This window comes from Adiantum capillus-veneris, chromosome 16 (genome assembly GCF_014529385.1).
Source record: "Adiantum capillus-veneris isolate H3 chromosome 16, ASM1452938v2, whole genome shotgun sequence".
In the NCBI taxonomy this organism is placed as follows: domain Eukaryota; kingdom Viridiplantae; phylum Streptophyta; class Polypodiopsida; order Polypodiales; family Pteridaceae; genus Adiantum; species Adiantum capillus-veneris.
Genome location: NC_140946.1, coordinates 100,856,961 through 101,001,139, shown reverse-complemented (window position 1 = coordinate 101,001,139; position 144,179 = coordinate 100,856,961). Strand labels below are relative to the sequence as shown.

At 44.9% G+C, this 144,179-nt stretch overlaps 1 protein-coding gene across 5 annotated transcripts; it reads left to right on the top strand.

The window, feature by feature from the left end:
* The first annotated feature begins 31,483 nt into the window (after positions 1 to 31,483).
* Positions 31,484 to 125,008, top strand: LOC147439542 (uncharacterized). 5 transcript variants are annotated; one of them, XM_086485364.1, is made up of 17 exons: positions 31,492 to 31,669; positions 31,754 to 31,926; positions 33,278 to 33,627; positions 33,728 to 33,829; positions 33,956 to 34,069; positions 34,148 to 34,235; positions 34,326 to 35,080; positions 35,209 to 35,340; positions 63,294 to 63,410; positions 63,818 to 64,008; positions 64,097 to 64,580; positions 64,690 to 64,800; positions 112,960 to 113,175; positions 114,515 to 114,707; positions 123,209 to 123,279; positions 124,300 to 124,419; positions 124,497 to 125,008. In XM_086485364.1, exons 2-17 carry the CDS (start codon positions 31,872 to 31,874, stop codon positions 124,623 to 124,625), a joined length of 3,228 nt encoding a protein of 1,075 aa, XP_086341490.1. In that variant the 5' UTR covers positions 31,492 to 31,669; positions 31,754 to 31,871; the 3' UTR covers positions 124,626 to 125,008. The 5 variants fall into 5 exon arrangements, with proteins under 5 accessions (XP_086341493.1, XP_086341490.1, XP_086341489.1 ...); XM_086485366.1 differs by having other exon boundaries at positions 31,495 to 31,926; positions 64,097 to 64,249; positions 64,397 to 64,580; XM_086485363.1 differs by having other exon boundaries at positions 31,492 to 31,926.
* The last annotated feature ends 19,171 nt before the right edge of the window (positions 125,009 to 144,179 follow it).

Genomic DNA, 144,179 nt, shown 5'->3' with positions numbered 1-144,179 from the left:
GGTAGCTGGAGTACAGTGATATATTAGCAGTGGTGTCACTTGCAGTGGTTGTGGGTATGCATCACTTGGCGCCTGTTTGAGTACATTGTCTGTTGGATTGTACGTTATTTGTGGAAACTGCCATTGTACGCATTTGTGGAGCCATACTTGGTTGTATTTGGCAGTCCCAGCCATTTCTGAGCCTTGGTCTGGAAGATAGTCATTTCTGAGACTTGACTATATGCGATTTGCATTAGCCTTCGTGTGAGGGTCGATAGCGTGAGGTTTTTATTGAGCTGGGGGATTCTCAAATGTGGAGATCCTTTCGGTGATACAGGTAGCTGGAGCACCCCTTTTTGTGACCTCGCCATAGGCTATGTACTAGTGAGTCCTACTTGATGCTCGGGTTCTATTGTTGACAGTTTATGCATACATAGACAGTCTATATTTTGGGTTCCTACTGCTCTACTTCTGGGGAAACTCCGTCGAAATTTTTCCAAGTTATGATGGCTGGTTTTTTGGTATTTTGAGCCATTTATGCTATTATGCTGCTGAAATTTTGGCAAAATCAAAGGTTGAGTCAGGTGTGCCTTCTTGGGAGTTTCATGGTTGGCTTTAATGGATGATCAAAATGGCCCTCAGTTCACTCCTTTTCATTTAACTCAAAGAATTCATATTAATGTTCATGTGTCCAGGAAGATTTTTTTCCAGCAGCGCATAGTCTTTATGTTCGGGCCAAGAAGATTAAGGGAGATCCTGGAATGTCCTTTGCCTGTTGTAATTCCGATGATTAACTATGAAAACTCATTTGATGTGCATGTGTTTGTCCTTATCTAAAGCTGAGCTCCATTGAAGTTTCTGGGGATTGGGTAGTCAAAAGTCTTGGGTTCTTGCACGTGTGTTTGAAGGGGTTCTCAAAGCATAGTAGCGTGGGTAGCCATGGCTTTCTCTTATCCGGAATTTCATGGAAGAAGTGGTGAAGATGCAGAAGACTTTCTCGAGCAAGTCGAGGTGGCATGCATAAGCAACAATATGTGTGATGAGGAGAAGATTTTGAGGCTATTTGGATTGCTTTTGAAAGATGAGGCCCGTGTTTGGTTCATGGATTTGGAAGCTAAAGAAGCAGTGGCTTCTTCTTATGGTTTGAGTCTTGACAAGTTTCTAGAAGCTGTTTTAGAGCGTTTCCAGGTTTTTGAAGATGCAAATGCAGTATGGAATGAGATCAATGCTCTTAAGCAAGGTTCTTGTCAAGGTGTTGATGCCTATGTACAAGGTTTTACAGATTTATGGACTCGTTGGTGTGTTGCTCTTAAGGATGAGACCCCCCCTTGTTCATTGAAGAAAAGTTCTTTTGTTGATGGTTTGTCACCTTGGTTGCGGTTCGAGGTTGAGTTGAAGAGGCCCGAGTCTTTTGAAGATGCAGTATGCATTGCAAAGCACAAGGAATGGAAGTTTAAGCGTCTTGAGGAACATGGTATCAGTACAGGTATGCATGTGCAAAATGGATTTGACATGGAAGATGAAGTTAAGCCTAAGCAGGTGAAAAGTAGCCTATCCTATGATGTTTCTCGTTTCTTCCCAAGGTCTATTGTGAAGCGTAAAGAGGTCTTGCAGGTTGACAAGTTTATGGAAGAGCCTAAAGAGGTGAGTAATTCTTTGCATACAGGATTGAAAAGTCTTGAAGAGGATGCATTGGCTACTTGTGTACCTTGTGATTCTGGGTGTGAGTGTGAGGTTGAGGTTATTGATGATGAGCACGTATCTTTGGATACTAGTTCCTTGGAAATTAGGGAAGAGGGTAAGGTTGAGAGCCATTTTGTGGATTTGTTGGATATGGAGCCTGTTTTGAAGCCATATTTTGATGTATGTGCAGTGATTGAACCGATTTGTGAGCATGATTGTGGTTTAGAGCAGGGATCTGTATCCTTGGAAACTGATGAACCCATGCTAGAAGCTATGGATAGTGGTGATAGCCATGATTATGATGTGGATGAAGTTATGTTTGATGATGAGTATGCTTATGATGATGAGAAGGGGTTTGGCTATGTGGATGCCTATGCTAGGGATATGTGTGCTGCGGGGATACTTTTGTGCTTTGGATATCAACAACTTTACCTTCACACAATGCTTTTAGCTACTTGGGTGCATGATTTGCAGGTTGTTTCTATGGCTGGTGAAGCCAAGATGCCAGGTGATGAGTCACTTGAGTTGTCTCTATCGGTTGGGTTGAATGTGGCATGCAATATGTATGCTTTTGGAACTCCAAACAAGGCGAATGGGTTAGTTGAATATGCCTATGGTGCATTTTGGTTGATTGTTGACAAATGTAGGTGTGGTGTTATGATGCTTCTTGTGAATCAGGCGATATGCCTTTGGCCTTTTGATCCAGGTGGAATGAGCATCTACTAGTGCTGCTGCTGAGCATGAATGCTCTAGCAGGCTAGGGGGTGGGCAAATTATGTCAGGAGTTTTTTGGAGCAAGGGATTGCGCATATGTACATACCCATGCATGGTGCATCAAATAAAGAATTGCCCATTTTTCAGAGCCAGGTGGTTACGTGGGGCCCACATGTGTACAGGTAGGACAGCATGTACATAGTGCATCGATTTTCACTATCACCAGTACCAGTACGTTTTTTCTACAATAATGAGGAGTTTATAGCGGGTAAAACTTCTCGAGGAAGCTATCCGCGGGCCGACGACGTGAGGTCAGCAGGTGCGTCAGATGGCATCTAGTGGCGTCAGGAGGGCGAACGAGGTCAATACTTGCACGCGGAGAAGTACGGACACAACGTGGGTGTTTTCTTGTGATACTTATGCAGAAAGGTCATCATGAGGACCACTTTTTGGGGCCACTTCACGTGGTGGCGAGATGCATTATTGGAAAAAAGCTGAGTGCCAGGTGTGCGAATGATGCAAAAAGGTGACAACTATGCACTGCGAGGTCAGTTTTTGGCCTGTTCGGGGTCCGTTTGAGGTCATCTAAAAGGCCAAGGGTGCCCAAGTAATAAAGCTAAGTGTGGGAACTGAAAAAACAGAGAGAAGACCAGAAAAAACGTGGAGAAGAGAGGAGGAACAGCCACAGGTGAGTTTTTTGGGTTTTTGGAGCCTGTTTTGGCCATAAACTGCTCATTCGATGTCGGATTTGAGCACTTTGACATTGTAGACTGGGGTTTTGGGCCGTTCCGGACGCGATGGCACTGTCCATTTTGCCAAATTCCTCACTCTTTTTCTGCTGTTTTTCTGTGTAATCTTCTCCGGTGAGTGAAGCTTCTTCTCCAATTTGTGATTGTATCTGGCATCATTTACCCATATTGTGTGAGCTGTTTGCCCCATTGGTGTTGGCCCAAGCTCAATTGTATCTAAACATCAGAAATTCTCCTCTTTTGAGCTGAGTTTTTTGGGTGTGTGTGTGTGTGTGTGTGTGTCTGTGTGGAGTGGGCAAGTGGATAGTCTCTCTCCTCTCACTCCAGAGGTGTGTTCCCTGTCTCGGCCAGGTGTGTTGTGTAAGCCGAGTGGTGCCCCATAGTGTGTGTGTGTGTGTATCTTTCCAAGAGTGTGTGTCGGGTCGTTATAGAGGCGCTGTGTGTGTTTTCATCCCGCTCACAACGCCTAATCTCCTCAGTGAGAAATGCACTAGTAACATCACTGAATTTCAGTTTACCGCCTGGTGCGTTTAGACAACTAGTCAAGGTTGGTACTTGAACTAAAGATGTCAGATTCAAAACATTTAGAGATTGCTAAAAGACAGAACTGAAATTGGAAAGACAAAACACTGGAACTAAAAGATAAGACAATGTAACTGAGATTGGAACTGGAGTTGTATTTCAGATATTCAAAGTACAATTAGAGAGCATCCGATATACCAATAGCTGGCTTTGGAATTACAAAAGAAGAGAGCGCGCAACAAATGATTACAAGAGCACAAATTGCTCAAGATGTAGACAACTAAGGATTCTAGAGAGTCAAAAGTTATACAAATAAATAATGGGTCCTATTTATAGGCTGTCAGACTGGTGTCTGACTGACTGTATACTGTTAGTTATATTGTGGTAACTCACTGGTTACCGCTTCTGAAAGTTTCCTCTGTCCGCCAATCCAACTAAGGGTAGTTATCGCCTTCTATAATGGCCTTCGTTTCATCATCAAAATTCAACCCTTTTGGTGTCAGCTAAGAAAATGTGCTATTGAACTCATTCAAGTGTGCACTAACACTGCTACCTTCTTTCATGTTTTAACGCATAAGTTTCCTCATCATGAAAACTTTGTTAGAAGCATTTTTTTCATCCCAAGTTGCACATAGAGAGTCCCAAAGCTCTCATGTTGTACTCTCGTCCATAATCGTGAAGAATATGGTCTCGCCAAGATGTAACCTAAGTGTGGCCATCTCACGGGCATCCAACTCTTCCCATTGATCATTAATGTAAGCATTCTCTCTATGATCTTTCAATGGCACTGCCAGGCCCTTATTGACCAAGACATCAAGCATACATTGCTTCCAAATCGTAAAGTTTGTGCCATCAAATTTCTTTTATGTAATAGTCTTCCCTCTCTGAAGCACTAATAGCAGCCATAAGTCAAGAGAAAATGACCAAAGATTTATGGCAAAAATTGCTAGGAGAATTTTGACAGATTTTTTCCTAAAACAAGAGTAGAAACTCAAGACAAAATGCGGCAGAATCATTGGCTGTAAGTAGTCAAATGTGCCAGGAACGCATATGGTGACTCGAAGAAATCCGATAGAGTCTCCTCTGTAAGGGGAACAAAATCTAAAACCCAACAAGAAAAACTCAACGCATAAACTAACAAAAGTAACCACTGGGCATAAGACTGATGTAACAAACAATCATGTGACTACCAACTCGACGTCAAAAGCAAAAGTGTCCATCCAGATACATAGTCTATGGCGAGGATACTGAAAGAGGGGTCCTCTAGCAACTTGTATCACCGAAAGTGTCTCAACATTCTAGAACACCCCAACTCAAGAAAACCTCACGCAAACCACCCTGCAAATGCTAAGGAGACTCAAGACTAGCCACAGTCTCAAAAAGGGCTCTCCTAATTTGAGTCTCAGAAATGATCGGGTAACTCTCAAAAATGCCAAAAAAATGGCTCCACACGATGTACAATGGGCAGTAACCACAACTCAACGTACATGAGAAATCGTGCATAAACAGGTGCCAAATAATTGCTGCATGCAGTAAACAAATCCCTACGGGGATATGTGCTCTCTCAAAAGAGCTCAATAGCAATGTGTGTGCTGAAGAAAGTATGCATCTGTCAATGCATGACCATCCGTAGAGAAACTCGTGCCCAAGTGACCTATGAAGGTGTTGTGCATGTGCATGTCTGAAAACCTAGAGAAACTGGGTGTATGTGGGCTCAAAACCCCCCCATAAACTTGCGTGTCGGTGTAGACTGAGAAGTCGATGCCGATTTTTACTGCCATACGAAAATAAACTAGTCGAATCGCCGCCAAAAAGTTGAAGCCGAAACTATGTCAACCACGCGATCAATATGCTCAATGTTGATGTTGGGTGTCATTCCTCTATGATATAGATACCTCACCACCCGGGCATGCCATGAACGTTGTTGTCCCCGAAAACACTGATTTCGGGAAAAAATGCTCAAGAAAATCATCGATGGTGAGGTCAAATGTCGATGCGGAGCACTGAGATACCAAGTGCTCTCTCTCTCTCTCTCTCTCTCTCTCTCTCTCTCTCTCTCTCTCTCTCTCTCTCTCTCTCTCTCTCTCTCTCTCTCTCTCTCTCTCTCTCTCTCTCTCTCTCTCTCCGCATAATCAATGCCAAAAAACTGATCCGTGGTAGTCGACCTCGAAAGTGACAGAGAAAACGCCATCAAGTGAATCTCAGAGTGTGTGTGTATGTATGCCTCCACAAAACTTCCCTTCTTTGCAACCAAGAAGATACACAATCCTTCTCTCTCTCTCTCTCTCTCTCTCTCTCTCTCTCTCTCTCTCTCTCTCTCTCTCTCTCTCTCCCGCGGGTGTGTGTGAACCCACCCTTACACACATTTTTAAAAAAAATTGCTCTTTGTCGAAACTTGAACACTGCCGACTACACAAAGAGTATGTGTGTGTGGGTGTCTCACCCCACCAATGCCATGCTATACTTAACGCTACTCAACTTGCTTGCAATGGCCGAGCAATCCCCCTTCCTTGGTTTGCTACAAATGCTTCAACTTCTCCCAATTCACATAATCTCGTGCTAAGCTTGGCTCTGCCCAATTTCAGAACCGTGTGGATCGCGATGCCATGGTCGAATTATTGGTTGCCTTTCAAGCTCAATGTTCTCATAACTGCTTTGCTCATGTGCTTGTTCCAAGCTTTGATTTCCCCAAGCTCCTCTGGTTGCCTTTTTAGCTCAATTTTAGAGTGGTTGCCCGCTCGAGCTCTTGAGCTCTTGATTGCCCTCAATTATGTGCCCCCCAATTTTCTCACATCTCCTTTGGCTTGAGCTTTTGCTCAATTGTCTCCAAGCTCGGCTCACTCGCAGCTTTGCAATACTCAGCCTGAACCTACAGAGTTCTCAAAATTTGATGGGATCTTGAGTTCAAGAGGGGTTGCACATACGCGGGGAGGAGCCGGACTGGGCTCGAGATGATAGTACACAAGCTCTAATACCAATTGAAGGGGAGGTTGCCTCCTGTGCGTGCGTGCAAGGAAGGGGGAGGAGAAGAGGACGAGAGTCAAGGTTTGGGGGAAATACACAGCTGCAAGCTTTACAGCTTGTGCCTCTTTATTGCTAATTTGTATATAAAAGAAATGGAGTTAGTAGGTTAGTGTCACACGGGTTGATGGTCGTGGCGGCCTTCACCCAACATCCCTGAGCTTGCTTAGAGTCTAAGACCAATTTGACAAGTGAAGCAGGTGTAGACAAAGAGCTTGAGAGAAACAAAGTTTCAAAGCCCGCAAATTGGACCTTCAATGCCATAAGAGACTAATGAAGTGGTGCAAGCCAGCCGCCGTCAATAGGACAAAGTCAAAGTAAACCTCAAGAGACAAAAGAAAATGGATCCAAATCTCCAAACCTTGAAAACCAAGGGCTGTCAAAGACCCAAGAAGCAATGCAAACTACTTTACAACCATTGGAAAGGCCACGTAAACTCTCAACGCTACCCACAAGGCTACTGATCTGTATGAAGGACTCATATGGAGTGGAATGTGTTTGTTCAAGTGCCACAAACTTAAGATATTAAATTCAATTTGCTAGCTTACAAGATGTGGATCCTTCCCGGACAACCCAAGTTCTATGAACCCCCTAGGCACCACTATAGCTTGAAAGGTCTTCACAATAAGTCCATAGTCATGTTGAAGACAACATTTTCATTGGTTTTCAAATTATAGGTGGCAATCATGTCATAGCACAAGGTGTCCTACAAAAGGCACTCATTCTCGAAAAACACCCTGCATGACGAAGGTCACAAAAGCTCAAGAAGTTCAAAGAGGGAGGAAAGAGTATCTCTTTTCTAACCTATGATGGCACCTTTGGTGCTACCGACAAAGTATTGGCCTTCATCCAACCATTTGATGCCGCCTTTGGAGACGAGGGCTTCACGGAGTCCTCCAAGCTACGCCATGTAGCTATACACTTCCAAAAATCGGCTCATCAATGGTGGGCTAGCCTCGTGGCAATGGTGAAGCCCCAAAGACATGGAAAACTCTACGAGATTCCATCATGAAGCAATTCCTTGCAAGCGATGCAAAGGACAAAGTGCTCACCGAATGGCGGAGTTTGAGGCTTCTCTCTCATGAGCCTATCCACAAATATGTGGACAAGTTTTGGGATTTACATTTCAAGGCTACTGTCTTTCAAAAGATAGACTTTGCTGAGCAAAAGCAACAATTTTGTGCGGGATTACCTGAAGAGATGGCCGAGTATGTCAACTCTCAACGGTCTGGTTCTATCAGCAAAGTAATCCACCATACCACGATTGCTTCACGCATCAATTTCCAACAAGGGGTTAGACGAAATGTCAAGCCCATGGAGAATAAAGACAAAAATGATGCAAAGGAAAAAAATAATACCCAAATTTTTTCCCAAGGCCATTCCAACACAACAACAATAATCGGTCCAAGGAGAAAGGAGTTTACAAAAGTAAAAATAAACTCTCTTCTGAAGAGCTTGAAACTTTTCGCAAGGATCACAAATGTTTTAAGTGTGGGGAGCAGGGACATGGTTATCGTTCTTGCCCAAAAGAAATGCTCGCAATGAGACTCCTAGAGCTTCCACTATCGAAGCTCCAAAAGAGGATGCTCATTGTAAAGGATCACCTCTCTCCTATGCTTGGGGAAAGGTAAGGGAGCATGATGCCTTCATCTTGTTTGACCGTGGTTCTACTCACAACTTCATATCAATGGAGTTGGCCACCAAGTTGGGCATTCAAGCTTTTGAGATGGGAGATGTTGTAATTGCCGATGCCGCTTTCAAGGGACAGCAAGCCTCCGTTACTCCCTTGATTGAGAAGTTGAGGCTTCATGTCCAAAGCTATGTCGACAAAGAAGACTTCTTTATCTCTCCTCTCCAACATGAGGATGCTATCCTCGGGGTACCATGGTTCAACCGCATGGCTGCCAACATGAAGTTCCCTGAAAGGAGAATCTACTTCACCTATAGGGGAAAGAATATGTATATAGATGCTAATGAGTCTAGTCGTATTATACCACTTATAAATCCTCTTGTCCTTGATAAATCAATGAAAAGCTCAGTTTCTGCGTACATGATTTTTGTCAAAGAATCCCTAAAAGGTCCTAATGATTCATCAAAGGTGAATGGTAGGAATCAAGAAGAGTTAGACTTGTCTAACTTTCTAAAAGGATTCCAAGATGTATTCATCGATGATATCCCTATGGACTTACCTCCAAAACGAGGGGATGATGACCATCAAATTGAGCTCCTATCAGGAAGCTCACCGCCTAACAAACTCCCTATCCAGTTTCACAAGCTCAACAAGAGGAATGACCATCGAATTGAGCTCCTATCAGGAAGCTCACCGCCTAACAAACTCCCTATCAAGTTTCACAAGCTCAACAACAGAGGAGATCATGAAGCAAGTACAAGAATTGGGAGACAAAGGGATGGTGAGGCCTAGCTCCTCTCCCTTTTGTTCTCCAGTCCTTTTAGTACAAAAGAAAGATGGTACATACCGCATGTGTGTGGACTATCGCGCACTAAACCATATCACTATCAAAAACAGATTTCCCGTACCTCGGGTAGAAGATCTGTTTGATAAGCTACAAGGCTCTACTTACTTCAGTAGGATTGACCTTAAAAGTGGCTACCATCAAATAAGGATAGTGAATGAAGATATCATAAGGACCACGTTTCGTACAACGTTTGGCCTTTATGAATATCTAGTCATGCCTTTTGGCTTGACTAATGCATGTGATTGGCTAGAGGGAGAAGGGTCCAATGAGCTTGCAACATGTGGAAAAGTTGCAACTCACCCCAAGCAAGCAAGGGGGGTGCTAGGGGGATATACACCACACACACACACTCATTTTGTGGATCCATTCTCACTTGGTGAAAGTTGAGGAACTCCATCTCCTTCTCCAAGCTTGTGAGAAGTGAGAGCCTACACCAACACTCTTGGCAATGGAATGCAAATCCAACCAAGAGCCATGCTTCAAGGCTTAAGCTTACCATCTTCATTACTATGCTATTATGTATGCTAGTAAGAAGAGTGATGATAAGTGAGGAACTATTCCTTTCTCCTATGGAATGTTTCTTCTTCCTCTTCCCTACCCTCATTCCCCGCTAGCTCTCTCCACCTTTGAAGGTGTTTGAGGCCTTGGGACCGAGGCTTGGGATAGTTAATGCTTTCTACAAAGTTTATGTTATGCTTGTGATGCATGAAGCTTTCCATCTTCATTGCATCACCTAGGTCACAAGGAACACAAAGATTGTATTGTACCAGGTCTCTCTTGATGGGAGAAACTATATTACAAATGCCTATTGGAGGGGGAACCGGCTCCGTATAAATCCGGTCCTCAACTATTGTCATGTTCTCTAAACTCTCTCTCTCTCTTGCAAAATTATTGTTCATGCCAAATAAACTAATTACCATGTTTATGTTGCTACCATCAATTAAGTTCACCCACTATGCTCACAAAGTAACCTCACAAAAGTGCTTCACCCAATTTCCTAATTCCTCTACTCTCAAAGTTCATAGGGCATTTCCATTACAAGCCTTCTCTTCGTCACCAATGTGGGGGTATTTTGTTGAATGTCAAAGCACTGCATGGAGGGAGACGTTTGCTTTTTTCCCTCCTTCAACCAAGATTAGGGGATTTATAGGGAAATTTGTCTTTAAATGCCTATATTCACTTGCTCCAAAAGGTGAATGCCAACCTCTCTTGGCATTCCTATGTATGTGCAGCTTATAATTGAGTTTCCTTTCTATGAATAACTTTGGATGTCGCTTCCGATTAATCCCTTTTCTCCTTCTAATTCAGAGGACTTTAATATTAGGTAAAACAAGCCTTTTGCTAACTATAAGGCAAACATCTTGTGGTAGCTCGACACGTATAAAGAAGAAGGAAAACCTATCTCAAGATCAATAATGGAGAAGAATGCCTAAAAGTATCCATCTCAACAAATAGTGGCCACCTTATAGAGCCTAAAAGTATCCATCTCAACAAATAGTGGCCACCTTATAGAGCCTTAATATCCATCTCAACACATAGTAGCTATTGAAAAGTACCTGAGTCCTCTTAGCCTTGAACCTAATGGAGATCCATTTAGTCCTAATCCATTTAGTAATTATCTTTGGGGAGTTTTTAAGCCTTCTCTCTCTCTCTCTCTCTCTCTCTCTCTCTCTCTCTCTCTCTCTCTCTCTCTCTCTCTCTCTCTCTCTCTCTCTCTCTCTCTCTCTCTCTCTCTCTCTCTCTCTCTCTCTCTCCGCCTCCGTGCTGTGACTCGTGTTTCCAGCCTGTGGGCGGACGAGGGAGGTCGACTTGGGTGTCGACTTGGGTGTGGGGTGGCTGTTGCTCCAAGGTACCCAAGTGGACACGGTGTGGAGGGCAGAGCATGTTGAGATAGGCATGTCCTTCTTCAGCGACTATGGGAAACACCTCTACATGTGCATACTATTTGCTATTGGCATTTTGGCCTATTGCTGTAAGGCTATGTGTAAGCTAACTAGAAAGGGAGGACGGATATCTACTCCAGGCTTATAAATAAATCCCTCTATGTACATATTTTTATGTTATGATGTGTACATTAATGTAACACCTTTTGAGTCAAAATCACGAGTACTCTCTCTCTCTCTCTCTCTCTCTCTCTCTCTCTCTCTCTCTCTCTCTCTCTCTCTCTCTCTCTCTCTCTCTAACCGTGTAAGCTATGTCTGCACACACACTCAAACCTCCTTGAGCGCACGCACACACACACACACACACACACACTCAAACCTCCTTGAGCACGCGCACACACACACACACACACACACACACACACACACACACCATCAGCCCCAACAACTGTTATTAGAGCCAGTGGGCATCACGACAAGCTTAGCAATCCTATTAGCATCACACAGAAGCCCAATTTCCTGATTTTCAAGTGAATCAATCACTGATCAGAAGGTGATAAAGAAGCCCAAATCAATCCCTTAATCGAAGAAAATTGAGAGCATGGCTTGAAGTTGCTTCGATCCGAGCTCACGAATGTTTGTCCCTCACTAGGCGCTCTCTCCTGCAACTTTGGATCATGCAAAGCTGAAAATGTCAGCTTACCACCTCATTCAAGGACTTCGACTTCACTTCGGAATCTCTTCCTAACGTGGATTTTGGTCGATCAGCCTCTGCGGATGCAGTCACGGCTCAAAAACGACCCTCGATTTCACTTACCTTTGAGCTCACAAGGTGGCCGTTCACACTAAGTGAAGATGACCTCATCATCAAAGTGGGAGAATTCAATCCCTTCAAGGCTTACAGGGCAGCCATTGTCCACACCAAACAAACCAACCCTTCAAATTTTATACACAAGACGGCTCTTCACACGAAGCAAGATGGAGCAAATCAAATCTTCACAAGAAGGCAAAGAAATTCAAATCTTCACACGAAGCAATGCAAATCAACTGTAGTTTCTTTTAATTCTCTCAAGTCAGAATAATTCTGTGAAGAGGTGCTTCACAAATCTTTTGTGAAGAGCGACTTCACGATCAGGAAATTGTTTTAATCTCACGCCACCTATTGTAAAGAGGCAGACACTCACCTTGACAAAGCATCAAGTGGTAAGACCCCTCTGATGGCACTATGGGAGAAAAGGAAATTGAAAAATTTAATGGCGAGGGCTTCCACACCTAGAAAACCAAGCTGCGATGATATCTTATGAAAAAGCAAATGTGGTCTGTCGTAAAACCAAGAGTAACACGAACCATCCACTTCTGTTGAAGACACTCTCACTAGGGCCCAAATCGCACAAGCACAAGCTAAAGATGAACAAGCACTCGGCATAATTATCACATCACTCCACAATAATTATGTGCACTTTACAGATAGCTGCACCACTGCAACCCAAGCATGGGATATTCTGGAACATAACTTTGGTGCTAAACAAAAGCAAAGTATAACTAGCTTAAAGAAAAATCTTTATAAACTTACTATGCTTCAAGAGGAGTATGTTTCAAGCCTCTTTAATAGACTAATGAGCATAATCACGCAGCTCACTTACATTCAGTACCAAGTCCCAGAAGAAGATCAAGTCGATGTACTCCTGAGTGCTTTACCTGAAAGTTTTGACAATATAGTCACAGTCTTAGAGCAAAAGAAACCCATACCTTCTCTACAATATGTTACAAGGGAAATCCATGAGGAAGAAAAGAAAAATAAGAAAAAAATTGAATTAGTGGGAGGAGCGAATTATACATCATCATCATCATCTAGGGCATCATCATCATGACCTAGATTAAATAACAAGAAGTGTTATGAGTGTCGCAATCCTGGACACTTCTCCAAGATCCAGCTTCATTCAGTATAATCCATGCCTAAGGGGAGGATTGTTGAGATAGGCATGTCCTTCTTCAGCTATGGGAAACACCTCTACATGTGCATACTATTTGCTATTTGCATTTGGCCTATGTGTTGTAAGGCTATGTCACTACAACACAACATGGAGATATCGACGCGTGTATATCGACGAAATTAGCGGGCATCGCTATACGCGTCGATATACGCGTCTCAATGTACGTTGATATACGCGTGGAAAGGCTTTACTTCCCATGCGTATATCGACGCCTATAGCGACGCGTATATCGACGCGTATAGCGACGCAAAAAAAATTGGGGGGAAAAAGCGAAACCCGCGAGCAGCAGGGGCCATTTTCGCCTGCGCTCTGCTCAAATCTTGGCCTCCACCTGCTACGCAGAAATTATGCATGTCGAGCCAAAGTGACCTAGCTAGATCCTCTGATGCAGTCTCTGTCGATGTTGTGTAGTCCTCCGCAGTCGTGGACGTCTAGATCTCCCTAGCTCAGTCGCTCGTTCGATCATTAGAGAGATAGGGAAGTAGAGAGCGAGAGAGCGAGAGAGAGAGAGAGAGAGAGAGAGAGAGAGAGAGAGAGAGAGAGAGAGAGAGAGACAGAGAGAGAGATAGGAAATAGAGAAAGAGAGTTATATATATATATATATATATATGTATATATATATATATAGAGAGAGAGAGAGAGAGAGAGAGAGAGAGAGGTAGGGAAGTGAAGAGCGAGACAGAGAGAGATAGAAAAATAAGGAAATAGAGAGAGAAAGAGAAAGAGAGATAGCGAGAGCGAGATCGAGAGAGAGAGAGAGAGAAAGAGAGATAGCGAGAGTGAGATCGAGAGAGAAAGAGAGATCGAGATCACTTTTTTGAGCAAGAACCATGCAAGGCTTCTGAATCTTTCTCAAGTTGCTCATCCATCTCCACATTATCTTCTGGCTTGGACATGGAGGCCCCGTCCGGTTTACAATCAGGTAGAAAACTTTCATTGGGCTGAGAACTTCCATGGCTTGTGCTTTCATCAAGTGCGGCATTGGAAAGCTTTCTCTGACAGGCTACCTCGGAATGGAGGCAGGTGGGTTCGTAGACAGAGAAGAAACTATGGAACTAAAAGAGGCAAAGGGGTTTTGTGTGCTACATACATTGCCATGTACACCTGGGAGTGCACGTATGTGTCTACCCATATAGGATTTGACCAATAAAGATGAGATTTTGACCCGGTGGTCCTGATCTCCGTACACCTCTGGACCGAAGTGTACGGAGATTGGGCAAGACTAGAGAATGCGAGGTAGTTTACATTGTGAGGAGTATATATATATATAAAACAACATTCATAATCATTGTAGATGGCAACGTCATCAACTAACATGGAGGAAAAGATTACATGCTCGTGCACGCTCTACAAGTATCAAATCCTGTGCAAGCGTAGGATATGTAATGAGCATGTGCACAAGTACGGAGAGTTTGCTAGAGAAACCGTACAAAATCTGCGATACGACTCCTACGGAACGGGAATTGATTTCCGCAACATAGCACCTACATCTGAGAGAGAGAGAGAAAAGATTATGCGTGAAGGTTCGACCAATATAGAGCCACGTATGGAAGCAGAAAAGGGCTTACAGACAAAAGACGACGGCATGGAGGAGATGTTGGATGCCTTCTTCCAGACAAGCGAGGAGAACGCGAACGAAGCAGCACCAGAAACCGTGCGCCTATCTCCTGAAGACATGTTGAGGAAGTTGGCACGTCAACCAATCTATGAAGGTGCCAAAATATATGTGCTTCGTACTTGTCTTGCGTTTTTGAATCTTCAGTCAGTGTACGAGTGGTCACATGCAAGCGTCACTGCTTTGTTTAGGTACGTAATTTACAAAAGAGATTTTCCGATTGCAACGGTGATGTGCTCGGAGAGCTTTTTAATTTAATGTGGCTTAAACAGGTTATTGCGGGAGCAACTTCTCCCGGTTGGCAATGAAATGCCCCCCTCTAGGCCAGACGCAAAGCAACTTCTGACCTCAGTTGGCTTGGACTACAACAAGATTCATGCATGTCCAAATGATTGCATTCTTTTTCGCAATGAATTCACAGATTTTCTGTTGTGTCCTAAGTGCTGAGCAATGCGCTACAAACAAGATGCAGTTGGCGAGACAGTGCCAGCTAAAGTGTTGCGGCATTTCCCTTTTATTCCTAGGATAAAAAGCATGTTTCGTTGTGGTTCCATTGCAAAGTTGATGCGGTGGCATTCTACAAATAGATCCACTGACGCAACATTTAGGGTGCCCGCTGATTCGAAGGCTTGGAGGCACATTGAAGATACCTGGCCACATTTTAAGAGTGAACCACGCAATTTGCGTTTGGGCATGGCAATGGATGGAGTCAATCCATTTGGCTTGAGAAGCTCGTCATGGAGCACTTGGCCTGTGTGCCTTATCAATTACAACCTCCCGCCGTGGCTTGCTATCAAGAAGGGTCATTTTATTTTAAGCTTGATTGTACCTGGTAAGTTTAAGGCAAAAAACATGGATGTTTATCTAGCTCCACTAGTTGACGAGCTCCAGGAGTTATGGCATGGGATCAACATAGCAGATGCAGTTGAACCAGTAGGACAACAGCATGCAAGGATCCATGGACTTCTTATGTGGACTATGCATGATTGACCAGGATACAGAGAAGCTTCTGGTAATGGTTATTGATTTACAAAATTCTCGCTATTCGCAAGCCCTTTGCCTTGGCCTGATTCATGCTTTGATATATGCAGGACTAACAACTTCGAGATACAATGCATGTCCAATTTGCGGGCAGTCTTTGGATGTGCGCTATTCTACCTCTCTTCGAAAGACACTTTATCAAGGCCACCACCGTTATCTTCCAGATGGCCATCACTTGCACGAAGGTCAGCTTGGTCGCGTCGAATGTCGTCCTATGCATGTACAAGAGTGGTGTCGCCGATGGGAGCAACATGAGGGGCAACCTATTCCAGGCATGAAACGTTTGTCCATTCTCCATACGTTGCCGTACTGGGGTGATCTACTAATTAACCATTTGTTGGATCCAATGCATATATTCAAGAATGTGGGAGAGCTCCTCTGAAAGACAATCATGGGAATGAAAGACAATCGAGCTTCACGAGATGATTTGCAGTCGGTTGGAAAGATGCCAGAGCTGTAGCCTTTCACCAATGCAGCTGGTCAAACAAAACTTCCAAGAGCGCCATGGGTATTGCTAAAAAATGAAGAGCGGCAAGTGAAAAGGGTGATTTCAGAGTTCAGGACGCCAACAGGATATATGCGATGTCTCAAGACAGCATTCACCCGTGATGATCAACTGTCAGGGTTGAAATCGCACGACTGGCATAAGTTCTTGCAATTCATTCTTCCAATTGCGATCAAGGGGTGTTTAACGGAGGAAGTGCGGACCTGCATATACAAGATTTCAGAGCTAGTGCGGTGGATCTCTTCCGAGGAGATACGGGAGGAATCTATTGCAGTCGCAAGGGCTAACTCCATTGAGGCAGTTTGCATGATTGAGAAGTATCTACCCACGAGCTGTCTAACTATCCAAATGCACTTGCTTGTCCATGTAGTAGATGAGGTTGCAGTGGCAGGTACAGTCCACAGCCGTTGGATGTTCTTTCTAGAGCGGTTCATGAAAACACTTAAGGGTTTTGTTCGCCAAAAAGTGTGTCCAAAGGGGAGCATGGCAGAAGGATGGCTGGTGCAAGAGTCTCTTGTGTTGACGATCGAATTTCTATCCGTTTCTGACCCAGAAATGCCTCGACTGTGGAGCGATGAGGAGGATGCAAGACTGGTGGGAGAGGAGCCGCAAGGGCAAGGGGTGCCGAAGAAAATGAACCTGGCCATGCGAGAAAAGATCATGAAGTTCTGTATACTAAATTCAGCGCCGATGCAAAAATGGCTTGAAAGGTACGAAGAAGAGAAAGAGAGACGCAATCTAGAGCGACAAGATTTCAGGCGAAGTCGAACGACTAGAGGCTTACCCTTGCCAGACTATCTCGCTCCTCTACTTGAATTCCCTACAATGGCATGGTTGGACAAGACAGTGAGAGCAGCTCGACAGATCGGAGAACCCATATCTCTAGAAGAGGAAGATCTGGCTATTGGATGTGACTGGAAGTATCATACATACATGGCACTGTGGTCGCATGGAAAGCATTTCAGAACACAACAAATTGACAACAGAAGAAACACGTTTGACAGTGGGGTAATGGTTAGTTTCATGCAAAAGAGCAGGGCCAGTGCTAGAGACACGAATGAGAGCACTAGCAACCTAGATTACTGTGGTCTGGTGTCAAATATCCTGAAAGTAAGCTTCAGGCGGTTTGAGATGTTTTTGTTGGATGTGAAGTGGTTCAAGGTGATTACTTATGGTCGCAATGCAACGGTACACAGAGATGGAAACAAGCTTGTGCAAATAGATTCTACAAAGACTTGGACAGATGCGAGCGACACATTTGCTCTCCCCGAACATTGCGAGCAAGTGGTCTTTGTACCGGACCCTCGAGAGCGACAATGGTGGTTTGTGGTTCAGGTTGCTCCAAGAAATAAACAAGTATTTGAAGGGCAAGATCTCCTGGAGAAAAGTCAGTCAGACGACGTCCATACTACTGTGACATTAGATGAGATGGACAAAGGTATGGCAGAGGAAGCTGACAAATATACGAGGGATGACGCAGACGAGCTAGAATTGACACTTGTAGATGAAGATGCAATTGATGAAGACAATCTGCCAGAACGAGTTGGGGCAGAGTTATGTTTGCAATTAGAGATAGACGATGATACGGTGCAAGATCTTATCGATGATGCCTCACTCGTCGAGGCCTAGGCCTGTAAGTGTTTGTGTGAAGACTTTGATTTAAAATTAAGCTTAAAGTTAATTTAAACAACTATGTTCTGACGCTTTATTTTACTTTCTTTGTGCAGGACTTTAGTATGGCAGACGAGATTCCAAATCCCGCTTCCATGAGTGCAGATGCATTCATGGGCTTCGTTACACGGATGACGCCTGCTCAGATGGCAGAGGCTTCTCAGTACTGGGTAGCCAGAGGCACGGGTACTACGCCTTCGGGCTTCACACCCGAGGGACCGACGCCTAGGGGGGGGACGCCTACCGGTTCAGGACACCTATGGGTACGACGCCTTCTTCTCCCATCACGGCCGCTTCGACACCTAGGGGTGGGGCAGAGGCGGGTACGTCCTCATCTCCGCAGCACAGGCGCACTCGCCGATCTCGGCGATCGTCAGGTGGAGGTGGTGGTTGCTGTGGAGGAGGGTCCACAGATGCTGCTGTGGAGGAGGGTCCACAGATGCTTCGACCCCTCCTCGCTCACGATCCCCGTCTTACCCAGGCACACCTCTCGACACACCTCTTGGCACACCTCGGACAGCTTGGGGGGCACACGATCCTAGTGCCTCCAAGCTCTATACTGTACGCGGAGATGGTTCTGTTGACATGGATAGAGTCGGGACTGAGATGCGACAGCGGATTCGCCAGCTCGTGGAGCTGCAGTTTTCGACCAGCATTCTGACGTCTTGGGATCAGCAAGACAAGGAAAAAGTCACTTACATAGTGGAGACCATCCTCAGAGAGTATCAGCCTGCTCCGGGTTCTTCCGTTGTTTCGGCGCGGTGGATCAAGGGTGTTGCACAGGACACCATCAAACATCGACGAGATGCAGCTCGGAAGGCTTTTAGGACCGGCTCGCCAAAGCCTTCGGGCATCCCACATGAGACGTGGCTGTAGATCAGGGAGGATGAGAGGACAACGGCCACGCGGTTCAGACATCAGCGTGAGGCCGCGCAGGTACGACAGATGACTAGGGGGACATCTCATCTTGGCAACGGAGGCTTCGACACCTTTCGCTATGAGTTTGTGAGTTTCTAATCCAATCTTAACTATGGCGTTTTTTAAAACGCGATGAATCATGTATTCTTATTACTTTGATTTTTGTATAAACGCAGAATCTTGCGATGCATCGAGCTCCATCACGCGAGGAGGAGTCAGATGGATATCGCAGAGGTATCTATGAAGTATTGAATGATCTTGAAGCTTCAGGAGAGCCTGTAGACTAGGAGGCCTTACAGTCTCGCTAATCGCTTGAGGTGAGACGTTAATATGTGTGAGTTGATTTAATTAAGTCAGTATATGTGAAGTAATATCAATACTAATTTTGTGAGTTGTCCTATGTGTAGGATGCGACGCCTAGTCATTAGTGGACCAGATTTCATCTATATGCTTTGTGAGACACAGACACGCTTCTGTGTCTCTTTTTTGTACAAACAGTTAGTGTTCAGACAGTTATTGTTTCCCTTATGGTTATGATTATTGTCATTGTCATTGTATAGACAGTTATTGTTTCTCTTTCTGGTTATGCTTATGGTTATTGTTAATTTTGTTTATGGTTATGGTTATCTACATTATTGTTTTGATCAAAGTGGTTATAGCCGATTATGGTTTTAAGTTATGGTTATGCTTTTAAGTTATGGTTATGGTTCGTTATGGTTATGCTTTTAAGTTATGGCTATGCTTTTCAGTTGGTACGGTTGTCTTTCATTGGCCTTAAATCTCATGTGAGATCCTACATGGATAGCATGTAGGAGGCGTATACATGATATGGTTTTTTTTTTTTTGAAAAGTTTATGTAAAAACAAAGGGAACTCTGCCGAAATTTCTGCGCGCGGGAGCATGGTTGATATTTTGGTGCTGCTCGCTTTCTTGGGCAGAGGGCAGGAAGTCTGGTTGTGGTTGTGTCCATCTTTTAACTGGGCACAGGCCAGGCTACCTACCCTCTGCCCAAGAATTTTTTTTCTGCTATGGTCGTCGCTATATGCGTCGCTATGCCCGTCGCTATGAGCGTCACTATCCGCGTCGCTAATAGCGACTGGTTTCACAGCGACGCGCATAGCGACGGGCAGCGTCGATATATGCGTCGATAACACCTGTTTTTGTTGTAGTGTGTGTAAGCTAAGCTAACGCTTGTATTTGGATTCAGTGGAAGAATCCCGAACAGGTCGGAGATGATTCAATGGCTTTAGGGCCCACAAGTTCTTGATCATGGAGGAGCAATTGAAAGTACTTTCTACCTAGCTAAAGGTTTTTGCTCAGTGAGATTCAAAGAGGCCTCCGATGTGGTGACGATCCTGGACAAAGGCCCCCTTCTATTTAATAGGACTACGGTTTGCGTGGTGCCTTGGGAGCCAGTGTTCGACTCAGTTGAATCTCTTCAAGGGTTCAATCTTGTCTGGGTTGAGTTTGTGGGTTTGCCTAGCTGGCTTTGGGACAATCTCAGAATGCTTGCCAGTCAGCTGGGCACCCCCTATTTATTCCTAGCAAGAGAGGGTTTGGCAGAACATCAAATAGGGTTTGTATAGGCTGGGATGTTTCTAAAACTCCACCTAAGAGCATGGTAATCAATGTTGGAGTTGGTCAAGAGAAAGCAGGCTTTGGGAAAGAAACTTATTTTCTATGGAGAAGGAAGTAACGGTTTCAATGGTGTCCTCAGTATTGTGGACAGGGAATTGGAGTTGAAGCTGGTTCTGAACCACCCCTCTGACAAAATCTTGGGAATTAGAATCAGATGGGAAGGGCATCCCTTCACCATTGTGAATGTGTACGGCCCTTGTAATGCAAAAGATAGAGATAAACTATGGACGCATCTTAGAGATACTCCTATAGAAGGGGAGTGGTTGTTAGTTGGCGACTTCAATATGGTGGAAAAGAGCAAGGACATAATAGGATCCTCTCGTATGCTGGCCGAGTCGAAAAGGACTAAATGGCAAAGTTTGTGCGAAAAGTGGGCGATGATCAACTTATGGCAAGTTGGCCCATGGAACAGCACGCTAGGTTCACCTACACAAGTCTCCACTATGCCCGCACTACCTCCAGGCTGGACAGATGCTACTGCTCACACCAAGCTGACTGGATACCGTCGATGCTAGAGATGAAGGTAGTCCCAACAAAAAGCCTTTCGGATCACATACCCCTGCACATACATTTTAAGAAGAATAAACAAGAGGACCAGACCCCAAGAGGTAGGAAAAAACTGCTAGTTACAGGGGCACGCCTATTCAAAGATCCTCTTTTCAGGAATTTAACCAAGAAAGCACTGAGTAAGCTCAGAAAAGATGTCGATCTCAACAAACACAATGCGTGGGACCCATTTGCTCGAAGTATTCAAAAAGCAATCAAAACCTCGGGTCCCCGTTTTACAAAATCTAGGGAGGCGCACCTTCTTCATCTGACAAGTGAGGTACAACGGCTTACCTCCACAAAAGCCAATGGGCTTGCTACTGAGGAAGAGCACAAGCAATGGCTTGAAGCCAAAGCTTGCCTAGCTAACGAGAAATTGGAAGATATCATAAAGGCAAGGATCCTCTCCAAGGAACTTTCTTACAACCAGAAGCCTCTAATCAAGCTCATTTTTTTAGGGCTTTGAAAATCAAGAAGAGTCAGGGCCACGTCCACTCGCTCTATGATGAGAAAGGGATAGCAGTTCATAACCAAGATGAGATGGTCGGTCTGATGTTGAACTATCTTAGCCAATCATTGGACGACCAGAAATCCAGTCCCGGGAAGTAGATGAAGCCAGAAGGACCTTACTTCAGAGTGTCGAGAAGAAGATTACCCAGTCAGAAGCTAAAATCCTGGAGGGGGTATTTTTCGAAGACGAATTCTCACTAGCATTGCAAGCCCTTGGCAAGGAGAAGTCCCTTGGCTGGGATGGGATGACGACAGAATTCTTTAGAGAATTTTGGGATGATCTGAAGGCCCAAGTCACAAGTTTGGCCAACAAAGCCATTGTCGAAGGGTCGCTTGAGATAAGTGTAAAGAGAGGTCTTATCAAACCCATCCCCAAACAGTTTTGTTGTTCTCAACTAAAACATTGGCGCCCATAACGATGATGACGGTGGCCTACAAAATTGTTTCCAAGGCAGTAGCCCTCAGACTAGCCCCCTTACTTAAGAAGATCATATCTCCCCATTAACATGGGCTCATCAAAGGAAGGTCCATATACGATAACATCTTGGCAGCAATGGTAGGTATTGAATACGCAACTTTCACAAAGCAAGAGTGCATCTTGCTGCAGCTTGACCTGGACAAGGCTTATGATAGAATAACATGGACATATACAGAAGCAGTCATGGAAGCTCTGGGATTTGGGCCTCGCCTATGTAGTCTTATTCATGCACTAGGGGCTGGTAGCCAGTCTGAGCTCCTATTCAACGATAGAATAGTGGGCTCGTTTGAGGTCAAAAGGTCTATTAAGCAGGGATGCCCTCTGGCCCCCTTGCTTTTCGCCATAGGTTCACATCCTTTAATCACGACGCTCGAAGCTAGTGCTGAGCGTGGGGAGTTGCAAGGCCTGGCTCTTCTAGGAAACAACCAACTTCTTGCAAAAATATTTGCAGACGATTCTCTCCTCTTCTTGAGGGAGCATCCCCAGATCGTAAGGAAAGCTCTAGAGATTGTACAAATATTCTCTATAGCTTTGGGGTCCCAGTGCAAGATAGAGAAGTCAAGGCTCATATCCCTGTCGGAAAATGACTCATTTGACCGTTCCGACTGGTCGGGGGAGATTGTTACAAAAGGGAATATTTTCAGACATCTGGGGGCCCCCTTGGGGATGGATGTAACCCACAAACAAAGATGTCAGTGGGTCCTGGAAAAAATCAGAACCAAAATGAGTGGTGGGAGCATGTTCTTCTCCCATTCCCAAGCTGGATAAAAGTGATTAATGCCTTTATGCTCCCGTATATTGCCTTCACTAGCCCGCTTCTCAAGATGGCTAAATGTCACTGGAAAGAGTTCTTAAAACCAATAACAACGTTTTTATGAAAAAATAACACAAAGTCCCTCCAAGCCATGGCAATGGGACTGTTGGGAGGCAGTCGCTTGGCTAGTGAATCAAGGAGGCCTCAAAATTCTCAACCCTGTGGTGTTAAGTATGGAGCCCGCTTTACCCTTATAATTTTTTGTGGTAAAAGCGCACATTTGTAAGGCCCCCATTATGAGGAGAAGCCATCGTGCGTGAAGGAAAATCACTCGCCGGAAACCAAAATTTTCACGGCCAAAAATCAGGGGCAACTTTAGGGGCCTCGGGACGGAAGCCCCCGATACTTTTTTTTCCTCGCCGGAATATTCTTTTTCGCTGGAATATTATGGCCGGACGGCGGCCGAAAAGTGGTCGGAAAACAACCGTCGGTTGGCCGGTGGTCGGAAGTCAATGGCCGGTGGGCCGGTGGCCGAATTCAAAAGCGGACTTGTCTTCTCAAGGGCGACCACACATGGGCGGATTGGAGGGTCCGATTTGGACTTATCTACACAAGGGCGGCTACACATGGCTGCCTCTCATGAGAGAGGGCAGCCCTTTTGGCCTATAAAAGGAGGCCATTTCTACACACATTTCATAGTGTGTGAAGTTGATGCAACAAGGTGAGTGTGAGGTGGTGAGAGTGAAGAAAGGCGGGAGCTCCATTAAGGGTATAATCCCTTTGTAAACTACTACTTGTTTTGAAGTACTAAAGCCATTGAGTGGCTGCTTTCCCGTGGACGTAGCCCACATTGGGTGAACCACGTATATCTTGTGTACTCTCTCTCTCTCTCTCTCTCTCTCTCTCTCTCTCTCTCTCTACTCTATAATCTCGTGTATGTAAATCTGTCTCTCTCCATTAAGTAATCTACTCAATTATCTATTTAGCTACGTCTTATTTCCTAACAACTGGTATCAGAGCAAGGTTTGCTCGTAGCTAAATTATCTCACGGAAAGGATTCCTTGAATTGAGTGGGAGTTATGGTGGAGGAAGGGAAGCTCAAGATTGAGAAGTTCAACGGCAAAAACTACCAACATTGGAAGATGCAGATTGAAGACTATCTCTACCAGAAGGACCTCTATTTGCCACTAGGCGGTCTTGCAAAGAAGCCCGCAACGATGGCAGATGAAGCATGGATTGCCCTTGATCGAAAGGCCCTGGGAACAATCCGGTTAAGCTTGGCGTCAACGGTGGCCTTCAATGTTTCGGAGAAGAAGACCACGGAGGACATGATGAAGTCACTTGACGACTTCTACGAGAAACCATCGGCATCCAATAAGGTATTTCTTATGAAGCGTTTGTTCAATCTAAAGATGGCTGAGAATGGTTCAGTTACAGAACACCTAAATGACTTTAACACAAACATAAGTCAACTTCGATCGGTGAAAACCAATTTTGATGATGGAGTGCGAGCTCTCCTTATACTATCATCTCTACCGGATAGTTGGGACAGCCTTGTGATGGCTGTAAGTAATTCTATCTCCAGTACAAATACTCTTAAGTTTGATGATGTTGTGGGTGTTCTCCTAAGCGAGGAAATGCGAAGGAGAAGTACAGGAGAATCATCAAGTGCTGCACTATCAGTGAAAACAAGAGGAAGGTCTAAGGAAAGGTTCAAAAACCAAAAGGGTCGTGATCGCTCAAGGCGGAGCAAGTCACGCACAAAGTCAGTTCTTGAATGTTGGAACTGCGGCAAGAAGGGCCACGTCAAGAAGGATTGCTGGTCCAAGAAGAAGAAGGAGACAGAGTCTCAAGACAACAAGCCAACATCGGAGGCCAATGTGGCAGGTAAAGTAGAGCAAGATGCTCTAATTCTCTCATTAGACAATGTGTCTAATTCCTGGATAGTAGATTCCGGGGCTTCATTCCATGCGACACCACAAAAGCAACATTTCCAAGACTACACCAAAGGTAATTTTGGGTATGTATACTTGAGAGATGATGAAGCTTGTGAGACTGTCGGCAAAGGTACATTTTCTGTCAAAATTGCTAACGGAAATGAATGGAAGCTTAAAGATGTTAGGCATGTTTCTTCTCTTCGCAAAAATTTGATCTCTACAGGACAATTGGACGATGAAGGTCACAACATTGCATTTGGAAACAAACGTTGGAAGATATCAAAGAGATCTTTGGTGGTTGCCAAGGGAGAAAAAGTCGGTACACTTTACTTGTGTACTGTTAGCACGCAACCTTCATCTTGTGCAGCAACTACGGAAGTTGACAGTGCGGTGTGGCACTACCGACTTGGGCATATGAGTGCCAAAGGAATGCAAATCCTTCAAACAAAGAAGCTTCTACTAGGTTTGAAAGAAGTGGACTTATAGTTCTGTGAAGATTGTGTTTATGGTAAACAAAAGAGGGTAAAATTTTAAAAATCAGGAAATGAAAGAAAAAATAAAAAACTTGAGTTGGTTCATTCTGATGTTTGGGGTCCTGCAAGTACACCATCACTTGGTGGCTCATTGTACTATGTAACATTCATAGACGATGTGACTAGAAAAACATGGGTTTATGTCATGAAGAATAAATCCGATGTATTTTTCATATTTCAAAGGTGGAAAGCCTTTGTAGAGAATGAAACAGGTACCAAGGTTAAATGCCTCAGATCCGACAATGGAGGCGAATATTGCAGCCAAGCTTTTGAAAGCTTTTGTGCTAGCAAGGGCATTCGGAGGCAAAGGACAATCGCAAGGACACCTCAACAAAATGGGATTTCGGAAAGGATGAACAGGATAATCATGGAGCGAGTACGAAGCATGCGGCTACATGTAGGCCTACCGCTTGAGCTTTGGGCGGAAGTTATAAGTACGTCTGTGTACTTAATCAATCGGTCACCCTCAACGGCATTGGATGGGGGAGTTCCAGAAGAGGCACGGACAGGTAAACCGGTGAATTATGCATTTCTCAAACTGTTTGGGTGTGAGGCTTTCATACACATAGATAGAAGCCTAAGATCAAAGCTCAATGCAAAGTCCAAAAAGTGTTTCTTCATTGGCTATGGAGAAGGTGACTTTGGGTATCGCCTATGGAATCCTGAAAATGGTAAAATCTTAAGAAGTAGGGATGTAATTTTTAACGAACAAAAGATGTACAAAGATTACTTGGAAAGAAAACAAACAAAAGAAACAGGTGATGAGTACATGGAGCTTGAGGACGGTGAAGACTCAAGGACTGCAAACGGTGACAATGTGCAACAACGTCAACCAAATGAGGAGTCTTAACCTATTCCCCGAAGATCTACAAGAGCAAGTAGACCTCCAGAAAGGTTTGTTCCTTCCTTCAACCATCTCTTGATCTCAGATTCTGGAGAGCCAGAATCATATGAAGAAGCTATGCAACATGAATCCAAAGAAGAATGGACGAAGAGCATGCAAGTGGAGATGGACTCACTACATCGCATCCAAACATGGGAGTTGGTTGAGTTGCCTAAAGGTAAGCGGGCACTTCAAAACAAATGGGTGTACAAGTTGAAGGAAGAAGAAGGTGGGAAGAAAAGATACAAGTCTAAGCTTGTGGTAAAAGGGTTTTCTCAAAAGAAAGGTATTGACTTCAATGAAATATTTTCTCTTGTTGTAAAAATGAACTCAATTAGGCTTGTCTTAAGCCTTGTGGCTGCTCATGATCTAAATCTCGAGCAAATGGATGTAAATACGGCATTCCCTCATGGTGACTTAGAGGAGAAAATCTACATGCTTCAACCAAAGGGGTATGAAGTAAAAGGTAAGGAGAAAATGGTTTGCAGATTAAAGAAGAGCTTGTATGGTTTAAAGCAAGAATCAAGACAATGGTACTTGAAGTTTGATCGATGGATGTTGGATCATGGATTCACAAGATGCAACTCGGATCACTGTGTCTACACGGAGAATTTGGCAGATGGGAAATTCATCATCCTAATGTCGTATGTTGATGACATGTTGATTGCAAGTGCTAACATGCAGGACATCAAAGACCTAAAAGAGGAGCTGTCCAAATCTTTTTCAATGAAAGATTTAGGTGTTGCAAAGAGGATACTTGGTATGAAAATATCAAGGGACGGGACGAAGAAGACAATAAAGCTATCTCAAGAAGATTACATCAAGAAGGTACTAGAAAGGTTTGCAATGCAAAATGCAAAACCAGTTTCTACACCTTTGGCTGGTCATTTTAAACTAACGAAGGATATGTGTCCAAAGACACAAGAGGAGATAGCCTATATGTCTAAAGTTCCATATGCTGCAGCGGTAGATTCTCTAATGTATGCTATGGTCTGGACAACGCCAGACATTGCACATGCAGTGGGAGTTGTGAGTAGGGTCATGGACAACCCAGGTAAAGAGCATTGGCAAGCTGTGAAGTGGATACTTAGGTATCTAAAAGGGACAACAACAAATACTTTGTATTTTGGAGGAACTGATATTTTTCTAGAAGGGTATGCCGATGCAGATATGGCAGGTGACAAAGATACTCGAAGGAGCACTACTGGCTATGTGTTCACGTTTGGAGGCACAGCAATAAGCTGGGATTCAAAGCTGCAGAAGGTGGTTTCACTTTCTACCACGGAAGCAGAGTATGTAGCAATGACAGAGGCAAGCAAAGAAATTCTGTGGCTTCACAGATTCTTAGAAGAGCTTGGATTCAAACAAGACAATTGTGTCTTGTACAGTGATAGCCAAAGCGCTATCCATCTTGCGAAGAACTCAGCCTTTCATTCAAGGACAAAGCACATTGAGGTGAGATATCACTTCATACGCACTCTTTTGGAAGAGGGACAGCTCAAGCTAGGAAAGGTGCATACAAGTGAAACTCCTGCAGATATGTTTACAAAGGTGGTCAACAAGGAGAAGTTGAGCTTTTGGTCATCTTCAATCGGCATTCAAGGATAAGAAGCCAGAATGAAAAGCAGTCACAGGTTTGGTTTGGAGATCAGTCTCCAAGTGGGAGATTGTTAAGTATGGAGCTTGATTTACCCTTATAATTTTTTGTGGTAAAAGCGCACATTTGTAAGCCCCCCATTATGAGGAGAAGCCATCATGCGTGAAGGAAAATCCCTCGCCGGAATATTTCTTTTCGCCGGAATATTATGGCCGGACGGTGGTCGGAAAGTGGTCGGAAAACAACCGTCGGTTGGCCGGTGGTCGGAAGTCAATGGCCGGTGGCCGGTGGCCGAATTCAAAAGCGGACTTGTCTTCTCAAGGGCGGCCACACATGGGCAGATTGGAGGGTTCGATTTGGACTTATCTACACAAGGGCGGCTACACATGGCTGCCTCTCATGAGAGAGGGCAGCCCTTTTGGCCTATTAAAGGAGGCCATTTCTACACACATTTCATAGTGTGTGAAGTTGATGCAATAAGGTGAGTGTGAGGTGGTGAGAGTGAAGAAAGGCGGGAGCTCCATTAAGGGTATAATCCCTTTGTAAACTACTGCTTGTTTTGAAGTACTAAAGCCATTGAGTGGTTGCTTTCCCGTGGACGTGGCCCACATTCAGTGAACCACGTATATCGTGTGTACTCTCTCTCTCTCTCTACTCTATAATCTCGTGTATGTAAATCTGTCTCTCTCCATTAAGTAATCTATTCAATTATCTATTTAGCTACGTCTTATTTCCTAACATGTGGCCCATGCAGAAGCCTGTTGTGCCAAATTTTTAGTCTCCTTGGCTAAACAAGTCCAGACTTGGGCTATCATGATAAGAGATATGCTAGAAGCAGCTAAACTTGGTTCGAAAGGAGGAAAGTGGAGAGGGTAGAGTTTCATGACAAACTTCTAGCCCCGACGTTGGTTACACTAAGTCTGGGGGGGCAGCTCAGGGGAATTGGTAAGGAAATGCAACAGAGCAGTGGGAGTCCTAAAGTGGGGGGAAGAAACCAGATACTTCAAGAACTCTATTCTCCATTGGTCCCCCTGGCTTTCCAAAGTTGTAGATTTGCTGCAAAATCCCTATTGGATAGAAGCAGCCGGGAAACTGAATAATAAGGGTCTGAACCAACTGGGGCACTTCTGGGACAATAACAGCAAGAGCTGGAAAACCACTGAACTTCTGGTAACCCAATTCCAACTTAATAGCTTGGAGGTTTTGCTAGTCGACAAAGTGATGGAAGAGCTTGACAGTGCAGTGATGCCAATCTGTGACTCGAGTTTGACTGGAATGCCTGGAAATGGCCCGTAAGCAGCCTCTTATGAAAACCCTATTCTAAAGGCATTTACCATACAATGATGCTAAAGAAGAATTGATATAGCCCCCTTAACAAGATATGGAAAAAACAATGGTCGAAGGAAAGGTGGGAGCAAGTAATGGAGAACATCTGGGCACTAAAGGTTCCGCATCACATGAAGGCATTTCTATGGAAAGTAATTAGGGGTGCTCTTCCGGCGGGGGTGAAGATTCAGGAGAGAGGGATTGAGACAGATCGATGCGTGGGCTGCAGGATGGCTAGTGAAGATCTGACCCACCTTTTTATGGAATGCCCAACTATCAGAGGCCTTACAGGAAAAATTTACAAGTGGGTCCAAAGAACATGGAAAATTGGTTTTTACAAGATTGATTTACTCCTTGCAGGTAAGAACTTGGGTAGCCCTGCCATCCTCATCTGCACTCAAATCACCAGGTTTTGCTTTTTTCATAATGTATGGCAAACAAGGAACCGCCGTGTGTTCGAAGGAGTTCCTGAGGTGGCAAGCTTCGCAGAAATTATACAAGAAAGCAAAGTGCTAATATGGACGCTCGGGCGCAAGCAAAACTCGGATGATTGGTCTAGGGTTACCCGTGCCTTGTTGTCAACGGAATACTTAGGTAAGGGGAAAATCATGAAACTAGAAGATTAGTGAAGAACATGTTAATGAACTTGGTGTATCAAGGACAGGGGGGCAAGTCGTCAGGGGTGGCTCCCTAGACAGCTGATGTAAGTTTGGTCTCTGGATGGTGTCATGGCTCGGCACGAGCATGGCACGTTCTTGTAATTTTTTGAGATGATCAATATAATTCACTCACAATTGTGAGTTTTGCAAAAAACAAAAAAAAGGCTATGTGTAAGCTTAGTAAAAAGGGAGGAGCTCAGTCGGATATCTACTCCAAGCTTATAAATAAAGCCCTCTATGTACATGTTTTTATGGTATGGTGTGTACTTTAATGTAACACCTTTTGAGTCAAAATCACGAGTACTCTCTCTCTCTCTCTCTCAATGTGTAAGCTATGTCTGCACACACACACACACACACACACACACACACACACACACACACACACACACACACACACACACACACCATCAACCCAACAGAGCAAAGGTTCAGAGTAGGTGGCGGTGCAGCAACTGAGGGAGGAGGAGGGGTCGAGTAGGGGCGGGGCTTGTGGGAAGCAAGAGGCGCAGAGCTGGCACATGGGCCTGAGTGGACTTGGGAAGGGGACAGGCCTTGGATGAGCGGGCATGACTGAAGGAGGGAGTTGGGGAAGTGAAGGGGGGAGGCAGTGTGTGTGTGTGTGTGTGTGTGTGTGTGTGTGTGTGTAACTGAAAGCCACGAGGGGAGGGGATGCCTCGTCACTATATGGCACAACTCTTAGAGGGGATCCAAGGCCCAAATTTGGGGACGCAAGGCGGCTTTAATCTTAGCCATCAGATCACGCAGTGAACTAAGGGTGAACTAAGGGGTGGGTTAACTGGGGGTGAACTAGGGGCGCCTAAACTAAAGTATGATCATGTGCCATGCCAACATGGACAACGACGCGCGCTAGCGTGGTAGTAGGGCATTCGTGTGGCAACCGAGACGTCCTAGGTTCAACCTACACCCCTGCGAGGCGGGTGAACTAGGAGTGAACTCGGGACGCCATTTTTGCCCTTAGTTTACCCCGAGTTCACTGTGTGATCCGACGGCCGAGATTAAAGCCGCCTCGCGTCCCCAAATTTGGGCCCTAGATTCCTCCTAGCCAGAGCCGTGCCATATAGTGACGAGGGAGGGAATGGGAGGTAGGAGCAAGGGGTCGAAGACGACACATGGTGATAGGGGGAGGGTTCGGGTGTTGAGGGGGGGAGGAAGGCGAGGGAATCTAGCGGATTTAAGGGTTTAGTATTTTTTTAGTATGCCAGTAGGGGGTACCCAATTGTAGAAAATCAGAAATTGGTTGTATTAGTTGAATGCAAGGGTTAAGAGGAGAAGGAAAAAGGAAGACCAGAGGTAGACCACGTGGAAATAAGGGCGATCTCCCTCTTTCTCTTCTTCTTTGTCTCTCTCTCATCTTGGCAAAGCGGTAGACCCCCCTCTCTCTCTCTCTCTCTCTCTCTCTCCCCCCGTCTGCACGAGGCAAGGCCCCACCCTTCAGGGCGTCGGTTTGCTCGCTCTGTCTGCAGCCCATAGGGCACCCCTTTGTCTAGATCTTTGCAAGGCAGAGGCAATACGACGCACGATACTCCTGCAGCCCCGTAAGGCGCTCAAGGGGTTGGACGAGAAGTGGTGCAGAGAGAAAGAGGGGAGATGGTCAAGTCTTTCTCTTTGTCTGCGCAAGGCAGGGGAAAGAAAGGGGAGGCAAGCAACAGGCAAGGTGAGGAAATGGAAAGGGACGGAAGGTGAGGAAATGGAAAGGGACGGAAGAGGGAATCTTCGTATGTATTGTATTTTCTTTTTGAGTCTTCTTATGCCATATGTAACTAGACTATAGTGAGTGAGAATTCTTTTGGCAACTTCTAACTTCTACCCACCTATAGCCTAAAGTTTCTAAGAAATGGACAACAGGTTACAGGATGTAGCCTCCACAACGCGATCGCTTCGCTATTGTTTATGTAATTGTAGTTCGAAGCATGTACGATGTAGTATTTGGCTATGGCGCGGCTTCTTTCTGTGTGAAAAGGAAGCTCGCTATGGACTCGAATACACTAACCGGGAAAGGAATCGGCATCTGAGTAAGCATCTCGAAAATCTACCATAGCCAACTACCATTCCTAAATCTCTCTCCTCTGTCCTTTTCGCTCTGTGCCTCTCTACAGCATAGGTCGCTTAAGAATCAAGCAAGCGTTGGCAATGGTCGGCCTTCCTTAGAAGCATTGCGATTGGGTTTGGATTCTCAGACAGCTTCTGAAAGTTCTGTGGGGTCAGCTGTTTCTCATGAAGCAGTTGGAACCTGCTGTAGACCTTGGAACCCGCCATAGCCAAGCTTCTGGTACGCTCTCTCTCTCTCTCTCTCTCTCTCTCCGCGCTCACACTTAGGCTCTTCTATTTGCCTCCTTGCCCTTGATATTCGGATCGCCTGATTTTTGGTTCAATGCAATGCACAATTATGGCTCTTCGAATCCTGTCGGCCCATCTGTATATATTCTTAGAAAGCGGTCAAGCGACATCGCTATGGCGACGGATTGATTTCTCTCTCTATCGCTGTCTCTGTGTCTGTGCATGCAGCACGCACAGCTGGGGGTCTGGGGTTGTTTTGGTGAAGCAAACGGCCAGTAAGCTTGATTTGTAGACACACAGAAGAGACTTGCGCACCCACACTCATGCACGCAGTCTTTGTATTCCTGCTTTGACTGCTAATCACTAGAAATGGGCCATGGCTTTTTCTTTCCAGCCATCTTCCAGATAACACCTCTCTCTCTCTCTCTCTCTCTCTCTCTCTCTCTCTCTCTTTGACTAGTTCCAGGTTCCGCTTTTGAAAATTAAGACGCGGGGAGCATAATGCCATCTTGACCACATGAGCTGCTCAAGATCGTATATTCAATGAGTTTGGGTGCCCCCTCCTTTTGCCCTTCTTTGCCTGATTTCAGGAGCCCACCACTCCCATTCTACAAAACAACAAAGCAAAACCATTTCAAGAAGCAGGCCTAACTCATCCTTTCCTTACCTCTCTTTCTTTTTGGCCCCACATCTTAGTCGCTTACCTCCTTTCTAACAAGCCTCCCCTTTTTCACAGGCTTTCATTTCTGATGAAACCAATTCTTGTTTGCTAGTTTGATAATTGTAATGAATTTGATTGCTTTTCATCCGCTTTCTTAACGATGACTACCATTAGAATCCACTGCAGCTGCTGCTATTGAGTCGATGGATGCTTTTCTCGCTAGTTGGGTTTGCCCTTGATCATTGTCAGCAACTGAAAGATTTACTTTAGTACACTGTTCGATTGCCTTGATTCAAATGCTAAGAAGGAAAGACAAGAAACCAAGTACAATCTCTTTCTGTCTTTCTCTCTGCGTAAATTTCAATGGCGCGTAAGCATGCACCACACACCCTTGCATTCACCGATCAAAATTTAAGCGAGCTCTGCTAGTAAATATGATCAATCGCAGAGTTCTTTCATAACAATACTCTTAGTGGCGTGGGCAAGTCCAACATGAATCCGGTTTTCTCTGTCGAGAGTCATGTAAACAATGGTTGATAGCTGTATAACTTTCATGGTCTTGCATGCCATACATCTTGATTCCATTATGATTTCCTTCCATGTTACTTTGGTTTTTTTGATAAGCTATACCCACTTCTCTAATCATTTTGTTCTGATTGTGGATTGCTCATCTGTCCTTCAGCCCCAATGGTTAGCAATGGGCAGCAGCCCGAGCAGCAGCAGCAGGGGCCACAAAATCAATCACAACAAAGAAGGCGGCAGCGAAGTGGGCGAGCTCCAAAGCATCCTTCATCGCGGACTTATTCTCAATCAAATAGGCGCATTTATGATGTTAGAACCTGGCACAGAAGGAAGTCTGTTGACAAGTTAGGAAATGTGGATTGGGGCCAGCCACCAGCAGGATGGGTTCTCGTTTGGGCAGGCCGTTTCAAACGCTGGAGGCGACGCTGGTTCTTAGCTCATCCTGCGGGTCTTCTCCTCTACTACAAAACTCCCAATCAGTTAGGGCGGCCTGGTTGCATAAGTTTGCAGGTAGTTTTTTCTCTTTGATGATGAAACTGTTTGTTTCTCTGTTATTCTTCTTGACCTTCAAGAGCAAACTTGTTTGAAGAAAATATATATTGTTGAGTAGGGAGCAGAAGTCTCACCCACATCTGGAAAAGAGAGGCAGTTCAAAATTAGAAGAGGCACCATAGTGTATTACCTGAGAACCTTGAATAAAGAAAACAGACAGGTAGCTCAAAACTCTAAGGTTGTGTGTACTAATTTATATGTATGCTGCAAAACTGTTTATTAAGGTTTTGTGCAGTTGGTGAATTGATGGACTTAACCATTGGCTTTGAGGATCAATGATTTGCAGGCTTGGTTAGAGACAATACACCGGTCAATTGGAACTTATGAAAGATCCTGGCAGAAGGTTGGGGTAGGATCAAAATCTGGGAAGGTTTTTGCTGTCCAACAGTCTGTACCTACAGTACGAGTCCCTCACCTTTATGTCGAGAAAAGTTATAATTTCCCTTTTCTATTTTCTGATCAGTATGTTTCGTTGCAGCATCTAGCAGAGGAATGGAAACAGCAGGAAATCGAGGTGAATCGCAGGCTGGCTGAGAAACTTCAAGAGCTTGAACCCATGCGATTGGGTAAGGAAGTATTTCGCTCTCTTGTGCCGTCACAAGGAGATCCTCATGAAAAAACATTCTACTTATTAAGGCCTGTGGCTTTGTGTGCAGCATTTTTGCAGAAAGTTCAAGGAGTGCAAGTGTCCTTATCTGTTTTAACAGAGGCTTTTGGATTTGGAAGCAGTTTGGGGAAACGTGTAGAAAGTAGTCCACCCCTTGGTCCTCGAGAACAGGCTAGACCAAGTTATTCACCTCCGCTTTATCCACATCCAAATGGAAAATTACCTACAACCAAGTCTCATGGAGTTTGTAAGACAGGTCTATCCCCCTCACTATCAGATCCGATACCTTGCTTGGAAGTCAATGAAGTGGTCTTAGATGAGCATGGTTCAAACTATTCAAGCGTTATGGAAGATGATGGTGGAATGCCTGAGGATAAGCAAGGGGGTTGCATTGGCAGAGAGCTTTTTAGGCTGAGGCGACGGGAGTCGAACGGGACAAATTTTTCTGAGAAAGGTCACTCTTCTGATACAGAGGTCTGTAGCTCAAGCAGTTGTCAAAGAGCTCCTGCCTCCAAAAAGGACATAGATGAGAACACTAAACAAGAACATGCTACACTGCCCACGTCATACAGTGTTGACAGCTTCCCATTGAGTTTTACTAAGTCTCCTGACAAAGGTACTGATGGTGGTCTCAACAAGGATGAGGCTTCACATGCTAACAGCCAAAAAGGGTCTAACTGCTATGCTCATAAAGAGATGGTGCACAGTCATCCGCCTCCTGCAACACCGATAAGTTTTTCTGGTCACACCATGCAAGGCCAGCTTCATGCAGCTTGGAACACCATGCAGAAAACGTTTGCGGAGGTACTTTTAGTGATCTTATTTGAGATGCAGTGATTGTGTATTTGCCTGCTCAGAATGTCTTCTGCTGCTGTACTTTCAAGAGATTGTTGCTTTCCGATCTTTCTGAAGAACGTTAGTCGGTGAATCAGTTGTTGAAGGAAGAAATTCAAAGAGTGATTGAACTGGAAGCTGAGAATGCCGCTCTTCAACAATCTTTAGCTATGCTGCCACAACTACAGCAGGACCACAAAGATCTGTTGGACTTGAGAGAACGAATGCAGGTTGTATTGCCCTCTCTCTTGTCATGTGCTTTTGTTTGTGCCATGCCTTCTTGTATGATTAGGCTCGTGTTTTATCGTATTGATGTTTCACTATAAGCAGCCAATAGTAGTTTATGCAAATTCTGAACTTTTGTGGTGAGAATATGGCTGCAATGACACAAACACAGCCTCCACTTGTTGTTTCCAGTATCGATTGATGCTGAGATAATAAGTTGAATTTCAGACTTGTCTGATGTTATGAATGCTTATATCAGATTCTGGTTTGGTGTGGAAAGGGGTACAAACATGTAGTGTTTGAAGGCGTTGCAGGGGCCTCTTGCTGTGGTTGGTTTGGATTTGTGGCGTCTTCCAATACATACCTTCTTGGCGAGAACAATTAGTTGGCCCTTATGAGGTTGCTAGAGACCTTCCGCTCCCTATTCTAACATGGTATTAGAGCCATGGTGTCATGACCACCTCAGCTGCACGGAGTAGGCCATACCTGTGTGGTACTGGGCTTGATTGAAACTTAAAAGCGTGCTGTTTTTTCCTACATTTTTCTCCAGTTTGGGGCTGATTTGGGTGTGCAGAGGTTGTGGTCTTCTTATGCGATCTCTTGGTCTCCCATTCTTACTTATCCCTGACCTCTCCTCACCGATGGGATCCTCTGGAGGATTCAGGTGTGTAGCATTATTGTATTAGTTGGAGAGTCCCCTATTGGAGTTTATGTTTCTGTGCCTTTCCTGCTAGGAGAGTAAGATTTGGTTTTGTTATCCAGAGGGGAAGATATCTTATCTTTGGAAGAAATTTGAATGGACAATAGTGGAATCTTTTCTTACAGTTTTGGAGTGGGTTTTTATGGCTCTCTCTTTCTCTCTCAAACAAAGGATTTGGGTTGGCTAATTGCTCTGTATTCAAGCAATTGAACTCTTATGCGGACTTGCTGATAGAGTGATCCCTTTGGAGTACCTAATGTGAGCCGATATGGAGTTTCAGCTTTGTATCTCAAAGGATTTGGGTTGGCTAATTGCTCTGTATTCAAGCAATTGAACTCTTATGCGGACTTGCTGATAGAGTTATCCCTTTGGAGGACCTAATGTGAGCTGATATGGAGTTTCAGCTTTGTATCTCATTGTTGTTTGGATTATCTGGGTTTTCTCGGACATGGTCCGGTCTTCATGGTTTGAGACTTTTTAGGCACTTTCAAATAGACTTGCTCCCCTTCCTCAAAGGTAAGAGGTCTTCTTTGCAAATCAGTTGATGTCCTTGCTCTATCTTGAGCCTTTTTAATACTGTCTCTAGCAAGTTTAAGTATTTCATTCATATCTTCTAAAAAGTCTTAAGTTGCCTAAACCTTTTCCTTTTGTAATCCTATTGCATAAAGAGCTCTATGTTGAAACCCATACAGTAACATGAATGGACTATATCCAGTTGAAGAGTGCTTGGCACTATTATATGCAAACACTACTATAGGTAAGTACTCTTCCCAATTGATTTGCTGTTTACTTACATATGCTCGTAGCATATCTTCTAACCCTTTCTGTTTGACCATCAGTTTGAGGATGCTAGCTATGCTCATACTTAGTTAAGTGTCCAACTGTTAGAGTTACACCACTGTTGCTTCTCCATTTTGTACTGCTAGTGATTGTCTCGGGTTGGCCACCCATCGCACATCATTTAGATTGCATGGGTGGACACTTTTAGCACGTGTCCGGCTGGTCATTTTCTAAGTTTCCATCTCCAAAATTCTTTGTGTAGAAGCAATGATCTGAGTTGCATCTTGTGAATGTGTGATCCAACATCCATCGATTGAACTTCAAGTACCACTGTCTTGATGCTTTCTTTAGAATATACAAGCTCTTTTGTAATCTGCAAACCATTTTTTCCTTACCCTTTACTTCATACCCCTTTGGTTGAAGCATGTAAATTTTCTCTTCCAAGTCATCGTGAGGGAATGACGTATTTACATCGAATCGCCCAAGATTTAAGTCATGAGCAACCACAAGGCTTAAGACAAGCCTAATTGAGTTCACTTTTACAACAGGAGAAAATATTTCATTGAAGTCAATACCTTTCTTTTGAGAAAACCCTTTTACCACAAGCCTGGACTTGTATCTTCTCTTCTTCCTTCAGCTTATACACCCATTCTTGTAGTCATACAGATTGTGTATTGAGAGCATCATTTGCAGAGCACTTGTGTTCTCTCTCTCTCTCTCTCTCTCTCTCTCTCTCTCTCTCTCTCTCTCTAATGATTTCGGCGCGCGTGGCTCACACTCTTTCCGCTGCTCACTCTCACATGGTATCAGTCGCCAAGAAGCAGAGAATCTGCATTGATTTCTCCTCCTAAGGCTAGCGCTAGCACTTCTGCCGGTTTCCATCGTGGCAGATCTCAAAAATGCTGATCAACGTTTTTCAGCGCTAGCGTTTTCTGCAAGAACAGGAACATTTTTGCATTTATAGCCTTGATCTGTATCCCTCTTTCCAGCGCTTCCCTCCTGCAACAGAATCGCACCAAAACCGGCACCAAAATCTGATGGCGTTTTTGCAAACCCTAGCATTTTTGGTGATTTGCGTTTTTGTCACAAAACGCTGATCTTGTGCACGTAAGGGAGCGGCCAAGGGACACCTAGGAGTCTTCTACAGTGCCTGGAACTTGCAGATCTACACCTTGGACAAGTATCTACACCCAATCGCACCATTTCCGGTACTTATTACTTGCTGTTTTTTCTCTGTTTTCAGCCCCTCGACGGCTGAAAAGTGCGAGAACCCTCTCCTCTGATACTCAGCAACGCTCCCGCACCGACCGGTGGCGTACAAACACGCTGAAATTTCTATTACAGCAGCGTTTTCAGCACCCTTTGCAGTGTTTTTTGGGCGGACAACATGCTGAATTTTACCTCTTGTGCGGTTGAACCATCCCTTGCTCGTCAGGACACCATCCGGTGGTTGTCCGTGCGGTTATCTTGGATTGCTACAGCCTTGGGAACGGTACCTTCATCGATGACTTGCGATCTTATCGATCTACCTTTGGGACTTTTCTCTGAGCACTCGACATGTCGACTCCGAAGCAGAAGGGACAACAATAACAGTCCCATAAGGGGGACCACTACGTCTTCTGCGACTACGGCCACTTCCACTTCTGCGACTACGTCGGCATCTTCCATCGTTACATCCAACAATTATGCCCTCACCCAGTTTGCTGAGGAGAAGAAGTTGGATCTACACAACTATTCTGTGTGGAGGACACGAGTCGGCACAATTATTGCCTACCACCGACTTTGGGAATGGTTGAATGATTTTACCCATTCGGCTACTCAGCCTTCCCTTCCCACTGCCACACAGGCCCATATCGACGAGTGATGAATCTCTCGGACCGCATCACAAAGGAAGTTTCCAAAGAGGAGCATGCACATCCATTGTGGAGACAGATTCTTGACTAGTTTGAGGAGACCCCGTTTGCCAAATATATCACACTTGAACAGGAGTTGTACAACCTCCAGTTCAAGGATTTCAACTCACTTGATGGGTTGACCCGCCACATGCGGGAACTCTGGGACGACCTTGTCTCTGCCAGAGGCGACATCACCTTGGCACGCATGGTTGGCCTCTTACTATTCAAGCTTCCCCCACACTTTGATCCCTATTTTCAGAGTTTGTTCACATCTGAACGTACCTCTTTTCCCACTTGGGACGAGATTCTCCCTTCCCTTAGACAGATTGAGGGGCACTCGCATTCCGAGCCGAAGGTGCTGTTGATGCAAAAGGAGCTTTGATAGCTCAAGGAGGTAACAAGAAAGGTAAAGGTATGAAGAAGAAGAAAAACAAGGACATCGAATGTTACCATTGCCACAAGAAAGGCCACAGAGAATCAGAATGCAGTAAGAAGAAGCGAGATGAGGCCAACAAGGAGAAATAGATAGCCTCGACTGCAGTAGTAGCCTCTCACGAGACGACGCTCTTGTCGCGACGACGGACCACGCTCTTGCTACATCGCAGTCAGGTACTTGGGTTGTTGACAGTGGAGCCACCACTCGCATGACTCCCCAACTGTCATGGTTTAGCTCTCTCAGGGAGACTCACGGGTGGACTGTCACTATGGGTGGCAACCATGAGATTCCAGTGTTTGGCACAGGCTAGATTAGCCTCTTTCGTTCTATCTCAAACCTGAAGTTCAGTTCAATGGAGGCGCTTTACGTTCCGGACATGGCCTTCAACCTCCTCTCTGTATCGTGTTTGGACTCTTAGAGAGCTTACATACTCTTTGGGAGTGGCACGATCACCATTTCTGATTCTACAATAGGTACTATCCTTGCATGCGGTGAGCGCGATGGTTCCCTATGCTGCCTCACTGCTCTTCTGTTAGGACCATGGAGTCTTCTTCTCTATAGCATGCCTGATTTGGACATCTATGTTATCAGTAGCTTCAACAGGTTGCTAGGACCTCTATGGTGGAGGGTTTACTAACGATACGCTCCTCATCAGGCGTATGCGAGGCTTGCCAGCTGGGCAAGCAACACAGGGTTGCCTTTCCGAAGCAGGCACCCAACAGAGCTTCGGCACCACTTGCATTGGTTCACATTGATCTGTGGCCCGATGAGCACTACTTCATTTTTTGGCTCATCGTTTTTGCTTGTGCTTGTGGATGATTTCAGCAGGTACACTTGGGCTTAGTTCGTTAAGCTCAAGTAAGAGGCTTTCAGTTTCGTTCGAAATTGGAAGACGATGGTTGAAAAGGAGAAGGACTTGCACGTCAAATGTATTCGCTCAGACAGAGGGGGTGAGTTCTGTGAGAGTGCGCGTGTGCGGAAGAGAGAGAGAGAGAGAGAGAGAGAGAGAGAGAGAGAGAGAGAGAGAGAGAGAGAGTAGATACAAACGCAAGGTATGGTGAAGAGGGGGCGATCAGCCCCCCATGACTACCATGAGCAGAAGACTCAATACAATCAGATTTGTGATCTCTGTGAGATGATAGATGTGGAAGTATATGTGGGCGCCCAGACAACAGGGGGCGGCCGCCCCCAAACTCGGGTGGCCAGACCAGATACAACCTAGACTATGGGTGGCCAGCTCGGAGACATACTAGCAGTACAAGTATGCCCTAGACCTGTGAAGCAACAGAGTGGTGTAAATCTAACACCGCCTCTTAGCACCTGATGCTGAACAAACCGTATGAAGCTGAAGATGTGGCAAATGATGAAGATGTCTGTTGCGATGTCTGCAGCAGTCTCGGGTGTCCCAACCTCCGAGAGATCTCCATGGTAACGTGCCGTCACGAGCAGTGTAGCAAACTGCTGTACTCCGCCGATACAAGGTGAAGGTACTTCGTGAAGGTCCCGAACTGAATGTGAAAACAACTCCTTGTCGTGAAAGGAAGTGCCAATAGACCTGCAAGTGTCCTGCCCAATAGGATCTGTGGTGTCTGTAGTCAAACCGCCTGGAGAAAATGGAGAAGCCCAGGAAACGTCATGAGAATGACCGGAAGCTAGTCAATGCATGAACCTGCAACCCAGTGCGGCTAGGTGGCTAAGCTGTGTAAAATTCCAGGAAGACCAGATGTAGTAATTTGCGTCGTAAACTCCTCTGAAACAAGGAAAGCTAGACTAAACAGTCTACATTGTAGAAGCTACCGTAAGTTGCAGCAGTCACCAATAGACCACATGGACCACCACCAAATGGTGTCTTGTCAGTAGGTAGGGTAATCCAAGATGAGGGGAAAGCCACACTCTATGAAAGGCCTCTGAGAAGAGGTGTGGCTAGACCAAGCTATCTACACCGTAATCATCTTGTAGAAGTAGGGAAACCAGATTGAGCAGTCTACGCTGTGAAGATCCTCTAAGAAGAGGATAGGCCAGACCAATCTGTGTGCACCGTCTTGCCTGTATCTCCTACCTCCAATCCTCTGGTGTCAACCATAAGAGAATCCGCGCCAACAACGCCACCAAACCGCAACTCGGTGGGGCTCTCAATGTGAATGAGCTGGGAGTGGCCTACTGCCCAGGTCGGGGGGGTGAGTCTGCCGTAAGGTTACCGAGGTTGAGTGTAAGCAACTGTGAAGGTAGCAATCCAAATGATCAGGAGTGTAGAAGAGCAATTGCACTACCATCCAAGCCAAGCTCTTGGTGACTCCGGATGTAGTTACGTAGTGATGCCTGATCTCCTGCATCTCGCGGGTAAACTCTCCAAGAGAGTCCAAAGCACTAAAGTCCCACTCCAGTTTGTAGATCCAAGCAATGAACCTGTCCAAGAAGAGATCCAAGATCCTCTCTCTAAGTCCATGTGGATGCTCGTGTGTAAGCAAGTGATCTGATGTGTTGAGGTCAAGCGGTAAGTGTGTCTCCACCCAAGATGGTGGTGTCTTCTCTGGGAATGTCGGAATCCCATATGCCATGAGCATGGTCATATCTCGTGTGAACTCCTCTGATGAGTGCATAGGTGTGTCCATAGCAAACCACAAGTCACCACCGCCTTTGGAGTGCGCAACTGCAAAATGATGGCTGGAATGAATGGATCTCCCAAGGATGATACGCCCGTAGATGATCAAGCCGATGTCGAAGATACTGTGTACTGCAGCAATCACTGAGAGACTGCATGGACCACCACCGGATGGTGTCCTGGCAGGAGGTAACTTCATCTTCTGTGAAAAACTCCAACCAAGTGTCTGCTGTCCACCCAAAACTGCAACTACGAGGTGATGAAAACGCTGCTGTCCAGCGATTTTCAGCGTGCTCGTACGCTCCCGGCATGGTCCGGAGCGGTGTAGAGAGTGTAGGGAAGGTTACTCTCTGTGTGCACAGCCGTCGGAGGGCTGAAAACAAAGAAATCGGCAGGGGGTAATGGCTGAAATCTGATGAAGACGGAGAGGATACTCGCCGGCAATGCACCAGATGCAAAGCCGGGTAGGTAGTGGTGTGTCCGGGTCCAGAAGCTGAGAGACTGCATGGACCACCACCGGATGGTGTCTTGGCAGGAGGTAACTTCATCTTCTGTGAAAAACTCCAACCAAGTGTCTGCTGTCCACCCAAAACTGCAACTACGAGGTGATGAAAACGCTGCTGTCCAGTGATTTTCAGCGTGCTCGTACGCTCCCGGCATGGTTCGGAGCGGTGCAGAGAGTGTAGGGAAGGTTACTCTCTGTGTGCACAGCCGTCGGAGGGCTGAAAACAAAGAAATCGGCAGGGGGTAATGGCTGAAATCTGATGAAGACGGAGAGGATACTCGCCGGCAATGCACCAGATGCAAAGCCGGGTAGGTAGTGGTGTGTCCGGGGTCCAAAAGCTGAGTGCTGCCCTCCTGCTGCAAAAACGCAGGTCAATTTGCAGCCCACTTTTGCTGCACTTTTTGGCACCAAAAACCTTCTGTTTGCTGGAAAAACAAAGGCTTGATGGGTACTCTAGGTGCCCTGCAACTTGTGGAAGGTGTCAACGACACAATGTGACCAATAAAACCACTGAAAATGGGCTGAAACCCAAAAACGCAGGTGAAGGTAAAAAACGCAAATGGATCTGGAGGGGTTTTCCGCGACAAAGATGTCCAGAAATGGTAGTGAAATCAGTAGATCTGATGTTTCTTGCAAAAACGCAGGTGGCAATGGTGCCAAAAAGTGCAGCAAAAGTGGGTTGCAAATTGACCTGCGTTTTTGCAGCAGGAGGGCAGCACTGAGCTTCTTGACCCCGGACTCGCCACTACCTACTCGGCTTTGCACCAAAAACCTTCTGTTTGCTGGAAAAACAAAGGCTTGATGGTACTCTAGGTGCCCAACAACTTGTGGAAGGTGTCAACGACACAATGTGACCAATAAAACCGTCGAAAATGGGCTGAAAAACCAAAAATGTAGGTGAAGGTAAAAAACGCAAATGGATCTGGAGGGGTTTTCCGCGACAAAGATGTCCAGAAATGGTAGCGCTAGCAGGAAAATCAGCAGATCTGATGTTTCTTGCAAAAACCCAGGTGGCAAAGCATTCCTTTGCGATGGAAGTTGTCCAAATGTTGGCGCCATGCCCTCTTGCAGGCAGATTTGCAGAAACGTTGATGCCTTCCAAAAACGTTGGCTGTTGTGATCCCTTGGGAGGAGAACCTCTACAGGTGATGAAGCGCTGGTCCCATGGAGAGCCTGAAGCTGCTTGATGCCTGAGCTCTGATACCATGTGAGAGTGCGCGTGTGCGGAAGCGAGAGAGAGAGAGAGAGAGAGAGAGAGAGAGAGAGAGAGAGAGAGAGAGAGAGAGAGAGAGAGAGAGAGAGACATTAGGCACAAACGCAAGGTATGGTGAAGAGGGGGATCGATCAGCCCCCCATGACTACCATGAGCAGAAGACCCAATACAATCTGATGTGTGATCTCCGTGAGATGAGAGATGTGGAAGTATATGTGGGCACCTAGACAAAAGTAGGCGGCCGGCCCCAAATTTGGGCGGCGAGACCAGATACAACCTAGACTATTGGTGGCCAGCCCGGAGACATACTAGCCGGCTGCCGTACAAGTATGCCCTAGACCTGTGAAGGAGCAGAGTGGTGTAAATCTAACAAGTTCACCTCGAAGAACTTTGTATAGTGGTGCAAGTCAGAGGGTATCCAGCGCTAGCTGACTACTCCTTACACTCCTTCCCAGAGCAGAGTGGTTGAGTGGAAGAATCGGACTATCATGGAGATGGCTCGTGCAATGCTTGCGCATGCTTCCGTGCCTCGGGTTTACTGGGCAGAGGCGTGCAGCACGGCGGTTTACATCCAGAACCGTTCTCCTACCCACGCTTTGCAGGACCTGACTCCTTTTCAGGCTTACTACAGGCGCAAGCCCTCGGTCTCACACTTTCGAGTTTTTGGGTGTCTAGCCTTTGTTCATGTGCCAAAGGAGAAGCGACAAAAGTTAGACTTCAAGGCGAAGAAGCTCATATTCCTGGGCTATTCACGAGAGTCTGACGGATACCGGCTTTATGATCCTGACGCCAAGACCACCACAGTTAGCGCTGTGATGTGACTTTCATGGAGCTCTTCAACTCACCTGCAAAGGGGGCAACACCCAAGCCTATACCTTCTGTACCTCCTCCTCGTCCACCTCCTACACTTGATCTTGTTCCTGTTCCTGTTCCCTCTACACCACAGCCAGTTACTTCACTCGATCATGCCATGTTAGATTCCGATTCTGATGTGGAGGATGGTTCTCCTTGGATGGAGGCGGTCCCACCTCGCAAGAAGAAGCTAGTTCTAGGTTGGCTTTACTCTACGGTTTCTTCCTCTGGCGTCACGAAGTTACTAGACTTGCCAGACCCTGGACAGCCTCGACGTTCTGCACGCCTCAAGGACAGGCAAGTTTATGATGGCGCAGAGTTCGTGAACTTTGCACTCATGTCTCAGATTTAGGCTTCACCAGTTGAGCCTTCCTCGGTGGAGGAAGCACTCCAGCATGATTGCTGGAAGCGTGCCATGCAGACAAAGATGGACGCTATCGAGTGGAATAAAACTTGGACTTTGGTTCCCAGGCCTAACAAGCGGAAGGTGGTTTCTACGAAATGGATTTTCAAGACAAAGTACAAGGCCAATGGTTCCCTCGACAAACACAAGGCGAAACTTGTTGCTCGGGGTTTCACACAACGACCATGCGTGGACTTTGACGAGACCTTTGACTACCATACGCACAGTGTTTGCTCTCGCAGCCAACTTTGGTTTGTCTATCTTCCAGATGGATGTCAAAAGTGCGTTTCTGAATGGAGGTTTAGATAAAGAAGTTTATGTGGAGCAACCTCTTGGGTTTCATATACCAGGCAAGGAGGATTGGGTCTATCAGTTGTGGAAAGCATTGTATGGACTGAAGCAGACTTGACGACAGTGGTACCTCACACTTGACCAGTTTCTCGTGAAGCTGAGCTTACGGCGTACCTCATTAGATTCCAACTGTTATGTTGTCTCTGATGGCTCTTTGGTTGCGATAGTGATTGTTTATGTGGACGATCTCATTTTCACAGGCTCTTGGACCAGCAGGATCAAGTCGATCATGAAAGCTATGGAGACGCGTTTCGAGATGACTGATCTTGGGCTTCTTCACTATTTTCTTGGATTCCTGATTTTTCAGACACCAGACGGTATCTTCTTTTCTTAGCGGAAGTATGCGAATACTATCCTGGAGAGATTCCAGATGACAAGTTGCAGACCGATTGGCACTCCTCTTGAGCCCAGAGAGAACGTATCGCTTCACGATCCTTCCCCAAGGATTGACTTGGAGCAGTACACGAATGTTGTTGGTTGCTGCCTCGTATGGTTGACTTAGTCCCGACTAGACTGTTACACCGTTTCTGTTCTCAATTCCTTCAACACCCGACCTCGTCAGCGACATTGGCAGTGTGGTCAGCGTACTTTGCGGTATACATCAGCGGCACCTTGGACCATGGTGTGTTCTATGGTCGCTCCAAGGGTTGTACCTTACTTGGTTGGTGCGATTCAGATTGGGCAGGAAATCCAGATATTCGGCGCTCTACTACAGGAGTAGTTTTCTGTCACGTGACACATCCAACCCTGTGTGTCCGTGGACAAGCTACAACATGACTAGGGTTCAGTTCCGTCAAGTCAGTCTAAAATAGGAAGTGATTTTGGCACTTTTGTGAGTCTGTTCGCAGACCGTGCATGCCCAGACACTTAGTGTAGATGAATATCCTCTGGTTGCGCACAACATGATCATAAGCATTCCAATAAGAATCCATCAAAATCCTTCAAGGGAATTTTCCAGTGCATTTAGCCTATTTTACCTATTTTTGACATTTCTCACTTATTATTTTTAAGTGACTTTTGTTGGAAAGTAGGTAGGGAAAATTGAGTAAGTTTGTATGTAAGCAAACCTAGACTAGCACTAATTGGCAGAAGAGGCAACACGAGCACCACTACTCAACAGGCAAACTTCTCAGCAAGAACCCTTGGTGGCGTTTTCTCCTCCAAGCAAAGACAGTCCCAGCCCTAGCATTTTTGATCCAAGCAACATCGCAACAGATCTCAGCCTTGGCGATTCCTTCAGGCCTTTGTTCCCCCCTTGCATGGCGTTTTTCAGCATTATATGATCGCCCTCATTCATGGCGTTTTTCAGCAGGTAAAGACCAACAGATTTCAGCCCTAAGACCAGCAGATTTCAGCCCTAAAGACCCACAGTTTTCAGCCATTAAGAACCAGCCCTATCAGCGTTTTTAGGAGCAGATTCTTTAGCAGCGAATCAGCCGCAGAATTCAGCCATCAGCGTTTTTGGACAGCAGTACATAAGCGTCATATTTCAGCCCTTAGATCGGTCTCGCCATCCTTGTCGTCGTCATCGATGTAGCCTAGACTTGCATTAGTCACATGCATTCAGTTTGTACCAGTTTGTGCAATCAATAGTAAACCACTCTCGCCGACGAGAGTGGGGCTTTCGGAGGAGGGTTTTACAACGTCTCTGGTGTCGTATTCTCTTCTCTCTCTATCTCTCAGTCTCATACACTTGCACGCACAGTGTCCATTCACTTTGTTTATGATCATTGCACTCTCTCATTAAGAACGGAAGGCTCTCCCTTCCATAAGAATAAAAAGAACCTTGAGCACAGTTCGGAGCACTCAGCACTCATCTTGAGCAAGGTTCAAACATTCATTCCGCTGCACCTTACATTGGTATCAGAGCTTTGGTAGTGTACTGTATTGCTCAAGGAAAGAACCACAAGAATTTTTTTTGCTTGTTGCGGTCGCACGAACCCAAGTTCGCTTGGGCGTGTCGATTCCTAATCGTGTTTTTGAAGAGTGACAGGAATCTTAAGAAAGAAGGGCTTGTCTAGCCTCCCCTTGTGCCTCTTTTCACTCATTGAGAGCGGACCGTGCACTTAGCGGCCGGCCAATCGACGTGAGATGGGAAAAAGAAACCTTGGTGTGAGCGCGCAAGGCCGCCAAGGGGTGCGCCCGCGGAAAAGAGCAGAGCTCGGGTGAAGAGAAGATCCTTCTCAAACACAGATTGCAAGCGAAAGAAAACCCTCAAGAACCTCAAGAACCCAAGAACCCAAGACCCTCAAGAACACAAGTTTCTCGTGAACTTAAGAACCAAAGATCATAGTGCATGGTCATCACTCGAAGCGGAATGGATACTTCGCATACAGGTGATGAGCATGAGAGAGGCGGCGAAGAATTTTTTCCACCAGGAGGTTTTTCCGACCCTCCCCCTTCTCCATCTACGCCACGAAATGTACCAAATACTATGGAGGCAATGGTCAAGTCGATGATGGACATGATGGCCAAACAAGAAGCGACTCGCATTGCCTTGGAACGCGAGCGCGACGAACGAAAAGAAAGAAAAGCACAAAGAAAGGAGGAAGCTGAAGCAAGATGAGCGGCCTTTGAGGCCGATCGTGAGGTTCAAAGAGACCTCCGCACTCACGAATTGGTTCGACAAGTTCTTGCCTTGAAGTCTGAATCAACCAAAGAGGTTGGAGTTTCTCAAGTGGCGCAAGCCGGGATGCGGACTCCTACAATCAAGTCACAGAGAAGTTGACTTTCAGTAAGTATGATGGTAAGATGGTAAGATTCATTCTTGGTTGCATCAATTTAATGCTTATTTTGCGACAACTAAGAAGACAGGGAATAGCAAGGTTTTGACAGTAGCTATATACCTTGCCGGTGATGCCATCAATTGGTACCATGCATGGCAAGAGGCACAGTTAGCCGCGCACCTAAAGGAAGCCGACGAATTCACGCCTCTTTCCTTCAATTGGGCTGATTTGCAAGACAAGCTCAAGGCGCGGTTTATGCCACCTCAATACCTCGCATGATTGAAGGACGATTGGCGCGCTCTCAAGCAAAATGGTATGCCGGTTATGTCTTTTTCTAATCGTGTTTTGCAGCTAGGTACCCAATTACGCAAGTCGGATGATGAGCGCAAGGAGGCATTCCTTCATGGATTGGACGAGTATATCAAGTATGAGATCGAGGTGCTCGATCCAATCGATCTCAACAAGGCGGTAGCGATTGCTCTCGCACATGAGATGAAGCACAACAAGGGAAAGCCTAAGGAGAACAAGACTTCCACAAGTACCTCGCAGACTTCTCAGAACCCTCAGAACGGTAAGAATGGTAAGAACGGTAACTCTTCTAACCAATCTTCCAATAGTCTCTCAGAAAAGAATTCTTCCAATGGACCTAAGGGTACGACTAACATAATTGCTAAACCTAAGCTCACTCCAGATGAAAAGGTAGCACAAGGAATTTTAGGAGGATACATCACGTCGGAAGAGCAAAGCACTTATTCTAAGGAAGGTCGTTGTTTTCATTGTCACATTAAGGGTCACATAAAAAGAACATGTCCTAAGCTTGAATCGAATGAATCTAAAGAATCCATAGAACCCACTTCCTCTGTCAATGCAATTAATGATAACACGCACACACGTCTCTTTGTTCATCTATATTGCATGCGCAGTCTATTAGGACGACAAGATTTTTTCCACTCACTTTACATGGAATAGATATCTTCATAGTTTTGTGTTGGAAATGGTTTCAGGAATTTTCAGCCATGGAGATTCTTGAAGAAGAAAGAAGCATGACTCTTGACGAAGTTAAAGCATTGAAGGAGCCACAAAAGACTGTCGCTTTCGACTCGGTCCAAAGAAGCAAGCGTTGCAGATCTTTCTGAAGTTCAAGTACCGCACGACCCACACATCAGAGTGGGCCGGCGAAGAGCCCCTTCCAGGATTCCGGATACTCTTGGCGATCTCCCTCGACGCTATACAGTTCGGTACGAGTACCTCACTTTGAAAAGGAGGGGACGTCACGTGACACATCCAACCCTATGTGTCCGTGGACAAGCTACAACATGATTAGGGTTCAGTTCCGTCAAGTCAGTCTAGAATAGGAAGTGATTTGGCACTTTTGTGAGTCTGTTCGTAGATCGTGCATGCCCAGATACTTAGTGTAGATGCATATCCTCTGGTTGCACACAGCATGATCATAAGCATTCCCATCAGAATTCTTCAGGGGAATTTTCCAGTGCATTTAACCTATTTTACCTATTTTTGACATTTTTCACTTATTATTTTTAAGTGACTTTTGTTGGAAAGTACGTAGGGCAAATTGAGTAAGTTTGTATATAAGCAAACCTAGACTAGCACTAATTGGCAGAAGAAGCAGCAGGAGCACCACTGCTCAACAGGCAACTTCTCACCAAGAACCCCCTGGTGGCGTTTTCTCCTCCAAGCAAAGACAGTCCCAGCCCTAGCGTTTTTGATCCAAGCAACATCGCAACAGATCTCAGCCTTGGCGATTCCTTTAGGCCTTTGTTCCCCCCTTGCATGGCGTTTTTCAGCATCATATGATCGTCCTCATTCATGGCGTTTTTCAGCCGGTAAAGACCAACAGATTTCAGCCGTAAGATCAGCAGATTTCAGTCCTAAAGACCCGCAGTGTTCAGCCATTAAGAACCAGCCCTACCAACGTTTTAGGAGCAGATTTTTTAGCAGCAAATCAGCCATAGAATTCAGCCATCAGCGTTTTTGGACAGCAGTACATAAGCGTCATATTTCAGCCCTTAGATCGGTCTCGCCATCCCCGTCGTTGTCATCGATCTAGCCTAGACTTGCATCAGTCACATGCATTCTGTTTGTATCAGTTTGTGCAATCATGTAAGGTGCAGCAGAATGAATGTTGTACTTTCTCAAGATGAGTGATCCATATTTTGCTCAAGGTTCCTTTTAGTTCTTATGGAAGGGAGAGCCTTCCGTTCTTAATGGAGAGTGCTATGATCACGAACAAAGTGAGTGACACTGTGCGTGCAAGTGTATGAGACTGAGAGATAGAGAGAAGAGAGATACGACACCAGAGATGTAAAACCCTGCTCCGAAGGCCTTACTCTTGTTGGCGGGAGTGGTCTACGATTGATTGCACAAACGGGTACAATGATGATGCATAAAACCGATGCAGATCTAGGCTATGTCGACGATGACAACCGGGATGGCGATGACGACAAAAGGGCTGAAAACTGAGTGAAACTAATTGCTGTCCAAAAATGCTAACTGCTGAATTCTGTTGCGGATGAAGCGCTGAATTTCGGGGCTGTTTAGGGCTGCTGAAAAACGCTGAGATGCTGTGATGAAAAACGCTGATTTCCTGCTGTGTTTAGGGCTGAAAACGCTTGCCTGATTTGATGTGACTCAAGGCTGAAAACACAGCCTGATCTGATGCTGAAAACGCTGGAAGTGCAGCCCTCTAGTGATGATGAAAAACGCTGGCTCCAAGGGTGTGAAACTGCGCGGTAAATGCTGAAAACCTTAGGGTTAAGGGCTGGCGAGGATGCAACAAAAACCCTAGGCTGAGGGATGGGAAAAACGCCAAGGGCAGTGGGTGCTTGGTGGTTCTTGTTGAGAGAGGGAAGGACATGTCGCCAAAGGCCTGCTGTTCTCCTGGCTCATCTGCCCTTTAGTGCTAACTTTGGTTTGCTTATATATTTTCTTACCCAAATTGCCCTATTTACTTTTGTTGGAAAGTCACTTAGATTAATAAGTGGAAAATGTCAAAAATAGGTAAAATAGGCTAAATGCACTGGAAAAATCCCCTAATTGATTCTAATGGATTGTGATGGGAATGCTTATGATCATGCTGTGTGCAACCAGAGGATATGCATCTATGCCAAGTGACTGGGCATGCACGGTCTACGAAGACTCTGCCAGATCACTTCTAATCTAGACTGACTGGACTGACGGAAACCCTGTTATGGTGTAGCTTGTCCATGGACACATAGGGTTGGATGTGTCACGTGACATCCCCTCCTTTTTAAAGTGAGGTACTGGTACCGAGCTGCATGGCTTCCTTGTAGTCTGCCAACAACTCTGGATAATCTTTGAAAAACTCTTCGTCTACCCATATCGCTTCGTGGGTTCCTCGATCCTTGAACTTCAAAAAGTATTGTCTCACTTGCTTCTTCGAACCATGTTGAAACCGATGCAACAACACTTGCTCCGGCTCCATGACTTTAGCTTCATCGATGATCTCCGGTTCTTCTTCTTCCGAAATGTCCTATCGAGGTATTCCTCGAAACACTTTCAACCTAGAAACATCGAAAACGTTGTGCATTGACCATGAGTTAAACAACTGCAATTTCATTGAAACCTCATTTATCTTTTTCATGACTGGAAATAGACCATACATACTAAAAGACAACTTTGGACACTTCTTTCCAACTTGCTTAAGACGTTGCTTCATGATTCTTAAATACACCCAATCTCCTTCCTTGATCGAAACATCCTGACGATGCTTATTAGCCTGCTGTGAATAAGATTCCCGAGCCTTGCTTAGCCGAAGCTTCACACTCTCAGAAATCTCATCCAATGACTGACTTTCAACATTGGCATCAGGCATTTGACTGACTGAGCGAGTCAAAAGTGACTGGAACGGACGGCCAAAAGCTACCTCATACGGAGTTAGACCAATAGCAGAAGAAAAAGAGTCATCCAAAATAGCCTGTACCAATGGGAGATAGAGCTCCCACTGAGACTGTTGATCATGCACATACGACTTTAAAACATCAAAAGCCAATTGATTGTAAATTTTTGTTTGACCCATCTGATTGTGGATGAAAAGCCGATGAAAAATTAAACTTAGTGCCAAAATTTTCAAAGAGTGCGCGCCAAAAATTGGACGTGAACTTAACATCCCTATCTGAAACAATTGATTTTGGCAAACCACAGAGGGGGTACCAATGCTTAATGAACAACCGTGTTACATCTTGTGCAGTAACTGTGGCTTTACAAGCAATCAACATGCAAAACTTGCTGAAATGATCAACAATTGTCACACATTGAGTGCAGTGTAACAAGGAACGGGGGGAACACGGCCCAAACGTTCCGAAACGGCGTTTCGGACGAGTCCCGTTCCCGAAATGGAGATGGGAATGGAACGCCATTCCGAAACGGGGTGTAACCGGAACGGTGTTCCGGAATGGGGGGAATGAGGCGGAACAACGAAACGCGGGGCGGAACGGGCAAAAGTAGGCATTTGGGGAAAACAAAGTCTGCTTTTGGGGGCACATTTGGGGCTGTTCGGGGAACATATTTGGTGCAGTTTGAGGGCAGGTTAGGGGGCAGATTTGGGAGCAGTTTTGGGGTTGTTTAGGAGTTTATTTAGGACTAAGCTGAATGTAGGTAATTCAAGCCTTACTTTAGGTGGACCGTTCCGGCCCTGTTCCCGTTCCGCCCCCCCTCCTCCTCCCCGTTCCCGTACCGTTCCGGACCCTCCCATTCCCGTTCCCCGTTCCCGTTCCGGGTAACTATGATTGAGTGTTCCTTGAATGCAAACTTGGTGGTAGATTAGTCACAAAATCCATGGAAATATCCTGAAAAGGTCCATTGGGAATAGGCAGCGGAAGCAAGGCCTTGTTGCTTACCTCGAGGAGCTTTTACTTTTTGACATATAATGCATTGTGTGACATAACGAAACACATCTTTTCGCATTTTAGGCCAATAAAATAATCTTTCAATTTTTTCCAATGTGGTATTCATTCCCCTATGCCCACCCGTGAGAGAATCATGTGCATCATGCAATATGGTTGGCCTGAGAGAGGGCAACACACATAAACGTTGACAAAAAAACAACAATCCATCACAAATGAGATAGTTGCTTGGCCCTTGGGAAGCAAGAGCCTGCAACCAATGCTTACCAAACTCGGAATTCCGCATACTGATTCTTCATGCTGTCAAAAGACTCATCCTGAATAGAAAATGTGGTTCTTGGCTTAATAGCCAAAATCTGTCCTTTGTGACTCAACGCATCTGCAACAGGGTTAGCTTTTCTAGGCACATACTCAATTAAACCCCCAAATTGCTCAAAAAATTGTGGCCACCGTGCTTGGCGATCACTCCAATGTGCACTAGGCATAGACTGGAGCCACTTGAGGGCTTGATGATCTGTGCGCACTGTAAACTCTCTACCATAAAGAAAATGCTTCCAATGCTTAAGAGAGTGAATGATAGACAAAAGTTCTTTATCATAAACCGAATAATTCTTTTCCGCACTATTGAGCTTCCGGCTAAGGAAAGCTACAGGACGACCATGCTACTGAAGCACAATGCCTATGGTGACATTGCTCGCATCCGTCCATACCCCAAAGGGATCATCCCAAGAGGCAAGGATTAGACATGGTGCTTCTGTCATCGCAACCTTGAGAGCTGGGAAAGCCTCAATGGCTGCCTCGGACAGGTCTACGCGTTGACAACGAGTCTTTACTCCTTTCAAAACATCAGTCATAGGTGCAACAATGCATGCAAAATTCTCTATGTGCGAACTATATGCTTGACATAAACCAAGAAAAGAATGCACATCATATGCAGTTTTGGGCAAATCCCAATTACGAACCCGTTCCACCTTCGCGGGATCTAGCTTGACGCCTTCCGCAGAAATGATATAACCTAGATAAGTGACTTCAGTAAGAAAAAATTCAAACTTCTTAGCTGCAATGTACAACTGACACTCATCCAAACGAGTTAGTACCCTTTCGACATATCTTTCATGTTGTTCCCACGATGCAGAAAAAATGAGAATATCATCTAAAAAGATGAACACACATACACGGACCATATCGCCGAAAAGACCTACCATGAGACGATTGAATGTACTCACGGCACCTGTCAATCCAAAAGGCATAACAATATACTCCCATTGCCCTCGCTCGGTGCGAAAAGCGGTCTTGAAAATGTCGTCTTTGAATACCCGTACCTCATGGTATCCACTTTTGAGATCGACCTTGCTGAAAACCTTTGCCCCATTGAGCCTATCAAAGATATACTCAATGCGAGGCATCGGAAACTTGTTCTTGACGGTCATCTTGTTTAATGTCCTGTAATCAACACACAAACGAGACGAGCGAATAAACAAAATAGGAGCAGCAAAAGGACTTACACTAGGGCGTATGAATCCTCTAGCCACCAACTCCGTGAGTTGTCGCTCTAACTCTTCCTCCTGTGTCTTGTTCAATCGATAGGGAGCCTTACTGACAGGCTGTGCCCCCTCCATAAGCTCGATGCGATGGTCCTCCGGCCGCTCGGGTGGGAGACGAGATGGAAGATCATCTTGCAAAAAGAGATGTTTAAACTTCGTAAACAACTCTGAATACTTAGCTGGAGCCTGAATGCTCTGGGAAACTGGAGCAACATAGATGAATGCCGGTTGTGCTCCTTGTCGTAATTCACGCTTTACCTGCACATGAGAGTTGTAGGCAAAGAATGCAAGCCCTCCTCAGGACGAATGATGAGGGGGGAATCAGTTTTGGCATGTAAAGTGAGAGTGTTAGCCTCCCAATCAATGAGAGGGTTGAGTTCACGAAACCATCTTATGCCCAAAATCATATCACATCCTGAGAGAGGAGACACAAGAAATTTCCTACTGAAAGAAGCTTGTTGAACGGTAAACATCACATCAAGGCACTCCTTTGTGATGAGAGAGTCCATACCGGGAGCGAACCCAGAAACCTCGAGAGGAGATTTCTGACTAACCTCTAGGCGGGCTCTCTCAACAAGAGAGGGACTAATCACATCATGCATACTGCCTTGATCAAACAACATGATAAAACGTTGACCCTTTACATGACCATAACACTTCATGAGGGACTCATCAATGTGTGTGTCAGTGTCATGAGAAGATGCGAGTTGGTGTGTGATAGTGCTTGTGGTTGCTGTGGGTGCCTTTTGTTCTTTAGGTGGGATTGTCTTAGGACAAGCCTTCTTAATGTGACCCTTGACGTGACATTGAAAACATCTATCTCCTTTAGCATAAATCACTTGTTCTTCAGCTGTGATGTATCCTCCTACAATTCCTTGTGCAACTTTTTCATATGGGGTTAGCTTAGGTTTTGTAGGTGCTTTAGCTTTACCCTTAGATTCGTTGTTAGAGTTCTTTTCCGAGGAATTAGAGGAAGAAGAGCTAGAAGAATTACCGTTCTTACCATTTTGTGTGTTCTGAGAATTCTGCGGGGTCCCTTGAGAAGTCTTGTTTTCCTTGAGTTTTCCCTTGTTGTGCTTCATCTCGTGTGCGAGAGCAATCGCTACCGCCTTGTTGAGATCGATTGGATCAAGTACCTCGACATCATACTTAATATACTCGTCCAATCCGTAAAGAAATGCCTCTTTGCGCTCCGAATCCGATTTGCGTAATTGAGTGCCGAGCTGCAAAACACGATTAGAGAAAGACATAACCGGCATACCATTTTGCTTGAGAGCGCGCCAATCGTCCTTCAATCGTGCGAGGTACTGAGGTGGCATAAACCGCGTCTTGAGCTTGTCTTGCAAATCAGCCCAACTGAAGGACAAGGGCGTGAGTTCGTCGACTTCCTCTAGGTGCGCGGCTAGCTGTGACTCTTGCCATGCGTGGTACCAATTGATGGCATCACCGGCAAGGTACATAGTTGTCGTCAATACCTTGCTATTCCCTGTCGTCTTAGTTGTCGCAAAATATGCATTAAATTGATGCAACCAAGAATGAATAACCGTAGCATCCATCTTACCATCATACTTACTGAAAGTCAACTTCTCTGTGTTGACTGGGTTGTTGGAATCCGCATCGTGGCTCGCGCCACTTGAGGAACCCCCTCGATCTTTGGTTGGTTCAGACTTCGAGGCAAGTACTTGTCGAACCAACTCTTGAGTGCGTAGTTCTCTTTGAGCCTCACGCTCGGCCTCCCAGAGCGCGCATCTTGCTGCCGCTTCTTCTTTTCTTAGGTCTTTTCTTTCTTTTCGTTCGTCGCGTTCGTGTTCCAAGGCAATGCGAGTCTCTTTTTGTTTGGCCATCATGTCCATCATTTGCTTGACCATTGCCTCCATAGGGTTTGGTACACTTTGTGGCGTAGATGGCGAAGGGGGAGGGTCAGAAAAATCTCTTGGTGGGGAAAATTCTTCGTTGCCTCTCTCATGCTCATCACCTGTATGCGAAGTATCCATTCCGCTTCGGGTGACGACCATGCACTATGATCTTTGGTCCTTAAGTTCACGAGGAACTTGGGTTCTTGAGGGTCTTGAGGTTTTCTTTCGCTTGCAAACCGTGTTTGAGAAGGATCTTCTCTTCACCTGAGTTCTACTCTTTTCCGCGGGCGCACCCCTTGGTGGCCTTGCGCTCACACCAAGGTTGCTTTTTCCCACCTCACGTCGATTGGCCGGCTGCTGAGTGCACGGTCCGCTCTCAATGAGTGAAAAGAGACACAAGGGGAGGCTGGACAAGCCCTTCTTTCTTGGGATTCCTGTCAACAGTCACTCTTCAAAAACACGATTAGGAATCGACACGCCCAAGCGAACCTGGGTTCGTGCGACCGCAACAAGCAAAAAAAAACTTGTGATTCTTGTGGTTCTTTCCTTGAGTGATACAGAACACTGCCAAAGCTCTGATACCAATGTAAGGTGCAGCGGAATGAATGTTGTACTTTCTCAAGATGAGTGATCCATATTTTGCTCAAGGTTCCTTTTAGTTCTTATGGAAGGGAGAGCCTTCCGTTCTTAATGGAGAGTGCTATGATCACGAACAAAGTGAGTGGACACTGTGCGTGCAAGTGTATGAGACTGGGAGATAGAGAGAAGAGAGATACGACACCAGAGACATTGTAGAACCCTCCTCCGAAGGCCCCACTCTTGTTGGCGAGAGTGGTCTACGATTGATTGCACAAACGGGTACAATGATGATGCATAAAACCGATGCAGATCTAGGCTATGTCGATGGCGACAACCGGGATGGCGATGACGACAATAGGGCTGAAAACTGAGTGATACTAACTGCCTGTCCAAAAACGCTAACTATTGAATTTTGCTGCGGATGAAGCGCTGAATTTTGGGGCTGTTTTGGGCTGCTGAAAAACGCCGAGATGCTGTGATGAAAAAGCCGATTTCCTGCTGTGTTTAGGGCTGAAAACGCTGCCTGATTTGATGCGACTCAAGGCTGAAAACGCAGCCTGATCTGATGCTGAAAACGCTGGAATTGCAGCCCCCTAGCGATGATGAAAAACGTTGGCTCCAAGGGTGTGAAACTGCGCGATAAATGCTGAAAACGCCAAGGTTGAGGGCTGGCGAGGATGCAACAAAAACGTTAGGCTGAGGGATGGGGAAAACGCCAAGGGCAGTGGGTGCTTGGTGGTTCTTGCTGAGAGAGGGGAGGACATGTCGCCAAAGGCCTGCTGTTCTCTTGGCTCATCTGCCCTTTAGTGCTAACTTTGGTTTGCTTATATATTTTCTTACCCAAATTGCCCTACCTACTTTTGTTGGAAAGTCACTTAAATTAATAAGTGAAAAATGTCAAAAATAGGTAAAATAGGCTAAATGCATTGGAACAACCCCCTAACTGATTCTAATGGATTGTAATGGGAATGCTTATGATCATGCTGTGTGCAACCAGAGGATATGCATCTATACCAAGTGACTGGGCATGCACGGTCTACGAATAGACTCTACCAGATCACTTCTAATCTAGATTGACTGGACTGACGGGAACCGAGTTATGGTGTAGCTTGTCCACGGACACATAGGGTTGGATGTGTCACGTGACAAATCAATAGTAGACCACTCTCGTTGACGAGAGTGGGGCCTTCGGAGGAGGGTTTTACAACGTCTGTGGTGTCGTATTCTCTTCTCTTCTATCTCTCAGTCTCATACACTTGCACGCATAGTGTCCATTCACTTTGTTTATGATCATTGCACTCTCTTATTAAGAACGGAAGGCCCTCCCTTCCATAAGAATAAAAGGAACCTTGAGCACAGTTTGGAGCACTCATCTTGAGCAAGGTTCAAACATTCATTCTGTTGCACATTACCTTTTCACACTCGGCTCGGGACTCATTTCTTGGTGCAGTAAGCGGCAACCGACCGTTGTGCTATCTTCTACAGAGGCGGAGTACAAAGCAGCTTGCTATGCTGCTTGTGAGGCCATATGGCTACGGAGATTACCGGGAGAGTTGTGTTTTCCCCAGATTGCTATGACTTGTCGTTTGTGTGACAATCAGAGATGCATTGCTATTGCCAAGAACCCTATCTTTCACGCTCGGACTAAGCACATTGAGGTGAAGTACCACTATGTTCGGGAGCAGGTTTTGGCTGGAGATCTTTATTTGGAGTATGTTCCTACAAATGACAATCCAATAGACATCTTTACGAAGGTTGTACCTCAACAGACTTTGGCTTCTCACCTTCAACTCCTCTGTGTTGTCTCAGCATCCGGTGTTGAGAGGGGGTGTTAGAGTTAGACCACCGTTGCTTCGCCATTTTGTACGGCTAGTGATTTTCCCGTGTTGGCCACCCATCGCACATGATTTAGATTGCATGGGCAGACACCTTTAGCACGTGTCCGGCTGGTCATTTTTTGAGCCTGGTTGGGTGCACACATATTTAGCCATTTTTGGGCTTTATGTTTTTTGCACAAGTTACACATTTTTGACCTACCTCAACCTAAGATTTTATAAATAGAATGCTTAGGGTCTTGTAGTCATACAGATTGTGTATTGAGAGTATCATTTGTAGAGCACTTGTGTTCTCTCTCTCTCTCTCTCTCTCTCTCTCTCTCTCTCTCTCTCTCCTGTGTTTTTGGCGCGCGTGGCTCACACTCTTTCCGTTGCTCACTCTCACACCAACCTCTTAAACATCGATCTCCAAAGATGTCTATTAAACTCGTCTTAATCTGACACAATGTCTACTGGTAAACCATACTGTCTGTAATGTGCAGCGGAAGTGAATGATGGCGTATGCTCAGGATGAGTGATCAGTGAGCTCAAGGTTCATTTTACTGAAGGGAAGGGAGAGCCTTCTTGACTTCTTGAGAGATTGTGCTATAGAGCAAAACAAACGAGAATGGAAAACTGTGAGAGAAAGTGCACAGAGAGAGAGAGAGAGAGAGAGAGAGAGAGAGAGAGAGAGAGAGAGAGAGAAGATTGACACCAGAAACCCCCCTCCAAGGACCCCATCTAGTGTCAATCTTCCAACGTAATTGCGAAACCTTTCACCCCGAAACGGGGGCGTTTCACCCCAAAACGTTTCACTCTAGACAAGAGCCTCACTGAAACGTATGACCAAAATGCCAATTTTGAGTATATATAGTATTATATATATACATAATAGTGTGCACTCTCTCTCTCTACACAATACAAACAATTTTTCAATTTTCTATACTGTGCATTGAGAGAGAGAGAGAGAGAGAGAGAGAGAGAGAGAGAGAGAGAGAGAGAGAGAGAGAGAGAGAGAGAGAGAGAGAGAATTCACCATACGGTATACTTGGTCAATGGTCACTGCCAATTGATGGCACAGACTCGCAATGCACCCACTACCCAATATGAGCACTCAACCCTCCCGTTCCCGTTCCCCGTTCCTGTTCCGGGTAACTATGGTTTCAGGCGTTTCACGTTTCAACCTAGCTGAAACCCATTTTCACAGTTACGCTACAATCTTCTCTCTCTCTCTCTCTTTCTCTCTCTATCACCCATAGTGCTTTCTCACAGTTTTCCATTCTCTTTTGTTTTGGTCTATTGCACAATCTCTCAAGAAGTCAAGGAAGGCTCTCCCTTCCCTTTAGTAAAAGGAACCTTGAGCACTCCCTGATCACTCATCGTGAGCATACACCATCATTCACTTCCGCTGCACATTACATTGGTATCAGAGCTCCGTGTGTGCTTCGACTTTGTGAACTCAAGGGAAGAACCACCAAGAACCATCAAGAACGCAAGGAGAACCACGAACCCAAAGAACCTCTCCCAGTTTTTTCCCCTCAAGGAATCTTCTTGTCCCGAGCCCGGACTTATTAGCCATTTCCACCCTTACTCCATCGCGCATACGTCACCTGGTAACTATTGCACAATCATGATATGCCATACATTGGCTAAGCTTTATGCTTCTGTGCTTGAACACGAGCTCGGTCGTTTGGCAGAGAAAGAGGGTGTAAGAGCACGTGGGCAGGCTGGATTCAGAAGAGGTTTTGGTACCCTTGATCACATATTTACTCCTTGAGCCATCATCGAGGAGGGTTGAGCGCATGGGCAGTGTATCTATTGTTGCTTTGTGTACTTCCGCAAAGCCTTTGACACAGTGCCTAGAGCAATGCTGATTTGCAAATTGTATGATCTTGGTGTCCCAAGTGAGATTACATGGGGTATCCTTGCACTATATGAGAGAGTAACAGTAGAGTGCGCACATCTAAAGGCCTCTCAAAGATTATTGACTTTAACATTGGAGTGAAACAGGGCTGCCCACTCTCTTTGACTCTTTTTGGCATGTTTATTGATGAGGTTTCAGTTTATATTGACAGAGATGGAGACAAAGGTGCATTGTTATCATTGACTTGGATACCCCTGTTGTTGTATGCAGATGATCTTGTGCTCATTTCCGAATCACCAAAGTAGTTACAAAGCCAACTGGATACATCGGAGAGATACACACATGATAGAGACTTGTCTGTGAACCTCAGCAAGACTCTCCGACTCTTTTTGGCATGTATATTGATGAGGTTTCTGATTCTATTGACAGAGATGTAGACAGAGGTGCATTGTTATCAGGGACTTGGATACCCCTGGGGCCTGTTGTTGTATGCAGATGATCTTGTGCTCATTTCCGAATCACCAGAAGGGTTATAGAGCCCGCTGGATACATTGAAGAGACACGCACATGATAGAGACTTGTCTGTGAACCTCAGCAAGACCAAGGTGATGATTTTTAATACTACAGCACAATGGGTGAGCCTTGTGGGCATCAACGCACGTTTCTTCACGGCGAGGAAGAAGTGGAGCTGGCTGAGAACTACACTGACTGGGTTGCCCTGATGCGTGATAGGTCAGCTTCACACTTCCTCTCATCAACTACACATAGAGACAGGGAGATATACTTTGACGCCAGTAGAGGAGCGGATATGCGAGCTATGTGACATTGAGCCAGAGACGGAGGAACACTATATCTGCCGATGTCCAGTGTCTTATGAGATTAGGGGACGTTTACATTGTCTCTTCAGAGATGGCTTCGGGCCCTTGTCTAGAGTGATGGATTACACTGATTAGAGTTGTCTTGGGCTTTTCTTGCTGAAATTACGGCGACACAGAGAGGGCTTACTACAGAGGATGAGGTGCTCCAGGCGGGGGTGCATCCAAAGGCCAGTCACAGACTACTTCCAGAGCGGCCCTCCTCAGGCAATAGACTACACGACAGCCTGCCCCACATCATGTGGGACTTTGCTAGAGAGAGCCACAGAGATCAGCAGACCCCCACGCCCATGGCCTCCCGGCAGATTACACCGCCGATCAATCTACCACCGACGTATCGAGGCTATCGTTGGGAGATACAGAGCGACTCCTAAGATGTTCTTCACAGAGCAGGAGATTGATACCATGCTGCAGAGACCCATGAGAGAGTTCATGTGATGACAGAGGACAGGACCAAGCCCAGTAGGACACCCCTTATACCTCAAACTCAGCCCCCCCCCCCCCCCCCCCCCCCCCCTTCCCTTTTACTTCATTACTTTGTTTCTGTGTTAGACACTTTGACACACCTGATGACTATGTGATGTATTGGTCTCATAGGTCTTTTAGGCCTTTTGTACACGTTAATAAACATTTCATTTCATTTCTCTCTCTCTCTCTCTCTCTCTCTCTCTCTCACATCCAGAGTGCAGATGAGGATGGATTCTAGTAGTGCTAATGCTTTCGATCTTTTGTGGTGCGTATGCCCTATCAACTACCTCCATTTTGTGCTATTTTTTCCGATTTATTGTCTTTTTTTTAGTGCTAGGCTTCATTATGGCTGAGTCTGCCCTTGATCTCCGGAGTCATGACAGAAACTCAGTACGTTGAACTTTGTGTTGTTGTATGCTCATGTGTGTGTGAGTGTGGCGTGTGTTGTGTTGGGGAGCATATGTTAGTACCTAGTTCTACACCCACTATTGGGCACTGACGATGTTAGTGGGGATGTCGTGGTATTTAGTCAATACTATGCATGATGGAGTTGATGGTCATGTTGTCTTGTGGATGACTACCATGCGTCTATACCTTGCACTTTCCTTTAAGGGTGAATCTGGGCTTATCCTGGATTCATCTAGGTATATGGATTCTAGTAGTAGTTCTTTTGAACCCAGACACGGTATTAGATTCACCATTTTGTAACAGATTGGTCTCATAGGTCATTTTGGCCTTTTGAAGATGTTAATATAACGTTTCGTTTTATTTCATTTTGGCCTTTTGAAGATGTTAATATAACATTTCATTTCATTTCATTTCTCTCTCTCTCTCTCTCTCTCTCTCTCTCTCTCTCTCTCTCTCTCTCTCTCTCTCTCTCTCTCTCTCCCCCCCCCCCCCCACTTTCTCTCCCTAACTCTACTCTTCCTACATATGTCCACTATGAGCTGCAGAGAGGGTGTGAGTTTATGCATCTCAAGTAAATGCCCAATGTGACCCTAGTTGCTATTTTGTTTTTAGGTATTTATTTGACTTATTTGATATGATTCTGGGCAGGGCAACTACTGAGAATTAATATGTAAAGGCACCTTTGCAGCCATTGTATAGCAATCTAATTCATTGCTGTGTTGGTTTGTTCTGAGCAAGTCCCTCTCTTTCTCTCTCGTGCATTTTCTCCCTAACTCTACACTTCAGCATCATCAACTTGGTCTTCCAACAAATTTCCACTGAGCTGCAGAGAGGGTGTTAAAGTTTATGCATCAAATGAATGCCCAATGTAATCCTAGTTGTTATTTTGTCTTTTAGGTACTTATTTTACTTATTTGACATGCTTCCGGGCGGCAGGGCAATTCCTGAGGGCTAGTATATAAAGGCACCTCAATCCCCATTGTATAACAATGGGGATTAATTTATTGCCAAGTTGGTTGGCTTAGCAAACTCTCTTTCTCTTGTGCATTCTCCTCCTAACTCCAGGCTTCCGCATCATCGACTTTGACATGATTCACACTGTCAAGTTTCTAACTCTACGTTTTGTAGCATGACTTGCTGCAAAGCGCAATTTCATTGGCTTTTGAATTAATTGTTGTGTGTTTTTTGGGGTGGTGGTATGCAGAGAAACCAGTCCAACAGGGTAGTAACGGGGGAGGATAGGGATATGGATGGAGAGTTTGGCGACGACGAAGATACTGATGATGAGATATCTCTGGCTCCTTCCGATGTCACCAATGAGGTATGATTGTTTCAGTGAGTTGTCGAGTACTCCTTTACATATATGTGGCTCATTCTTGGGTGACCATAACAAGTTACTGGCTGATGAGCGCGTGCCCAGGATTACATCTTTGCTTTCGATCTGGCTTGCCATTTGTGACTTTGCTAGCTACCACCCTCTTAACTACAACAAGTAACTGGCTTCATTGTTGTTTTTTGAACTTGCTCAACCCTAGTGGACGAGGCTAATTTTGTCAATTTATGTGGTACTTGCGTTGAAATTTCTAGAAAGGGACACTTAAAAACCTGGTGAATGCCAAGTGATCAAAGGCTTATATGGAGTTGATATGTAGCTGTTGTTGGAGCAGATTTGTCTGGCACTGGCCAGTCTTCATGTGAACTGAATTAACCCACAGAATGTTTTTTAAGGACTACTATGAGGCCTTGGAAGTTCTCAATCAGCATGAATTTATTGCCAAATCAACGTCACGAGAGGAGCTTGAGGTTTTGGGTGAAAGAATCGAGTACAGTCAAGAACCACCCGAGGAAGGTGATTTATCTAATGACACAGAAAATCTATCAGAAGTTGAAGGAGATGAGTATGAGCATCCTAGGAGCAGGTTAGAAGGTTTTCTTGAACTTGAATCCATGTCCAGGAACTAAAGGGCCAAGAAAATTACTTCATGAGGACTACGATTATTTTTGTAGGTTACCGGCCCCAAGACCATTACAGAGAGGCTTCAGCTTGTGGAGTGTCTTGAAGAATGCTATTGGCAAAGATTTAAATCATATCACAATGCCTGCAACCATTAATGAGCCGCTTTCAGTGCTGCAGCGATGCGCAGAAGAGCTACAATACTCGTACAACTCTCTTGGATCTTGCTCAGCCAACCAGATGCTTATCTGGTCTTTTGTGTTTGAGCTGTTTAGTTTCATTGTTTTGTGTATGAGCTTAAATTACTGTTTTGTTGCTTGTAACATGCTTCATAGTTTTATTGTTTTGTCCAGACATCTGCTGGAAAAAGCTTCACAGCTTGATGATTCTATTGAGCGACTTGTTTGGGTCTCTATTTTTGCATGTGCAACTTATCATGGATCTCCTCATAGGGATGCTAAACCATTCAACCCCTTATTAGGGGAGACATACGAATGGCAGTCCCTAGATGGACGATTGCGATTCCTTGCTGAGCAGGTGGGTTCAATCTGTACTTGTCTACCCCCCTCCAACCCACGCGCACACAAACACAACAAAAAATCAAATACATCATTCAAACAAAATTCATGCAGTTAACTTTGTACAGGTTAGCCATCATCCACCTATTCTTGCCTTCCACAGTGAGAACCTGTCGTCAGATTACACCATTTATGGAGAAGTGGAGGTCAAGAACAGATTTTGGGGGAAAAGTGTAGAGGTAGTGTCTTTGAAAACTTAAGATTGCATTTGTTGTGCTTGTTTGTTTGCCATTGCGTGTGGAAATTGTTTTGTTTATGTCTTTTTGCTGTGCTGAATATCATGTGGATTTTGAGTGGTTATTTGTTCCCAGATGGTGTGTGACAAAGGTAAGAATGTATTAACATTTTACGCCTCGTTAAAAAAGATTATGTGATAAATCTGCAAATTTTTTTTGGAGATGAAAGTATTTATGACATGATCCTGGGTGTGTGGTGAGATAAGCCAGATTGCATAAACATATATGTCAGCCTGCAAGCTTATATACAGATCAGAGCCGGGATAGTTCTGTCATTTGATGCTCTGAGTGGTCCATGATGTAGTGGTTGGTGAATCATCCAAGAATGTTATATAGCTTCCAGTGTAGTTTATACTATGAGCAAGATAGCTCCAAAGCTGTGAAAGATCAATTTATGGCCTGTTAGCTCATCTATGTCTCCTTAATATGCCACCAATGGGTATTGGTCAAGGTATGGGTCAGGCAGGTTGATGGGGAATCGGGATGTCATTCGTATGGTAGTAGATGAGGGTGTGGCACCATCTAGCGACCTGATCCATTGTTGGTGGATTCAGTCTCAACCTGCAATCATTGGGAAAGAAGCTTGCGACTGTGACACCACGCCTTTGGTGTTGTAGTGATCAAGGCAGTAGCTGCCCTCTATGTCATCATACAACTCCATCAAAAGCGTGCGCAAATATCTTTGGTGAGGATAGTGCATAACTTTATCTGGTAGCTTGAGAACATATATCCCCCCCCCCCCTGCGCCGCCGTGCCCCTCTGGTTCTTCTTTTTCTCCTGTTGACTTTCTTTAGCAGTATGCTCTTTCCGTTAGAGTTTATCACCTCCAATTACCCGGTATTTTGCTGTGCCCCTCTGCTTCTTCTTTTTCTCCTGTTGCCTCCATAAAACTTTCTCTAGCGGTATGCTCTTTCCATTAGAGTTTATCACCTCCAATTACCCGGTATTTCCTTGTGGCAGCTCTTAGGGAGCGAGGTCCGGAAATAGAGCTTCATCTCTTGTCCCAATTAGAGATCGCCACAATAGACGCATGCTCCTTTGGAGTTCCCTGCTGCCACCCCGTTTGAAACCAGCCTATGGTGCTCTCTCTCTCTCTCTCTCTCTCTCTCTCTCTCTCTCGGGACCACATTGAAGATGGCTACTTGGAATTGTAATGGATCTATGAGGTTGGACGTTGGTGCCTTTGAGGACAGTTTCAGAGAGGGACATTGTTTTCTTCTAGAGACTCTTCAAGCCCCTAGACAGCTTATGCCACATGTGGTGGGATACAGATGGGAGACAGCCCACAGGACAGTCGCAAGATCTGAGCATGGGAGTAGAGGTTCAGGAGTAGTAGCAGTGCTATTTAGGGAGGAATTACAGCCACTACTACATATTGTACGGAGAGATGATCATGCTAGATACATGTGGGTGAGGCTGAGAGCCGACACGCTGATTTCTATACATTGCCATATGTTATGTCCCCCCCCCCCCCCCCCAATACATCAGTATATGTTGCATCCAAAGGACAGTCGCCTTTCTCTATACTAGATAATGACATATGGGAGTTTTCTAGGAATGGTGATATCATCCTCCTAGGGGACTTTAATGCCCAAACGGGAAACTCTCAGATAGTCTTCTATGACACTTGAGATGAGATGCTTAGAAGCTGGATGTGGATGAGTTGGGGCTTGACAGATGCTCACATGATAGAGCTGACGGAGTATGGTTGATACCTCATGGAGATGACGACTACACATGGGTTAGCCATACTTAATGGCTTACATCGATTTCCTGGAGCAGCCGGTTTCACATGCTTTCCACACACACACGGGGCTAGTACAGTGGACTATGTTATGGCACAACTGAGCTTTATTCCTTGTATTCAAGATTTCATAGTGGGAGCCAGACTAGTGGGCGTAGCAGTGGATAATGCTCTTTTGACATTGTCTGTTTCATTTCAGTATAGTACACCCCAGGTATCAGGAGGCAGGTCACATACCCGTTATACATTCACACCAAAGATTGACTCGATTTATACAGTGGAGATCTATAGCCGTCTATGCACAATTGGTCCTGGCCTCTCAGTGGAGGAGTGCACCACTTTACTGACTGAGACACTCCATGGTGCAACATTAGAGGCATACCCACACACTCAGCCGGGTCAGAGGCGACATTCCAGGAGCATGCCCCAGAATAGTTGGTATGATGAGGAGTGCAGAGAGATGAGAGCCCGGCTTCAGAGGGATCTTCTTTTAGGAGTCATCATTTACAGACAGTCTCAGATTGCTTCCTGGCGCCTTGTGCGACGGAAGAAACGAGCTTACTTGGCCCAGATGGAGCGAGAGTTGTATCAGTTGTTCTTGAGTAGAGACTCAGGAGAGGCATGGCGATTCTTTCATGAGCACTCCCCTCCCCGAGTGATTACTTCTCCTGATGTGTCGGGCCAATATGCAACATCGTTATACACTGCTCCTGGACAGGACCCCCTTCCAAATCCTACATAGCCATGCCCACCTACCAACACCTTCTTTACCACTGAGATGGTAATGAGAGCTATTGACAGGATGAGGACCACCAGGGCATATGATCATGAGCACTTTATACATGCTAGAGATATGTTGGTAGAGATTCTTGCAGTGTTGTTCAATCGTGCCATGTGTGAGGGGTTACCTGAGACTTGGAGGTTGCCTACTATTGTGCCTATCTTCAAGGCAGGCGATCCTATAGAGCTTGGGAAGATCGGGGTGCCCATAGTGTTGATTTTGGGGATTATGGCTCTATACAGATCAGTGATGGGACATGTACGCACCCCGGAGGGGATATCTCATTTAGTTCACTCAACCATTGGGGTTGCCCATTGTCTCCTACTCTATTTGGTATGTATGTTGATGAGATGTCTGATTACATTGACAGAGAGGATGATAGAGGTGCCCAGCTGGCAGGGATGTGGATCCGATTGTTGTCATATGTTGATGATATTGTATTGATTTCTGACTCACCAGAGGGTATGCAGTGACAATTGGATGCGTTACATAGTTTTGCAGAGGATAGTGGATTGTCTGTAAACCTCGGTAAATCCAAGGTTATGGTGTTTAACACCGCACCACAGTGGATTAGGAGATCAGCACCGACTTTCAGATATGGTCAGGAGATTGTAGAGTATACATATACATACACTTACCTTGGGGTTGTCTTCATTGGGCCGAGGTTTTCTTTGGGGAGAGCAGCAGAGACTAGACTGACTAGAGCTTTTGCGGCCATATGTGTTCGTAGGTTCAGTTCCAGGAACCTCGGGTAAAGTTATGGCTCTTTGATACTTTAATAGCCTCAGCTATGTTGTATGGGGTGCAGATATGGGGACCTTTTGTAGGCTAGGATGGTTGGAGACGTATGGAGAGGCCCTTGGTATCTATGATCTCTCGACTGATTAGAGCCAAGGCCTCTGTACCCCACACTATCATTCGAGTAGAGCTAGCTGCCCCTCCTGTGTGTGAGAGTGCGTGTGTTCGGAAGAGAGAGAGAGAGAGAGAGAGAGAGAGAGAGAGAGAGATTTTAGATAGATTTTATTATCGTCCTCGGAGGTCAAATATGACCTATGGGACCAAAGTTACATGTGATGTAGTATGTGTATGGCTGATGAGTGACTCTTGATGCTCCAAAATTGTAGTGATGAGAGTCGCAATGGAGAGCCCACACTTTGGCTGGGAGAGGAAAGTGTGTAGGTCTAAGTTATGGCTGAAAATGTGAGAGAAGCAAGTTCGGATGTGATCAAAAGCTGAGCACTCTAGTAGTGTGTGGTACTGAGACTCTCGAACTTGCAGTGAGCATAATGTGCACAATCGATTTGACTCTTCTCCATTGCCCCAACGCCCTATCTCGCATCGAAGGAAATGGGAGCTAAGCCGAATTGCTGCGATAGTGCATATCGCGGACAAGGGAATAGGCTCAAGCATGTAATTGTGAGTACGGTTTTCTCTCTCAGCAAAGAACATGGTTTTGTAGTTGGGGGCAATATAGGTGGTGTAATGTATGAAGCGTGACCCACCGGATTTCTCCCAAGCCGTAATACATTGGCGTTGTAGAAAAGCTTCATTCACTTGAGAGTCAATTGAAGCATCATGTAGCAAGTGTAATGCATCCCATCTCCCAAACCACTTCTTTATGTCTTGCATCCATCCCGTGCTCAAGATCTTGTTTTTATGCGTCTTTTGAACTTTTTTGCTTGCTTCCCATGCAATTGTAGGAAGTCGATGTGAGGGGTTTTGACGCATCTTTATCATGTACTCCACAACCCTTTCCATGCCCATAACCTCAATTGGAAGAGATCCCGACTCAAGAAGTAGGAGCATATATGGTGTTTGTGTCTTAACTTGGAGAAAGTTTGTAAGAAAACGCTTTTGGACATTCTCAAACTCTTTCCAAGTAGACTTTGAGATGCTCCCGCCCCACACTTCAACTCCATAAAGAAGAACCGGTGTCACCAATGCATCAAAAAGATACTTCTTGAGAACCCAACACTTGATGTTTCCCGCATTACACATGTTCTCAAATGCATAATATGCTCTCTTTCCCGCTTCCAAACGACGCATAGCACATTCATGCCACTTGTGATTGGATGGAACCTCAAGGCCAAGGTACTTAAAGCTCTCAACAACTTCAGTGTCTTGTTGTTGTACACAATGCATGGCTTCTCCTTATGGTTGGTTTTCACAAGCATAACCTTTGTTTTGGATTCATTTACAATCAGCCCACTATGCAAGCAAAAGTTCTCAAGGACAACCATAAGCTTTTGTGCATCTTCTAAAGTGTGTGCTAGAAGCACTACATCATCCGCATACAACAAAAGCATGATTACCGCATTGCAAATAGTGACCTCTTGAATGCCTTCTTCTTGCATAAAGTCAAGTACCATTTGTTCCAATTGATCGATGCATAGACCAAAGAGAGTTGGTGACAATGGACATCCTTGTTTAACCCCAATAGTGCTTAGAAAAATTTCTGAAATTTCTCTTCCCATGCGCAATTGACAAATCACCTTCTCATAGATTCGAGAAACCGCAAGCATAAACTCACTTGGCACTTGGAGTTCTTCCATCCTTCTCCACAAATTGTTACGTGGAATCATATCAAAGGCTTTCTTAAAGTCCACAAAACAACAATACAATCGCTTGCCTTTCAACCGACTTTCCTCCATGAGAACACGAAGAGTGACAAGATGATCAATGGTGCTATGGCATCGACGAAAACCCGCTTGTCCCTTTGCACGCTTGTCATTCTCTTCAGCCCAATCACTCAATTTCATCTCCATTATGCACCCAAACAACTTTGCCATAAGAGACCCAATCATTATAGTCCGGTAGTTGCTTACATTCTTTACATCCCCTCCTTTATGCAAAGGCTTAACCCAATTAGTACTCCAATCATAAGGCATACCATGTTGAAGTGCAAGGTTGAACATATCACACATCCACTCATGGGTAGAATCTCCCGTCCATTTGATCATCTCCGGCTTGATACCTTGAAGATCTCCTGCTTTGCGAGTGGCCAACTTTTCAAGCCCACCGCATACATCCTCAATAGTAAAAAAAGACGGCATACATGGGAGTGAACCATAAAATGGCATTTTTTCAGTATTTGCTTGCTCATATAATTGCCTACAATGTGTGTACATATCCACTAGACTCAAGTTACCAAAATTCTCAACCCGCTTGCCTCTCAAGTTTCTCCAAAATCTTCCACATGCATGTGCCTTTTCTTGGACTTGAAATTCTTGTTGCTTTACTTCCCATCTTCTTCTCTTCTTTTGAATCAATGCCTTGTATGTATGCAAATGACTTTGATAGTTGTCTTTGTCCATAGTTGCATCAAGCTTTATCAAGGACTTTCGAGCATCTTGACATTCTTTATCAAACCACCTTTTGCGTGATCTATCTTTGTTGATACCATGGAGATGCTTTATGGCAAAGCATTCTTCCGCACAAGAACAAATAGCTTTCTTGAAAGCTTCCCATTTAGTTTCCAATGGTGCATCACATTGAAGCTTTGTCATCCATAATTTTTGCTCAACCATTTCAATGTACATTGGTGCCCGTTTGAAATCCATACATAGTGATAACTTCTCTTTTCTTTGGCTGAGATTATCATGCTTAGTTGCTTCTCCACATGAAAGGTCAATACATAAGGTGCGATGGTCGGATTCCGGGGTCCATTGACCAAACATAAAACTCTTTATGCGATACATGATGGCTTCAGAGAGTAGCATATAGTCAATCACACTATCCCCATTATGTCTCCTACATGTAAATCCATTGGTTCCACTCCACAAAGATACACCATTGGCAATGAGCATACCCGTGCTATTACACATGTGTAAAAGTAACTTTCCATAGTGATCCGGCTCTTTCTCATCCGTTGAAGTACGATCATACAAGTGAACTTCCTCCAACTCCTTTGAAATGTATGACATATCAAATTGTTGAGTATCATGTTGCAATGTTTTTGTGCGAGCATTGATATCCCCAAATACAATAACATCACCTTCACCTTTGAAATAAGCAATGTCCTCTTCCAAATCAGAAAATGGTTGATCTCTATCCATGCAAGCATAAAAGGGAGAATCATGATGAGGAATGTAGCAACCGGCTACAAAAATGGGTGCTCTTTTTGGTGTCATAATTTTCAGCCATACATAACGTTTGTACTTGTCATCTTTCACAATTGATACAAAATCTTCCAATCCTTTCTTAACCATACATGCTAACCCTCCTTGTCCTCTTCGTTGCTTGAGATTCTTTGACCACATCAATGAATGTACATTGTAATCTTCCAAGCCGTTAATCCTTTGTGTATCATGCTTCCAAGTTTCAACAAGAAGTACAACATCGGCTTTGCTTGTTAGTTCATCAATGCCAACCCCCGCATTCCATGGGTATCCATTACAATTCCAAAAGCATATTTTCAATTTTAACTTGGTCTATAGGTCACGCATCCCTATTTGCTTGAGAGACTTACCTCCTTCTTGGGCACATTTTCTTCATGAGAGATCTCCTTGTTTTTATTATTCTTTTCCTCATATGCCTTGCGACGCATATTTTGTTGCTTAATAGTGCGATCTTCACATACAAAACATTTTGTATACCTCAAATAGATCCAACTATTATCAAGGATAATCTTTCGCTTGGTCTCATCCGGCATGGTGCATACAATTGGCCGTTCTCCCGAGCGAGGAGCTCCTTGCTTCCCCACTCTATGTGCTCCATAGACCATAACTCCTGACATGCCAAAGTGGGTTTTGAAGAAATCTTCAATAACAATGGCAAGAGAAGGAGGTGTCTCTAACTTCTCTTCGGGAATTCCATGAATAACAATGTTCTTGGAACGTCGCTCCCGTTCCTTCAACTCCTCCACATCCACATTCTCAACATTCTTTGTTTGAACCATAGCTTGCATGAGTGAGGAATTAGAAACCACATTGCTACCACATACATCAGCCCAAGACTTGTTTGTGCATACATTTTTCATGTCGCATACATTCCGGCTCATAGTGTCAAATTTCTCCTCTTTCAATACATGGTCATGCTCTACTTTGCTCATCCGCTCCTTCAAAGCATTCAAGTCCACAAGAGAGCGTTTACATTCCTTGACTTCCTCTTCAAGTTGCATCAAACGTGTTGTTTGCATCTCAAGTGTCCTCTTGAGATTCTCATTCTCAACCACAAGTACCCTTAGTGTGCCATTCTCCATTGCAAGTGCTCGTAAGTCTTCGCCTTGTTTGTTTACGGTCTCTTGCAATGATACCAAGTACGCCATGATCATGGTTTCCGATGTCGTTGGTTGGGTGGTTGTGTTGCTATCTCCACACTTAGGAGATTTTGGATCATTTTCCACAATGGTTGTGGACCTTGTTGAAGAAGAAGAACCCTTGCGAGTGCCGAAAGACATTGTATGTAAAATAGGAGATGAGAATCAATTTTGTTGAACCTGTTCACTTCGGAAATGCTGCTACAGAAACGCCTTCCATAACTCTGAAAATTTCTGTCTTTACATCAATGCGTAGAGGACTTCGTGCTCTTCGATTGAGACTATAGATCACCCAAATCGGAGTTCGGATGAAGAAGTTATGATCAAAAGAGTTATGAAGAAGTTCGGAGAGAGAGAGAGAGAGAGAGAGAGAGAGAGAGAGAGAGAGAGAGAGAGAGAGAGAGATAGATAGATAGATAGATAGATAGATAGTTCTATTATCGTCTTGGGAGGTCAAATATGACCTATGGGACCAAATGAACATGTCACGTGGTGTGAGTGGAGTTCATAAGTGACTCTCGATGCTCAAAAATGGCTGAAATGAGCGTCGCAATAGAGAGTCCACATCGTGGTTGGGAGAGGAAGGTATGTAGGGAGAGCTCATGGCTGAATATATGGGGAAAAGAGGACCTAATGTGGTCAAAAGCTGAGCACTCAAGTAGTGTGTGGTACTCACTCTCTCGCACTTGACGAGGGCATGAGGTGCAAAGTCGATGACACTCCTCGCCAGTGCCCCAACGTCCTGTCTCGCAGCGTAGAGAATGGGAGCTAAGACGAATGGAGGCAATGGTGCGGATCGCACTCAACGGGATGGGCTCAAGGATGTAGGAATGGGTTCGGTTACCTCGTTCCGAGAAGAAGAGAGATTTGTAGTTTGGGGCAACGTGTGTGGTGTAATGGCTGAAGCGAGAACCTCCGGATTTCTCCCAAGCCATGATACATTGGCGTTGTAAGAAGGCCTCATTAACTTGGGAGTCGATCGACGCATCCTTGACCAAGTGACATGCATCCCATCTTCCAAACCATTTCTTGATATCAAGCATCCACCCCGAACTTAGTATTTTGCTCTTGCATGTCTTTTGAACCTTTTGACTTGCTTCATATGCGATTCTAGGAAGTCGATGCAAAGGGCTACGTTGTGTCTTACGCATGTACTCCACAACCCTTTCCATGCCCAAGACCTCAATGGGAAGCGATCCGGACTCAAGAAGTAAGAGCATGTAGGGTGTTTGTGTCTTGACTTGGAGAAAGTTGGTAAGAAAACGCTTTTGGACATTCTCAAACTCTTTCCAAGTAGACTTCCCGATGCTTCCACCCCACACCTCCACTCCATAAAGAAGCACCGGTGTCACCAATGTGGCAAAGAGGTACTTTTTGAGAGCCCAACACTTGATCTCTCCTGCATTGCACATGTTCTCAAATGCATAATAAGCCCTCTTTCCGGCTTCCAAGCGACGCATTGCACAATCCTTCCATTTATGATTGGATGGAACATCAAGGCCAAGGTACTTGAAGTGATCTACCACTTCAAGTTTCTCATTGTTGTATACAATGCATGGATTTTCGTCATTGAGGGTCTTTACAAGCATAACCTTGGTTTTGGATCCATTCACGATCAGCCCGCTATGTAGGCAAAAGCGTTCCAAGACACTCATAAGCTTTTGTGCATCTTCTAAGGTATGTGCCAAGAGCACTACATCATCGGCATAAAGCAAAAGCATGATCACCGCATTTCCAATCTTAACCTCTTCTATGCCTTCTTGCTGCATAAAATCAAGAACCATGTATTCCAATTCATCAATGAGTAGCCCAAAGAGGGTTGGGGAAAGTGGGCATCCTTGTTTGACACCAATAGTGCTTGCAAAAAATTCTGAAATTCCATCTCCCATACGTAATCGACATATCACTTTTTGGTAGATGCGAAAGACTGCATGCATAAATTCTCTCGGCACTTGAAGGCTTTGCATACGTCTCCAAAGATTTCCTCGCGGTACCATGTCAAAAGCTTTCTTGAAATCCACAAAGCAACAATACAACTTTTTTCCTTTCAATCGAGACGCTTCCATAAGAACTCGAAGAGTGACAAGGTGATCAATAGTGCTATGATGCTTTCGAAAACCTGCTTGGCCAAGCGCACGTTTGCCATTCTTTTCAGCCCATTCACTTATCTTCATCTCCATGATACATCTAAATAACTTTGCCATCAAAGAACCAACCATTATAGTGCGATAGTTGTTCACATTGTTTACATCTCCTCCTTTGTGCAAAGGTTTGATCCAATTTGCACTCCAATCATGAGGCATGCCATACTGAAGTGCAAGGTTAAACATATCGCATATCCAATATCGTGTTTTCTTGCTTGTCCATTTAATCATTTCAGCCTTGACACCTTGAAGGTCACCTGCCTTGCGAGTAGCAAGTTTCTCAAGCGCGCGGCATACATCTTCAATGGTAAAGAAGGGAGACATAAATGGAAGGGAGCTACAACCCTCCATCTTATCAACATTGGGTTGCTCATAGAGGTTCTTACAATGCATATACATATCCTCAAGAGTCAAGTCACCAAAGCTCTCAACGCGCTTGCCTTTTAGATTTTGCCAAAACTTGCCACATGCATGTGCTTTCTCTTGTGCTAAAAGAAGTTGTTTTTCGACTTCCCACCTTCTCCTCTTCTTTTGAACAAGTGCTTTGTATGTGTGTGAACATTCCAAGTAAACTTCCTTGTCTTTGATTGCATCCAATCTTAGCAAGTGTTTTCGGGCTTGACTACATTCCATGTCAAACCATTTCTTCTTGGTGCTACCCTTCTTAGACCTTTTGCAAGACATGTGTTTCACCGAAAAGCATTCCTTCGCACAAGAGAAAATTACTTCTTTGAAAACTTTCCACTTGCATTCTAATGTTGGGCTCCCTTGATGCTCTATCATGCTTAACATTTGGTCCACCATATCAGCATATATAAGTGCTCGTTTGAAGTCTAGACGTAGGTACAAATGATTCACATCATGATTGGAGGCTACATGCTCGGGCCGTTTACCACACTTGAGGTCAATACATAACATCCTATGATCTGATTCCGGATTATAGGATGTTATGTATTGACCTCATAACATAAGAGAGAGAGAGAGAGAGAGAGAGAGAGAGAGAGAGAGAGAGAGAGAGAGAGAGAGAGAGAGAAATGAAATGTTATATTAACGTCTTCAAAAGGCCAGAGTGACCTATGAGACCAAACTGATACAAAAGTGGTGAATCTGTTACAATGTCTGAAAAGTGTGAAAATAAATGCGAAAAACTAAATACAAAGTATTAGATAAACTTCTTAGGAGCATTCTGGGTGTCTAGCTAGAATGCTTCTAATCCTTTGTTATAGTCTCCTCCGATGAAGTGTGCTTCTGCATCTCAGTCGTGGTCGTCTCGATTTCCTAAGCTCAATCGCCCTGTCAATGAGGGGGGTATGTCACTAGCGTGTGACTACTATCTATCCTTTTTGTTGATTTCTTTCTTATTATCTATTTACTTTCACTTTTTGGAAACACCCCTCGGGAAATCTAACTGCCCTGTATTGCATAGCTAGTGTGGAACTGTCCAGAGGGAGTCCAGGCCTGAGGGCAAGAGAGCACTAAGGTTGGACAAGGACTATGGTTAGCCAAGTGGGGTCATTGACTAGCCAAAGTGGAATCCTTTGCTACAGAGGCTACATTTCAGTTTTGGATGTGGCCGCAGTGTACAAAGAGGGTCGGATGACCTAGAAAGATACAATGGCAGCATCTCCTAAAATTTAGGGAACTGCTATTTTGGGACCTGAAAATGTGTTGGCGTCATTACCTCCGGAATGACAAAGTGAACATTTTCTTACTCTGCCGTGAAGTCAACTGGGCAACCGGTTGGGATATTTTTAGGCGGCAACCCCGAAACGGGAAAATGCTTGTAAAAGTGCCAAGTGGCACCTTCTGGTGCACTTGCCTTATGCAACAAGAAGTGGCGCTGAATTTGAAGAGGAGAGAGCCTCATTTTCAGATTTTGTCACAGGTTAAGAGCTATGGAGTGCTTGCTTTCCCTCTTATGCACAGTGCGGTGCCAGGAGTGATGCCCTGCACGCTACGCACTGCCCTCTCTCTCCCCTTTGGCAGTATGTTATGCCCCTCTAGTGGGCTCTTCATTTGACCAATGTACAGTTGTGTGGGTTCATGCGCGATTGCCGAGGCAAGAGCCTCTTGCACAGGTACTGGATTAGCTAGCGGCTAATCCCCCCGCAGGTACAGGTGAATTCGGAGAGGTTTCACGCCAGAAATCTCGTCCGATTCAAAGGGCAAGTAGCCCTACAGGTGCGGGAGCTCGAGGACTTGCTAGGGATGCGACCGGCACGCGAAACGGAGCCCGAAACAGTGAATTACAGCCTGCTGTGTATTTTTGCAGGTTTAGGGTTTTGGTCCTAAACGGACCCTAATACCCCCAGGAGGTTCGGGGACGCAAGGGGACCGCTGTACAGGTGATCTGGCGCATTTTCAGGGCTGAAAACAGAGAATTCAGCGTGCTGCAGATTCTCGCCAGGTTTTGCAAAGTGCCCGTATGCGTCGGGAAAGTCAGTCAATGCGTGGGAATACTGACCGTGAAGGGTTCTAGTACAGTTATGCTACCGAAATCGGGCTGGAACAGTGGAAATTCAGCCGAGAGTGTGCGGGGCAGCTTGTAGGAACCACAGCGTTTATTCCCTCTTTTGAATAATAAAGAAATACCGAAAGGGGCGCCTAAGTTAGGGGCCAATCTGGTGTCCGTCTACTCATACAGGTGCAATCTAGCAGCCTGTATCCCTCTCCCCTTTGATGTGTCTTGAAAGTACAGGTAAAATAGACGACTAATAATGGGTGAAAGCTAAATCAAGGTTTAAAGTAAAGTCTACCGCCCTTTTTGGATTGAATAGGCCGGTTTCAGTGCCTTTGGTCTGAATGTGGGTAATCCTTTGTGCTCGCTGCTGGCCTCTTGCTTCTCCTTCCATTCCTGCTTCTCTCGATCCGAAGAAATCTGTGATCTGCCTCTGAGGCTGTAGTGCTCTTTGTCTTCTCATCAAATTATCCCTGTGCCGATGTAGTTCCAATAGGTACAGGCCTAAGCACCTTTGATCTTGGTATTGCATGACTCTATCTAGAGGTCCAAAGCCTTCTTTAAATAGGCAATGGAAATGCCCGCGTATCTCATAGTATACGGTGCAATGACATATGTAGTGTAATTCTGTCTCCGGCTCCATTCCGCATAACTTGCAAATTCTGCTCTCATGTGGGATCCCCCTAAATCTGCCAAATTCAATTTCCAGCTGGTGTGGATGTACGAATCTGACCAATAGCACATCTCAAACCATGAGACAGGTGGGTATCCATGTAGCTCGGGCGAATCACAAAACCATCTTCAGATATCTGTAGGAAGTTTTTTTTGTAGTCGGCCATCTTCGTGCCCAATTCTTGTGTAGGGTCTACCCATGTCCTCTTAGTGTCCAACTGTATAAGATCCTGGCGGATGATTTTATTAATCTCCGTTCGTGTGATTGCCAGTGATGGAGCCTCAAGAGAGTATTGGACGGGGGGTAATCTTTCCATACTGAACCCGTGTCTCTGAAACCACGAAGACAGTTGCGCATACCAGCATGATGTATCTCCCTTCATTGCTAATTGTCGAGAGGATTCGAGGGCCAATCTAGTATATTGGCAATTATTTGTATCCCATAAACCGTGTATAAAGGACACCGATCTGGTAAGAGCTTCAATTTCTATCGGAGGGGCAGCTAGTTCCACTCGGGTAATCGCGTGTGGTAGGGAGGCCTTGGCTCTAATCATTCGGGAAATCATAGATACCAAAGGTCTCTCCATTGACTTCCAATTATCCTGATCCATAGATGGTTCCCAAATGTGGACCTTGTAAAGCATAGCCGAAGCCACCACAGTATCAAAGAGCCAAAGTTTTAATCGTGGTTCCTGAAATTGCACTTGTGAACACATCCTCTCCAACCCTCCCAAGGCCGCAGAGGCTCTGGACAATCTAGCATCCGCTGCTTTCTTAAGAGTAAACTTCGGTCCTGTAAATACCACACCAAGGTATCTGTATGCATCTGTGTACTCTACTGTATCCTGGCCAAATGCAAATGTAGGTGCCGATCTCCTAACCCACTGCGGTGTGGTGTTAAACACCATAACTTTGGTTTTACCCAAATTTACCGACAGTCCGCTGTCTTCCGCGAATTTATGTAATGCATCTAACTGCCTTTGCATTCCATCTGGTGATTCTGCTATCAATACAATATCATCTGGATACAACAACAAAGGGATCCATGACCCTGCAAGTTGAGCACCTGTGTCACCCTCTCTATCAATGTAATCTGATACCTCATCTATATACATACCAAATAAAGTAGGGGACAGTGGGCATCCCTGCTTTTCTCCAACGGTGGAATGAACAATGTCGGAATCCCCTTCTGGAGTACGTACATAACCAGTTACTGACCCGTATAAGGCCATGATCCCCTAGATAATCTCTTTGGGGACCCCTAACTCTTGCATCCTACGCATCAATCTGGCCCTTGGTACTGTATCAAAAGCTTTCTGAAAATCCACAAAGCAACAATACATCCTTCTCCCGCTTGCTCTTCCTTCCTCAATAATGGCTCTGAGCGTAAGAATATGATCTAAAGTGGAATGACCCCTCATGAATCCAGCTTGTCCTGTTGCCCTTATGCCCTCATTCTCTGCCCATCTACTCAATTTTTGTTCTAGAATGGATGCGTACAGTCGAGTCAATGTGTGACCCACCATAATGGTACGGTAGTTCCCGGGTATCATAGGATCTCCAGACTTGAAAATAGGTACGATAGTAGATAATTTCCAAGATTCAGGGAATCCTTCACACATGACCCGATTAAACAGACGAGCAAGGACTTCTGAAAGTAGATCCCTTGCATGGATCAGATGTTTTGCTACTAAACCCTCATGATCATATGCTCTTCTTGTCTTCATCTTATCAATGGCTTTTTCCACCATTTCCGTCGTAAAGAAAGTACTAGTAGCAGGGCATGGCTCGAGCAGATCTGGTAATGGAGGCTCTCCAGATACCGTATATAATGATGTTACATATTGACCCCAAATCTCAGGAGAAGTAATTGTCGGAGGCGATGAGTGCTCGTGAAACAAACGCCAGGCCTCATGTGAGTCCTGACTGAAGAAGAGCTGATATAAATCCTTCTCCAGTTTGGCTAAAAATGCCCTTTTCTTGCGACGTACTATACGCTGAAGAGCAATCCGAGACTGCTTATATGTGATAATCCCAAGTGTAAGCTCTTTCTGGACCTGGGTTCTCGTCTCTCTGCATTCCTCGTCGTACCAACTGTTTTGAGGCATGTTCCCAGATCCTCTCTTCTGATCAAGCTGAGTATACTTGTGGGTATGCTTCTTGTGCTGCTCCATGTAGTATCTCTGTTAGCTGAGAAGTAATCTCCTCTACAATATATACTGGCTCGGCTGCCCACATCCTGTTATAGATCTTTTCCACATAGACTGAATCAGTCTCTGGTGTGAAAGTATATCTTGTGTGTGTCTTCTTCCTTTGTACTTGAGAGGCATTGTATTGGAAGGAGATGGATATGGTCAAGAGAGCATGATCCACTGCAATCCCAACCGGTCTGGCTCCCACCTTAAAGTCCTCGATACAAGAAATAAAGCTTGGTGAAGTCATGACATAATCCATTGTACTGGCCCCATGCCTGTGCGGGAAGCATGTGAATCGCTCAGATAAAGGGAAATTCTCTAGACCATTAAGTATGGCCTAACCATGTGTAGTTGCCATTTCCATGAGATGTCTCCCATATTCAGTGTGTTCTTTATCCTGTGAGTTTCTAGTAAGCCCCTCCTGTGATAAATCCACTTCTCTGAGAATTTCCTCAGAAGTATCATAGAATACTGCTTGAGAGTTGGCGGTTCTGGCATTAAAGTCTCCTAAGAGAACGATGTCTCCATCTCTAGAGAACTCCCATATGTCATTATTCAATATGGAGAAAGTGGACTGTCCTTTAGGTGAGGAGTAGACTGATGTACTTGGAGGGAAGTAGCATATAGCGATATATAGAAATCTACCCGTCTCGGCTCTCATTCTCACCCACATATACCTTGCTTGCTCATTTTTCCTGATAATCTGTAGGAGTGGTTTCAGCTCCTCTCTAAATAAGACTGCTGCTCCTCTTGAACCCCGGCTACCTCGGGGGGGGGGGGGGGGGGAGAGAGAGAGAGAGAGAGAGAGAGAGAGAGAGAGAGAGAGAGAGAGAGAGAGAGAGGAAAGACGGGGAAGAGGAAGAAGAGGAAAGAGGAGGAGGAGGAAGAAGAAGAAGATACTATGAAATCCTAAGGCTAGGTGTGAAATAAGCAGCTAGCCGAGGTAGCTAAACCACAAGTCACAAGAGATCCAACATTGGTCGCTGGCAGATCTCATCAATCTCTTCCATGGTTAGCAGCCTGATCGGGCGTCGTGCATGTCGGGCCAAAGTGATACGGATCCTCTGATGTAGCCTCCGTCTATGCTGTGTAATCTTCCGCGTTCGTGGGCGTCTGGATCTCCCCAATTTAGTCGCTTGGTCGATTAGTGTGTCTTTGGTGTGAGGCAACAAGATCTGCTGTGGTAGTAGCTCCTCCAGGTGTTCAGTGTCTGCTCTAAAGAAGTCTGTGATGTGTCTGTGGGATTGGCTAACCTCTCCTCTTAGCAGGCTCTCTCTGTGTCTACGTAGCTCGAGCAGAAACAAACCCAGGCATCTCTGATCCTCGTACCTCATGACTTTGGAGAGTGGTCCAAAGCCACTCTCTAAACAAGCAGTGGAAGCGGCCTCGTATCTTGTAGTAGATGGGGCAGTGGCATGTGTAGTGTAACTTTGTCTCAGGCTCCATGTCACACAGGGGGCATGTCCTGGCCTCTGCTAGTACTCCGTTGTATCTCCCAGTCTCGGACTGTAGGCTGGTGTGAAGATGTGCTTATCTGGCCAATAGCGCACTGTATCCCATGAGGCAAGTGGGTGTCTGAAACCGGCCTGTTCAATCCAAAAAGGGCGGTAGACTTTACTTTAAACCTTGATTTAGCTTTCACCCATTATTAGTCGTCTATTTTACCTGTACTTTCAAGACACAACCAAGGGGAGAGGGATACAGGATGCTAGATTGCACCTGTATGAGTGGACAGACACCAGATTGGCCCCTAACTTAGGCGCCCCTTTCGGTATTTCTTTATTGTTCAAAAGAGGGAATAAACGCTGTGGTTCCTACAAGCTGCCCCGCACAAACTCGGCTGAATTTCCTCTGTTCCAGCCCGATTTCGGCAGCATAACTGTACTAGAACCCTTCACGGTCAGTATTCCCACGCATTGACCGACTTTCCCGACGCATACGGGCACTTTGCAAAACCTGGCGAGAATCTGCAGCACGCTGAATTCTCTGTTTTCAGCCCTGAAAATGCGCCAGATCACCTGTACAGCGGTCCCCTTGCGTCCCCGAACCTCCTGGGGGTATTAGGGTCCGTTTAGGGCCAAAACCCTAAACCTGCAAAAATACACAGCAGGCTGTAATTCACTGTTTCGGGCTCCGTTTCGCGTGCCGGTCGCATCCCTAGCAAGTCCTCGAGCTCCCGCACCTGTAGGGCTACTTGCCCTTTGAATCGGACGAGATTTCTGGCGTGAAACCTCTCCGAATTCACCTGTACCTGCGGGGGGATTAGCCGCTAGCTAATCCAGTACCTGTGCAAGAGGCTCTTGCCTCGGCAATCGCGCATGAACCCACACAACTGTACATTGGTCAAATGAAGAGCCCACTAGAGGGGCATAACATACTGCCAAAGGGGAGAGAGAGGGCAGTGCGTAGCGTGCAGGGCATCACTCCTGGCACCGCACTGTGCATAAGAGGGAAAGCAAGCACTCCATAGCTCTTAACCTGTGACAGAGACTTGCAAAATGAGCCTCCCAGCTATAAATCACGTTTTTGCCTTCTCTATAAGTAGTAAACTGGCCTCAGAGTGCCAAGTGTCACTCATTTGTGCATTTTCCCGCTTTAGACCCTCGGGTCTAAAAATATCTCACCTGCAGCCTCTGTTGACTTGGCCACAGAGTAACAAAATGATCCCCATGTCAAACTGCACGTAATGACGCGAAGACATTTTCAGAACCCAAAATAGCAGTTCCCTAAATTTTAGGAGATGCTGCCATTGTATCTTTCTAGGTCATCCGACCCTCTTTGTACACTGCGGCCACATCCAGAACTGAAATGTAGCCTCTGTAGCAAAGGATTCCACTTTGGCTAGTCAATGACCCCACTTGGCTAACCATAGTCCTTGTCCAACCTTAGTGCTCTCTTGCCCACAGGCCTGGACTCCCTCTGGACAGTTCCACACTAGCTATGCAATGCAGGGCAGTTAGATTTCCCGAGGGGTGTTTCCAAAAAGTGAAAGTAAATAGATAATAAGAAAGAAATCAACAAAAAGGATAGATAGTAGTCACACGCTGGTGACATACCCCCCTCCTTAAATCTCAAACGTCCTCGTTTGCATCTATGTCGTACATGCTTACTATCAACATTGATGTATTCAACACCTGTCGACACATATACGACACATACATGCTCATTGTCAACCCTGGTGTATTCAACACTTCGTCGACTCATGTATTGCCTGCGTGTGAACCCTGTCCCAATGACATAGTGGTAGCTGCACACTCTGCCATTGCTTTGAGTCACTAACTTTCCAATGACAAAATGGTAGCTGCACATTTTGCCACTGTCCTATAGTACACGTTGGATCCCGTAACACTTTCGAGCATACCCAAACCGACAGTTTAAGAATGCAGTTACACATGTACTCTTCAATAGAAGCAATCACTGTATCCTTGACAAACTGACAAGAAATACTCACTTCTATAGCACTAACCAAACTTTTGGACATTTCATAAGAGCAATTGCCAAACTGACAATCTGTACAGCTCTAACATTCATGTAACAGGTATTTCATTTGAGCTCACTTTAAATACCTTGTACATCATTTGTTTCAGAAGCTATTGTCACACTGACAATCCATGTAGCTTTGAAACTCAAGGGGTCAAGGTAGGTTGCAAATCGAAGGCTTCCAGGTAAAGTGATAACACAGTTGGTGACTCTGCAAGTTCACCTTCTTCCATCCACTTAGCATCCATTGGTGGATAGTTTCTGAACTTTACCAAGTAACGCCTAGTAACCTTGCCTTTCACTTTCCTTTCTTTGTGTGCCAAAATCTGTTCAGGGACCAAGATCTCGTCAAGTTCCTCGACTTCCGGCTGATCTTCAGCTGGCATATCTTCTGGCACATCACCCACATAGGGTCTGAGAAGACTCACATGAAACGCATTGTGAATCTTCCAACTGTCAGGCAATTTCAGCCTATATGCAACATCACTGATTATGTCGCATACTTGAAAAGGCCCATAGTAACGCATGCTGAGCTTTGGAAACAGTCTTTCCTTGCCCTTCATCTTCTTTAACCTTGCCTTTTCAAAGCGTAAAAGCACCCAATCACCAAGTGAATATACTACTTCACGACGGTGACGATCAGCTGCTTTCTTTTGCTTTGCCTGAGTCCTTTCTAAGGCCACTTTGACCTTCTTGTACATTTCATCCATGTCCTGAACATACTTATCTGCTTCAAATATCTTGTCCTTTGTATGCAGTATGGGAGGAACTTTCTTGCCACCTTCAACTATCTCAAAAGGTGCCTTGCCAGTTGATGAATGCACTGTATTATTGTATGCATACTCCACCAATGGCAAATACTGCTCCCACTTTCCTTTATGCTCTGACACATAGCACTTCAGCAGATCTAGGACAGTAGAATTTGCCTCTTCTGACTGCCCATCTGTTTGAGGATGAAATGACGAAGAGAATTTGAGCGTGGTGCCCATATTCTCAAACAAGCCTCTCCAGAACAAACTAGTCATGCGTGGATCACGGTCGCTAATAATCGACTGTGGCATGCCATGATACTTGAAAATATTGCTCATAAACAAGCGTGCCATCTGATCTGGCTTTATCTTCTTCCTGACAGGAATAAAATGAGCCTGTTTGGTGAATCTGCAAATAATGGTCCAAATACCATCATTTCCTGTCTGCGTTCTTGGAAGATCAAAGATAAAATCCATAGCAATACTTTCCCATGGTTTATCTGGAATAGGTAGTGGTTGCAATAACCCTGGTGCCTTTTGCCTGTCAAACTTGACCTTTTGGCATATTAGGCATTCTCGCACAAAGGCATCCACATCCCTTCTCAATGTAGGCCAATAGAAGAATGTCTCTACCGCTTTAACTGTAGCATCGATACCACGATGCCCTGCATACGGTGGGACATGACTCTCTTCCATAACTTTGTGTCGCAATGGCTTTGTGACACACAATCTGCCATGCATCATCATGAACCCGTCTTTAAGAAGATAGTGTTCATGACGTTGTCCATCCATTAGTTGCTCGAAGACCCTTGCAAAATCTTCATCATTTGCATACTGTTCTCTCATATCATCAAGTTCATGATGATAAGGAATCGACACAGCTGAAATTTGTGGCTTCCTTGACAAGGCATCAGCCACAACGTTCTTCTTGCCTTCCACATGCACAATCTGAAAATGGAACATGGACAAGATATTTGCCCATCGCATATGCTTCTCAGATAACTTTGTCTGTGTCAAGAAGTATCGCAAGGTCTGATGGTCCGTTTGGACAACGAAATCTGCACCTAGCAGGTAGTGTTTCCAACTTAAGAGCGCATGAATCACAGCCAGTAACTCTTTCTCATAGACCTGCATGGTCATCTCTGGCCCTTGCAAAATTCTGCTCTCATAGGCTACTACCCTGCCATCTTGCATTAGCACAGCACCAATGCTACTACCGCAGGCGTCGCACTGGACCACAAATGACTTCCTAAGATCTGGCAACACAATGACCGGATCTGAAGTCATCTTTTCCTTTAAGAGATTAAAAGCTGAAATCTCTTTCTGTGTCCATCTAAAGGTGACTGCCTTCTTTTGAAGAGCATGTAAAGGTGAAGCAATCTCAGCGAAATTTCGGATAAACCTTCTGTAATAGGAGCATAGTCCCAAAAAGCTTCGAACATCATGCACCGTCTTCAAATTTGGCCATGACTTGATCGCTTCGACTTTTGCAGGATCCATTCTGACACCGTCCTTTGAGACAATGTGTCCCAGAAAGTGAATCTCTTCCAGAAAAAACTCACTTTTCTTTGCATTGATGAGCAACCTATGACTGCGTAGCTCTTTGAACACAATGGCCAAGTGATGCCTATGCTCCTCTTCATTCTTTGAGTAGACTATCATGTCATCAAAGAACGTACCAACAAACTGCTGGTGTGGACGGAAAATTCTGTCCATCATCCTATTGAACGTAGCAGGAGCATTTGTGAGACCAAAGGGCATCACTAAAAATTCGTAAAGGCCAAACGTCGTTCTAAAAGCAGTCTTGTGCACATCCTCTGATCTAATGCGGATCTGATGATACCCACTCTTTAGATCTATCCTGCTAAACATAGCTGCTCCTTCTAATTTGTCCATAATATCATCAATTCTAGGTATAGGGAACCTATTCTTGATGGTATTCTTGTTCAGTGCACGGTAGTCGATGCACATACGCCATGAGCCATCCTTTTTCTGCACCAACAACACTGGAGAACAGAATGGAGATGAACTGGGCTGAATCAGCCCTTTTTCTAACAACTCCTGTACTTGGCCCATTATCTCTTTCTGCTGAGCCGCACTAACCCTGTACGGAGGCTTATTTGGTGGGCTACAGCCTGGCACCAAATCTATCGCATGGTCCTCGGGTCTCTCTGGCGGTAATTGAGACGGTAATGAATCGGAAAAACAGTCAGTATACTGTTGTAAAAACATTGACCTTTCTTTATCTAGCACAGATAAATTTGATTCATCACAATCTGACACTTCACGTGCAAAAACCAAGTACGCAGAAAGATGCTTTTTCATTACAGAAGTAATAGCAGAAGCTGATACAGTAGGAATAGACTCCCCTTTAAGCTTTACATCCAGAATGTGAGTCTTTCCCCTGCTCTGTACAGTGATCTTTTTGTTGTAGGCATCCATGATTCCCTGTACACGAAACAACCAAGGAATACCTAACAACACATCACATCCGTCCAGTGGCATGATGTAAAATTCTTCAGCATCTACATAGGACTGGATATGTAGACGCAACTTTCCAATGATGGGTGTCACAGCCTCTGTATGGCCAGGACATGCCAAACCTGCCTCTTCTGTATACCCCATCTCTTCAGGTCTGATTCCCAACTTTGAAGCCAATTCTGGGGAAATGAAGTTGGCTTTGGCACCTGGATCAAAGAAGATAAGCACTGTTTGATCCCTAACCTTTCCCCATGCTCTGCAAAGCTCACTTGCATCTGAATTTGGCTTGTCGCCCACCATATCTGGCACTAGACCAGCCATGGGCTTCTTTCCTTTCTTGTCTTCCTTGTCTTCAGAATCAGCTGGCCTTTTCTTTGTAGGACAATTGTAAGCAATGTGGCCAGGCTGCTCACATATAAAGCATTTGTTCTCTGTCCTTAGGACCTTCTTTTGCTCTTCTGACTTGCGAGGAAAACGTCTTTTCCATTTCTTTGCTGGTCCTTTTTCTGATTCAGCCGTAGCTTTGTCTTTCCCTGCATTGGCTGACTCCTGAGTCCCTTTAGGAGCCTCATTGGGAACGTGCTTCTTGGCTGAATTTTTCTTGCCTGATCCTGCCTTGACGCCAGTGTTAAATTCACAATCTTCTCCCTTGAGCAAACCATTGCCAGTGTTTGCTACCTCGATGAGCTGCGTCAAAGTAGTGACTTTTGTCTTCGTACAGTACTTTCTCAATCCTTTAGGTAGGCCACAACAGTATTTTTCAATCTGTTCTGTCAATGGCACAAACCTATAGGAAGTTACTGGAAGTAGAGCTTTCCAAAACTTCCGATTGTAATCATCCAGATTTCTGCAAGTGGCAGCATTAAGCTGGTGCCATTCTGTCATGACATCTGCTTCAAAGTCATCAGATAACCATGCTGCTGCAAAAATCTGCTTAAAGTAAATCCATGTGGACGGAGCTTGCCCTTGAAGCAATAAAGTTGTCCACCATTGTCCCGCATTCCCTGTCAAGAAAGTGGCTGCCTTGCGGACCTTTGAAGCCTCTGTAAAGTTTCCCCCTGCATAGGCCTTGTCAAACTGCTGGAGGAATGAAAGAGCCTTCTTCCTGTCATCAAACCCTGTAAAGGTCGTGAATGACACACCTTTGCCACCTTCTTTGTACGGAGTTGGCCTCTCCAGCGGCGTCAAATTGTCATATGGAAGTGACTGAAACATGGGAACACTATTAGGGTTCATCTGTGTTCCTTGGCCGCTATTAACTTGACTTGGAAACGCCATATTTGGCTGCTGATTTGTAATTCCAGCCATACCAAAATTTGCTTGTGGCATCCCGAATTGTCCCTGAGTGCTTTGAAACCCTGGTAGCATGCCTGTGACACCATACATGGGGTTAGGCATCATCGTTTGAGCACCCCCAAACACTGTTCCTGGCGTGTAAAATTGATTTCCAGGTGCATGACCAGCCATGCTATGGAATACCGATCCACCTCCAAAATAGCCAGGGTGTCCTGAAGGTGGTGGGAAGACCTGTTGCATAGCCTGTAGGTTGCTTCCCTGTCCATTAGAACCAGCTATAGGCTGCTAAAAGGTGGCGGGCTGAATTGGTACAGCTTGAAAGACTGGCATCTCAGCCACCTGTTCTTGCACCTTAGGCATACGTTGTGGAGACTGCATGTTCTCCGTCAAGTGTACAGGTGTTTCCATTGACTGTGCGGTATGAATCACCTGTGTTCGAGCCTTAACAGGCTTTTGAATATGATCCAGTGACCCAACTTGCTGAGACGGAACAGGAGGTTGCAGAAAGGCTAAAAACCTCGGATTCTGCATTACTTGTGTGAACATAGCCACAGCAGTAGCCAACTGGGTCCTGAATATATCATCATCAGTCTGTGGTGGTCTTGAGGACTCACCCACTTCATGTGTCTGTTGACCCTGTGAAGAGGAAACCTCTTCAGTCACATCATCTGGTCTGTCAGCCATAATTGCAATTCCCTGTGTCTGGTCTATAATCCCCTGTGTCTTCAAGCCCAAAACTGACCAAGGCTCACTTCTATGGGAAAAAGTGATTTAATCCCGTCGATGGAACCATGAAACCGGCCTGTTCAATCCAAAAAGGGCGGTAGACTTTACTTTAAACCTTGATTTAGCTTTCACCCATTATTAGTCGTCTATTTTACCTGTACTTTCAAGACACAACCAAGGGGAGAGGGATACAGGATGCTAGATTGCACCTGTATGAGTGGACAGACACCAGATTGGCCCCTAACTTAGGCGCCCCTTTCGGTATTTCTTTATTGTTCAAAAGAGGGAATAAACGCTGTGGTTCCTACAAGCTGCCCCGCACAAACTCGGCTGAATTTCCTCTGTTCCAGCCCGATTTCGGCAGCATAACTGTACTAGAACCCTTCACGGTCAGTATTCCCACGCATTGACCGACTTTCCCGACGCATACGGGCACTTTGCAAAACCTGGCGAGAATCTGCAGCACGCTGAATTCTCTGTTTTCAGCCCTGAAAATGCGCCAGATCACCTGTACAGCGGTCCCCTTGCGTCCCCGAACCTCCTGGGGGTATTAGGGTCCGTTTAGGGCCAAAACCCTAAACCTGCAAAAATACACAGCAGGCTGTAATTCACTGTTTCGGGCTCCGTTTCGCGTGCCGGTCGCATCCCTAGCAAGTCCTCGAGCTCCCGCACCTGTAGGGCTACTTGCCCTTTGAATCGGACGAGATTTCTGGCGTGAAACCTCTCCGAATTCACCTGTACCTGCGGGGGGATTAGCCGCTAGCTAATCCAGTACCTGTGCAAGAGGCTCTTGCCTCGGCAATCGCGCATGAACCCACACAACTGTACATTGGTCAAATGAAGAGCCCACTAGAGGGGCATAACATACTGCCAAAGGGGAGAGAGAGGGCAGTGCGTAGCGTGCAGGGCATCACTCCTGGCACCGCACTGTGCATAAGAGGGAAAGCAAGCACTCCATAGCTCTTAACCTGTGACAGAGACTTGCAAAATGAGCCTCCCAGCTATAAATCACGTTTTTGCCTTCTCTATAAGTAGTAAACTGGCCTCAGAGTGCCAAGTGTCACTCATTTGTGCATTTTCCCGCTTTAGACCCTCGGGTCTAAAAATATCTCACCTGCAGCCTCTGTTGACTTGGCCACAGAGTAACAAAATGATCCCCATGTCAAACTGCACGTAATGACGCGAAGACATTTTCAGAACCCAAAATAGCAGTTCCCTAAATTTTAGGAGATGCTGCCATTGTATCTTTCTAGGTCATCCGACCCTCTTTGTACACTGCGGCCACATCCAGAACTGAAATGTAGCCTCTGTAGCAAAGGATTCCACTTTGGCTAGTCAATGACCCCACTTGGCTAACCATAGTCCTTGTCCAACCTTAGTGCTCTCTTGCCCACAGGCCTGGACTCCCTCTGGACAGTTCCACACTAGCTATGCAATGCAGGGCAGTTAGATTTCCCGAGGGGTGTTTCCAAAAAGTGAAAGTAAATAGATAATAAGAAAGAAATCAACAAAAAGGATAGATAGTAGTCACACGCTGGTGACAGTGTCCATGTATCTGGGCCTCGTCACAAAACCGTCTGCCGTAAGCTGGAGTAGATGTTCTCTGTAGAAAGCCATCTTCGTGCCCAGCTCTTGTGTTGGCTGTATCCATGTCCTCCTGGTGTCTAGCTAAATCAGGTCCCGACGGATGAGCTTGGTGATCTCGGATTGTGTAAGAGTCATGGAGGGTGCGTCCAGTGAGTACTGGAAGGGGGGCAATTTGTCTATACTGAATCCATGTGCCTGGAACCATGATGTAATCTCCCCATACCAACATGCCGTATCTCCTTGCATGGCTAACTGTCGAGAGGACTCAAGTGCAAAGCGGGCGTATGTGTCTCTGGGAAGTTCCCACATGTGGTGTATGAAGGAGACAGATCTAGTGAGCGCCTCAACTTCTAGTGGAGGGGCAGCTAGCTCTGCTCGGATAATGGCACGGGGTACTGAGGCCTTGCCTCTAATGAGCCGCGAGATCATAGAGACCAGGGGCTTTTCCATGTCCCCCCATCCATCAGTGCAACCTTACCTCCCGTGATGATCCATGAAGGCCCCCATATCTCAGCTCCATAGAGCAATGCAGAAGCCACTAGCATGTCAAAGAGCCAGAGCTTCGTCCAAGGCTCCTGAAACTGAGCCTGTGAACACATCCTCTCCAATCTACCCAATGCTGAATGGGCTTTGGTCAATCTAGTCTTTGTTGCTCTCCTTAACAAGAATGCTGGTCCACTAAAAATCACTCCAAGGTAAGCGTAAGCATCTGTATACTCCACCTTCTCCTCGCCGTATGTGAATGCGGGCGCTGACCTCCCGATCCAGTGTGGGGTGGTATTAAATATCATGACCTTGGTTTTTCCAAGGTTGACAGACAAACCACTTTCATGGGCAAACCTATGCAAAGCATCCAAGTGACGTTGCAACTTGCATCCCTTCCGGAGAGTCGGAGATCAATACAATATCATCAGCGTATAACAATAGCGGGATCCATGTCGCCGCCAGTGGTGCACCTCTATCCCCATCTCTATCAATGTTGTCAGAAACCTCATCCACATACATACCGAATAGAGTAGGAGAGAGCGGGCAGCCCTGCTTCACCCCAATAGTGGAGTGAACCGGTGTAGAAAGACCCTCTCAGTGCGTACATGCCCTACTACTGATCTGTACAATGCCATGATCCCCCAAATTAGCTCTGTGGATACTCCCATCTCCTGTAATCTGCGCATCAGTCTAGCTCTGGGTATTGTGTCAAATGCTTTGCGGAAATCCACAAAGCTACAATAGATCCGTCTCCCACGGGATTTGCCCTCCTCGATGATGGCCCTGAGTGTCAAGATATGGTCAAGAGTAGAAAAACCTCTTCTGAACCCTGCTTGCCCAGCTGCACGCATTCCCTCTCTCTCTGCCCATCTACTCAACTGCTGCTCAAGAATGGATGCGTACAACCGTGCCAATGTGTGTCCAATCATGATAGTGCGATAGTTCCCAGGCTCCATAGGCTCTCGTGATTTGAAAATAGGTACAATTGTAGATAGGCTCCAGGTATCAAGCCAGCCTTCGCACATGGCACGATTAAACATGACTGCTAGAAGCTTTGCTAGTAGATCTTTGGCATGCATGAAATGCTCAGCCATCAAGCCATCATGATCATATGCTTCCCAATCCTCATCCTGTCAATAGCCTTCTTCACCATCTCGGCGGTGAAAAAAGCTCATGTGTGGGCATGGGTCAGGGGATCGGGAAGGGCGGCTGTCCAGAAATTGTGTACAAAGCTGATGCGTACTGACCCCAAGTCTCTGTAGAGGTAATGGTGGGGGCGGGGGGGGGGGCAACTCATGAAAGAGCCGCCATGCCTCACGTGAGTTCTGACTCAAGAATAGCTGGTAGAGATCTTGCTCTAGTTGAGCCAAAAATGCCCTCTTTTTTCGCCGCACCAGGGGTCGGAAGTCGATCTGTGAGACTGTCTGTGAGTGATGTTCCCCAAAAGCTCTTCCGTCTGAAGTCTAGCTCTGGTTTGGTGGCATTCCTCATGATACCAGCTGGTCTGAGGCATGCTCCCAGAACGGCGTCTATGCTCTGGTTGGGTGTGTGGGTATGCCTCTGCTGCTGCATCATGTAATGTCTGTGTCAGTATAGTAGTAAGCTGCTCTAGAGGTCGCCCTGGCTCCTTAGTGCTTGGGTGTCTGTAGATCCCATCTATGTTTACCAAATCCGTCTCTTGCGTGAAGGTATAGCGAGTAGGAGCTGCCACCCGTGGACTGTGTGCTACACTGAACTGGAAACATATGGTCAACGACACAATAGCATGATCCACTGCCAGCTCAACAGGTCTGGGCCCAACTATGAGATCCCGGATACTAGAGATGAGGCTTGGTTGTGCCATGACATAATCCATTGTGCTGGCTCCATGTCTGTGTGGAAAGCATGTGAAGCCTCCCTCAATGGTAAATCTCTGTAGGCCATTCAAGATGGCCAATCCATGTGCAGTCCCCATGTCTATCAGGTGTCATCCATACTCAGTATATTCCCCATCTTGTGATAGTCTGGATAGGCCAGTCTCTGCAACATCTAGCTCTCTCAGCATCTCCTCTGAAGTATCATAGAATACTTTCTGATGATGGGCAGTCCTAGCATTGAAGGCCCCTAGAATGATAATGGTGCCATCTATGGAGAATTCCCATATGTCATCATCCAAAATAGAGAAGGGTGACTGTCCTCTAGGTGATGCATATACGGACGTCCTCGGGGGAAAGTAGCAAATAGCAACGTAGAGATATTTGCTACTCTCTGCTCTCAATCTCACCCACACGTACCTAGCTTGCTCATCCCTGCGAGCTATATGTATCAATGGCTGCAAACCCTCCCTGAATAACACTGCCACTCCTCCTGAGCCCTGCCCTCTGTGCTCCGATCGTGTCTCCTGTCTACAGGCTGTCTCCCATCTGTATCCACTAATGTGAGGCATAGATTTTCCAGGGGCCTGATGTGTCTCAGAGTAGAAGATGATGTCTCTCCCGTTAAAACTATCCTCAAAGGCCCCCACATCAAGGCGCATAGATCCATTACAATTCCAGGCGGCAACTTCTAGTGTGGTCAGAGAGAGAGAGAGAGAGAGAGAGAGAGAGAGAGAGAGAGAGAGAGAGAGAGAGAGAGAGAAAAGACCACAAACGCTATGTGAAGAAAAGGGGGCGATCAGCCCCCCATTGACTACTAGAGCAAGAGAACCTCAATACAACATATGGAAGTGGGTACCCCCCTGCCCCCATAAATAGGTGCCCAAGGGGAGGTAGGGCAAGGCCTGATAAAAATCCCCACAACCCAACAGAAAAATGATATATGAGGGCGCTCGGAAAAAGGTGGGCGGCCATCCGGACCAGGTACAACCTAGACTATGGGTGGCCAGCCCAGAGACATACTAGCTGTACATGGATGCCCTAGACCTATGAAGCAGCAATGGTGTAAGTCTTAACACCCCCTCTCAGCACTGGATGCTGAACAAACCGCATGAAGCCGAAGATGTGAGGCAAATGATGAAGATGTCTGCTACAATGTCCACTGAAAGACAATACTCCGATGAACTCCGTGAGTGTAGTAGCAGTCCAGGGTGTCCCAACCGCCAAGAAATCTTTATGATAAAGTGCCGTCACGAGCAGTGTAGCAAATTGTTGTACTCCGCCGATATAGGGTGAAGATATTGCGTGAAGATCCCAAACTGAGTGAGAAAACAACTCCTTGTCGCAAAAGAAGTGCTAATAGACCTGCAAGTGTCCTGCATAGAAACAGGGAATGGCTATTTTCAGGTCTCCGTTCCCCGTTCCCACTCCACCTTCCCGTTCCGAATCCCCGTTCCGTGTTTGAAACGTGAGTATCTATAATAGGGAATGGAGTTTCATGCCCATTGCCGTTCCCCGTTCCTCGTTCCGAAATCCCGTTCCGGGTAACTATGGTGTCCTGCCCAATAGGATCTTTGGTGTCTGTAGTCAAACCGTCTGAAGAAAATGGGGAAGCCCAGGAACCTTCATGAGAATGATCGGAAGCCTGTCAATGCATGAACCTGCAACCCAGTGTAGCCAAGTGGCTAAGCTGTGTAAAACTCCAAGAAGGCCAGAGGTAGCAATCTGCGCCGTGAAGTGCCTCTGAATCAAGGAAACAGTTTGCATTGTAGAAGCTACCGCCGCACAGACCACCACCGGATGGTGTCCTATCAGTAGGTAGGGTAATCCAAGATGAGGGGAAAGCGAGATTCAACAGTTTGCGCTGTGAAGGGCCTCTGAGAAGAGGTGTGGTCAGACCAAGCTTTCTGCACCATAATCATCCTGTATGAAGAAGGGAAGCCAGACTGAGAAGTTTGCGCTGTGAAGATCCTTGAGTAGAGGAAAGGCCAGACCAATCTGTTTCCCCGTCTTGCCTGTATCTCCTGCCTCCAATCCTCCGATGTCAACCAAAACAAAATCCGCGCCAACAATGCCACTAGATGGCAACTCGGTGTGGCTCTGCCATCTCGGTGTGGCTCTCATGTGTATGAGCTGGGAGTGGCTTACTGCCTAGGTTGGGGGATAAGTTTGTTGTAAGGTACCGAGGGTGAGTGTAAGCAATCTAAATGATCAAGAGTGTAGAAGAGCAATTGCACTACCATCCAAGCCAAGCTTCGGTGACTCCGGATGTAGTCGCGTGATGCTTGATCTCCCGCATCTCGCTGGTAAACTCTCCAAGAGAGTCCAAAGCACTGAAGTCCCACTCTAGTTTGTAGATCCAAGCAATGAACCTGTCCAAGAAGAGATCCAAGATCCTCTCCCTAAGTCCATGTAGATGCTCCTGTGTAAGCAAGTGATCTGACGTGTCGAGGTCAAGTGGTAAGTGTCTGTCCACCCAAAATGGTGGAGAAGATTGTCTTCTCTGGGAATGTCGTGATCCCATATGCCATGAGCATGGCCATATCTCGTGTGAACTCCTTTGATGAGTGCATAGGCATGTCCATTGTCAGGTGCAGCGGAAGCGAATAAGGATTTTGTTCGGATCTAGTACTCCGCAAACAAACACAAGGGACACTTTACTTCACTTGAAAGAACTGAACTGAACTTAACGAAAGAGAAATGACAAGAGAGAGAAAAGGGACGACATAAGGATGTCGGGTCCCAACCCTGAATAGCCCCCTTGCTCTGTTGCCAGAGCAAGTACTTTCTTTATTCTTGCACAAATGCTACTACAATGACTGGATGCTGAGATGTTGATGCTAAGGGGTACTGATGCTGTGGTACTGGGTACCGAGATACTGAAGGGATATTGAGGTTCTATGTCGAAGACGATGATGCCAACGATGGGTACTGCGGGTTCTATGTCGAAGACGGGGAGGTCGACGACGAGGTCTATGTCGACGATGATGAAATCGATGACGAGGTACTAAGGGTCTTTGTCGATGACAGAGAAGTTGACAACGGTACTGTCTCGAAGACGGTTGTGTGTCGAAGACGGTAATGTCGACGACGGGGTCTATGTCGAAGACGATGATGTCTACGACGGGTATTGTTGGTCTATGTCGACGACGACGACGACGACGACGACGATGGTGACTTTGACGATGACGACGATGGTGTCGTCGTCAAGTCCGGGACTGCGATGACAATGACGAAGGTGTCATCGTCAAGATAGGGATCTGCGATGACGATGACGAAGGTGTTGTCGTCAAGATAGGGACTGCGATGACAATAATGATGTCGATGACGACGATGACGGTGTCAAGGCCGAAAACTGAAAACGCTGGGCTATCTGCTGAAAACTGAAAACGCCAGGCTGATATGGGCCTTCTTCTTCTTGAGAAAACGCTAGGGCTCTTGCTGAGGTGCTGCCTGACTGCTGGGTGCCTGCCTCCTTATGTCCGTGCTTCTTCTGCTTCTACTGAGTGCCCAATGGGTTTCTTTTATAGATCTTTAACAATCTGCCCTACCTACTTTTCCAACAAACTTACAAAACGAATTCCAAAAGTCACTTTTAATCAAATGACTTATAAGAGGTGGTTCGCGCTGTAAAATACCTGCATGATGAAATGAATGTTCTTGTGCAAGAGAGGGTATGCAAGTGTGACTGGCCTGGACACGCACGTTCTACTAGAGGCTCACAAAGGTGCCAGGCTCAGTCCTAAGCTAAGACTCATGCTAGACTATGGCAGAAGCGTGTCCACGTGGCGCAAGTGAAGTGCGCACGTGACATCCCCCCCTGTTAAAAGTGAGGCACAACTGCCGAACTTATTTCTGTACTTCTGATGCTGATTGATGAATGCTTCTGATGCCGTGGATGCACAAACCAATGCTGGATGCACGCTACATGCGAATGCGAATGTAGAAGAGGTTAGGGATCTTGTCTCCAACTCCTTCCATATCCGCATACAAAGCTAGGAGATCTTGGTACTCAAATCTGGGTTCTCGTGTAGCCGATGTCGATCTTCTTTCAAAGACATGGCAATGAAGATGGAATCTGGTAAATCCATGGTCGGAACTCAGATTCTTCAGGGAAAAAAGTTTGGGAGAGGTTCCTTGGGTTCTTGGGCTCGATGGTTCTTCTTGGGTTCCTTGGGGTTCTTGGTTCTTGAGGTTGTTCTTTAGGTTCTTGATGGTTCTTCCCTTGAGTTCGCGAAGCCAAAGCACGCACAGAGCTCTAATACCAATGTCAGGTGTAGTGGAAGCGAATAAGGATTTTGCTCGGATCTAGTATTCCGCAAACAAACACAAGGGACACTTTACTTCACTTGAAAGAACTAAACTGAACTTAACGAAAGAGAGATGACGAGAGAGAGAAAAGAGACGGCACAAGGATGTCGGGTCCCAACCTCAAGAACCCCCTTGCTCTGTTGCCAGAGCAAGTACTTTCTTTATTCTTGCACAAATGCTACTACAATGACCGGATGTTGAGATGCTGATGCTAAGGGGTACTGATGCTGTGGTATTGGGTACTGAGGTACTGAAGGGGTACTGAGGTTCTATGTCGAAGACGATGATGCCAACGACGGGTACTGCGGGTTCTATGTCGAAGACGGGGAGGTCGACGACGAGGTCTATGTCGAAGATGATGAAGTGGATGACGAGGTACTAAGGGTCTTTGTCGATGACGGTGAAGTCGACAACGGTAGCGGAATGAATGTTCTTTGCTCAAGATGAGTGCTCCGAACTGTGCTCAAGGTTCCTTTTAGTTCTTATGGAAGGGAGAGCCTTCCGTTCTTGATGAGAGAATGCTATAATCACAAACAAAGTGAATGGACACTATGCGTGCAAGTGTATGAGACTGAGAGATAGAGAGAGAAGAGAGATACGACACCAGAGACGTTGTAAAACCCTCCTCCGAAGGCCCCACTCTCGTCGGCGAGAGTGGTCTACTTATGATTGCACAATCTGGTACAAATGGAATGCATGAGATTGATGCAAGTCTAGGCTATGTTGACGACTACGACGGTGACGACGAGGCTGACACTAGGGCTGAAATCTGCAATCTTTCTACTGCTGTCCAAAAACGCTATGGGCTGAAATCTGTTGCAAGTCCAAAAACGCTGATTTGGGGGCTGTTTTGTGTGGGTCTTTGACACTGAAAATCTGCAGGTTTAGGGCTGAAAACAGAGGTTCATTAAGGCTGAAAACTGAGGTTCTTTCCGGGCTGAATCTGCTACTTCTTATGGCTGAACTTGAAGGTCTTCTACTGCTAATCTCTGCATTGCTGTGGCTGAAAAACGCTGCAAATCTGCATATGCTGGGATCCAAAAACGCTAGGCTGAAGTGTTTCCAAAAAACGCTAATGAAGGTCTTCAAAAACGCTGGCTTGTTGGGTTCTACTGTCGAGGATGCTGATGCAAAAACGCTATGTTTGAGCTTGCTTCTGGCGAGGATCTGCTGATGAGAAAAACGCTAGGGGCAAGGGTCTGATGGCGATGGTCGTCTTGCTTGGAGGAAATCCACCAAGGGTCTTGTTGAGAAGTTGCTTGTTGAGCTTGGCTCCTGTTGCCTCTTCTGCCAAATAGTGCTAGATCTAGTTTGCTTATATACAAACTTAGCAAAATTGCCCTACCTACTTTCCAACAAAAGTCACTTAAAAATAATAAGTGAAAAATGTCAAAAATAAGTAAAATCGGCTAAATGCACTGGAAAATTCCCCTGAAGGATTCTGATGGGAATTCTTATGATCATGCTGTGTGCAACCAGAGGATATGCATCTACACTAAGTGTCTGGGCATGCACGGTCTACAAGTAGACTCACAAAAGTGCCAAATCACTTCTAAATCTAGACTGGCTGGACTGACTGAACCCTGATCATGTTGTAGCTTGTCCACGGACACATAGGGTTGGATGTGTCACGTGACATCCATAGAAAACCCTCGTGACTATTTGACACCCCCCTTGTCAGGTGGGATCATCGGTCCACGATCTTCGAATAATGTGGACTGTCCGTTTATTCTCACGAATAAAAATATTTCGACTGGTTGAGCCCCCGCGACTCGAACCCACCACCTACTCCACCGGAGGCCATGACTCTCCCAGTAAGCTATCGCGCCCCACTTGAATTGGAGGTGTCAACATAGAATCGTATAGCAAAAATGACGGGGTGCGGATCACATGGTGTTCACTTGGAGATCACTTTGGGATGGTCAGGGTCACACTGCAATCACTTTGGGATGGTCGGGGTCACACTGTAATCACTTTGTAATGAGTGGGTTCACAAGGTGATCACATGTTGATTGGGATTCACATGGGGATCACTTGGCTTTCACTTGATGTTTACATCAAATTTACTTGGGGTTCACTTTAATTGTGATCACATGGTGATCACTTTGGGATTAAACCGCCATCGGACGGTGCAAAACCAATCCCGCCGCCCCCAATTAATAGGGACCATTGATCCCACCTGACAGAGGGGGTGTCAATTAATCACGAGGATAGAAAACCACAAGTCACTACCCCCTCTAGAGTGCGTAACCGCCGAATGATGGCTGGAATGAATGGATCTCCGAAGGATCGTACGCCCGTGTATGATCAAGCCCATGTCGAAGATACCGTGTATTGCAACAGTCACTGAGAGACCGCTCGGACCACCATCGGATGGTGTCCTGGCAGGAGGTAACTTCATCCTCTGTGAAAAACACTAGCCATGTGGCTGCTGTCCACCCAAAAACGCAACTGCGAGGTGATGAAAACGCTGCTGTCCAGCGGGTTTCAGCGTGCTCGTACGCTCCTGGCATGGTCCAGAGCGGTGCAGAGGCTGTAGGGAGGGCGGGGAATCATGTAGCAACCCATAGTGGGCTGAAAACAGAGAAAAACAGCAGGTGTATATGGCTGAAATCTGATGATAAACGAAGAGGATCAAGGCCGGCAAGGCACCGGATGCCAAGCCGGGTTGGTGGTTGCAAGATCCGGGGTTGGAAGCCCAGTGCTCCCCCTCTGTTTAGCAAACGCTGCCTTGCTGTCCAAAACAGCAGCTCCCCAAGAGAGACGCTAGGGGTAGAAAAAACGCAACCGGATGAGGGGATTTCTGTCGAGGAAAGTGCCCAAAAGTGCCAGCATTGGCAGCCAGGAGGTGATCGCCACCAAGGAAGCAAAATCGCAGGTGGAAATGGGGATTTCCGCGAGGAAAACGCTCCAGATGTTGTTGCTTGCCTGGCTTTTGCTGATTGCTGGCTGATTCTTGCAGAAAACGTTGCTGATGTGAATGCTTGGAAAGAGTACTTGATGCAGAGATGCGCCTTGGAACACGGCAGAGCCTGAAGCTATTGATACCATGTGAGTGCGCGTGTGTGGAAGCGTGAGAGGGGGGGGAGAGAGAGAGACAGAAGACCACAAACGCTATGTGTAGGAAAGGCCCCCCACTGACTACCAGAGCAAGAGAACCTGGAAGTGGGTACTCTCTTGGCCCCATAAATAGGTGCCCAAGGGGAGGTAGGGCAAGGCCTCGTAAAAATCGTCACGACCCCACATAAAAATGATAAATGGAAATATATGAGGGTGCCCGGACAAAGGTGGGCGACTGGCCCCAAACAGCCAACCTAGACTATGGGTGGCTAGCCCGGAGACATACTAGCCGTACATGTATGCCCTAGACCTGCAAAGCAGCAGAGTGGTGTAAGTCTAACACTATGGAGATTGAGGTGCTTATTAGATCAGTCTCCTTTGTGCACAGCTTGTGGGATACTACTAGAGACATAAATGCTAGATTGGCCCTTCAGTCTTCCAGACAGTTAGCTCTTCAGAGGGACACTTCATGCTGGTATACAAAGATGACATCATGGTTTCAAACGCATGGCTTCACCATGGACATGCTGTCCCCTCTCTAGTACTCTCTTCAGGCACCCTCGATGTCTCTTACACGGGTGAAGATTACTAGACTCATTTGTCAGGACCCGATCCAACTGGATACCAAGAGGACACGGATAGAGCCTCCACAAGAGTTGGGCACGAAGATGGCTTTCTATAGAGAGCATCTTCTCCACCTCACAGGAGATGGGTTTGTGATTCGACCCAGCTACATGGACACCATATGTCTCATGGTCTGCTGTGTGCCATTGGTCAGATACGCACATCCTCACATCAGCTGGAGATTGAGATTGGTAGATTTAGAGGGATACTAGCAGACAACAAGATATGCCGCTTATGCCAGCTAGAGCTAGAGACAAAGCTACATTACATATGTCATTGCACAGTATATTATGAGATACTGGGCCGTTTCCACTGCTTATTCAGAGAGGGTTTCAGCTCTTTCTCTAGGGTCATGAGTTATGAGGATCAGAGATGTCTTGGTCTATATCTACTTGAGTTACACAAATATAGACACACTTTACTGGGGAGAGATAGAGAGAGACAGTCCCACATATAGATTACAAATTTCTTTTCACTAGATGTGGTATAGCCAGAGGAGCAGCCATCACTGCAGAGCTCGGCCCCCACTCTCTCGACCACTACGGACACTCTAATCGACCGAGCACTGAAGCTATGGAGCTTCAGACGGCCATGATTGAGGAGAGGAACTACACAGCAGTGTGACATGAAACGTTTCGGGGTTTCGTGCGTTTCGGGGATTCAAAGAAAGCGAAACACAGGTTTCGTTTTACATGTATGCACCTATAATTATACATTGAATATACATACAAACTTACTTGTAAAGACATGTAATACCAAAATCTAGATGTGAGACTTGAGTCACTTGTGAACAGGGCATCAATTTTTTGAGGCGGCCTTTGCACATGGCTTAAAAATTCCCCAAGGGCGCGATTTAAGGTCAACTAGTCAAAAGGGGGCCAAAAAAAATAATCTTCTTGTTTTACCTGTTTCGTCGTTTCGTTTCGCCGTTTCGGGGTTTCAGAGGGCCGGAACGCATTTTTATGTCACTATGCTAGTACACAGCATTGACGGAGACTACAAGAGAGGATTCGAGCCATACTCTCTCGACATCTAGATAGTATCTTTGTTCTAGTTCTTTTTTGTATCCACCCTTCTTTTTGTATCCAGACATGGTATCAAATTCACTATTTTGTAACAGTTTGGTCTTATAGGTCATTTTGGCCTTTTGAAGACGTTAATATAACATTTCATTTCATCTCTCTCTCTCTCTCTCTCTCTCTCTCTCTCTCTCTCTCTCTCTCGCTCTCTCTCTGAGAGGGTAAGGAAAGCCATTGACAGGATGAAGATAGGAAGAGCACAGGATCATGATGGTCTGGTAGCATAGCACTTTATCCATGCCAGAGATATGCTTGCAGAGCTTCTTGCTATGATGTTTAATAGAGCCATATATGAGGGTTTTCTCGAGACTTGGAGTATGTCCACGATTGTGCCTATCTTCAAGTCGGGAGATCCTATGCTTCTCGGGAATTATTGCACCATCATGGTTGGTCACACTCTGGCTAGGCTATATGCATCAATTCTTGAGCATGAGTTGAGTGGATGGGTAGAGAGAGAGGGCATACGGGCAGCAGGACAGGCAGGGTTCAGGAGAGGTTTCTTTACTCCTGACCAGATTTTGACAATCAGAGCCATTATTGAGGAGGGTAGACACCATTGCAGGATTATATATTGTAGCTTTGTGGATTTCCGCAAAGCCTTGAATACAGTGCCACAAGCGAGACTCATACGCAGATTGCAAGACATGGGGGTGCCCACAGAGCTGATTTGGGGGATCTTAGCTTTATACAGGACAATGGTAGGACATGTACGCACTACTCAAGGCATGTCCGACATGGTTCACTCCACCATTGGGGTGAAGCAGGGTTGTCCCCTATCTCCGACTCTCTTTGGGATATATGTAGATGGGTTTTCAGATTATGGACAAACAGAGGGTGATAGAGGTGCTTAGCTTGCAGGGACATGGATTGCGTTGCTATTATATGCTGATGATATTGTGCTGATCTCAGATTCTCCAGAGGGGATGCAACGTCATTTGGATGCATTGCATGAATTTGCACGGGACAGTGGATTGTCTGTGAACCTTGGTAAGACCAAGGTAATGTTCCACTTTTACATATGGTCGAGAGACTCTGGAGTATGCTGATACATACACTTATCTTGGGGCGGTTTTCAGCGGTCCAGTATTTTCTCTGAGGCATGCAACAGATACGCGATTGACCAGAGCCTATGCAGCATTGGGAGGCTTGAGAGGATATGTTCTGTCACCTGACACATCCGACCCTATGTGTCCGTGGACAAGCTACAGCATGATCATGGTTCAGTTCAGCCAAGTCAGTCTAGAATAGGAAGTGATCTGGTACCTTTGTGAGTATGTCCGTGGATCGTGCATGACCGGTCACTTAGATTAGATGCATATCCTCCGGTTGCACACAGCATGATCATCAACATTACCATCAGAATCCATCAGGAGAATTTTCCAGTGCATTAATCTATTTCCCTATTTTTGATATTTTTCACTTATTATTTTTAAGTGACTTTTGTTAGAAAGTAGGTAGGGCAATTTTGCTAAGATAGTATATAAGCAAACCAAAGTTAGCACTTTCTGGTAGCAGAGGCAGCAAGAGCACACGCTCAACAGACAACTTCTTAGCAGAACCCCCAAGAGGCCTAGCGTTTTTGCTCCACAGCATCAACCTAGCGTTGTGGACCAGATCAGCTAGCGTTATTGGATCTTGCAGATTCCTGGCGATAGCAAGAAGCAGATCAGCCCTATGTTAGCAGATTTCCACAGCAGGACAATTTTTAGCCCTAGCGTTTTTGCATCTGCAAGACAACTCAACGTTTTTGCAGATCTTTGCGACGGAACCTCATTAAGCATCAACGTTTTCAGTTTTCAGCAGTTAGTACCCTCAGTAGAACCCCCTAACCTCGCAGATCTCACCTTCCCGCAGCAGATCCTCGCCGCACGGTTAGATCCCATGAAGTTTGCAGATTCAGCCTGGAAAACGCAGATTTCAGCATCTGCGTTTTCAGCGCGTCGTCGTCATCGACATAGAGTCAGATTTCAGCCCTTAACTTTCTCAGATTTCAGCCCGTCTCGTTGTCGTCTTCGTAGTCGTCGACATCGTCAGCAAGTCCAAGCATTGTAGAGATTTGTGCAATCATAAGTAGACCGCTCTCGCCATAGAGAGTGGGGCCTTCGGAGGAGGGTTTGACAACTTCCTGGTGTCGTATTCTCTTCTCTCTCTATTTCTCAGTCTCATGGACTTCCATTCATAGTGTCCATTCACTTTGTCTGTGTCCATTGCACTCTCTCATTAAGAACGGAAGGCTCTCCCTTCCATAAGTAAAAGGAACCTTGAGCACAGTTCAGAGCACTCATCTTGAGCAAAGTTCAACATTCATTCCGCTGCACCTTACATGTTCGCAGGTTCAGTTCCAGGAACCTCGGACAAAGCTTTGGCTCTTTGACACTTTGGTCACCTCGGCCATGCTGTACGGAGTGGAGATATTGGGCCCCTCAGTTGATCATCATAGCAGAGCTGGCAGTACTGATGGATGGAGATGTATGGAGAAGCCCTTGGTGTCTATGATTTCTCGGATGATTAGGGCCAAGGCCTCAGTACCACATGACATTGTTAGGGCGGAGCTCGTTGCTCCTCCATTGGTAGTGGAGGCACTCACTCGATTAGTTTCATTTATGCATAGCACCTGGGCTCTCCCTAGAGACAGATATGCTCGATTAACACTAGAGTCTTCGCGATAGCTGGCATTGCAGGGAGATAAGTCATGCTGGTATGCAGAGATGGCATCTTGGTTTCAATTACATGGCTTTAGTATGGATCGGCTACCCCCATTTCAGTACTCTCTGGATGCACCCACTGTAACAGACTTGGACACTCCAAGTCAAAAATCAATTGCGACAAGACCAAATAACCACTTCAAAACAATTCACAGATCACAATAGATTTGCATTGGCCCGGCGGAGTTCCGTGCCTATAGATATTGGCCCCAAAGACTGGCGCCCCTTTCGGTATTTCTTTTTATATTAATCAGTTCAAAGTACAAGAGAGTGGCTAGGGTTTCACTCTCAGACTCTGCGTCCAGATGCTCTGAGAAGTGAGGCCCTCACCACTAATTTAAAGGTTACAAGGGATGCCCAAAAGCAGAGCCCCAAAAGCTTTTAAAAATAAAAAGCATCAGTTCTCTCTCTCTTAGAGAGTCTCTTAAAAAAAAAAAAAAGGCAAGTTCTCTCTCTTTCTCATGGCGTAGAGAAAAAGCAAGATTCGCATCGCTCGTCAAAAAAATAAATAAATTTATTATCATTATTATTATTTTTTCAGCCTCCATGATTTTCGGAAATTAGGGTTTCTGGCAGAAATTAGGCTTTGCAAGAATTTTAGGGGTTCTGGCAGAAATTAGGGTTTCTGATGTTCGCCACGTCATCACTTTGTGACATACCCCCCTCTTGAAAGCATTGTAATCGACCGCGATTACGCCTGTAAAACCGACAAAAGCCATAAACCGTCTTAGCAGACATTGATTGTTAGTACCTACGTACTAGGAACACACATCTAGCACATGTACAAAATCGACAGTTACATCGCACGACATTAGAGGACATCACCAGAGATCACGGGACATCACATGACATTCAACATTCATTCGGATCTTAGACCATGATTTATCGGCAATGTAGCTAGCAATCACATCTAGGTCCAATCAGGACCTCATCGATGTCCGATTGACTAACCCCTATTGCAACCATGTCTATTCGAGATCAATCAGACCAAAATGCTGCAGTAATTTCGGCTATCAGTTCCTGCACTCAAAAGAAGTCAAGAACAAATCAGTATCATTATCAGGAATTCCATTTCATAAAGTCATCCAGCAGAATACTGTCAGCTCTCAGTATCCCTGAAGCTCAAAGAGACATCAGTGACTTTAGTATCAAAATCGAGGCATTTGTTGACAAAGGACGGAGTAATTCCCCTCTTGTGCATCCCACTGCACCAGATCTTCGGCCAAGCTGAGTTTCTGGGTTCCGTTTGGAGTAGACTATGCTAAACCAAAACATCGAGGTAAAGTTTCACAATCCGAGGAGTATCTGCTAGGTCCTCCTCCTCCATCCACTTCGCATCAAATGCAGGAAAGTTCTTGAACTAAACCAAGAACTGCCTTCAGACTTTACCTTTCTTCGTATCGTTATGTGCCAAAAATGTGTTCAGGAACAAGGATCTCCTCGTTTTCTTCCACTTCGGGTTGCTCATCAGGCTCCCCATTATCAGGCACATCACCCTTAACAGGGTTCAAGAGACTCACATGCAATGCATTATGAATCCTCCAAGTATCTGCCAGTTTCAATTGGGAGGAGACATCATTTATCTTGTCAGTGATCTGGAAAGGTCCGTAGTATCGCATACTAAGCTTTGGAAAAAGCCTCTCCTTTCCCTTTTTCTTTCGTAGGCGTGCCTTCTCAAAAGTAAGAGCACCCAATCATCCTCCTTCAATTTCAAGTCGCAACGATGGCGATCCGCTGCCTTTTTCTGTCGTTCTTGAGACTCCTGCAATGTCTCGCGAACCTTGGGAAAAGCCGTATCCAAATCTCGCGAATATTCATCCGCTTCAAATATCTAATCTTTCGTGCTCAGGAAGGATAGAACGTTCGCAGCACTTTCAACAATCTCACATGGCGTCTTCCCCGTCGAAGAGTGTATCGTGTTATTGTAGGCAAATTCCACCAAAGGTAAGTTCTTTTCCCATTGAGTCTTCTGATCCGAGATACAAGACTTCAATAAATCTAAAATCACTGAATTGGCAATCTCAAATTGCCCGTCAATCTGCAAGTGGAACGATGACGAGAACTGCAACTGCGTGCCAATGTTCTCCCAAATTGCCTTCCAAAACAAACTCATAAATCTGGGGTCTCTGTCGGAGAAAACCGTCTCAGGCGTGCCATGTAATCGGAAAATCATCGTGATCATTCTGTATTCTCGGGAGATCAAAAAAATGAAATCCATTTCAATAGTTTCCCAGGGGCGGGTGGGTATGGGTAAAGGCTGTAACAATCCCTGTGCCTTATGCCTGTCAAACTTGACCTTCTGGCATACCAAGCAACTGCGCACAAACTCTTCCACATCCTTTTTGAGTCTCGGCCCAAAGAAGTATCTCTCTACCCCCTTCATGGTGGTAGCAATGCCGCGGTGACCCGTAAAAGGTGGACAGTGGCATTTAGTCATAATCTTATACCTCAACGGCTGTGTAACGCACAACATAGTCTTTTTCATCAAGTAGCCTTCCCGAAGGGAGTATCCAGCTAGTGTCTCCCCATCCCGTATCCGTGTGAAAATATCTGCAAAATCTGTATCTGTGGCATACTGATCGACCATATCCTCGAAGCTCCTATGATGTATCGCGGAAATAGCCAGAACCAACGGTTTCCGAGACAAAGCTTCTGCCACCACATTCTTCTATCCCTGCACATGGACAATCTGGAAGTGGAATTGTGACAAGATGTTCGCCCACCTCATCTGCTTTTCCGAAAGCTGCTTCTGTGACAAGAAGTAGCGCAAACTCTGATGGTCTGTAGAGACAGTAAAATCCGCTCTGAGTAGGTAATGCCGCCACTGAGTAAGAGCATGGATAACCGCGAAAAGCTCTTTCTCATAGATTTGTGCTGTCATCTCCGGCCTAGAGAACAAACGGCTCTTGAAGCTATGACATGGCCTTCTTGCATCAAGACCGCACCCAGACTACGACCATAAGCATCACAATATACTTCAAATGACTTCTGCAAGTCCGACAAAGTCAAAATAGGTCCCGTAGTCAATTTCTCTTTCAATGTCCGAAAGGTAGTCACCTCTGTGGGTCCCCACGAAAAAGGTACTCCTTTCTGTGTCAAGGTATGCAAAGGGGAAGCAACCTCTGCAAACTTTCGTATGAACCGCCTGTAGTACGAACACAGTCCCAAGAAGCTTCTAACTTCATGGACATTCCTCAAATCGGGCCAATCACGAATAGTCTCTATCTTGGCCTGGTCCATTTGCTCTCCTGCTGCTGCTGACACAATGTGTCCCAAAAAGTGTATCTCTGGTAGGAAAAATTCACTTTTCTTTGCATTAATCACTAACGTGTGATCTCGTAATGCCTGAAAGACTTGAAGCAGATGATCTTTGTGTTCTGCCTCATTCTTGGAGAAAACAATGATGTCGTCAAAGAAAGTGCCAACAAATAGCTTGTACTCTCGAAAAATCTGTCCATCATCCGGTTAAATGTCGCAGGAGCATTGGTTAAGCCAAAAGGCATCACCAAAAACTCAAATAACCCAAAAGTCGTCCGAAAAGTTGTCTTGTAGACATCTCCTGGCGCTATCTTGATCTGATGATATCCACTCTTCAAGTCAATCCTGCTAAAGCACGAGGATCCCTGTAACCTGTCAAGTGTATCATCGATCCTAGGAATCGGAAATCTGTTCTTGATGGTGATTTTGTTGAGAGCGCTATAATCGATGCACATTCTCCAAGATCCGTCTTTCTTCAAAACCAACAACACTGGAGAGCAATACGGTGAAGTACTAGGCTGGACAAGACCCTTTTCCAAGAGGTCTTTCATTGGGTTCATAATCTTTTCATTCTGTACTCGGCTCACACGATAAGGTGGCCAATTCGGTGGCGTGCTTCCAGGTATCAGATCAATGGTTTGATCTTCAGGCCCTTTGAAAAGAAATCGGCATGAGTGTGGAGAAAAATCTTGGCGTTCTTTTGATCAGGTCAAAACATATTCAACCTTTATCCAACGTTCAGTTCTCTCCCAAAAGAATGAGTAAGAAACTGAAGTTCATCAAGTACAATCTCTAAGCCCTTCATTTATCAAAGTCGCTTTCTCAGCCCGGTAGTCAACCACGGCGTAGTTCTTGTGGTACCAAGGGATCCTGAGTAGAACGTCACTCGTGTGCCCTGAACACCCCTGTCATTGCAAACAAAGTTTGCCAATGCTCGGTGTAATGGCAACATCCCATCGGGGTGCCAGTCGAACTACCTCTGCCTGTGGCGTCAGTCTGTCGGGCGTAATTCCAAATCGAGCCGCCAATTCCAAGTGAAAAGAAGTTGGCCTTGGCTCCTTCAAAAGAGCTTCCTGATCCTTCACTTTGCCCCAAAAGCAGCAAAGTTTGTACTTTCATTCATTAGATTCGGTGCAGATCCCACGCCATGTGGTACCAGTTCTGATTCTCTATCTGCCTTTTCTGCCACATTCCTCAGCTGCTCCCGAACTCTCAGACCTGTCGTCGTCTTTATCATTCTGTTCTTTCTGTGCCTTATTAGGGCACTTCGCGGAGATGTGTCCCTGTTCCCCGCATCCAAAGCACTTCCCCTCTCTGATGAAGCGAGCTCTCTCCTCAGGAGTAAGCTTGGGTCGTGCATCATTTTTCTCTGGGTTGCTCTTTTTCTTTCTACTTTCATTCCCAGAAATCTGTTCGGCTCGTTGTGTCATGGCCTCATCTATGGGGTGGGTCAGACTGCTAGAGTGAATGGCAAAGCCCCGCTTCGCATGACCAATCAACTCTTGAATAGAAGCTGACTTCTGTTCCAAGCGTAGGCAGACCCAAGGTAAACCGCTCAATCTGTTCTCTGAACGAGATCTTGAATGAAGAGGCGGGTAGAAAAGAGCTCCAGAATCTTTCACAATAAGCATTGATTGTATCTTTCTTGGTCATCCGAAGATGGTTCCGAGCAGCTCGTACATCTTGTTCATATTCTTGCGTCAACCAAGAAGAAATAAAAAGCTTCTTAAATTTCAGCCATTTAACTGGCGCACTCTTGTTAAAAGAAGCGTAGACCACCAAGTACGAGCATTCCCCTTAAGGTAAGAGGTAGCTCTCCGAATCTTGGAGTGCTTTGAATAGCGTCCTCCCGCGAAAGCGATGTCAAACTGCTGCATAAAGACAAAGCCTTCGAAGCATCTGAGTATCCTGAAAAGTATCAAACTTGATCGAGTGGCCACCTTCCTTAAACTCTCGGATTTTCTTGCTTTTATCTTCGAGAAAGTCATACTGGTTGGCTTTGTAAAAATTCTTCTTGTTCGCATAAAACTTTCCGTCATCGGAATCTGAGCTGTCTGTAGACGAGTCCTCAGTAGAACTGTCAGTCTCTGGGCGAGATGTAGCCTTCTTTGTCTTTTTCTTGCCCTTTCCGAAGCTTTGTTTCTTGCTTCGCTTTTTACCTTTTCTGTCTTCTTCGCTCGAATCCGAGGAGCTAGAAGAACTATCAGAAGAAGAAGAAGAAGAAGAAGAAGAACTGGGTACTCCTTCAAATCGAACACGCTTCTTCTGTTTGCCGTGCTTTTTGGCTTTCTTTTGCACGTCAAAAAGCTGAGCAATCCGTGCATCAACCACGTTCTCCAGTTCCTTCTCCGTATATTTTCTTGGAGGCAGAAGGTTTCTTGAGAGCGGGTTTCGGGAGTGGTGTTGTGGTTCTCTACCACTCCATTTGTACCTCTTCCAAAGAGGTCTGGTTCATATATTTTGCCATCTTCGGGTCCTTGGCAAAATTGAGCATCATCTTTGTTGCATCGCTGATCAAATGGCGACGCTCCATCTCTCGCCGCTCCGCCTAAGTAGGCCAAGGCGGGCCATACTCTCTGCCGGAATCTTCGTTGCGATCCTTGCCCGCATCTCCAGATGTAGAGGGAGTCGACTGATCATTGCCTGAAACCATAGGTGCCGCGGAAAAAAATTTCGGGGATCGGATTTCCCGTAGAAGAGAAATCGGCCGTGCTCTGATACCACTGTAACAGACCTGGACAAGTTAAAAATCAATCGCGACAGCACCAAATAACCACTTCAAAACAATTCACAAATCACAATAGATTTGCATTGGCCCGGCGGAGTTCCGTGCCTAGAGATATTGGCCCTAAAGACTAGCGCCCCTTTCGGTATTTCTTTTTATATTAATCAGTTCAAAGTACAAGAGAGTGGCTAGGGTTTCACTCTCAGACTCTGCATCCAGATGCTCTGAGAAGTGAGGCCCTCACCACTAATTTAAAGGTTTCAAGGGATGCCCAAAAGCAGAGCCCCAAAAGCTTTTAAAAATAAAAAGCATCAGTTCTCTCTCTCTCTCTTAGAGAGTCTCTTTTTTTTAAAAAAAAAGCAAGTTCTCTCTCTTTCTCATGGCATAGAGAAAAAGCAGATTCGCGTCGCTCGTCATTTAAAAAAAATAATATTATTATTATTTTTTTCAGCCTCCGCGATTTTCGGAAATTAGGGTTTCTGGCAGAAATTAGGGTTTTTGCTGTCCGCCATGTCATCACTTTGTGACACCCTCCATCTCCCTCACTAGGGCGGAGATTACCAGGCTCATCAGACAGGACTTGAATCAGTTGGATACAACCTACACATGAGCTAGGTACGAAGATGACTTTCTATAGGATGGTTTTGTGATCAGACCAAGGTACATGGATACATCTATCCCATGGGATACGATGTGCTATTGATCAAATACGCACATCCTCACATCAGCTAGAGATCGAGACAGGCAGATTTAGAGGAATACTTGCTGAGTCCAAGATTTGTCAGGTGTGATAGAGTTGGGGCGGTCCCGTCGCCCACGGATGAGGGGGCCCTCTCGACATCGACGCAGATTGCGACAGAGGATCCATACCATATTGGCGCGACATAGGATCCGTCCCGACAGAGTGCCTACCTTGGAGGACATTGAATCTCTATAGCCTTTTGGTTACTGATGTATATGTATATGATGCCTCGATTGTCAGAGAGCTCCATTGTATCAGCTCACCCTTTGTATTCCCTTTGTATCAGCTTTCACCCCACCCCTACCCACTATTTTCTTTTTAGTTCTTTGTACTTTTTGTACCCAGACCTGGTATTAGATTCACCACATGTAACTTTTTGGTCTCATAGGTCATTTTGGCCTTTTGAAGACGTTAATATTACATTTCATGTATTTTTCATTTGAGCACTAAACAGTCACTCTATAATCCTTTCCATGCAAGTTTAGACATACCAAGTCCAGCTTCCTAATGAATAAAATCATTGCTTAGTGCAAGCTCAGTAAGTGTGAACACCTCTTAGGCGTGCTTGATGCACTGAGCCTCACCTTCATGGATTGGTGGTTGGGGACCTTGGTTTTATTGACGAGACTCGAAGATCGTTGGGGATGAGGTGACATTTCACCCTTACTTGCCATGTATGGATAACCATACCATAAAAAAAAACTTCAGAGAAAGGATATGACTTGAGGGAGTGGAAAATGGATAGCACTATGGCAGCCGTTCAAAGTGCCTCCGTAGATTTGTGAGGCTAAAGCACATAGTCAGGATGTTGTTGAGCTTTGCACTATGTCTAGATCTTGTTAAATGTCTTCAAGATGAGACCCCAAGCGTATGAGCCTTGAGGTGACAAGCTTGAAGTTTGTATTCTCAAGCTTTGAATTTGGGCTCACTACACTTGTTCTCAAGATTCAGATGATGCAGAAATTTAATGATGATTATAAAGGATATATTGAAATAATCCAAGGCTTAAGTTCATCTCTGAATATCAGGGTATGGAAACAAGACCTTCAGGTCCAATATGAAAGCACCGATCATGTGATAACATGGCCTTACATTTTGAAAGGTTTCTAACTGTTAAGAAAAAACTGGGTTGAAATTCGAGTCTGTGTCAAACTTGAGTGGAAGCCTTGAGAGCTGTGCAAACTTCATGGATTCAATTTTAAGGTGTCTGGAGTTGAGGGAAGGATTGCCTTGGGATAGCTTGTCGATCATAGTTCTTTGATCTGCGCGGATAGAAAAGGTCTGTAGTAGCACTAAGAGTTTGCTGCATTTTCAAATGTCCTGACTCTCTTATTTGAGTCACAAGATCTAGATTTGCCATATGATTTTAAGCATCTGTGCTTGCTGTGTGTGGAAGGCTCATCGCATGCATATCTTGGATGAAGAGCTTTCTTATAGGCACATAAGTAGACTTTTTCTTTTCTCCCAGGGGGGAGGGAGGAGTTGATTTGCTTCTATTTCGTAAGACTCTGTTACTTATTGGCATATAACACATGTTCTTGCAAAACTTCTCAATGATGGTTTTGCCTCTGCAATAACTGTATTTGGCATATAACTGCAATAACCTTGGTGATTCGCAATTTTGTGTTTTTTTAATGTTAAAAAGAAAGGTAGTATGCAACATTAGAAGCATGCCAAAAATATGTGCAGGTTTTCCCTGTAGGACAAGTACACTTGCATATGCCAAGATTTGGGGACCACTTCACCTGGAGCAAGATAACGACTTGCATTCATAATGTTGTGGTTGGAAGATTATGGATTGATAATTATGGAGAAATTGTCATACGTAATCACACAACAGGAGAGATCAGCCGCATTCGGTTTCACAAAGCCACTAGCAAAGAGCAAGGGCGCCTTACAGGAAAGGTAAAGTCTCAATCAAATTACAATTGTTCATGATTGTATTTAGCATTATATGTCTTCTACTTCTTCTTTTTTTCCTCTCTCTCTCTCTCTCTCTCTCTCTCTCTCTCTCTCTCTCTCTCTCTCTCTCTCTCTCTCCCTTCATGATTGTACTTCCCTGAGCACATAGATGTGCACCCATACCCCCTAGAGATAGAGCCCCCCCCCCCCCCCCCCCCCCCCCCCCCCACATGTATGATATACCATGTATCTTGTATCCTAGCCTCCCATGGATCACCCGCTCCCCCTTTACTGTAGAACCACATTTTCTTACTTTGTACTTGTGTCCTTTCACGATAGATGGACGGCACACACTTGTATATTTGATTTGTCTCATAGGTGACTTCGGCCTCTAATGGACGTAAAAAAATCTTTCTTTCTTTCTTTCTTTCTCTCTCTCCTGCTATCCACCGTTTATAGCTCTAGTAGTGTTTCTGTTTGGTTAGTTCCTTTCTTTCTTTTTATCCAGACCTTGTGTCAAATTCACCATGATGTAACTCTCTGGTCTCATAGGTCAATATGGCCTTTAGAAGATGTCAATATAACATTTCATTTCATCTCTCTCTCTCTCTCTCTCTCTCTCTCTCTCTCTCATTTTGTATAGACTCTAGCTCGGTTGTTGGAACATATGTCAGCCCTCTTATCGCTCTTTACCTGATGCATGCCATATTTGCATCATTGAGTATTTACAAGATGATTTTTAGCTTTCATGTACAACTTGATAGCGGCACCTAAATTATGATGGGAGATAGTAATAAGTGTAAGGATCTTGACAGTCAGCTTGATTAACTGATTGGAATTATCCTTATTTTTTTGCTGAAGTTGCAATTCATGTGGCATTGATGAAGAATAAAGACGTATTTTTTGTGGTTGTCTCACAGCCCAGTTTGGCCTTTTAATAGATGTCGAATATGATCTTGCCTGGTTTCTGTGTCAGTGGGCATCTCTGCTGTTAAGTGTGCATGCTTGTGTGTTTCGTATGTACGGGTGTTCTTGTGCTTTTAAGTCCACCCATCAAAGAGACCTGAATCAACTCCTATGCGGTTCGTTTGTGGTGTGATTTTGCTGGACAAAGAGTTTTTCTTTTTTCCTTAGATGAAGGCAAAATCTAAAATTTGCAGGCTTGATCTTTCCATCTTGAGAATACAAATCATGATGGCTAACATTTCCCTTCCAGCTCCTTACTTATGGATGTTATCCTGTTTGGTACCGACTATTGTATATTTCTTAAATAATCTAACCTTTCCATTTTCTCAAAGTAGTATAATACTGCCTGAAATTTGTTCCGTCTTCAATGCCACAGGTATTTGATAAGAACGGCATTTTGATGTGCTCCTTGCTTGGCAATTACATGAAGCAAATTACTATCATTCCAGAAACATCTTGGACTCGAAAGAGTGCCTATGGCGATACAAATTACTTGTGGAAATGCCCAGCTCTTCCTGAGGATTATGAACAGCAGTACTGCTTCTCTCGGTTTACAATTGGTTTAAATGGTATGTTGTTGTTATATGGTTTGAAAGTAGCTACTCACTTGGTCCTGAGTGTCCATGTTTTATCTAGCATGTTAGTCTAGGGACCTACATTCTAGTGATCGATGTTCTTGTTTTGTGAACTTGTAGAGATGATGCATACTAACCCCATACCTTCGTAGAAGTGATGATTGGTGGGGGAGAATGCCCATGGAAGAGTCGCCATGCCTCACCTGACTCTTGGCTCAAAAACAGCTGGTATAAATCCTGCTCTGTCAAACGGCGAGAAGCAATCCGTGACTGCTTGTGAGTGATGACTCCTAAAGTACCTCACTCTGAAGTCGGGCTCTGATCTCTCTACACTCCTCATCATACCAGCTATTATGGGGTATGCTTCCCAAACATCGTCGCTACCCAGGCTCAGTGTGTGGGTATGCCTGTGTTGGTGCATCCTGCAGTGTCTCTGTCAAATATAAGTGAGCTCCTCTAGACGTCTCCCTGGATCCTCTCTGCATAAGCGTCTGTAGATACCATCTATGTAGAATCAGTCTCCGAAGTAAAGTGTTCGGGTATGTGGATGTCTGTGCCAATCGGGCTGAGCTGAACTGGAATGAGATGGTAAACGTGAGGAGGGCATGATCTACAGCTACCCCGATAGGCCTGAGCCTGACTATAAAGTCTTGAATAAAGGGTATGAAGCTGGGTTGAGCCAAAACATAATCCATTGTGCTATCCCCATGTCTACGAGGAAAACAAGTGAACCCACTCAATGTTGGAAATCTTTGGAGGCCATTCAAGATGGCAAGTCCATGTGCAATGCCCATATCTATCAGATATCCCCCATATCCAGTGTGCTCCTCATCCTGCAAACACCTGGCCAATCCCATATCATTGACATCCAATTATATTCAACATTTCCTTTGAGGTATCGTAGAAAGCTGTCTAACAATAGTGGGATCGTAGAAAGCTGTCTAAGACTCGTCCTTCCTAGCATTAAAGTCTCCTAGAAGAATGACGTCTCCATCCCTAGAAAACTCCCATATATCCTCATCCAATATCATGTAGGGTGACTGCCCCCTGTGCGATGCATAATGAGATGTGTTGGGGGCAAAATGGCATATTGTGATGTAGAGTGGCCTCCCTATCTTCGCTCTCACTCTAACCCACATATATTTGGCTTGCTCATCTCTTCGAACAGTATGAATGAGGGTCTGAAGCTCTTCCCTGAATAGGACTGCCACACCTCTTGACCCACGTTCTCTATGCGTTGATCTCACATCGTGCCTACAAGTAGTCTCCCAATGGTATCCCGTCACTCTAGGTAATGTGCTGCCAGGAATCTGATGCGTCTCCGAGTAAAAAATAATCTCTTCCCTTAAAGCTATCCTCAAATGTGCCTACATTTAGCTTCGTTGATCCATTACAATTCCATGCTGCCATTTCAAGGCTGTTCCCATATGTCTCGACGGTGCGTCTTTCCAACACCACTACTCTCCCTCCCTCCCTTGTAGAAAGTAACTTTCCCTTTCTTTCTCGTTGCCTTGATCTCTGGCGTCAGCTCTTGCATGTGTGCTACTTGTGTATGAGCGAGGTCATCAGCCAAAAAAATCCCAGTTTGCTTGAGTGTTGGTCTCTTCTTCAAGAATTCCTTCCTAGCTTCCAGTGTAGGGAAACGTATAATGAGTGTCTTTCCTTGGGACTTCCTTTCTCATCACTTCCCTTCTTGCCAATTCTTCAAGCATCTGTGTGTGTGGGTTTAGAAATACCCATGCGCTTCAAGAGCTCTTGCACTCTTCATCTACTTTTCCAATGTTTGAGACCAATAACATGCACATGAAGAGCTCTAGTCTTCCTCTTTTGCTCGTCCTCAATTGTCATATTGATGCTAGTGGATGTCCGTGTGGCTTCATGCATCTTATCTTTTCCTTTCTTTGCATCCTTGATCCACTTTTCAGCTTTGTCAACCTTCTCTTGTATTTTGAATAGGTCTTGTCAACCTTCTCCGCCCATGAAGAGGTTGTTCGTGCCTTCTGCTCTTCCTCTTCCCGTAGAGTTTTCACCTGCTCCTTAATGCTTTCGAGCTCCTTTATCATTGAGGGTTGATTTTCTCTCCCCTTTGGGGAGGTGTTTTTACCATAGTCACAAGGGACGCATTCCGGGACAGGGGACGGGGCTCAAATGGATTTTTAGTGTAAAAAAGAGGGCGGGACGGCAAGTGGGGACGGGAAGCCCGAAAAAGGGAGTCTCCTGTTATTATGGTTTTTACAAGCTGCGAGTTCTCCCTTGAGTGCTTCGATCAATGCATCCTTTTCATTCATGCGTTCTTCCATTTTTTATTTCCAGGGCTCAAAAGCAGCAAGGGCATCCTCTAGTCTTTTTTGCATCACGCATTCCATTACATTCACTTTTGCTCTTACTAGAGTCTACATTTCGACCTTCAATGATGTGTACATCTCGTCCCACTTACTAAGCATTTCTTTGTCCAACTCTTTCCTCATATCTACACACACAGAGGAGAAGAAGAAGAAGAAGAAGAAGAAGAAGAAGAAGAAGAAGAAGAAGGAGAAGGAAGAAGGAAGAAGGAGAAGGAAGAAAAGGAAGAAGAAAGAAGAAGAAGAAGGAAGAAGAAGGAGAAGGAGAAGGGGAAGGGGAAGGAAGAAGGAAGAAGAAGAAGAAGAAGAAGAAGAAGGAAACTATCCCAAGAGAGCTTAAAGATCTATCTGACGAGGTCTCTTGGGATAGTTTCCTACGAAGTTAAAATACTCCTCTTCTCTTAAAGATCTATCCGACGAGGAGTTTTGAACTCAATGGCATAATCGATCTACCACACTTGGGTGATAGAAAGGTTATACCATTTCCCTTTTTTCTTAGCGCACACACACACACGCCCGAGAAGAAGAGTATTTTAACGTCGTAGGAAACTATCCCAAGAGACCTTAAAGATCTATCCGACGAGGAGAGTTGAACTCAAGACCTGTTATTCAAGAGGAAAATGGCATAACCGATCTACCACACTTGGGTGATAGAAAGGTTATACCATTTTCCTTTTTTTATTAGCGCACATCCACACACACACACACGAGCAGAAGAGTATTTTAACATTGTAGAAAACTATCCCAAGAGACCTTAAAGATCTATCCGACGAGGAGAGTTGAACTCAAGACCTGTTATTCAAGAGGGAAATGGATGGCATAACTGATCTACCACACTTGAGAAATGAAATGAAATGAAATGTTATATTAACGTCTTCAAAAAGGCCAGAATGACCTATGAGACCAAACTGATACAGAAGTGGTGAATCTGTTACAAAGTCTGGGTACCTTAGTGTACTAAGCGTGAAAAGTGTGAAAGTGTGAAAAACTAAATACAAAGTATCAAATAAACTTCTTAGGAGCATTCTGGGTGTCTGGCTAGAATGCTTCTAATCCTTTGTTGTAGTCTCCTCCGGTGAAGTGTGCTTCTGCATCTCGGTCGTGGTCGTCTCGATTACCTAAGCTCAATCGCCCATGTCAATGAAGGTGCCTTTGGTATGGATGTGGGTACTCCTTTGTGCTTGTTGTTGGTCTCTTGCTTCTCCTTCCCCTCCTGCTTCTCTCGATCCGAAGAAATCTGTGATCTGCCTTTGAGGCTGTAATGCTCTTCGTCTTCTCATTAGATTATCCCTGTGCTGATGTATTTCCAGTAGGTACAAGCCTAAGCATCTTTGATCTTGGTATTGCATGACTCTATCTAGAGGTCCAAAGCCTTCTTTAAATAGGCAATGGAAACGCCCACGTATCTCATAGTATACGGTGCAATGGCATATGTATTGTAATTCTGTCTCCGGCTCCATTCCGCATAACTTGCAAATTCTGCTCTCAGGTGGGATTCCCCTAAATCTGCCAAATTCAATTTCCAGCTGGTGTGAGGATGTACGAATCTGACCAATAGCACATCTCAAACCATGAGACAGGTGGGTATCCATGTAGCTCGGGCGAATCACACATCCATCTTCAAATAGCTCTAGGAAGTTTTCTTTGTAGTCGGCCATCTTCGTGCCCAATTCTTGTGTAGGGTCTACCCATGTCCTCTTAGTATCTAACTGTATAAGATCCTGACGGATGATTTTATTAATCTCCGTTCGTGTAATTGCCAGTGATGGAGCCTCAAGAGAGTATTGGTAGGGGGGTAATCTTTCCATACTGAACCCGTGTCTCTGAAACCACGAAGACAGTTGCGCATACCAGCATGATGTATCCCCTTTCATTGCTAACTGTCGAGAGGATTCGAGGACCAATCTAGTATAGCGGCAATTATTTGTATCCCATAAACCATGTATAAAGGACATTGATCTGGTAAGAGCTTCAATTTCTATCGGAGGGGCAGCTAGTTCCGCTCGGATAATCGCATGTGGTACGGAGGCCTTGGCTCTAATCATTTGGGAAAGCATAGATACCAAAGGTCTCTCCATTGGCTTCCAATTATCCTGATCCATAGATGGTCCCCAAATCTGGACCCCATAAAGCATAGCCGAAGCCACCACAGTATGAAAGAGCCAAAGTTTTGTTCGTGGTTCCTGAAATTGCACTTGTGAACACATCCTCTCCAACCCTCCCAAGGCCGCAGAGGCTCTGGACAATCTAGCCTCCGTTGCTTTCTTAAGAGTAATCTTCGGTCCTGCAAATACCACACCAAGGTATGTGTATGCATGTGTGTACTCTACTGTATCATGGCCATATGCAAATGTAGGTGCCGATCTCCTAACCCACTGCGGTGTGGTGTTAAACACCATAACTTTGGCTTTACCCAAATTCACCGACAGTCCGCTGTCCTGCGCGAATTTATGTAATGCATCTAACTGCCTTTGCATTCCATCTGGTGATTCTGCTATCAATACAATATCATCTGCATACACCAACAAAGGGATCCATGACCCTGCAAGTTGAGCACCTCTGTCACCCTCTCTATCAATGTAATCTGATACCTCATCTATATACATACCAAATAAAGTAGGGGACAATGGACATCCCTGCTTTACTCCAACGGTGGAATGAACAATGTCGGAATCCCCTTCTGGAGTACGTCCATAACAAGTTACTGACCCATATAAGGCCATGATCCCCCAGATAATCTCTTTCGGGACCCCTAACTCTTGCATTCTGCGCATCAATCTGGCCCTTGGTACTATATCAAAAGCTTTCCGAAAATCCACAAAGCAACAATACATTCTTCTCCCGCTTGCTCTTCCTTCTTCAATAATGGCTCTGAGCGTAAGAATATGATCTAGAGTGGAATAACCCCTCCTGAATCCAGCTTGTCCTGTTGCCCTTATGCCCTCATTCTCTGCCCATCTACTCAGTTTTTGTTCCAGAATGGATGCGTACAATCGGGTCAATGTGTGACCCACCATAATGGTACGGTAGTTCCCGGGTATCATAGGATCCCCTGACTTGAAAATAGGTACGATAGTAGATAATTTCCAAGATTCAGGGAATCCTTCACACATGACCCGATTAAACCGACGAGCAAGGACTTCTGAAAGTAGATCCCTTGCATGGATCATGTTCTGCTACTAGACCCTCATGATCATATGCTCTTCTTGTCTTCATCTTATCAATGGCTTTTTCCACCATTTCCGTAGTAAAGAAAGTACTAGTAGCAGGGCATGGCTCTAGCGGATCTGGTAGTGGAGGTTGTCCAGATACCATATATAATGATGTTACATATTGACCCCAAATCTCAGGAGAAGTAATTGTCGGAGGCGATGAGTGCTCGTGAAATAAACGCCAGGCCTCATGTGAGTCCTGACTCAGGAAGAGCTGATATAAATCCTTCTCCAGTTTGGCTAAAAATGCCCTTTTCTTGCGACGTACTATACGCCGAAGAGCAATCCGAGACTGCTTATATGTGATGATCCCAAGTGTAAGCTCTTTCTGGACCTGGGTTCTCGTCTCTGTGCATTCCTCGTCGTACCAAGTGTTCTGAGGCATGTACCCAGATCCTCTCTTCTGATCAGGCTGAGCATGTGGGTATGCCTCTTGTGCTGCTCCATGTAGTATCTCTGTTATACAGTATATACTGGCTCGGCTGCCCACATCCTATTATAGATCTGTTCCGCATAGACTGAATCAGTCTCTGGTGTGAAAGTATATCTTGTGTGCGTCGTCTTCCTTGGTACTTGAGAGGCATTGTATTGGAAGGAGATTGATATGGTCAAGAGAGCATGATCCACTGCAATCCCAACCGGTCTGGGTCCCACCTTAAAGTCCTCGATACTAGAAATAAAGCTTGGTGAAGTCATGACATAATCCACTGTGCTGGCCCCATGCCTGTGCGGGAAGCATGTGAATCCCCCAGATAAAGGGAAATTCTCTAGACCATTAAGTATGGCCAAACCATGTGTAGTTGCCATCTCCATGAGATGTCTCCCGTATTCAGTGTGTTCTTTATCCTGTGAGTTTCTAGTAAGCCCCTCCTGTGATAAATCCACTTCTCTGAGCATTTCCTCAGAAGTATCATAGAATACTGCTTGAGAGTTGGCCGTTTTGGCATTAAAGTCTCCTAAGAGGACGATGTCTCCTTCTCTAGAGAACTCCCATTTGTCATTATTCAATATGGAGAAAGGGGACTGTCCTTTAGGTGAGGAGTAGACTGATGTACTTGGAGGGAAGTAGCATATAGCGATATATAGAAATCTACCTGTCTCGGCTTTCATTCTCACCCACATATACCTTGCTTGTTCATTTTTCCTGATAATCTGTAGTAGTGGTTTCAGCTCCTCTCTAAATAAGACTGCTACTCCTCCTGAACCCCGGCTACCTCGTAGAGATCTCTTGTCGGGTCGACCAGCTGTTTCCCATAAATACCCCTTCACATGTGGCATAAGCTGTCCCGGTATCTGGTGTGTCTCTGAGTAGAAAACTATGTCTCTGTCCTTGAAGTTGTCTTCAAAGGCACCTACATCTAGCCTATATGATCCATTACAATTCCACGTCGCTATCCGGAGCGTCGCCCCATAGGTCTCGCACCGTCATGATGAGCGCTTTTCCAGAACCACTACTTTCCCTCCTCGATTTTCCCTTTTTCTCTTGCTGCCCTGATCTCTGGCATCAACTCTTGCATGTGTGCCACTTGTGCCAATGTAAGGTCATCTCCCAGGAAAATACCGGTTTTCTTAAGAGTTGGCCTCTTCTTTAGAAATTCTTTCGTTATTTCTATATTCGGGAAGTGGAGAATAAGTGCCCTATCCTTTACGTTTCCCTTCTCATATGAGAGAGAGAGAGAGAGAGAGAGAGAGAGAGAGAGAGAGAGAGAGAGAGAGAGATGAAATGAAAAGAAATGAAATGTTAAACGTCTTCAAAAGGCCAGAATGACCTATGAGACCAAACTGATACAAAAGTGGTGAATCTGTTACAACTTACAATGTCTGGGTACCTTAGTACTAAAGTACTAAGTGTGAGTGTGAAAGTGTGAAAATAAATGTGAAAAACTAAATACAAAGTATTAAATAAACTTCTTAGGAGCATTCTGGGTGTCTGGCTAGAATGCTTCTAATCCTTTGTTGTAGTCTCCTCCGGTGAAGTGTGCTTCGGCATCTCGGTCATGGTCGTCTCGATTTCCTAAGCTCAATCGCCCTGTCAATGAGGGTGCCTTTGGTATGAATGTGGGTACTCCTTTGTGCTGGCTGCTAGCCTCTTGCTTCTCCTTCCACGCTTGCTTCTCTCGATCCGAAGAAATCTGTGATCTGCCTCTGAGGCTGTAGTGCTTTTTGTCTTCTCATTAGATTATCCCTGTGCCGATGTAGTTCCAGTAGGTACAAGCCTAAGCATCTTTGATCTTGGTATTGCATGACTCTATCTAGAGGTCCAAAGCCTTCTTTAAATAGGCAATGGAAACGCCCGCGTGGTGGAGTCTCGCTTCCAGACGCACTGGCCCCAAAGTTTTGCGTCCCTTCCATTATTTCTTTCTTGATTGATGATCACTGAAGTACAACCCCGGAGGGTCTCTTCTCTGTAGTGCTTCCAAGTGAACCTGCCAGAGAGGGAGCTTTAGCACTGCTTATTAAGGTTACATGGGCCCCTAAACTGGGCGCCAACCTGCCAGAGAGGGAGCTTTAGCACTGCTTATTAAGGTTGCATGGGCCCCTAAACTGGGCGCCTCCATAATACTTTTCATATACCAAAAGTTGTGCCCCAAAAGTTTCATCAGTAGGCAAGGTGTGGCTGATTTGGGTTGTTCGAGTTCAAGATGTACAGAGTTTTGTGTGAGAGCAGGCTGCTGCCCAGATTTGGAGAGGACTTTCCCGAGATAAGAAAAAAGAATATACAATGGGTACATCAAAGGATGAAAAGCGTTTGGAGGTTAAGGCTGAGAAGTGTGTGTGTTGGCTTACTTTAAAATATTGATTGTCATATTTTGATAAATAGAGGATTATTAGAGGTACGTTATGGATCTTCTTCATGTGAGAGGCACTGTATGAAGCTTTTCCTGTTTGTTATACTGCTCTGATTGGTATCTTGTTAATGCATCACTTGCACTCTATGCAGAGTTGACACCAGAACTGAGAGATTCGCTCCCACCCACGGATTCGAGATTTAGACCAGATGAGCGTGCTTTGGTACGTTTCCTCTCTTTGTCATAGGTTTCTTGATGTTGGTGGTTTGTAAAGCGTTGTAACATCCTTAGCGTATGATGAATTGTATGATTCGAGATTTAGACTAGATGAGCGTGCTTTGGTATGTTTCCTCTCTTTGTCATTAGTTTCTTGATGTTGGCGGTTTGTAAAGTGCCATAACATCCTTAGTGTATGATGAATTATATGCCATCTATTCTTGTGAAGGACTCGGTTTACTTTTTGAGTATAGCAGCTATCTCTGTGATCATAATTGGACAACAGGTGTGAGACAGCTCCCTACTGATTCATATTATCAAAGTACCTTAGGATGTAATGTGCGTACGGGGTTCATGCAGTCTTGCCAAGGCTCTCCCATCAGTGCTAGTTGGTTGTGGTGGAGGTTGGTAGAGTAGGTGGATAGCCGTCGAATTGTGGGAAACTATAATGTTTCTGTCAACCTGTATTGTAGAGAAAGCAAGCATCATGTTAAGGAGTACTTGCTAGACTCCACATATAGGGATACAAAAATTGTGTACCACCTACAGCCGACTACTAGATATAGGGGATGTATCTTCTCATGGGTTATGGACTATTTCAGTTTAAAATGCATATTCATGTAGCAACAGAAAGGGATTTGTGATATTTTTTACTTGTTTCACTATATTGTGTCATCAAGGCAACAATAATGATGGTTTTTGTGGATCTTCAGTTCTCAAATAATAAAAATTTTGCTCACATCCATGTAAAACGTGCATGCGGATTTCTCTTTACAAAATGAGGCTTCTCTCTGTGTTGACATTGAGCACCCACAGATTCCGCAAGCGCGAGTCTGGATGATTGTTGTGTCTATTATGTGATGGATAGGTAGCATGGCTTCGCAGGACAGCTCTTTTGTGTTTCTAGAGTTAAGATGTCGCTTCAAGTGTTTCATTGTTTTAGGAGAACAGGGGTTCAAGAAAGATGAATTTTTTTGCTCCAGTGAAGTTTTCCCTCACGGGTACATGTACGTCTTGCATTCTTCAGGAGGATGGGGATTTGGAAAAGGCTACTCCTGAGAAAATTCGCCTTGAAGAGAAGCAGCGTGAAGCTGCAAGAAGGCGAAGGGAGCATGGAGAAGAGTGGACATGCATGTGGTTTCAGCAAGTGAGTTTATGCAAAGTGAGCTTGATTGAAATCTAGTGCCTCTGATGCTTTTCTAACAAGAAAAATGGGTTTTGCAGAGGGTTCCAGGTGTGTCGCAGGTAAAGACTGCCGGGGAGACGGATGAGGAGCCGACATGGGTTTTTAATGGCGAGTATTGGAGAGCGCGTGAGAAGCAGGACTGGCGAAGATGCCCGGATATCATGTAGCAAAGTTTGGACGGTAAAACCTTCAGAGCTTCCTCTGCACGGCAAGTGTACATATGGATGAAATTGGTATACCCTTTGTAACCTTTTCCTGTACAGGCCCATTCTCAAAAAGCAGCCTATATTATGAACTCATAATCCCATTCATTTGCATGCCCCCTCAATTGATGAGGGATTTATTTTGAGGCCCCAAAGTGAGGGCCTTCGACAATAATTGCACCCAGAGCTATAGCGTAAGCACTTGTATTCTGGGCAAGGAGCAAATCCTCTTCATACTTACAGCCTGTGCCTTAAGGAGGGCCAAGGAACCCCCCTCGAGGAGGATGTCATTCAGCAATTGATTGATTCCACTTTTACAAGAAATAAATGTTGCAATTGTGATCCAATTGTGCTTTCCGTTGTTGTTTCTCCTCCATTGAAGTTTGGATCTTGAGATGCATATGGAAATGTGTGCATTGTCATTGTGATTAAGAAGATGAAGCGAGAGATGCGTACATTCTTTTGTGTGCGTGTGTATTTTTAGCTTGTGAAGGGTTCCTCCAATCTAATATTCCATGGGTTCATAGAACACCTGCAAACAATCAGTATGTGTGTTGGGTTGAATGGACAATCCACGAGACCCAAGAGTGCTACTATAGGCCTAAATAGAAAGTTGCATCTTGGAAAAACTGTAATTTCTTTGTAATTTTGAGATTAACCTGAAAATCTTCAAGACCGCAATTTCTTTCATTCACTTACAAAAATGGTTTCACTTGTTTTAGAATGCCCATGTTATTTTTTACGGAGTTTTTCAGCACCTTTTCGGCATTATGAAGGCCAGAGTTATGTCTTTGTTCCATTTCTTTTCCTTAATGCTTTGAGGCACCATCCATCTATCCCTTTAATTCCTAAAATTCCCATAACACACTTGCACTTTATTTACCCAGATTGTTTCCATTCTCACATAATTGATTCTTTGCAATACTATGAATACATAAACCTGTTCTAGAAAGAATTTAACCAGTGGACCAGAAATTTGGCATTTGCATGGATTTTTTTTTTTTCTTGTGTCCAAAAGATCCTTGAAAATCCTCATTCTAACAAATCGAATCATCAGAACATGATTGTTTTATTAGTAGTTGTAAATTGGCATGTAATGAGGGGTATTTTTAGAATTTGGGCAAAATCCAAGGAGATACTGTGAATTTTGTTAAAATTGAAGGGCATATTGGGAAGATCTGTCTATGTTTGAGGAACATTTTGGAAATTAAAAAAAAAAGGGTATTTTTGGAATTTCCATGAATTTGAGGGGTATTTTGGTAATCTTCCCTACTACATTTTGTTCAATTATTCACAAAGTACAAACAAGCACCTTGAATAAAGGCGACCGAACTCTTCTCACAAGGAGTTTAGGACAAATTCTCACAATATTTCCCACATTGTGACTTATCTCAACATCATGAGCTTCTGTGAGGGAGGCGTCGCATACCTAGCTAGGTATGCGGTGCCTCTTGAGTAGAAGCTCATGATGTTATGCATTATATGAAAACACAGAAAAAGACTCCGTTTTCCTACATGAGAAAATTTCTAAATCTTCTTGTGTCTGAAGTGGCATATATAAAAGTTGTAATTTTACAATCCTTTTTGGCTCTCTAAATGAAGCTAACTAATACACTCCCCCAAAATCGTGACTAATTATAACTCATGGACAATTTTGTTTCTTTTATTTGCTTTTTGAGTGCCAAGGGTCCTCTAATAAACATTAAACTTGTCATTCGACTTTCTTTTGTTTTAGAATGCTTGTACGAGACCTCACTTCACCTTTTTTTCCTTCCTTTTTTTTTGGGAGGGAGGGGGGAGGAGGGAATATATGAGAGCCTTGAATGAACCCCAAGTGGTGGGATTGACGTCACTGGACAGAGGCACAATTTTACATTTTATGTCCGAGTCATTTTTGCATGGCGTAGTTCACTTGAGTACAAAGTGCAGTGGCTTGCATTACATGTTGCGTAAGTCCAGCATGCCCTCCACTTCCTCCATAGACCTCCACTCTCGTGCCCCTCTCCCACAAGAAGTTTTGGACAAATTCTCACAATAATTCCCACATTGTGACTTACCTCAACATCATGAGCTTCTGTGAGGGAGGCATCGCATGCCTAGCTAGGTACGATTGGGGGTAGGGGCATGCTAGCTAGGTACGATTGGGGGTAGGGGCATGCTAGCTAGGTACGATTGGGGGTAGGGGACCGCCGGCTCGGTGAGGGGGCCGGTGGTCCCCTGCCCCCAATCGTACCTAGCTAAGTATGCGGTGCCCCTCTCGAGTAGAAGCTTATGATGTTATTCATTGTATGAAAAACACTGGAAAAGACTCCATTTTCCTACATGAGAAAAATTCTAAATCTTCTTGTGTCCTCTCGTTGTGTATGCACTAAGCACCCCCCCCCCCCCCCCCCTCCCTTCCTTCCCCTTCTTCCTCCCGGCATGAAGAATCCCTAACTAACAAGCTACACGTACAAGGAATTTCTATTGACTTTGACTATTACCCTTGCCGTGTCTGCATCCTCTAATCCTGACTATGGCCAATGGCCTCTTGACAAACTATCCTTTACCGTCATTGCTTTGACACATTAACCCAGATTCTTCCATGCCTTTCTTTGACCACCCCCTCAACCTCAACCCTTTCTCATCATTTGCTCCAACCATTGAATCTTCTTCATATTCCACCTAATTTGCCTTTTTGCCCTTTCTCTCTCTCTCTCTCTCTCTCTCTCTCTCTCTCTCTCTCTCTCTCTCTCTCTCACACACACACACACACACACACACACACACACACACACACACACACACACACACACACACAAAGGGGTGGAAAAAGAAAAAGATTTATTTTTGCACCTTCTTGAGCATGAGGAGAGAGAGAATCCACTTAGATTTCCCTTTCTCTGATTTTATGAAAATTGTGCATGCATACTCATACTCAATTTGGCTAATTTAGAGCCATCACTTTTGAATCAAAGTGCAACCTACTTGCTATTAGCGACTTTTTTGTGCAATGGATCAAAGCGTGTAGTAAGCAGATACAGCTCTAGAGCAGACCGGCTGATAAGGTGACGAGGGCTCCTAGTGTAGCAAAGGTTAACTTAATAGTGTAAGTGTACTGGTAAAAAGATGGCCCTCTTCTTAAAAATTCAAAGTTAATATTTTGGAAACGGGAGAAAAAAGTAGTCTTCACTAAATCCGTCACAACTTGCTCATCTAAGGTCTAATTGCAAAAGATTTTAATAAAAATTTAGCTCTTCTTGAGCTCTACAACTTTGTAGAAATGGCCAAAAGCTAATTCTGAGTTTATAGAGGTCATCTGATGGGATTATCAAAGACTGTCAAAAATTTCAGGAACCTCCACTTGTATCCATATACTACTATGTTGTAGAGCTTTTTCCTATGAAGCTAACAAGCAAATGCCCTATGGATTCCATTCCTTTTCTTTGAAATAAACTTGCATTTATTATTCATGGATGCTTGAAAGAAGTGGAGAATGATATATGATGATCAAGGAAGCCGCTAAGTTGTTTGGATCATGGAGATCTTAACCTCCACAATCCTATGTATACTCAAGCTTCTCTTTGTTGCAAAGATCTCCAAGAGCATGAGAATGAAAAGCCTTTTAAGATGAGGGAGGGGGGACCGGGGGGAGGGGCTTTTATAAAATCCGGCCCTCAATACTATGTCGTCTCATGTTTTTTGTTATAAGCATGCTAGTTTGAATATGTATGTGAAAATAATGCTTGGTTATGCACCCAAAAGTGCAACCTATGCTGAGGTGAGTCTATGCCTAAATCAATCTAAATCTAAAATGGGTTTCATATAGCAAGTTACTTGTGTGAAAATCAGCTACCTAACCATTAGCACTACCTAAGAGGTAACTTTATACCAATAAGAAGGTTGAAGTAATCTCTAACTCCATCGGTGTCGGGATTCAGGTTAACAAAATCAATATGGAGAATGGTTCTAAGAAGCCTTCTGAAATGTAACAATAAAATAACAAGCTTGATTACTTTGAGCTTTACTACATGGTAGAGCTCTCTTTAATAAATTCAAGTTGCTAGGGTGCAAAAGAAAACCTTTCGTAAATGCTTTTTAATAGACTCTCACAAAACATTGTGTCTTGGCCAATAAGCAAGCAACTTTAGCTTGTTAGTTGTCTCATTGATTAAATTGGAACCTTGAAAGGACCATATCACCTTTTTACCAGCTTGGCATAGTACTTTTGATGACCGATTTCTCCCAACCAACTTCTGATCGTAGCATACCTTATACGAACTTTGGGAATCTAGGATAAACCCAATCCTTTTCTTTTTTTTGAACTAGACATTGTGTCTATACTCACCAGCAACAATATTTTGCTTTTGTTGTGGATCTTTATAGCTTCCTTGATCTTGGGCTTTGTGTCTATTGTACTAGAATTTTTGACATACTATGCATTGCTGTACATACTCTTGAATGTCATGTCACATAGTGGGCCAATTTAAATAAGTTTTTATTGCTTGAGTTGTGGCTTGCATTTTACAGTGCCTTGCGTAAAAAGATGCATGTGTTTTGTACATAAGCTTCTCACCCAAATTCTTTGTTATGCATAGTCATGTACCATGCAATAAAAATCCATCCTTTAGTGAGAAAGGTTTATAGGTTTTGTTATTCTCTAGGTCAATCATAATAGTTACTTAGTCTACTTAAATCAAGTAAGTCCTTTGGTTGTGGTCACTTATTTATTACTCTAAATTTGTTAAGATCTATTGGGGTAAAGGCGACGTGCCTTTGCCCAGGGCTAAACATCTAGTGTCCGGATGTCCACTCCCCATACTTTTCTTGTTAGTTGTACATATACAAACTAATAAGAAGCTCCTCTTTTGAAGACTGCTCCACCCACATAGCACTGTGTTCTTCTTCCCCCCTTCCCCGCACGCACGCACACACGTATCTGCATCGCATGTCATAGCATGTAGGATCCACCACTAGATAATGGCAAGCAAACATCTCCTACACCTATAATGTCAAATGATAAACCATCGACATAGTGTACACGACCAAAGGTCCCACTAGAAAAAGTGTTGAACCTCTCATGATATGGTGTGACATGGAAACTGCATCCTCATCTAGCAACCAACAGGGAGGAGTGCCACCTCTCGGAGGAACGCTAAAGGTAACCGTGACATCATTGTCATTGGCATATGAAGCCACCGCTCTAGCATGTGTCAAAACCGTCTCTACATCATACATCGCTGTCGTTGCCTCATACATCGAAAGCAAGGACGCCTGCCCTTTGCGTATCAACTCTAAATTGTCACACATATCCGTCTTTAAACTGACAAAACCTATCAAATTGAAGAGTAAAAACTCGATCACTGTCAAAGTGGGAGTCAAGCTTGACCTATGTCAGAAGAAGGTAGAGCTGATGTCGAGGCTACGTCAGAGAAGAGCCAAACAACTCTCTCTTGCTCTTGCTATGTCAAAGCCGAGAAGTACATGCCAATGCCGTCTTTCGCCATTGGACGAAAGTTGCTAGTCCATTCTCTGACGTCACAGCCGAGGAAAAGATGGTCTTTGGAGCCAATCTGCTTCGGATATGTTGAGAAGAGAGTCGAAAGGAGAAAGCACGGTAGTCAATTCCGTCGATGCCAGAACCGAGCCGAGAGCTGATGTCACACTCTCTCTCTCTCTCTCTCTCTCTCTCTCCCCCTTGTATGCCGATGTCGGCAAAGGGAGAAGATGCCGAGGTGAAAAGACTTGCCAAAAAACACTGTCGATGTGGCTGCCGAAACATCGAAAAAATAAATGTTACGCTCTTTCTCACTCTACCGATTCTTTCTTTGCTTCTGGCTCCTTGTAGATAGCGCTATCTCACAAAATTTTCCAGCGGTGCTTCAATCATACATTAGTGTTGCTTTATTTTGCTTGCTTTAATTTTCTACCTCAGAGCTACTCTATAGCACTCATGCCCAAGCTCTGCTTGGTTTGTGAAACTTCGAAGCCCTACCAGCACTACCAAGCTGCCCACTCTAGCCCTTTGGTGAGTTGCTCACCTCCAAAGGGCTTGCAATGCTCACAAATCTGCTGTTCGTTACCTTGCTTGATTTTGTTGCTCATTGTTTGCTCTCGATTCCTACTTGTTCGATGCTCTCCAAATGTCCAACAGCGCTACTGTACCTTCTGTTCAGTGCTGCTAAAAAAGTCAAATGCTCACTTTCCTGCTATAGCGCTACCTGTTGCTCAATTTCTAGCGCTACATTCAAGCATTAATTTCATGAGCTCCAATGCTCAGATATTCTTGCTGCAGAACTTGAAGACTGCCGAAGGCTCTGTCCCGCGGATGGCTTTTGAGCGCTCTTGATTTCAAAAACTTTGAACTTTTTAACGGCTACCATTGCTGCCACATCAGCAGCAGCGCTCGAATTTTATCATCGCTAATGCTCTGCTTGCTCAATTTCCTACTGTAGAGTTCCATGTTGGTTGATTGTTTGCCCGAATTGTTGCTCACAATCAATCCTTCCTATGCTTGCAAAGATCTCAAAACCTCCAAACCAAGCTCCGAGTTGGGAGATCTCCACATGCCAGGAGCTTCGAGCTCCACCAATCTCTTTCAATTTGCCTTTTCCTTGCCGGATCAAGCCAAACTTGATCCTCAAGCTCCCATTGTTGCCGACATAATCAACGAGCTGTCGCTGTGAGGCCGTCCGTGGCTCTGATACCAATTGAAAGAGTGAGCGTGTGTGCTATGTTTCTTAATTGAGCTCAACTGAGAAAGAGCTTGATCTCAATGAGACAGTTAGCAGATTATCAGAGTCATGTACTACTTAGAGAGAATTCTTTCCAGATGCATTGCGGATAGTTAGTGATTGCCAAGGGAGCCCACAGTGGCTCGGTATATCTTATGCATGTATTTGAGGTGCGAGATGACACAGTCTTGGTTTGTTGCTAGCATGTGATGAGCGAGAGACGAGATGTATCTCCTTGGCTAGTGAGCTCTAGTATGCTCAGGAGACAGAGCATGTAACTATGCAGGATATGCAAGTAGACTATGTAGAGGCAAAGGTGGAACAGGATTTCTCCAGTGAGACACAACAAGTGTTGTCAAAGTCTGTGCAGACATAGGTAGAACGGGTCTGCTCCCTAGAGGCACATATAGAGATGGCGGACATGGAGTTCTTTGATATGCTCATGCTAGAGACTCATGAGTTGATGCTAGGACACATAGTTCCGCTAATGGATGAGAGAGACATAGCCATCCCAGTCTTGGTGATGATACATCCATACATGATGGGTAGTCTCGATGATGTAATGTATGCAGATAGCACTGAGGAGGCTAGTACAACTAGGCTTGCACAGTTTTTGTCATCGTTTAGGTGTCTCATGTATGACCTACTAGTGTCGAGGCCCGACCTAGCAGCTAAAGTGGGAGCATTTGCAGTAGGGATTGTCATTCATATGATGACTAATACTAGCATAATGCATTGTGGAGCTATGCAAACCATACATAATTGTCTGCGAGATTCGCATGCATGCTCTAGCATGGATACGCATGCTTGCCTATCACTAGAGATGATACGGTTGTATGTAGATCGTGTGAGCGATCTAGTGGGCATAGGTTGAGAGATTCTCTCACTTGTTTTCTTTTACATACTAGTAGTTTAGCCAGTAGGACCCACTTATTGGCACATTTTCTTTTAAGTGGGAGGTGAGCGATCTAGTGGGCATAGGTTGAGAGATTCTCTCACTTGTTTTCTTTTACATACTAGTAGTTTTCTTTTACATACTAGAAGTTTAGCCAGTAGGACCCACTTATTGGCACATTTTCTTTTAAGTGGGAGGTTGTTGGGGTAAAGGCACGTCGCCTTTGTTCGTGGCCAGACATTCGATGCCTAGCCGTCCACTGCCCACACTTTCCTTATTAGTTGTATGCATATAAACTAATAAACAGCTCCTCTTTTGAAGCCTACTCCACCCACATAGCACTGTGTTCTTCTTCTCCCCTTTCTCGCATGCACGCACGCAGTGCACCGCACTTGCACTCTTCAAGCTTCATACAGGTCCCTGATTTAGAGATAATATGACCCAAGTATATTATCTCATTGAGAAATAATTCACTTTTCTTTGCATTTACATAGAGCTCAATAGCACACAGTTCCTCAAAAAGTTAATAATTGCTCTTTATGCTCTTCCAAAGTCGTATACGATAGTATCCTCAAAAGATATGCTCTATGATTTTGGAAGGGTCTTTTCATCAATCTATTAGAGGTTACAGAAGCATTGGTAAGGCCAAAAGGCATTATCAAGTATTTATACAAGCCAAGTTGCGTACAAAACATAGTCTTGTAGAGGTCACCAAACGCAACCCTTCTTTGATAATAGCCACTTTTAAGGTCAATCCTATTGAAGTATGAAGAACCTTAATGCTTATCGAATATGTTCTCAATGTGAAGAGCTGAAAATTGATGCTTTATTGTGCTCTTATTTAGTGCACTATAGTCTACACATATATGATAGGACGTATCCTTCTTTTGCATTGAAAGCACATGTGAGCAAAAAAGAGATGAAGTGGATATACTAATGCCTTATCAATGAGCTCATTAACTTGAGAGAGAATCTCCTTTTGTTTGTGTGAGAAATACGATAAGGAGGTCCATAAGGAGGAGCAGTTTCAAACACTACCTCAATCTTATGGTCATCACCCCTCTTGAGGGAGGTAATTCACTTGCGATAGAGTGAAAGAAGTTATCAATATATGATGTAAGAAAAGACATGTGTTTCATTTCATTATTAGAATTGAGTTGGTATTACATTCCGTGGTGGTGGGAGAGGAGTCTTTGACAAAATGCATTTATGAGAAAAGGGAAGCCTTTATTGATTTTTGTACAGATACATGTGATACGATTGTAACTTTACCTCCCTAAACTTATGATTCTATCATGAAACTTAAGTTCAGCAGCCATGCAATGAAACCCCCGGGGGATTCACTCTATATAAAAAATGGGATGTCACTTGCGAGCGAACAACTTTGATAAAACCCCTATATACCACTCACATTAGGGAATATGACCCCCCTTTCTACACTTTATACGACAATCAATGCAAAAAACTATCATACCCCTATCTTACATATAAAATTTAGGTCTCACATGATGTGATTGAGTAAAACTAGTCAAAGAGCGTGTAGCATGGTCACTGGCAACATACTAAGGAACCACTTCTATTGATAACTAGTAGATGTACCCTCCATGTGTCTTAGTTTGACTTTCAAACTATGTGCCCATTCAGCCTACACTCTAGCTACTTGTGCGGTTTTAATCTATCTAAATTATGTTAAGTACAGAGCCTGATTTACCCTTGTAATTTTCTGTGGTAAAAGCGCACATTTGTAAGGCCCCCATTATGAGGAGAAGCCATCGTGCGTGAAGGAAAATCACTCGCCGGAAACCAAAATTTTCACGGCCAAAAATTAGGGGCAACTTTAGGGGCCTCGGGGGTAGAAGCCTCCGAGACTTTTTTTTCCCCCTCGCAAGAATATTCCTCTTCGGCGGAATATTATGGCCGGACGGCGGCCGGAAAGTGGTCAGAAAACAACCGGTCGGTTGGCCGGCGGCCGGTAGTCAATGGCCGGTGGCCGGTGGTCGGAAGTCAATGGCCGGTGGCCGAATTCAAAAGCGGACTTGTCTTCTCAAGGGCGGCCACACATGGGCGGATTGGAGGGTCCGATTTGGACTTATCTACACAAGGGCGGCTACACATGGCTGCCTCTCATGAGAGAGGGCAGCTCTGTTTGGCCTATAAAAGGAGACCATTTCTACACACATTTCATAGTGTGAAGTTGATGCAACAAGGTGAGTGTGAGGTGGTGAGAGTGAAGCAAGGCAGGAGCTCCATTAAGGGTATTAACCCTTTGTAAACTACTTCTTGTTTTGAAGTACTAAAACCATTGAGTGGCTGCTTTTCCGTGGACTTACCCACATTGGGTGAACCACGTATATCGTGTGTACTCTCTCTCTCTCTCTCTCTCTCTCTCTCTCTCTCTCTCTCTCTCTCTCTCTCTACTCTATAATCTCATGTATGTAAATCTGTCTCTCTCCATTAAGTAATCTACTCAATTATCTATTTAGCTACGTCTTATTTCCTAACAACTGGTATCAGAGCAAGGTTTGCTCGTAGCTAAATTATCTCAAGGAAAGGATTCCTTGAATTGAGTGGGAGTTATGGCGGAGGAAGGGAAGCTCAAGATTGAGAAGTTCAACGGCAAAAACTACCAACATTGGAAGATGTAGATTGAAGACTATCTCTACCAGAAGGACCTCTATTTGCCACTAGGCGGTCTTGCGAAGAAGCCCGCAACAATGGCAGATGAAGCATGGATTGTCCTTGATCGAAAGGCACTGGGAACAATCTGGTTAAGCTTGGCGTCAACGGTGGCCTTCAATGTTTCGGAGATGAAGACCACGGAGGACTTGATGAAGTCACTTGACGACTTCTACGAGAAACCATCGGCATCCAATAAGGTATTTCTTATGAAGCGCTTGTTCAATCTAAAGATGACAGAGAATGGTTCAGTTGTTGCAGAACACCTAAATGACTTTAACACAAACATAAGTCAACTTCGATCGGTGAAAATCAATTTCGATGACAAAGTGCGAGCTCTTCTTATACTATCATCTCTACCGGATAGTTGGGACAGCCTTGTGATGGCTGTAAGTATTTCTATTTTTGGCACAAATACTCTTAAGTTTGATGATGTTGTGGGTGTTCTCCTAAGTGAGGAAATACGAAGGAGAAGCACAGGAGAATCATCAAGTGTTTCACTGTCAGTGGAAACAAGAGGAAGGCCTAAGGAGAGGTTCAAAAACCAAAAGGGTCGTGATCGCTCAAGGCGGAGCAAGTCACACACAAAGTCAGTTCTTGAATGTTGGAACTGCGGCAAGAAGGGCCACGTCAAGAAGGATTGCTGGTCCAAGACGAAGAAGGAGACTGAGTCTCAAGACAACAAGCCAACATCGGAGGCCAATGTGGCAGGTAAAGTAGAGCAAGATGCTCTAATTCTCTCATTAGACAATGTGTCTAATTCCTGGATAGTAGATTCCGGGGCTTCATTCCATGCGACACCACACAAGCAACATTTCCAAGACTACACCAAAGGTAATTTTGGGTATGTATACTTGGGAGATGACGAAGCTTGTGAGATTGTCGGCAAAGGTACAGTTTCTGTCAAAAATGCTAACGGAAATGAATGGAAGCTTAAAGATGTTAGGCATGTTCCTTCTCTTCGCAAAAATTTGATCTCTACAGGACAATTGGACTATGAAGGTCACAACATTGCATTTGGAAACAAACGGTGGAAGATCTCAAAGGGATCTTTGGTGGTTGCCAAGGGAGAAAAGGTTGGTACACTTTACTTGTGTACTGTTAGCACGCAACCTTCAGCTTGTGCAGCAACTACAGAAGTTGACAATGCGGTGTGGCACTACCGGCTTGGGCATATGAGTGCCAAAGGAATGCAAATCGTTCAAACAAAGAAGCTTCTACCAGGTTTGAAAGAAGTGGACTTAGAGTTCTGTGAAGATTGTGTTTATGGTAAACAAAAGAGGGTAAAATTTCAAAAATTAGGAAATGAAAGAAAAAATAAAAAACTGGAGTTGGTTCATTCTGATGTTTGGGGTCCTGCAAGTACACCATCACTTGGTGGCTCATTGTACTATGTAACATTCATAGACGATGCGAGTAGAAAAACATGGGTTTATGTCATGAAGAATAAATCCGATGTATTTTCCATATTTCAAAGGTGGAAAGCCTTTGTGGAAAATGAAACAGGTACCAAGGTTAAATGCCTCAGATCCGACAATGGAGGCGAATATTGCAGCCAAGCTTTTGAAAGCTTTTGTGCTAGCAATGGCATTCGGAGACAAAGGACAACCCCAAGGACACCTCAACAAAATGGAATTTCAAAAAGGATGAACAGAACAATCATGGACCAAGCACGAAGCATGCGGCTACATGCAGGCCTACCGCTTGAGCTTTGGGCGGAAGCTGTAAGTACGTCTGTGTACTTAATCAACCGGTCACCCTCAACGGCATTGGATGGGGGAGTTCCAGAAGAGGCATGGACAGGTAAATCGGTGAATTATGCATTCCTCAAAGTGTTTGGGTGTGAGGCTTTCATGCACATAGATAGAAGCCTAAGATCAAAGCTAGATGCAAAGTCCAAAAAGTGTTTCTTCATTGGCTATGGAGAAGGTGACTTTGGGTATCGCCTATGGAATCCTGAAGATGGTAAAATCTTAAGGAGTAGGGATGTAATTTTTAACGAACAAAATATGTACAAAGATTACTTGGAAAGAAAACAAACAAAAGAAACAGGTGATGAGTACATGGATCTTGAGGACGGTGAAGACTTAAGGACTGCAAACGGTGACAATGTGCAACAACGTCAACCAAATGAAGAGTCTCAACCTATTCCCCGAAGATCTACAAGAGCAAGTAGACCTCCAGAAAGGTTTGTTCCGTCCTTCAACCATCTCTTGATCTCAGATTCTGGAGAGCCGGAATCATATGAAGAAGCTATGCAACATGAATCCAAAGAAGAATGGAGGAAGAGCATGCAAGTGGAGATGGACTCACTACATCGCAACCAAACATCGGAGTTGGTTGAGTTGCCTAAAGGTAAGCGGGCACTTCAAAACAAATGGGTGTACAAGCTGAAGGAAGAAGAAGGTGGGAAGAAAAGGTACAAGTCTAGGCTTGTGGTAAAAGGGTTTTCTCAAAAGAAAGGTATTGACTTCAATGAAATATTTTCCCGTGTTGTAAAAATGAACTCAATTAGGCTTGTGTTAAGCCTTGTGGCTGCTCATGATCTAAATCTCGAGCAAATGGATGTAAATACGGCATTCCCTCACGGTGACTTAGAGGAGGAAATCTACATGCTTCAACCAAAGCGGTATGAAGTAAAAGGTAAGGAGAAAATGGTTTGCAGATTAAAGAAGAGCTTGTATGGTTTAAAGCAAGCATCAAGACAATGGTACTTGAAGTTTGATCGATGGATGTTGGATCATGGATTCACAAGATGCAACTTGGATCATTGCGTCTACACGAAGAATTTGGGAGATGGGAAATTCATCATCCTAATGTTGTATGTTGATGACATGTTAATTGCAAGTGCTAACATGCAGGACATCAAAGACCTAAAAGAGGAGCTGTCTAAATCTTTTTCAATGAAAGATTTAGGTGTTGCAAAGAGGATACTTGGTATGAAAATATCAAGGGACAGGACGAAGAAGACAATAAAGCTATCTCAAGAAGGTACTAGAAAGGTTTGCAATGCAAAATGCGAAACCAGTTTCTACACCTTTGGCTGGTCACTTTAAAATAACAAAGGATATGTGTCCAAAGACACAAGAGGAGATAGCCTATATGTCTAAAGTTTCATATGCTGCAGCGGTAGGTTCTCTAATGTATGCTATGGTCTGGACAAGGCTAGACATTGCACATGCAGTGGGAGTTGTAAGTAGGTTCATGGACAACCCAGGTAAAGAACATTGGCAAGCTGTGAAGTGGATACTTAGGTATCTAAAAGGGACAACAACAAATGCTTTGTATTTTGGAGGAACTGATATTTTTCTACAAGGGTATGCTGATGTAGATATGGCAGGTGACAAAGATACTCGAAGGAGCACTACTGGCTATGTGTTCACGATTGGAGGCACATCAGTAAGCTGGGCTTCAAAGCTACAGAAAGTGGTTTCACTTTCTACCACGGAAGCAGAGTATGTAGCAATGACGGAGGCAAGCAAAGAAATTCTGTGGCTTCACAGATTCTTAGAAGAGCTTGGATTCAAACAAAACAATTGTGTCTTGTACAGTGATAGCCAAAGCGCTATCCATCTTGCGAAGAACTCAGCCTTTCATTCAAGGACAAAGCACATTGAGGTGAGATATCACTTCATACGCACTCTTTTGGAAGAGGGACAGCTAAAGCTAGGAAAGGCGCATACAAGTGAAAATCCTGCAGACATGTTTACAAAGGTGGTCAACAAGGAAAAGTTGAGCTTTTGCTCATCTTCAATCGGCATTCAAGGATAAGAAGCCAGGATGGAAAGCAGTCACAGGTTTGGTTTGGAGATCAGTCTCCAAGTGGAAGATTGTTAAGTATGGAGCCTGATTTACCCTAGTAATTTTCTGTGGTAAAAGCGCACATTTGTAAGGCCCCCATTATGAGGAGAAGCCATCGTGCGTGAAGGAAAATCACTCGCCGGAAACCAAAATTTTCACGGCCAAAAATCAGGGGCAACTTTAGGGGCCTCGGGGGCAGAAGCCTCCGAGATTTTTTTCCCCCCCTCGCCGGACGGAAATATTATGGCCGGACGGCGGCCGGAAAGTGGTCGGAAAACAACCGGTCGGTTGGCCGGTGGTCGGAAGTCAATGGCCGGTGGCCGAATTCAAAAGCGGACTTGTCTTCTCAAGGGCGGCCACACATGGGCGGATTGGAGGGTCCGATTTGGACTTATCTACACAAGGACGGCTACACATGGCTGCCTCTCATGAGAGAGGGCAGCCCTGTTTGGCCTATAAAAGGAGACCATTTCTACACACATTTCATAGTGTGAAGTTGATGCAACAAGGTGAGTGTGAGGTGGTGAGAGTGAAGCAAGGCGGGAGCTCCATTAAGGGTATAATCCCTTTGTAAACTACTTCTTGTTTTGAAGTACTAAAGCCATTGAGTGGTTGTTTTCCCGTGGACGTAGCCCACATTGGGTGAACCACGTTGTCAGGAGTTTTTTGGAGCAAGGGATTGCGCATATGTACATACACATGCATGGTTCATCGAATAAAGGATTTCCCAATTTCCATAGCCAGGTGGTTACGTGGGGCCCACATATGTACAGGCAGGACAGGGTGTACATAGTGCATCGATTTTCACTATTACCAGTACCACGGTGTTTTTTCTACAATAAGGAGGAGTTGGTAGCGCGTAAAAATTCTCGAGGAAGCTATCCGCGGGCCGACGACATGAGGTAAGCAGGTGCGTCAGATGGCATCGAGTGGCATCAGGAGGTCGAACGGGGTCAATACTTGCACGCGGAGAAGTATGGACACGACGTGGGTGTTTTCTTATGATAATTATATAGAAATTTCATCATGAGGACCACTTTTTGGTGCCTGTTTGAGCGCATTGTCTGCTGGATTGTATGTTACTTGTGGAAACTGCCATTGTATGCATTTGTGGAGCCATACTTGGTTGTATTTGGCAATCCCAGCCATTTCTGAGACTTGGTCTGGAAGATAGTCATTTCTGAGACTTGACTATACGCGATTTGCATTAGCCTTCGTGTGAGGGTCAATAGCGTGAGGTTTTTATTGAGCTGGGGGATTCTCAAATGTGGAGATCCTTTCGGTGATACAGGTAGCTGGAGCACCCTTTTCGTGACCTCGCCATAGGCTATGTACTAGTGAGTCCTATTTGATGCTCAGGTTCTATTGTTGACAGTTTATGCATATATATACAGTCTATATTTTGGGTTCCTACTGCTCTACTTCTGGGGAAACTCAGTCAAAATTTTTCCAAGTTATGATGGCTGGTTTCTTGGTCTTTTGAGCCATTTATGTTGTTATGCTGCTGAAATTTTGGCAAAATCAGAGGATAAGTAAGGTGTGCCTTCTTGGGAGCTTCATGGTTGGCTTCAATGGATGATCAAAATGGCCCTCAATTCACTCCTTTTCATTTAACTCAGAGAATCTAGATAAATGTTCATGTGTCCAGGAAGATTTTTTTCCAGCAGCGTGTAGTCCTTATGTTCGGGCCAAGAAGATTACGAGAGATCCTGGAATGTCCTTTGCCTGTTGTAATTCCGATGATCAACTATGAAAACTCATTTGATGTGCATGTGTTTGTCCTTATTTAAAGTTGAGCTCCATTGAAGTTTCTGGGGATTGGGTAGTCAAAAGTTTTGGGTTCTTGCACATGTGTTCAAAGGGGTTCTCAAAGCATTGTAACTTGGGTAGGCATGGCTTTCTCTTATCCGGAGTTTCATGGAAGAAGTGATGAAGATGTGGAAGATTTTTTGGAAAAGATGGAGGTTGCCTGCATTAGCAACTAGATTCATGACCCTGCGCAGATGTTACGTCTTCTCCAAATTTGTTTGAAGAGTGATGCACGAGTCTGGTCCAAAACATTTGAAGAGGAGTTGCGTGCAGCGGATCCACCTGTAAGATTGAGTTGGGACAATCTAAGGCATGGGTTGGAAGTGGAGTTTGTGAAGATAGAAGATCCTGACAAAGTGTGGCAAGAAGTACAAGGTTTGGTGCAAAAGGAATGTGAGCCAGTAAATGCGTACATACGTAAGTTCTCATTGGCATGGGAGCGGATGTGCAAGGCCTTAGCAACACAGGTACCCCCACTTGACATGATGAAGAAGGACAGGTTCTTGGCTGGTCTTTGGGAGAATATACGTTGGAGAGTGGAGCTAAAGAAGCCTAGGACATATGAAGATGCACTAGAGGTAGCAAGGAACAAAGAGTGGAAGTTGAGGAAAATGAGCCAGTTAGGGGTGGAGTCTTTGCCCATGAGGTTTGAATTTCAGCCTATAGAGTCTTTACAAGGTCGCATGTCAGGGGTTCATCATGAACTAGTGGTTCCTGTTACTACTCAGGTTATGCCAGCAGTGGTCACTACATCGGTGCAAGATGATGGGCTAAGGCAAGACATGAGGCAAGTGGTAGATTTGATGAAGAATCTCAGCCTAAACATGCTAGGTCAAGTGGGAAATAATCGAGGTTTGCAAATCAGCCAGGAGGTGAAGAAAGGCCTAGGAATGGTGTTGGACAAAGCAATGGTAGGTTTTGGAGGCAGACACCCACATGTTATAATTGTGGAGAGTTGGTTCACATCAGCCCGCAATGTGATAAGCCACCAAGGATGGGGGGAGACATGTATCCATTGCCAAGACAGGTGCTAACTAGGTCAAATGATTATGGCATCGAAATTAAGGGAGACGAAGGAACCAGTGGAGTGACCCAGGAGGAAAAGGGAAAGACAAAAGTGCTAAGTGTAGTCACCTTGGAGAAGGCATCAAAGCTAGAGGATACATTAATGATGCCTATTGGGAAGAGGACCACAGAGGATAAGGAAGGAAGAAGTGCCCCAGGTCCTAGTAAGAAGAAAGGAAAGAGCCATGAAGGCGAGGATGTCAAGGCCAAGAAGAAAAGGAGAGCTCGTCGAAAGTTTCATGTTTCAGATTTTCCACTAGGGGATGGGCAATTAAGCTATGACTTGAAGGAGGATCTGACGAGCAGGAAGGCAGATGTTACTTTTGGGCAGCTTATAGAGATGGTGCCTAAGCTAAAGCGATAGTGGAAGAGGATGGTTAACCCAATGGAGAAAGAGCCAGAGAGAGGTTCAGTAAAGGTGTTGGCAATGGATGAGCTACTAGACATTTGTCCAATAGTAGATGTGTGGCACAAAAGGAAAAATTTAGGACAAGGCTATGTTGATGGCGGGGCCCAAATATGTGTGATAACACACTCATGCGTTGAGAAGATGGGTCTTACAGTGATTGGGGTGTCAGGGTTTCGAATCAGATTGGCAAACCATCAAAAAGTAAAATGCTTGGGTGTTGTAAAGAGCTTAGAAGTGGAGGCATATGATGCAAAGGCAGTGGTTGATTTTCATGTGATGCCAGCAGGGTTGGGAGCATATCCTATTATACTGGGCAGACCATGGTTACGTGTAGTGGGAGCTGTTCAAGATTGGTGACATGGTACGATTAGCCTCTATGGAAAGACAGGTGCCAAGAAGCTATACAATATGGACACAAGGAAACGATTAGAGGAGCTTTATGAAGATGAGGATGGGTCTAGTGATGAAGACTCTTCCACGGTGACAGATGAGGACAGTGATAGCACTACCAGCAGTGATGAGGATGCTGATGTTGCATTTCTTTTGATGGACAAAGAAATCCAGGAGTTTGGTTTAGTTGCATTTGCAAATGAAGTTGAGGATGAAAGTGAAGGGCCTTATGAAGTGATTGAAGGGATGATGCAAACCAAGGTTGAGTTGTCAAAGAATCAGGAATTGATGAAACAAATGATCAGTGGAGACCTCTCAGCTATGGAGAAGGATATATATTTGCACATGCTGGCTAGTTTTCCTGATTTGTTCATTACTTCATATGAAGAGATCAGAGGGTTCAAGGGCAAAGAGATGCATATAGAGCTGAAAGAAGGTGCTAAGCCAGTGCGGCAAAGGCTAAGAAGGATGGGTCAAGAGCAAATGGAAGCCTTGCGAGAAGAGGTGGACAAGTTATTGAAGGCAGGGTTCATAGTCCCTGTGGAGACCACAGAATGGGTGAGTCCAGTAGTGGTCAGTCCAAAGAAGGATGGGAAGTGGAGAATTTGTGTAGATTTTAAACCCTTAAATGCAGCCACTAAGAAGAACCCATATCCTCTTCCATTCATCGATCAGATCTTGGATTCAGTGGCAGGTTATGAGAGGTACAGTGTGTGTAATGGTTTTTCAGGCTATTTTCAATTGAAGATTGCTCTTAAAGACCACACAAAGACCACTTTTATTACGCCATGGGGTTGCTATTGCTACATAGTATTGCCATTTGGGTTGTCAAATGGACCTTCCTTCTATCAAGAGAGAGCAAATTGGGTGTTGGAACCATTCATTGGTAGTTGTGTTAAAGCTTTTATGGATGACTTCTGTGTTTATAGCAGTAGGGCTGAACACCATGAGAAGCTGCGGATGGTATTGGCTCGATATGATGAATGTGGAGGACAACTTAATCCAAAGAAATGTCATCTAGCACAGCCAAGGGTGAAACTATTGGGCCATATGGTGTCAGAAAATGGAATTGAGGCTGATCCAGACAAGGTGAAGTCTATTATTCTTCTCCCATCACCTACAAGTACTAAGCAATTGGAAACCTTTATACACAAAGTGAAGTACATGGCACGGTTTATTCCATTGTCTTCGCAGCTTCTTTATCCATTACAGCAAGTGGCAAAGCATGATCCATTGCAATGGGATGACAAGTGTGAAGAAGTGTTTCAAGAGGTGAAAGAGGTGTTAGGGGGGTTGTCAGCCATGCAGGCTCCTGATTGGGAGAAAGTGTTTTATGTAAATCCATCAGTAGGGGATGATGCCATTGGAGCCATGCTATTGCAAAAGGGGAAGGGCAGCCATTATATGAGGCCAGTGTATTGTGCAAGCCGAGTGAATTTGGTAGCGGAGAGAAAGTTCTCAGAAGTAGAGCTAGTGATGGCCAGTGTAATATTTGCTTGTCGACGATTTCGTCATTACTTGCTACCACGACCTTTTGTTTTCTTGACGAGTTATGCCTTTTTGCCACAGTTAATTAATGGCACTAACATGTCAAATGTGGTGAAGAAATGGGTAATTGAGCTGCAAGAGTTTGAGTTCTCTTTTCTAGTGGAAGATAGTACAAGGGCTACCCTAGCTGATTTGTTGACCTACAAGGAGAATCCCCTTATTGTTAAGGAAGAGGTGGTGAGAAAGGTGTTGAAGAAGTGCCACAAATCAGC

Excerpts from the sequence above, each read along its gene's own strand:
- LOC147439542 (XM_086485364.1), top strand. The coding sequence starts at position 31,872 with ATGAAGCAGTTGGAACCTGCTGTAGACCTTGGAACCCGCCATAGCCAA. Across the intron at positions 34,236-34,325 it reads GCTTGAACCCATGCGATTGG|CATTTTTGCAGAAAGTTCAA; the intron begins GTAAGGAAGTAT and ends CTTTGTGTGCAG. Across the intron at positions 64,801-112,959 it reads TTTGGGGGAAAAGTGTAGAG|GTTTTCCCTGTAGGACAAGT; the intron begins GTAGTGTCTTTG and ends AAATATGTGCAG.